Raw genomic sequence first — 144,179 nt, forward strand, 5'->3', positions numbered from 1 at the left:
CCTGCACCAATGTACTATTTGCCGGGGCGTATCACCTATTTTACCCTTTTATGGATAGCCTTATTGTAACCCTAGTAGGGGTAATCCTTGTCTTTTGTTATCATTAAGGGGAAGTATTTAAACCCTCATTTTGTAAGAATGAAAGAAAGAAACTTTTAATCAATCAACTCTTTCTCTTTGAGAATTCAAGGTTTAATACCTTTTATCTTGGGATTCACTCCTTCTAGTTTAGCTAGAGAATAACATCTTTGTGGGTTTACGATTAAAACCTCCATTTATCGCTTTCAATCTGTATCAGTTGGTATCAGAGCCGATCGTTTCCTGACCTGAAACTTCTTTTGGCAATGGTTCAACCCCGACAACCGCAAGATTCCATGGAAACCAGTGACCGGAGGTATGAGGAGCTGAGGGAGCACCTCGCGGAGCAGATCCAAGCCAGCCATGGACGGCAGAGGCAAACCGATCAACGGTTCCTGGAGCTAACCACCTCCTTAGAAAACTTCAAGCTGGAGGTTCTGGCGTTAATCCGACCAACCACGGGAGGATCGACCCAGAGAAAGGAAGGAGCCCTTGAACAACCGCTTCCACAAATGGGTCCTAGGGATCCTGAGGTAAGAAGACCCAACTTTGTCATTGTGTATAACGCTGATAGTGATAGTGATGACTTTGAGGGTATCGGAAATGATGATACCGTTAGAACTATGAGGGATGTTGGGCCTGTTGACAACCGATGTGTGGAGGTTGCTAGGGGATACCCAGGTCTAGGGAACTTTGATAGAGATGATGCCTTTAAGCTAAAAATAGACTTACCGTCTTTTAGAGGCGAACTGGATATAGAGGGGTTCTTAGACTGGCTATCGGAAGTTGAACGTTTCTTTGAGTATGCTGGGATTCCTGATGAGAGGAAAGTAAGGCTGGTGGCGTATCGCCTGAAGGGTGGCGGATCAGTTTGGTGGGATCAGATGAGGGAAGAGAGAAGAAGAGGGGGCAGAGATCCGATTCGATCTTGGCTACGGATGAAGGCGATGTTGAGGGAGCGGTTCTTTCCGTCGGATTATGAGCAGTATATTTACAGCTCCTACAGGGGATGCTCTCAAGGGACCCGAAGTGTCCATGAGTATACCTCAGAGTTCTTGAGGCTATCAACAAGGGCCAACTTGTCTGAAACTGAAAGCTAAAAGACCTCTAGGTATCTAGAAGGGTTGAGATACAACATCCAGGATCGTATTGGCATACAGATGGTGGTTCGAGTACAAGATGCTAGGAATTTAGCCCTCAAGGCTGAATTCCAACTGACCGGGAGATCCAGGAGATCCGCCACTACTGAGTATACGCCTAGAGGAAGAGATAACGTGAGGTCTTATGACAAAGGCAAGCAGGTGGCGAGTGCCAGTGGGGCCAAGGTTAACAGTGTGGGAAGGGGATCTGTTGGAGATACTAGGCCATACAAGGAAGCACCTATACCACCTAAGAGCAACAATCCGTATGTGAGGCCAGCACCTTTCAAATGTTTTCGGTGCAATGAGCCAGGCTATAGATCCAACGAATGTCCTAGGAGAAAGAGCGCCAACATGGTGGAGAGATATGAGGATGACTATGACGAAGGGAATGAAGTATTTTGCGAACCCTTAGGAGAAGATGATGATGAGGCGGATGAAGAGAGATACGCCATTCATGTGGTACGGCGTTTGTTAGTCTCCAGCCGGGTAGAGGGGGATCAGAGGCACCGCTTATTCAGGACCCGCTGTCTTGTGAAAGGTGGGCGATGCAATGTGATAATAGATAGTGGGAGCCAAGAGAACATTGTGAGCAGCAGCGCCGTTCAGAAGTTCGGGTTGTTGGCGGAGGCACATCCCGACCCTTATAGAGTGGGATGGATCAAAAACGTGGGTGAGCTTAGGGTGACCCAGAGATGCAGGGTACCTATTGTGATTGGTGATTACAGTGATGCAGTTTGTTGTGATGTGGTCGATATGGATGCTTGCCACCTATTGTTGGGCCGACCCTGACAGTTTGATAACGATGCCATCCATGCAGGAAGAGAGAACACTTACAGATTTGTGAAGAATGGGGTGAAGTTCGTCCTTACGCCAATGATGAGAGAGCCAAAGGCCGACGAGAAATCTACTTTGGTAGTCTGTCCTACACACAGATCGTTTGTCAGCGAATGTGAAGAGATCCAAATGGTGTATGTGGTAATGGTTAAGGCGAATCACGAATCCGCCCAAAGGGACGAAAGGGAGATGCCGAATGAAGTGACCCGCCTACTTGGCGAATATCAGGATCTGTTCCCTAACGAAATGCCAAGTGGGTTACCACCTTTGAGGGACATCCAACATCATATCGATCTTGTGCCCGGGGCTAGTTTACCAAGCCTCCCACACTATCGAATGAGCCCAAAGGAGAATGACATCACGAGACAGAAAGTGGAGGAACTCATCAAGATGGGATACGTTAGGGAGAGTATGAGTCCTTGCGCCGTTCCAGCTTTACTTACACCGAAGAAGGATGGGTCTTGGCGGATGTGTGTTGACAGTAGGGCTATTAACAAGATCACCATCAAGTACAAGTTCCCGATTCCAAGGTTGGATGACATGCTGGACCAACTTGGCGGATCTCGAGTCTTCTCCAAGATTGATCTCAGGAGTGGTTATCATCAGATACGAATCCGATCTGGGGATGAGTGGAAGACCGCCTTCAAGACGAGAGATGGATTGTATGAATGGTTAGTTATGCCATTTGGGATGACCAACGCCCCCAGTACTTTTATGAGACTGATGAATCAGGTGCTTCGCCCAGTGATTGGGAAATTCGTAGTTGTGTATTTTGATGATATTCTGATTCATAGCCAGACCTTGGCGGAACATGAGGAGCACTTGCGGACCGTATTTGACCTGTTAAGGAAACACCAGTTATACGCCAATACCAAGAAGTGTGACTTTGTCATGGAGAGCCTGGTTTTCCTTGGGTTCGTGGTCAGTGGGAATGGAATCCAAGTTGATGGGGAGAAGGTAAGAGCCATCCGAGAATGGCCCACTCCAAGGAACGTGGGGGATATCAGGAGTTTTCATGGGCTAGCAACGTTTTATCACCGATTCATTAAGAACTTCAGTTCCATAGTGGCCCTGTTGACAGAATGTTTGAAGAAGGGAAGGGGGTTCGAGTGGGCGGACGCCCAAGAAGAGAGCTTCGCCTTGATCAAGGAAAAGCTGAGTACAGCGCCAGTGCTGGCGTATCCCGATTTTGATAAACTGTTTGAAGTTGAGTGTGATGCCAGTGGAATTGGAATTGGTGGTGTCTTGATGCAAGAAAAGAGGCCCATTGCATACTTCAGTAAGAAGCTCTGTGAGGCACGGCAAAAGTGGGCAACGTATGATCAAGAGTTTTATGCTGTAGTGAGGGCGTTGAAAGTATGGGAACATTACTTGGTGGGAAAAGAATTCATCCTCTACACTGACCATCAAGCTCTCAAATACCTGGGAAGTCAGAAGCAACTTCGAAGCTCCATGCATGCCCGGTGGTCCGCCTTCATAGATAAGTTCCCCTATAAGCTTATCCACAAGGCTGGAAAACAGAACAAGGTGGCGGACGCCTTAAGTCGAAGGGTGTCACTAATCAAGACAGTTAACCTGGAGACCGATTGTTTTGAACATATCCGAGGGGAATATGTGGCGGATCCTGATTTTGGTAGTATCTGGGAAAAGTGTAAGAACCAGCATGGAGATGGAGCGTATCACCTGATGGATGAGTATCTCATGAAGGGCAACCAACTTTGCCTACCTTGCACTTCCATTCGCAAGAAGGTTGTTCGGGATCTACATGGCGGATCCCTAGGAGGGCATTTTGGGCGAGATAAGACATATGAAGCAGTGAGTTCCCGCTATTTCTGGCCCAAGTTGAGGAGAGATGTTGCCTACTTAGTAGAACGATGCTATGTTTGCCAGACCGCTAAGGGGCGCACTACAAATGCGGGCTTGCAGTTACCTTTGCCTGTACCAAAGACCATATGGGAGGATCTGTCCATGGACTATGTCCTAGGATTACCCAGAACTCAAAGGGGCATGGATTCCATCTTTGTCGTGGTTGATCGGTTTTCAAAGATGGCTCACTTCATACCATGTCGCAAGACTAATGATGCCTCAGTGACTGCTAAGCTATTCTTCAAAGAGATTGTCAGGCTACATGGCGTACCTAAGAGCATTGTCTCGGATCGTGATACGAAGTTCCTCAGTCACTTTTGGCGGACATTGTGGGCTTTGTTCGATACGTCTCTGAAGTTTAGTACCACCGCCCACCCTCAAACAGACGGGCAGACAGAAGTGGTCAATAGAACCTTGGGAAACTTACTGCGCAGCAAGTGTAAGGATAAGCCCAGGATGTGGGATGTGGTTCTAGGCCAAGCTGAGGTCGCCTACAACGGCTCCGTACATTCGGGAACCGGGAGATCTCCATTTGAGGTGGTATATACAAAGACCCCGAATCACGTCCTTGATATAGCCCATCTTCCTCAAGGAAATGTGACTGCCAACCAGCTAGCCAAGGATTATGTACAGATGCACCAAGAGGTGAGAGAGACTCTTGAGGAGAGAAATCAGAAATTAAAGGCTAAGGCGGATGAGCACCGCAGGGACCTACAGTTTAAAGTTGGAGATGAGGTTATGGTATATTTGGGCAAAGAGAGACTCGCCAACGCCGCAAGTAGCAAGCTTCGGCCTAGGAAATACGGGCCATATAAGATCACCAAGAAGGTCAATGCCAATGCCTATCATATAGCATTACCGAACTGGCTTGGTAAAATCTCACCAGCATTCAACATCCGTGACCTTAGCCCATGGAAGCCGGATGGTCCTTTGGAGTTCAAACAGGGCGAATCGGTGCCGAGTTCTTTTAAAGAAGGAGAGAATGATGCGGACATCCTAACTGAGATCTCTGATCACAGGCGCTCTGGCGAATCCCCAGACATCAGACCCACGGAGGTTCTACCTAGGAGGGCGGATCCCCAAGACAAGCAAGTGGGGCGAATCTAGGAGTACGCAAGGAGGCGTATCAACATCTACCACGGGCGAATCTCTAGGTTTACTTCCTCCCGAAGTAATTCACCAACAACCCGGACAATCCGTACCTACACCAATGTACTATTTGTCGGGGCGTATCACCTATTTTACCCTTTTAGGGATAGCCTTATTGTAACCCTAGTAGGGGTAATCCTTGTCTTTTGTTATTATTAAGGGGAAGTATTTAAACCCTTATTTTGTAAGAATGAAAGAAAGAAACTTTTAATCAATCAACTCTTTCTCTTTGAGAATTCAAGGTTTAATACCTTTTATCTTGGGATTCACTCCTTCTAGTTTAGCTAGAGAAGAACATCTTTGTGGGTTTACGATTAAAACATCCATTTATCGCTTTCAATCTGTATCATAAAATAATTAAAATAAAAGTGTTTAATGATATAATAAAAAAAATCACATATTTAATTGTAAAATAAATATCAAACATGATGTTTGATGTAATTTCCTCTATTAAAATGGATTGATATAGGGATAAATGAAGTAAATGGGTTTTGACCCATTTACCGATCTATTTATGGTCCGTTCGTAACCTAGTCTGATTAGGATTAGGGTTATGGTCAGAGTTTAACCTATATAGATAGCTGGGGATACTAAAACCCTAACACAAGCTAACACAATATAATAGAAAATAGACTCTCTTTTTCTCTCTCTCCTATGCCCCCCCCCCCTCTCTCCTTTTCTTGGGGTTTTGTTTTTAGTTCGTGAATCAAGAGTGATTACTCTATTGGTGTGGTAACCTCCTAGATCGGTGATACAGAGCTAATGTGAGTTACTTTCGCTGCTATTTAACGGATCTGCACTACAAGAGATAAGTCTAAATCTGTTGATTTACTTATTGATTAGATCTGGGTTCATTACCCGTCCCTTAGAGGTTAGAGAAATCCATTAGACTTCTCCATTGAAGCCTTCAGTTAATTTTGTAGGTTAATTCCAAATATTTTTTTATCAAAATAAGGATGGTGTTTGTCGGCATTTTCAAAATCGATAACTTTTAAGTTGATATTGTCAATTTGGCGGTATACGACCTCAAAATGAAAATATTTAAGAATTGGAATTGTTTAGGATAAATAATTATAAGGTCCCTGTGTTTTATGTAATATACTAGTTAGTCCATGTGTTTTTAGAAATGATTATATAGTCCTTCAGTTTTTATTTGCGTCAGTCCTTTCGTCCTTATATTTGAACGAAAAATCAAATTAGACTAAATAAAATTTAAAATACTAAAATTACCCTTTACTACATGTTTTAATAATAAAATATCAATTTTTCCTATTTTATGCTTTTTCTCCTTCATAATAATAATCTCTCCAATATTAGTTAATTGGTTTATTAATTTTCATATAATTATATAAATTGGGATAAGGTGCAAAAATGCCTCTAACGTTTACAGCCAGAAACAATTTTACTCCTAACGTCTAAAATGGTATAATTTTACTTAATATTGGTAGTCAAGAGCAATTTTACCCCATAACGTTGATAAGTTGGGTCAATTTCAAAAATTATTATAAAATGCAGAATTGTTCCTTGTTCTGCACCAATTGCACGTGTGTTAATTCTAAAAAAAAAGATTTCATATTTTTTTATGATTTAATAATAGAATTGAAAATTAAAAATTTTTAATTCGGCGAAATATTTGATTTTTTTCCAACTCGTATAAAATACAGTATTTTTTTAATTTTTTTCTCGTCTAATCATATGTTTATGATAAGTTACTAATAAGTGATCAAATGACGCACATGTGAACTGTAGATAACAAGATTCACGACCGAGAAGACAATTTGATGAATTATTTCTCAAATTGATCCAACTTGTCAATGGTAGGGGTAAAATTGCGCTTGGCTGCCAACTTTCAGGGTAAAATTGCTCCTAACTATAAACGTTAGAGATATTTTTGTACCTTATCTCTTATAAATTTTAATTTAGTAATGTAGATTTTATTTTTTTTTTAATGAATTGATAAATATTGTAAAAATTAATTAAATTGGAGTAGAACGATATAAAATTATAAAAGTGATTTTTTTAAGAGAATAGGGAATATAATTTTCTTTTTATAATTACTATGCACAAGTATAAGGATTTCGGTGTATGTATACTCCACAAACTTCATTAAAACTATTTTGATTAAATTTGAAAACTAGAATATAAGTTATTTTATTTGTATAATTAGTGGGCATTTTTGTACTTTCAAATATAAAAATAAATAAAAGACTAAAGAGTTGATTAAGGTAAAACATAAGGATCTTATAATAACATGATGGACCTACTAATGAGTTAAGTAAAAACACATAGACCTTATAATTATTTACCCAATTGTTTATTTATCACATTTAGGCTCAAACCACTATTTTGACCATGACTTATCCAAAATTTTGTTATTTATCCCTTAACCTATTATTGGACCAGATTTGGCTCCTGACCTATCCTAATTGTTGAAATTTCATCCATGTTGAGTAGAGATATAACATAATTGTTATCCTATAAACACGTGATGATATTTTGACATTTTGACTTGATAAATTTTAGTTTAAAAATTTGTTTTTTATTTGTTTTTTCTCCTTTTAATCTAACTAATTATTTTCACATAGTATCAAATAAACTTTAAGACTTGTGATGTATCAAGTCTATATGTCAGAATATTACCACATATCAGGGGATAACGATTTTGTAAAGTTTTCATCCAAATTGAGTGAAATTTCACCAATTGGGATAGTTCAAGGACCAAATATAGCCAGATAATTAGTTAGGTGCCAAATGACAAAATTTTGAATAAGTCGTGGGCTAATTAACACTTTAAGTAATCATATTTAGTATAGAACCACATTTTTGTTTTCCAAAATCATCATTTTTAGAGTTTTCTCTCTCTAAATATTACATTTCTCTCTTCTTACCAAACAACAACTAAATGATTTCAAAAAAAAAAAAATTAAAGAATTAAAGTTGCTTAGAATATAATCAAATTCTTGGAATTTTCTATTTTGAAGTCACTAACAGTCAAATGGGTAGTGTCAACCCAATAATCCTTGATTTTGCAAATAACAAGCATATGACTCGTTTGTTTTACCTACTGTTTGATGTTGTTATGTGTTGTTTGCTGTTACGGTTTGCTGTTTGCTGTTGGAAAAAACAGTTTTTCCAAAAAGCAGAGATTCTCGCTTTTGTAAAAGGTTACCTTTCAGATATAAAAGGCAAACAAGATGTCACTAACCAAACACCTAAAACTCTCCCTTTTAAAATGAAAAGGCAAACAGGAATATGAAAAGGAGCAACCAAACACCCTCGTAATCCTCATTTTGACAAAAAAAAATCACATCATTTAACTGCAAATCAAGTAACCATCGGAGCCCCGGGAGATGCTGCTGACAGACTTGCTGACAGATTTGCTAATTATGGTCTTCATATAACAATGGCGACTCTTGCAACATTTTGATCAATGATGAAGTCTTCATATAAAAAAGGCGACTTTTGCAACATTTCGATCAATGATGATATTAATGGTGTTTCTACTTATAAGTTTGTGTAGTTAGACATTTTTTGTCCATCCGAGCTGAACTTATTGTATTTGCTATTCTTTATTTTCTTTGATAAATTCGGGGTCATCGGCTCTGGGATACCAATCTAGTTGGAATGTCTTCGGTTGGCCTTCTCCTAACTTTCATTAAAAAAATATTAATTATTTCTAAATATATTTCTAGTTTTCCTGAATATTATTTATTGTAATTAAATTTATTGTGACAGGTTAAAATAAGTTTGTAATTATAATTATATTTATACGTATATAAAATTTATAATTACAATTAAATAAATTTGCTAATGCACAACAATCAAAAAGTAAATTACCGACAGAATTTCCGCTGGAAATTTGTCAGTAAACCGACCAGCTCATGTGTCCACCTAGTCCATTAGCGACTACATGTAGTCGCAAAATTTGGTCGGTAAAAATTGTGACGACTCAGCGACTAAATCAGACAGACGCTAAAGTCTGCGACTATAGTAAGAAATAGTCGGCGTTTGTCCAGCGACTATGCACTTACCGACTGAATGCATTTGGTCGGTAAACTGATAAATTCAGTCGGTAAACCGCTTCAGCTACCGAATTAGCTACTAGAATTGTGGTAGTTAACTAGCTGTTTTCTTGTAGTGTTCTTTGACATTAACCTTTATATATATATATATGGGGTTGGTCTTAATGGTATCAGTAACCATCCAGACCCCTAAATGGATGCAAAATCTCTACCATTGATTTTGATCCAATGGTGTGATCATTTAATGTAATTTTTTTTTTGGTAGAAGATCATTTAATGTAATTAATATCATAATAAATGACTTATCTTGTAAATTGCATTTTTCTCTCTCTTTGTAATTACTCCTTCTTCATTAGTATTCATCTCCAAACAGATTAATCTGGAAAATTCATCAGAAAATTCATCACGGTGGTCGAAAAATTCATCGCGGTGGCCAGAAAATTCATCCTTCAGTTTCATGTTTGTATATGTCCATGAAGAAAACGTTTTCTTATTGTATTTATTAAATCTGGAAAATTCATCGTAAAATTCATCGCGGTGGCCGGAAAATTCATCCTTGTCCCTCAATCGTTAATGGATTTTTCTTGCTGATTTCGACTAACAATTTGGTTTCGATTTCATTAATATTACTCGGTTAATTTCTGAATTGATGTTTGTGTTCCTCTTTACTTCATAATGGATTTATTTCTTAAGTGTCATTAAACTGTAGTTCAGTTTCGTGTTTGTATATGTCCATGAAGAAAAGTTTTCTTACTGCATTTATTAAATTTTTATCCAATTTATATTAATTTTATTTTTTAAGATGGTTCATGGATATATACTGCCTCATTGTAATCCGATTATTATTGATTTAAAAAAATAATAATAATAAACCGAGAATTTCTTATGCAAATGTCATAAAAAAGGAGGAAAAAAAACAACCATTTTTCTGCTTTGGTTTAATAGTTGTTCAATTTTCTAGATGGTTTGGATATTAATATCATTTTGGATTCCAATGCAGGGATTAAATTGGAAAACAAAAAAAAATTGAATTTTAATTTCAAATATGAAGACGTTTATTGCTCAATATTGAATGAAAAATCGAAAAATAAAATTTTTTTATGGAGAAACTAGGGATCGAACCTAGTCTTGGTTACTCAGTTCACATTCTACCTAACCATTTAACTACAAGCATCTTGTGTTGCTCTTCTCAATCGAAAATGCTATTAACTACGTAATGAACTCCTCGCTTCCACACATAGGGTGCGGATTGCTCTACCCCAATCTGAATTTCATCTTTTTTTTTTTTATCAACAAATGCATTTATTGCATCTAATAAATGAGTTTCTTTATTTCATTTTCACAAAATTTGATGCATATTGAGATCTACAAGTGTCTTAATGATTTTAAAGGGAATTAAAATAAGTATTTCATCCAAATCACTTGTTTGAATAATTTCTTTTTTTTTAAAAAAAATTATTTTGTTGATAATTTTGTCCTTATATCACTACTAAATCACGTTTTAACAAAAGCATACTAATACTCTATTTTTAACTGAAAATAAATAATCAAACTATAAAAATATAAGGTTTTATTTCAAATAAATAATCAAACTCATGCCGATTGTTCGGATCCCACTGTTGTCGAGCTTAACGTCTCACAAGAATTCCGTTTCAATCACAATGACTTATTTCGCTCTAAAATGTCCAATGTATTTATTCGAGAATAAATTACAATACGATTTGAGAATCTAATAAAAAAGACTAACTTGGACAAGACCTTACTTATGTTTGAAGCAACTCAACATTGACACAGGACACATTCTATCTAAAATTGTTTGATTCGAGCTAAGAAACGTCACGGTAAGTTAACGAATTACGTTGCGTTACGTATTGTAAGCTCATGCCGATTGTTCGGATCCAACCGTTGTCGAGCTTAACGTCTCACAAGAATTCCGTTTCAATCACAATGACTTATTTCACTCAAAATGTCCAATGTATTTATTCGAGGATAAATTGAATACGATTTGGAAAAAAAATTGAATTTCAAATATGAAGACGTTTATTGCTCAATATTGAATGTTAAATCCAAAAATAAAACATTTTTATGGAGAAACCAAGGATCGAACCTGATCCTAATTACTCAATGCACATCATACCTAACCATTTAGCTACAGGCATCTTCTATTGCTCTTCTCAATCGAAAAAACTATTAACTACATAACGAAACCCTCCCTTCCACACATAGATTGCGGATTGCTCTACCCCAATCCAAATTTCATCTTCCTCACTCCCTTTTTTTTCAACACATGCATTTATTGTATCTAATAAATGAGTTCCTTTATTCCATTTTCACAAAATTTTATGCATATTGGGATCTACAAGTGTCCTAATGCTTTTAAAGGGAATGAAAATAAGTATTTCATCCAAATATGATTTCTTTTAAAAAAAAATATTTTGTTGATAATTTTGTCCTCATATTACTACTAAATCACGTTTTAACAAAAGCATACTAATACTCTATTTTTAACTGAAAATAAATAATCAAACTAAAAAAATATAATAAGTTTTTATTTCAATAATTATAAACGTATGTAGCATATAGTAGTTTTCATTTTATACGATGTATGTGATTCAATTGTTATTTAAAAAAATTCAGACCTAAAAAAATTACACATGCTAAAAATCCCTATTGATGCTTAAATCGAGATTCTAAATATTACGTTACGTCAAGGTAAGTTAACGAATTACGTTACATTACGTATTGTAAGGTCATGTCGATTGTTCGGATCCCACTGTTGTTGAGCTTAACATCTCACAAGAATTCCGTTTGAATCACAATGACTTATTTTGATAAAAGTTCAAAGTATTTATTCGAAAATAAATTACAATACGATTTAAAAATCTAATAAAAAAGACTGACTTGGACAATACCTTACTTGTGTTTGAAGCAACTCAACATTGATATAAGAAGCATTATGTCTAACATTATTTGATTCGAGCTAAGACGCGTATTGTAAGTTAATGAATTACGTTACGTTACGTATTGTAAGCTCATGCCGATTGTTCAGATCCAACCGTTGTCGAGCTTAACGTCTCACAAGAATTCCATTTCAATCACTATAACTTATTTCGCTCAAAATGTCCAATGTATTCATTCGAGGATAAATTACAATACGATTTGGAAAAAAATTGAATTTCAAATATGAAGACATTTATTTCTCAATATTGAATGCTAAATCGAAAAATAAAATGTTTTTATGGAGAAAAAAAGGATCGAACCTGGTCCTGGTTACTCAGTGCACATCATACCTAACCATTTAGCTACAAGCATCTTCTGTTGCTCTTCTCAATCGAAAAAACTAGTAACTACGTAACGAAACCCTCCCTTCCACACATAGGGTGCAGATTGCTCTACCCCAATCCGAATTTCGTCTTCCTCACTCCCTTTTTTTTCAACACATGCATTTATTGCATCTAATAAATGAGTTCCTTTATTCCCTTTTCACAAAATTTGATGCATATTGGGATCTACAAGTGTCCTAATGCTTTTAAAGGGAATGAAAATAAGTATTCCATCTAAATCACTTGTTTGAATGATTTCATTTTTTTTAAAATTATTTTATTGATAATTTTGTCCGTATATCACTACTAAATCACGTTTTAACAAAAGCATACTAGTACTCTATTTTTAACTGAAAATAAATAATCAAACTATAAAAATATAATAAGTTTTTATTTCAAATCATGATAAACGTATGTAGCATATAGTAGTTTCATTATTTTATACGATGTATTTGGTTCAATTGTTATTTAAAAAATTCAGACCTAAAAAAATTACACATGCTAAAAATCCCTATTGATGCTTAAATCGAGATTCTAAATATTATGTTACGTTACGGTAAGTTAACGAATTATGTTACATTACGTATTGTAAGGTCATGTCGATTGTTCGGATCCCACTGTTGTCGAGATTAACATCTCACAAGAATTCTGTTTGAATCACAATGACTTATTTTGATAAAAGTTCAAAGTATTCATTCAAAAATAAATTACAATACGATTTGAAAATCTAATAAAAAAGACTGACTTGGACAATACCTTACTTGTGTTTGAAACAACTCAATATTGATATAAGAAGCATTCTGTCTATCATTATTTGATTCGAGCTAAGACACGTATGGTAAGTTAACGAATTACATTATGTTACGTATTGTAAGCTCATGCCGATTGTTCAGATCCAACCGTTGTCGAGCTTAACGTCTCACAAGAATTCCGTTTCAATCACAATGACTTATTTCGCTCAAAATTTCCAATGTACTTATTTGAGAATAAATTACAATACGATTTGGGAAAAAAATTGAATTTCAAATATGAAGACGTCTATTGCTCAATAGTGAATGCTAAATCGAAAAATAAAACATTTTTATGGAGAAACCAAGGTTCGAACCTGGTCCTGGTTACTTAGTATATATCATACCTAACCATTTAGCTACAAGCATCTTCTATTACTCCTCTCAATCGAAATTACTATTATCTACGTAACGAACCCCTCTCTTTCACACATAGAGTGCGGATTGCTCTATCCCAATCCAAATTTCATCTTCCTCACTCCCTTTTTTTGTCAACACATGCATTTATTGCAGCTAATAAATGAGTTCCTTTATTCCCTTTTCACAAAATTTAATGTATATTGGGATCTACAAGTGTCCTAATGCTTTTAAAAGAAATGAAAATAAGTATTTCATCCAAATATGATTTCTTTTTTAAAAAAAAAAAATATTTTGTTGATAATTTTGTCCTTATATCACTACTAAATCACGTTTTAACAAAAGCATACTAATACTCTATTTTTAACTGAAAATAAATAATCAAAATATAAAAATATAAGGTTTTATTTCAAATAAATAATCAAACTCATGCCGATTGTTCGGATCCCACTGTTGTCGAGCTTAACGTCTCACAAGAATTCCGTTTCAATCACAATGACTTATTTCGCTCTAAAATGTCCAATGTATTTATTCGAGAATAAATTACAATACGATTTGAGAATCTAATAAAAAAGACTAACTTGGACAAGACCTTACTTATGTTTGAAGCAACTCAACATTGACACAGGACACATTCTATCTAAAATTGTTTGATTCGAGCTAAGAAACGTCACGGTAAGTTAACGAATTACGTTGCGTTACGTATTGTAAGCTCATGCCGATTGTTCGGATCCAACCGTTGTCGAGCTCATGCCGATTGTTCGGATCTAAAATTGTTTGATTCGAGCTAAGAAACGGTAAGTTAGCGAATTACGTTACATTACGTATTGTAAGCTCATGTCGATTGTTCGGATCCCACTGTTGTCGAGCTTAACATCTCACAAGAATTCCGTTTGAATCACAATGACTTATTTTGATAAAAGTTCAAAGTATTTATTCAAAATTAAATTACAATACGATTTGAAAATCTAATAAAAAAGACTGACTTGGACAATTTCTTACTTGTGTTTGAAGCAACTCAACATTGATACAAGAAGCATTCTATCTAACATTATTTGATTCGAGCTAAGACATGTATTCTAAGTTAACGAATTACGTTACGTTACTTATTTTAAGCTCATGTCAATTGTTCGGATCCCACTGTTGTCGAGTTTAACATCTCACAAGAATTCCATTTGAATCACAATGACTTATTTTGATAAAAGTCCAATACGATTTGAAAATCTAATAAAAAAGACTGACTTGGACAAGACCGTATTTGTGTTTGAAGCAATTGAACATGTTGTATCATTCCATAAAATTTCACACTAACCGAAGAAGTACAATTATACAAGAAGCATTCTATCTAATATTGTTTTTTATTCGAGCTAAGAAACGTACTATAAGTTAACGAATTACGTTACGTTACGTATTGTAAGCTCATGTCGATTGTTCGGATCCCAGTGTTGTCGAGCTTAACATCTCAGATAATAAATTACTTTCTTTATTTCCTTTTCACAAAATTTGATGCATATTGGGATCTACAAGTGTCCTGATGATTTTAAAGAGAATGAAAAAACATTTCATCCAAATTATTTGTGTGAATGATTTTTTTTTTTAAATTTATTTTGTTGATAATTTTGTCCTTACATCACTACTAAATTATGTTTTAACAAAATCATACTAGTACTATATTTTTAACTAGAAATAAATAATCAAACTATAAAATTACAATGTTTTTGTCGTGTGACCAAGAGGTCACGGGTTCGAGTCTTAGGAGCGGCCTGCTTGCCAGTACACCGTTGTGGTGGGACCCCTCCCCGGACCCTCGCTCAGCGAGGACGCGTAGTGCGACCGGGCCGCCCTTTTTTTAATGATAGTAATTTTTATTTTAAAGGATGTATGTGGTTCAATTGTTAAACAATCGAGATTCTAAATATTACATCACGGTAAGTTAACGAATTATGTTACGTTACGTATGGTAAGCTCATGTCGATTGTTCGGTTCCCACTGTCGTCGAGCTCAAAATTTACAGTATTCTGTTTCAATTACAATAAACATTTTGCTAAAAGTGTATTGTAATTATTCAAAAATAAATTACGATACGATTTGAAAACATAATGAAATCGTTCTATTGTAATCCCAAAAAAATCATTTTCCAAAGGCATAAACTTGATCACAACAAATGAAGATGTTTATCCTTAGCATTAATTTTGAAAATCCAAAGGCGGCACAATTAATGCCATGAATTTAAAAAAGGGAGAAGGTACCAAAATAGGTCTAAGGTTTTTGGGTAAGTACCAATTTAGGCTCAACGTTCAAAATAGCACCAATATAGCCTTAACGTTTACAACCTAATATCAATTTAGGCTTAACGTTTACAATATAGCATCAATTTAGGCCTCACGTACAAAATAACACCAATATAGGCTTAACGTTTACAAAATAATACGAATTTAAGCTTAACATTTACAAAATATATCCAATTTAAGCTAAACGTCACAATTAAATTAACCATATTATATTCTTTTCCTATTAACTTTATATGTTATCTTTTTATTTAGTTCTATATTCTTATTTATTACAATACAATTAATTAGTATTCTTGCTCATTAAAAGCTTATATTTGTTTTTCATCAATGATTCCATGACTCCTAAATTTCATTGCTCATGTAATATATGCAAACTAAAATATTGTGGATAGTCAATGACATATATCAATATTATTTTAACTAGTGTTCGAAATATTGAACTACTTTTAGTTTGCATATATTACATGAGCCATGGAATTTAGGAGTCATGGAATGATTGATGAAAAACAAATATAAGGTTTTAATGAACAAGAATACTAATTAATTGTCTTATAATAAATAAAAAAATAGAACTAAATAAAAAGATAACATATAAAGTTAATAGGAAAAGAATATAATATGGTTAATTTAATTGTGACGTTTAGCTTAAATTGGATATATTTTGTAAACGTTAAGCTTAAATTCGTATTATTTTGTAAACGTTAAGCCTATATTGGTGCTATTTTGTATGTGAGGCCTAAATTGATGCTATATTGTAAACGTTAAGCCTAAATTGATATTAAGTTGTAAACGTTAAGCCTATATTGGTGCTATTTTGAACGTTGAGCCTAAATTGGTACTTATCCAAAAACCTTAGGCCTATTTTGATACCTTATCGCTTTAAAAAAATCACATAAACGGCTAACAATTTTCTAAGTTGTATTTGTAGAAGTGACTCTTCAGTTTCTTGTTTTTATATGTCCATGAATAACACATTTTCTTATTGCATTTATTAAATTTTTATTAATTTTTTCGCGGTGGCCGGAAACTGGAACCTTGTGGCCGGGAACTGGAACCTTGCGCTGGAAACATCAACCTTATGGCTGTTCAGTTTCTTGTTTTTATATGTCCATGAAGAAAACGTTTTCTTATTGCATTTATTTAATTTTTATTCATTTTTTCGCGGTGGCCGGAAACTGGAACCTTGCGCCGGAAACATCAACCTTGTGGCTCTTCAGTTTCTCGTGTTTTATATGTCCATGAAGAAAATGTTTTCTTATTGCATTTATTTAATTTTTATTCATTTTTTCATGGTGGCCAGAAAATTTATCGCGGTGGCCGGAATCTGGAACCTTGTGGCTGGAATCTGAAAATGGTGCGCCGAAATCTTCAACCTTGTGGCTGTGATTTTCTGTAAAAATGGTGTATTGTAAAGATAAATGGAGAGAGAAAGTCTAAGAATTAATTGAGGAGAGGGAAATATGATATGCATTTATTGAGGGGTTATTTTATTTTGGTTCCATGGGATGGGTTGAAACCATTGAAGACTTTCCCATATATATATATATATATATATATATATATATATATATATATATATATATATATATATATATATATATATATACATGTTATTTTGTGAAAAGTTAACAACTTTAACCATACATAATGTTTTTTTTATATAAAATGTCATATATCATTTCATTAGGCGAAACAACACATAGATTAAGAAAAGTAGGAAAAAAAACCCACACACAAATAGAAAAAAAAATTTACGAAGAGCACTAAAAACCATAAAAGGTACAAATAAAATAACAAAGATATAAATCATATCCTTCTCATAGGTTGAATTATGTAGAAAAACCGTTGCAATTCATTCTTCATCATTTAGATTCTTCCGGACATTGGAATCTGAATCATTTTTTTTGTTCGCAACCATATAAATTTATAATAAAATTTGAAGGAATGACTGAGTTTATAAATTGTAAAAAATACAAACCTTTATTTAGAAGTTTTTAAACCACGTAGATTGTTTTCACAAATCGATAAACTATGAGATTTATTAATTTTTACTTTTTCGTAAATTATTTACCCTAAATTTTTCTCATCTAACCCAATAGAAGGGAGAGGTAATTAGATTAGACCACGTTGAAATTGTGATGAACAAAAAGTGGATTGGGACATAGATGAATGGTGTTGTTGGGTAGTGAGCTAACAACTATCCACTAATAATAGACACATCAAAATTCACATTAATAGAAATAAAGACAATCACATTAATGGAAATAGTGATCAATCTATTCTTTAAAAGAGACCCTTTGCTATTGAAAGTAGGTTACACAATATATATATATATATATATATATATATAACCATAACGTTTTAGAAAGGCAAAAAGCATTCTGGGGCCTCTTATCTTCTCGATCTTTCATTTAGACACATTGAGCTCATTATCTTTTTTTTTGTTTAGTGCATTAAACCTTCGATCTTTCATTTAGACACATTGAACCCTTGATCTTTCATATATTGGTGTATTAGGTCATTCCGTAAATCAATTCATATATAGGTATATTAAGGGCCTGTTTGATTCAACTGTTAGCTAATAAATGTTGTTGTTGATGTTAGTTGCTTGCGGTTGTAGTAAGCTATTTGTTGTTGTTGTTGGCTGTTTGTTATTAGTTGTTTAATTATTAATGTTTGGTAAAATTATACTGAACTGTTGATATTAGTATTTAAAATGTCTAATATGGACATGTTTTTTAATTAATCAACAAATAAATTATAAAATAAAAAATGTATTATAAAAATAATTTAAATAAAAAATAAAAAATTTATTAAACGCAACAAAACCTTGTTTTTCGATAATTATGTTCTGAAAATAAAAATAATGTTAAAAAGGAAACACATTTTGTGGAAATAAGAATGATAATTTTGTCAATAACAAGTAACTACAAACAGTTGTTCATGAAAATCTCTAAAAAAGAGCTTTTCGTGAAAAGCTCTAAAATGTTGCAGTGTCCAGAAAAAATGCTAAATGTTGCGGTTCAAACAAGCCCTTAATACACCCATATATGAATTGATTTACGGAAGACCCTAATACACCCATATATGAAAGATCAAGGGCTCAATGTGTCGAAATGAATGATCGAGGGTTTAATGCACCAAACAATGAAAGATCAGGGCCTCAATGTGTCTAAATGAAAGACCGAGAGCTTAATGCACCAAACAATGAAAGATCAGAGGCCTCATGATGCTTTTTGCCTTTTAGAAATGAAGATTTATCTTTAACGTACGAAATAATGCAATTTTTATCATTAATGTTACCAAAGTAAGATTACTTTTACTCATATCCAGTGTTCTAGAAATCGACCTGGCGGTTGTCTAGGCGGGAATTTTTAGAACACCATCCCGATTTTCTCAAGTCGGTCGGTATAAACCGGTTTACCGATTTATGACCGTCCAAACGGTCCTAGGTGGCTTTAGGCGGACCTATACGGCTTTGAGACAACTCTAGACAGTCCTTTTTTAAAAATTGACCATTTGATTTTATGTGAATTTTTTCAATTTTAAATAAATTATTAAAATAATAAAAAATTAATAGAAAATATCTAAAACTATCAGATCTTATTTCTAAGGATATTATACATTTTGTTATTAATGATATTTTGTTGGTACATTTTTATTTTTTTTAAGGACATTAATATAATAAATATTAAAATATATATGTTTTTCTATTTTAAATCTTTAATATTATTAATTCTATATAGTATAATTCATATTTTAATTGTAATTATAAAATAATTTATTTATTAAAATTATAAAAATATGAAAATACAAATCTGTTTAATCCCCAAAATTACTACTTGAGGGTCATGTCCGTCCGACTAGCGCCTAGCATTTTTTATAACATTGCTCATACCTAAGAGAAAATTTGAACCGAATGATTTGACAGTTATTAAACTACCATATTAGATCTTCCAAACAGATCTATCGATAAACTGAAGAACTTTTGTGTATTTGGGCAAGTTGCTTAAAATTGTTTTAACAACATAGTTAATATTTCAGGTAGTTTTTCTGTGATCGACTTGTATCTCTCAGACTTAAATATTAGCATTTTGACAAGTTGTTTACACCTATGTTAGAAACAGACTAAATATTTTAGAAATAATTGAAGTTTGAAATGTTCAATGTGACAGTTAAATAACAAGTCAAGTAACAATAAACCAATCTGTTTAATTTTTTTAAGGATAATGTGCAAAAATACCACAACGTTTACAGGCAGGCAGGAGCAAAAATATCCTAACGTAATAGCATAAAGACAATCCAATGAATTACACATATCAACAAGCAATAGCAACAAAGAAAGGGGCATGAGATATGAATAATGCACGAATGCTTTTATTAATATAAGACACTTATACCCTCAATGCCCCATCAGTAGTAACAGGGGGCCACTATTAAAGATGGAAAGAACCTAGACCAATCCTAATGACAAGTCCGAGTGAGACTAGTCTCTCCCCCTATAGTGTTTCTTACGCCAAGTCGATGTCCAGGGACAGTAGACATTACAATGCTTCATTCACAACTGCCACCGGTTGCCTAGACACTGCTCCATTTTACATCCACACTCTCCCCTATTACACATTCACTCCCTCCATTACAAAGCTTGATACTACAACGATTTTCCCCCATTACACTCTGTCCCACTCAGAGGTTCGACATCCCCGTCAAATGACATTGATAAAGTCTTCAATCTGTTGTTTGAAGGGTTGGAGATCTGATTCATTCTCTCGACTGATTTCATCATTTCTTTGCGCTCTCCACTTGATGAGGTACTCTTTGTAAGAACGTCGACTTGTTGAGGTTGTCCTTTCTACTAAAATCTCCTCCACTTAATAAGGAGTAAATATAAAAAAATATGTTTGTAGACTAATATATATATTAGTCACTTCTCAAATCACTAAAACTCAAATTTTTATATTATTTTTAGAAAGTGGACACAAGTGTAGATATATTTTTGATATATCTAGAGTAATGGTATCCTCTTTTAAAACAAAGTTGTATAAATTACATTTAACACTAGATTTTTCATCATTAACAAAAACAAGCTAATTTTCATACTTTTCATATCCTTTAAATTAATTAGAGATAATATGAAGAGCAAAACAGAGTTTGAGAAATCTTCGCACGTGCTTAAAAAAAACCCAAGTGCCTATCATATCTACTAAACTTGTGGATTCAAAAAAGTTTCAATTTTTCTTTTCTTAACACGGGGCCAATCCGAAGGCCTAGCCAATGTCGGTGCTAAGGTTTCCCGGAGGCTCGGCCAGCCAACACCATCCGAAGGGGTCTATCCCCTTTTAACCGAAGGCATTCCGTCAATTCGTATATCCGTAATCCGTCCCAGAGAGGTTTATCGTGGTTAAACCTCGACATATATATAACCCGCATTATGGGCCCACCCAAAGTGTCTGCCGGGATTCCACCCGAACGGAGACATCTGCCTCCCTTCCCGAAGGCCGGATGCCCGACTCTCCTAGGCCCTAGTGGACTAGGGTGGATCACTTAAACTAGTCCCGACAACTGGCCCAGGGGTTGGCGGAGACCCAAATGTCGGGAGTCGGAGTTAAAGAGTCAAGAAAAGTGGTGAAGTGAAATCCTTCGGTGGAAAAGGCCCCATTTTCCGGGTGATTGCGAGAGTGGTAAAGAGAATTGAAGAACAACAAGAAGTTGGTGATCAATCGGTTAGTGTGACGATTCAACTGGGCAAAGATCGAAATTCGGTAAATTGCAGTATTTCAATATTCAAATGACAGTGTAAGTTTTCAGTTAATTCGCATATAATGTGGCGTCATGATATTTTCTTGATGAATTATTTTCTTTATTATGGAAGTTTTGTGAATGTTGGTGTTCGTACTTCAATCATGTAGTTCATACTTTAATCATGTATTGAAATACCAACATTCACAAAACTTTTTTAAATAATGTGGTGTGTTCCAGTGTTTGTTTTGCAAGATGTTGTTAGCAAAGCAATCGTGAAAGTTGTGTTCGTCGACAATAGTCGCGAATGTGGTCAAGTAGAAATTCAGAGCATGGCTCGAGTCAGTTGGCTATCGTGAATTGGTTCTCTGATTGGGAAATATTATGTCAGTTGGAACTTTGATTCCGTGATGGAGCGTTTACTTCAGACGTTACTTTTAGTCGGTGAATTGATCGATGTATCAAGAGAATTTCGTTTGGGAGCAAGTTGGTATTCGGGTTTGTCATCGGTGTTCCATACCCCAAATGGGGAAGGGGGGAATGGACCCGTAAGGGCCATTAATATAAGTATAATCCTTATATGGACCATGAATATAAGCATATAATCTTATAAGATATGGAATACTCTGATAAAGGATATTAGGAACAGTAGAAGAGTCAAAGATTGGCAAGTCGTGGAATGGTGGTTGGAATTGAATCAAGTTTTCAAGGGTATAGGACGGAGAATTCGGAGCAAGCGGAGTCCAGTTTGGGAATGTAGCAACGATTGATTTAGGGCAGAACCTCGGTGGTCATTCGAAAGCAAATCTAGTTCTCTTCTCATCTCGATCAACGAGGACGTTGATCATCTAAGTGGGGGAGAGTGTCACAAGTGGAAATTTGAATTATAATATAATAATTATTGAGATTTCAATTGTTAAAAAATTATTTTAGTAAATAATTAGCATATTATAGTAATTATATATAGAAAAACAAGAATACACTCTACTAAATAGAATAAAAAATCGATAACAATAACGCAAATTATCTCCTTTTTTGTTAGTCATTATGTCTTAAAAACAATAGCACAACACAGAGTTTCAAAATTTATTTCACAACTCTTCCCTTAACAATAATAGAGAGCGGTTACAAATTTAGCTATATGGTTATTGGGGGAAAGCAAATTTAGCATCTACGTAATACAATTTTAACCTTAAGATTCGCCACGATAGTATTTCAACTTCATTAACGGATGATGAGTTTTTTTCGGTAACAGAAAAATTTTATTGGGTGGTTAGAATACTAGAGGTTTAAGAATAGTCAGAACATAAAATTGCACATGAAATAAAAACTCATCTTTCATTAATGAGATTTGAAATTGGATATTTTTTTAGGTAACGGTTAAATCAATTTTCACCCAATAACTATAGGGATAAATTTGTACATAATCTAATAAGAATATAATAAATTAATTGTTGAAAACTAATTTCAATTATAAAATTCAAAACTAATTCAATTATAATACAATAACGATTGAGATTTTAATTGCTCAAAAATTATCATCGTAAATAATTATTAGGGTAAATTCCAAAAAAACCCCTGTGGTTTCACCGATTTCGCAAAAAACTCCTGTGGTTTGTTTTTACCAAAAAAAAGGAGCGTGGTTTACGCCGTTACCCGAAAAACGGAAAATGACTTAACAGTGTTAAAATAGAGGGTTAAAATTGGAAATTCCAAATTTTTTTAATTTTTTTAATTTTTTTTTCTCTTTTTTCTTTCGTCTTCTTCCTCTCTCGCTTCTTCTTCTTCCTCTCTTTCTTCGCCGACTGCTCCGACTTCGAACTTCTACTGCTCCGACTTCGCACGGAAATGAAGGACGATGATGCTCCTACACTTATTTCAATTCCATCGCCGACCTCCCCAACATCCACCCCGTATCTACATCAGCGAAGAAGGACATCTTAGACGCCGACGGTCTTTTTGGTAAAGTCCGGTACAAATCCCAACCAATCTCACTCAAATTTCCTAGCCTGAGAGTGTTCGCCGGCGGTGTGAACAATTTTACAGGCTCTATTCCTGTTTCACTGGCCAATGCTTCAGCACTTAAGGTAATTGATTTTGCTCAAAATTCTCTTACTGGTACAATTCCTACGAATTTACAGACATTGGAAAGTTTGTACAGACTCAATTTTGATGAAAACAATTTAGGAAATTCGGAAATTGGTGGATTGAATTTGGGATTTTGGTCCATGTTCACTGGCTCTGTAACTCTCAAATGGTCCACCGGTAATCTCTCTCATCTCTCCGACGATCTCGACTTCCAAATCCACGACGATGTTCTCGACATCCTTGTAATTTAATTTCTCGATCTTTGTGTGATTTGAAAAATTTCTTGAGTTCTGATTGATTTTGATCTGATTTAGGATTTGATTATGGAATTAATAGGAAGTTGAGGAGACTTCCAAAGTGGTGAGGCATATTTTCAGATTTCCAAAATCGGAAATCTGGGAATTTCCAGATTTCTGGAATCCAGAAATCTGGAATTTTCAGATTTCCGATTTTGGAAATCTGAAATCGAAACAAAAAGAAACAAAAAAAAGAAGAAGGGGAGAGAGAGAGGAATAAAAAGAGAAGAGAGAGAGAGGGGAAGAAGAAGAAGAGGAGTAGAAGGAGGAGTAGGAGGGGGAAGAAGAAGAAGAAGAAGAAGAAATAAAAAAGAAAAATAAAAAAATAAAAGAAAAATTGTTTTTTCAAATTTACCCTTCGCCACGTCAGTATTTTTAACGCCGTTAACCCATTTTCCGTTTTTCGGGTAACGGCATAAACACGCTCCTTTTTTTGGTAAAAACAAACCACAGGAGTTTATTTGGAAATCGGTGAAATCACAAGGTTTTTTTTTTAGAATTTACCCTAATTATTATATCATATCTGAATTTAATAGTAATCATATATAGAAAAACAAGTTGATATACTTATAAACACAATACCAGACATATCTTTTTTCTAACTCGTTAAGCTAATTACTTTGACTATCCAACAAATTTTCATCTTCAAGGAGTGCACAAAATTTTACGATATTTAAAGAAGGCACCAGGAAAATAATTATTATATCCAGCTTCTTCTAACTTAAATCTACGAGCATTCTATGATCAAGTTAGGATAATTGTGAGGACACAAGAAGAACAGTGACAGCTTACATAGTTTTTTTTGGAAACTTTCTCATTTCGTGGAAAAGCAAAAAGCAGCCAACAGTAGCAACAAGTTCAAGCGAAAGAAGAATATAGAACATTGAGATAGGGGTGGAAACGGGGCGGGGCGAGGGCGGTTTCGGGGAATCCAAAAAAAAAATGTTCGAAGATTTTTTGGCACTCACACTAGCCGGCATGGTTCTCCACGGGTTTCGGTGAATCCCCGATCCCTAAATAAAATTTAAAAAAAATCTCCAAATTAAAAAATTATCTAATCCCCAAATTTAAATTTCACCACGTGTTACTGGTATAAAATATCAATTTAGAGCAGCAATAAAACGAAATTATAAGATATAACTTTAGAGCAGCAATAAAATAAATTAAAGTACAGATATAATAAAAAACTCAGCATTCAGTATCAGTACTGATATAATAAAAAAACTTAGCATTTAGTACTAATATATCTAAATACATGTGATATACCAAGAGAAGCAATAAAACAAAATTAAAGTACTGATATAATAAAAAACTCAGCATTCAGTACTGATATATCTAAATACATGTGATATACCAAGCGCAGCAATAAAACTAAATTAAATTATTATAGATGTAGTTAATAGTACTAGTTAACTTATCACAATACTGATTATTTTTTTAATTACATTTGAATACTAATTATCTTATATATATATATATATATATATATATATATTATTTTATTTTATTATTCGGGGATTTTACAGTCAGTTTTTCGGGGGCGGCTTGCGGATTTCCGCGGTTCGGGGATACTAATACCCACCCTTGCCCAATTTTAATGTTCGGGGCTAAAGTCTTCCCCGTCCCCAACCCCACACCCAAAATTTTTCGTTTTTCCCTGATCCTATCGGTTCGGATCCCCACAGTTTTCGGTTTTTCCCCACCCCATTGCCATCCCTACATTGAGATTAACAACTTTTGAAATCCAGCGGCTACCGTACATGTTGGATTTCATTAGTATTCAACGTACACAAGTAGTCACATTATTCTGTGATAATAATCATCCTGTCTACATTGCCAACAATCGTATTTTCCATGAAATGACAAAACATATCAATTTGGATTGTCATTTTTTAAGACCAATCTTTGAAGACATGGTTTGTAAACTTAAGGGAAATTAAATATACAGTGTAGTTAATGGAACCGTTATTGATTTGTTCTTCTCTTTATTTATATTTGTCTAATCAGATAGTTTTTAGCTGAAATGAGCCGATATTATCACTAAAATAGCAACGTGTCTCTAATGTAAAGGTCAATCTGAAAGATCAGGAGTCTCATAATGTTTTTTACCAAAATTTTATTATCATTCTTCTAATTTGTGTGAAGTTACCAGTAAGTAGTGATTTGGATTTTAGCAAAACCTTATGGGATAAGGTGAAAAAATACTCACAACGTTGCCAATTAGGAGCAATTTTACCCATAACGTCTAAAATGGTGCAATTTTACTCATAATATTGGTAGCCAATTCCTTAACGTCATCAAATTGTCTTCTCAGTCACAAATTTTATCATCTACGTTTTACATGTACGTCATTTTATTACTCAAACATATGAAAAAAAATAATAAAAATAATAATTATACTGTGTTTTGTACAAGTTGGATAGAAAAATTTAAATATTACGCCGAATTTAAAAAATTAATCTCCATTACTAAATCACAAAAAATGTGAACTTTTTTTAGAAGGTGCAGAATAAGTAGTAAAACTTCTGTATTTTATAATGATATCTGAAATTGACACAACTTATCAATATTGGGGATAAATTTGATCTTGACTGCCAACATTATGGGAAAAATTATACCATTTTACACGTTAGAGTAAAATTGCTTCTAACTGTCAATCTTATGGAGATTTTTGCACCTTGTTAAGTAAGTTAAAATATAGGTGCTGTTTGTGTATTTTACCATACAGCTAATTGACAGCTAATTATTTTCTTATTGTTGTATTCTATAAATAGGAAAGATAGCTGTAGGTTTTAGGCACTTTTCATTTTCTTCTCCTGTAAATTGATTTCTTATTTCCTTCTCTTCTTCATTAATAAAGACTTCTTCTTCTCTACTTCTTTATTATCGAGATGGTATCAGAGCTCTGATATTCTTTCTTCCGCACATCTTCTTTCAATTTCTCTTTACTTCTTCAATTTCTATTTTTAATCACAATCATGGCAAATCGTCGAGCTGACGAATAGAGTCCCTATTATCTTCATCCTAGCGAAAATCCTTCTGTTGTTCTTGTATCACCAGTTCTGGCTAATTCAGGAAAGAATTATCATTCTTGGAGCAGAAACGTGAAGATGGCTTTGCTTTCAAAGAATAAACTGGATTTCATAGATGGAACCATCGAGAAACTCGTTCCAACAATATGGTACTTTCTTGGTTATTTCGTTCTTTAGATTCTTCTGTTGCTCAATCGGTTGGATGGATTGATGATGCTAAAGATCTGTGGGATAATCTGAAAGAAAATTTTTGTCAATCGGATGTTTATCGTATTGCTGATTTACAATCTGAGATTTATTTTGTTAATGCTGCTGTTGCTCAAAATTCTCATACTCAACCTGCTCATCATGTTGGAGTTACAGGTTTTTCTTCTACACAATCTTCTATTAATAATTCTTGGATTTTAGATACTGGTGCCAGTAATCATGTACTTAGTTCACTATCTTATTTTACAAATTCTAGACCAGTTGATAATTGGTTTGTCATCTTACCTAACAATATGAAATTACAGGCTACTCATATTGGTAATGTTCATCTTTCTGAAGATTTGATCTTATATGATGCTATCTTTGTGCCTTCTTTTAATTATAATTTGATTTCAATTGCTAAGTTGACTTCTACTTTGAATTGTTATGTGAATTTTTCTATGGATCAGTGTGTAATCCAGGATGCACAAACCAAGAAGAGGATTGGTTTAGCTAAAGTGCAAGAAGGGTTATATCACTTGGCTTATCCTGTTTTTGGTTCTGCTTTTGCTTGTAATTCTGTTGATATTCCTGTTCATTCTCTTACCTGTAATCAAGAAGATCTTTGGCATTATAGGCTTGGACACCCGTCTTTTTCTAGGTTAGCAGAAATTACCAAACAATTTCCTGATATTGTAAGTAGTACTAACTTGGTATGTGATGTTTGTTATAAGGCAAAACAACGAAAATTGCCTTTTCCTAAATCTGTTTCTTCTACTAGTTCTGTTTTTCAATTAGTTCACATGGATATATGGGGACCAACCTATGTTTCAATGAATGGATATAGATATTTTCTGACCATTGTTGATGATTTTACCAGGTATACTTGGGTTTATATGCTTAAAACAAAATCTGAGGTACCTGATTTAGTTAAAGTTTTTGTTAAAATGGTAGAAGTACAGTATGCAGGAACAGTAAGGTGTATAAGGACTGACAATGGTCCAGAGTTTGCTTTAAAAGAATTTTATATGCAAACTGGAATTCAACATCAGTTGAGTTGTGTTGAAACACCACAGCAAAATGGGCTTGTTGAGCGCAAGCATCAGCATATAATAAATGTTGCACGCTCGTTGAAATTTCAAAGTAATCTTCCTAATCAGTTTTGGCCTTATTTTGTTCTTCATGCTGTCTCTATAATTAATAGTATGCCCACTCCTTTACTTGACAATAAAACACCTCATGAAGTTTTGCATAAGAAAGTGCCTGATTATTCGATGTTTAAATCTTTTGGTAGTTTGTGTTATGTTAGTACTCTTGCTCGCAATAGAACAAAATTGGATCCACGTTCTAGGAGGTGTATTTTTCTTGGGTATAGTTCATGTATGAAGGGTTATAAGGTCTATGATATGGATAATCATAAAGTATTAGTCTCTCGCAATATTATTTTTCATGAGCGTGTTTTTCCTTATGATAGTCACAATGTTGAGTCTGTGGATGCTAGTGATTTTATACAGCCTGTACTAGTAGAGGAAAAAGGTTTACTGGAAACACATAATGTTCCTAGGAAATCAGGTAGAGTTCATAAGCAACCTTAGTACCTTAGAGATTATCATTGTGCTATGATGCAGAATAATGTTTTACCTGTTCCAGAAAAGGGAGTGAATCATCCTTTATCTAATGTACTTGATTATGCTAATGTGTCTGTTTCGCAACAAAAATTTTCATTTTCTTTGTATGCAGAGGAAGACCCTAAAACATACAAACAGGCTTCTCAATCTCCAGAATGGAAACAAGCAATGCAAGATGAGTTAGCAGCTCTTGCTGTTAACCAGACATGGGAGATTTGTTCTTTGCCTATTGGGAAGAAAGCTATTGGTTATAAATGGGTTTTTAGAATCAAGAGGAAGAGTGATGGTAGCATTGAGTGGTACAAGGCTAGGCTTATGGCTAAGGGATATACACAACAATAAGGTTTAGATTATAATGAAACCTTCTCTCCTGTGGCAAAGGTATCTACAATTAGAGTACTATTGGCTTTGGCAGCTATCAAAGGATGGGATTTGCAGTAGTTGGATATCAACAATGCATTTCTCCATGGGGAATTAGAAGAGGAGATATACATGGAGTTACCTACCGGGGTGAAGACCGATGTACCTAATGTTGTCTGTAGGTTAACCAAATCTTTGTATGGCTTGAAGCAAGCCAGTCGACAATGGAACTCAAAGCTAAGAGCAGCGTTGTTGTTGTTAGGTTTTAAACAGTCTCAAGCAGATCCATCTTTATTTATAAGGGGAACTGGACAAGATTTTATGGCATTGGTTGTCTATGTTGATGATATCATCATAGCTAGTTCTAACACTGAGGCTATACAAGACATTAAGGATCATTTGCATAAGTGTTTTACAATTAAAGACTTGGGAAAGCTGAAGTTCATTTTAGGACTTGAAATTCTGAGAAATAAGTCAGGAATCCATATTAACCAGAGGAAGTATACTCTTGATTTATTGGCTGACACAGGTTTTTTAGAAGCAAAACCATGTTCTACTCCTATTACACCAGAAAGCTTGGACGGTATACAGTCTTTACCTCTGCCAGACTACACGGAATATAGGAAAATCGTAGGCAAGTTACTTTATTTAACCAACACACGGCCTGATATATCGTTTGCTGTTCAACAGTTATCTCAATACTTAGATAAACCAACAGAAAAGCATATGACCTTAGTGCACAGAGTTTTGAGGTATTTAAAGGGTCAACCTGCTCAAGGTTTGTTTTATCCTGTTGCATCTTCATTACAACTACAAGCATTTACGGATTCAGATTGGGCTAACTGTAAAGAAACAAGAAGGTCAATTACAGGCTTTTGTGTTTTTTTAGGCAGTTCGTTAATTAGTTGGAAATCTAAGAAGCAACAAACCGTTAGTAGATCTAGTTCTGAAGCAGAATATCGCGCCATGTCTTCCACAGCATGTGAGCTTATCTCTTGCAAGACTTTCAAATTATTCATCCTCAACCAGCCTTATTGTTTTGTGATAATATATCTGCTGTTCATATTGCTAAGAATCCGGTTTTTCATGAAAGAACAAAACATCTCGAGATTGATTGTCATTTCGTGAGAGAAAAGGTTCAAGCTGGTGTGATACATTTGCTGCCAGTTTCAACTACAGATCAGTTAGCAGATTGTTTAACCAAACCATTACATTCACCATTGCTGACTTCTTTCCTTTCACGACTTGGAGTTCTGAATGTTCAGCAGATAGCAAAGTAATCACTGTCAGCTTGCGGGGGGTGTTAAGTAAGTTAAAATATAGGTGCTGTTTGTGTATTTTACCATATAGCTAATTGACAGCTAATTATTTTCTTATTGTTGTATTCTATAAATAGGAAAGATAGCTGTAGGTTTTAGGCACTTTTCATTTTCTTCTCGTGTAAATTGATTTCTTATTTCCTTCTCTTCTTCATTAATAAAGACTTCTTCTTCTCTACTTCTTTATTATCGAGACACCTTATCCCAAACCTTTTACTACAACAAAAATACTTGAAATACAATTTATAAGATAGAAACCTTCTTAACGCATAATATAACAATCACGTGAATGCCATGTGACGGGCAAAAAAAAAGTAAAAGAAAATACAATTTTTGGTTGTCGCATAACAGTTTCAAGCAATTGCCTTACTCATAAGCAGTTTCAAGCATTGAATTAAGCAGATAAAAAAATATAATTTTAATTTTTTTCATGTATTTATCATGTCATATGTAAGAGTTCATCATTTCCAATGTAGTTATCACGTTTTCAGTGACTTTTTTCTGTCTGAAATAGTTGGAATGACTTTATTACAGTTACATCACACTACAACATATTCTAAAAGTCCAGGAATATGTGTATTCAAGAAGTAATCATCCCAATCAATACATTTCACATCAAAGTAAAATGTATCTATTTCTACCCTATTTTCTTTTGTCACCTGAAGTAATTTTTCTATGTTCGAATCTTCAAACCTGAAAAATTCAATATTTTTTTAATAAAAAAGCAAGCGTCAAATCATAGATAAAAAAAAAAAGTGTAAGTACAACATAAGAAACAAGGAATAAAACCCTACACAATTTTTTTTTCTCTGGTTTTCAGGAAACCGTCCAACTCCTTCCTCCATTTTCCTAGTTTCTTTTCATCTCTTTTCCCTCTTTTCTCAAAGCCCCATCATCTATCAAATACACAACTTTTCCTATTTTGTGAATCTACTTTCAAGAGGAAGAGAGAAGTTTATCTTCATTCTTCCTCCTTCCACCGGTTAGATTTACTGTATTTTTTTATTGTTTTTTTCTGTCTGTGTTTATATACTTCATCTGATCTTCTTATTCGTTTGAATTGTATCGGCTCTCCATTATTCTTTCGTTTATACCTTTTTCGAATTTAGCACGAGCGGAAGCGGTTTATCTTGTTCGTAGATCAATAGATCTACGTGGTTGCAACAAAAGAAAGGATTCACATCCGAATGTTCAGATCGGCTTAAATGATGATGACTGGTTTGCAGATGCTTTTCTATGGAATTGGAATTACTAGAAGTATATATTTTCTTGTTCTTTTATGTTTTTAATACCTTTTATGGTTATTTTTGCTCTTTGTAGTCGTTTTAGTGCCTTTATGGTTCTTGTAAGGTTTCATTCCTTGTGTTTTTCTTGTTGTACTTGCTTGTTCATCTATTAAAGATATAAGTGTTTCTATCAAAAAAAAAACCCTACACAATTACGGGATAAGGAATAAATTTGTCTTTAAAATTATTGGAAAAGATCAATTTATCGTAAAAAAAAAAACTCATTTTATTATATTAGGAGAAACTTTAGTTCAATTTTAAACTAATGATAGAAAATTTAATTCACCCCTTTCCAAGAAAAGTAACTAGCGAAGAAATTTTTCAAAAAGAGTAAAATTATGCTAGAATTTCTATCATGGAGACAAGATTGAGATGTGTTGTACGACAACCGAAAAATTGAGTCGTTTTGTACGACAAGGGCAAAAATTGAGCTTTCCCAATACTTTTATAGGCAAAATTAATGGGCCAGATTCCCGATCTCGTCAGTGACTCATCCCGATGGGAACGGGGAATCCTCGACAATAATCCCCATGGGACAGGGATGAGGTCCGGATGGGGAAGGTATCTTGCTCATGTTAACCCCTGATGAGGATTTCTAAATATCCTAAGTGATTTTTTGGATGATTTAAGTACATTTTAATTAGGTGACCAGTTGTTTCTAATTTTTAGTTTTTCGTCGTTTGAAATTTAATAATGATTGTTGATGATTAGTATTATTAGCTACTATTTCTTAAATTTTTTAACTTTACTGATTCTTTTTTTAAACATAACCGGTGATTCCCAACAGATAACAAGGAATGGAGAATGGATAATGAAGACAAGGTTTTTGTAACATCTGTAAACGGAAAATCGGGATCCCCGCGGGAAAGGGATAGAGACAAATCTATCCCGTCTAACTCGCGGAGACGGGCACCGAAAATCCCTAACTAGCCGAGGAACGGAGATAGAAAATGCATTTTCCACCCTACCCGTTTACATTTCTACTCTTATCCCGAACTAAAATATATATATAGAGATTAAAATATATAATTTTAAACAATTAAAGTAATTAATACCTTCCATGGACAAATAGGTACGGACTGTAAAGGTCCATTAATCGTATCACAAATTTGATCCTTTTATCCAAAGTGTTGTACATGCTTCCAAAATAACCGTAGAATATTGTGTTCGCCAATTTTAGACCCTGTATTGAAACAAGTATACTTTTTTATAGGCTTCGGTAAATAATTTATTAATCCGTATATTTTTATCTAACACACTCTTTAGTTTTTATATTTTAATAAATATATTATAAGGTTTTTAATTTTTAGTTTATTAAAGAATTTAGTCTTATAAATATTTGAATTATTCAACGGTTTAGTTCATTTATAAGGATTAAACTGTTGAATAGAACAAAAGTTAAGGGTCTTACAACATACTATTAAAACACATGGACTAAATAATGTGTAAGACGCCTAAAAAATGAGTTCTTATATTAAGCACCCGATCTTCCATATCATCATTTGGAGGACCCACAATTCACATTTAGACACTGTATTGTAACCCACTAAATAAATAAAATGAATAAGGTACCAAAATAAGCTTAAGGTTTTTGAAAAAGTACCAATATAGGCTCCATGTATAAAACAACACCAATGTAGGCTTAATGTTTAAAAGAGTACCAATTTAGGACTCGGTAACGAAATGTGACACATCATTCATATTACTCCGTCAAGTTCTGATTTCTCTCTCCATGTACAATTGACAGACTTAACAAAGTAATACAAATGATGTGTCACGTTTCATTATCAAGGCCTAAACTAGTACTCTTTTCTAAACGTTAAACCTATATTGGTGTTATTTTGTACATGAAGTCTAAATTGATACTTCCCCAAAAACCACAGGCCTATTTTGGTATCTTATTTGTAAATAAAATAGTGGGATCTCCTATGATATGTATGGGTTCATATTATTACATATTGCAAAATTATATAGAAGGTCCTCCATTTGACATGGGGAACCGGGTGCTTCTAATAACTTCTCCTAAAAACGACAATATTGCTTCACACTTATAAACAACTTATTAACGTTAAAGCTAGCTAATGCGGGATTTAATACGCCTTTCATGCCAGAAATGATTATCTAAAATGTCAAATTTGCAGGATTGAAGATTTGTAGATGACCCAATAACAGGCATCTAAACATTGATAGGTTAATTACAACTATAGTACCTAAACTTTTTTCCTTTTACACTTTGGTATCTAGATTTCATTTTTACACAAAACAATACACGAACTATGTGTGTCGCAGCTAGACTAATCGGTCGACACATCAGAAAAGTTTTTTCTTTGGGTTTCATTGACTATTTAGTAAATTGAAAAGTAATGTTTTAAAACACTCATTTGGAAAAATATTTGATAGTATATCGCCTAAGAAAGCTGGTACTTAAGTGAGACCGTTTGTGCCTCCACCAATGGCATGTGAATTTTTCTAGTGAAGTTACTTAAGATAAATTATTATTGGTGATTTTTCAATTTGAACTAAGATGATGATTGATGAAACATCATCGGGTTCCACATCGACAAAGACGTCTATTTTGTCAAGAATAGGCGTGTCCAATAGCAGAATTGTAGTGGAGAACTTTGATGGTATGGGTCACTTTGGCATTTGGCAAGGCAAATTTTTGGATGCGTTGTTTCAACAAGGTCTAGATGTTGCCATTGAAGAAGAGAAACCAGAAGACGTTGATGAGAAGGATTGGAAAATAATAAACTGTTTGGCATGTGGTATAATTTCGATCATGCCTTTCTAGAGAGCAGAAGTATGCATCTAGAAAGGAAACTTCTACAAGGGTTTTGTGGAAGGCATTAGAGGAAAAGTTCACGAGGAAGAGCAGTCAGAATAAGCTTCATATGCAGAAAAAATAGTTTAGATTCTCATATGTTCTGGGTACCACGATGAATGATCACATCATGAGTTTCAATAATCTTGTTGCTTATTTGATGAACTTGGACGTGACTTTTGGAGATGAAGATTTAGCATTAATGTTGTTAGGATCGCTTCTTGAGGAGTTTGAATTTCTTGAAACTGCTTTACTTTATACAAAGGCTCAAGTGTATCTTAGTGAAGTTTGTGCTACATTGTATAGCTACGAATTGAGAAAGAAAGATAAGAAAGAAAGTAATAGTGGTGCAACAAAAGTATTAGTCACGAGATGTCATTCCCATAAGAAGAGTAGAGGCAAGAATTAGAGATCGAAATCCAGAGTTAGCAAAGATGAATGTGCCTTTTTCCGAGAGAAAGGGCACTGGTAGAAAGATTGCCCGAATCTGATGAATAAATCTGGTAAAGAGAAGGCTATTGCAGATTCGAATGTTGCTGAGTATGATGATAACTTAGACTTTTCATTAGCAACCATAGAATAATCAAGTGGGTCGTAAGCATGGATTCTAGACATAGCTTGTAACCACCATATGTGTCCTAATCGGGACTGGTTTTTTAACTTCAAAGAAATAGATGGTGGAGTTCTTCCTACATCAAATGACTGTCCATATAAGACAGTTGGAATTGGTTCAATTCAGCCAAGGAATCATAATGGAGCAACTAGAACTTTGATAGATGTTAGATATGTGCTGAGCTTGACAAAAAATCTTATTTCTATGGGAGTCTTAAGCAAAAAGTGCTTCACTATTGTTATCAAAGAAGATTCTATGAAGGTCATCTCTGGTGTACTTGTGGCAATGAAGGAAGTTCAAAAGAGCAACGACTTGTACTATTATAATGGTAGTATAATTACTGGAGCAACACCAGTGGTTTTTAGCGATGCTAAAGAGCTAGAAGCAACCATATTGTGGCATATGCGGCTGGGGCATGCAGGTGAATATTCCTTGAAAGCTTTGGCGAGTCAAGGTTTGTTAAATGGAGTTCGAACCTGCAAGTTAGATCTTTGTCAGCATTGTATCAAGGGGAAACAGACGAGGGTGAAGTTTGGCACTACAATCCATAATACCAATGGTATTTTGGATTATGTTCACTTAGATGTATGGGGAACTTCCAAGACAATTTAGTTGGGAGGTGAATTCTATTATGTTACCTTTATTGATGACTTCTATAGAAAAGTGTGGGTGTACACTATGAAGTCGAAGGATGAAGCGTTTGGAGTTTTTCTCATGTGGAAAAATATGATGGAAACTCAAACATGAAGAAAGATCAAATGTCTTCGATCAGATAATGGTGGAGAGTACAAAAGTGAACCTTTTATTAAAGTCTGTAAAGATGAAGAAATTGTCTAACACTTCATAGTTAGAAATACACCACAGTAGAATGGGGTGGCAGAATGGATGAATCAAACTCTACTGGAGAAAGTTTGATGTATGTTGTCCAATGCTGGTTTGGGCAAACAGTTCTGGACTGAGGATGTAATATACGCTAGCCATCTCATTAATCAATTACAATCACCTGTTATCAACTGCAAGACACCTTTAGAGTTGTGGTATGGAAGACCAACTAAAGATTATAATTCCTTACGTGTGTTTGGTTCCAGTACATACTACCATGTTAAAGAATCGAAGTTGGATCCGAGAGCAAAAAAGGCGATATTTATGGGCATTTCCTCTAGAGTCAAATGATATTGTTTATGGTGCTTTGAGTCCAAGAAGATAATCTTTAGCATGGATGTTACCTTTGATGAATCCACCATATTGAAGAAGATAGCTGATAAGTAGACAAATGGTACTCCAAATCAGGTGGATGATACTTCCAAATAGGTGGAGTTTGAGGGAAGTAGAAAAATTAGTCCAGCAATGAAATTTGATACTCCTATAGTAGAAGGATTAGATGAAGAAGATAAGGTTCCAGCACAAGAATCTACATAGAAACAGATGCCAATTGCATTGAGAAAGCCATATAGAAACATAAAAAAAAGCATACTCGATATGAAGATATGATGGTTTGTGTATCTTCAGTTGAAGAAGTTCCTACCTCTTATTTTGGAGCTGTATAGAGTTCAGAAAATGAAAGATAGAGGAATGCTATGGATGAGGAGATGCAGTCCCTTGAAAAGAATCAGCCATGGAAGCTAGCAAGTCTGCTGAATGGAAAGAAGGAAATTGGATGTGAATGGGTATATGTAATGAAAGAATAATATCCTGACAAGTCTAGTGTTTGCTACAAGATAAGGTTGGTGGCTAAAGGCTACGCATAGAATGAGGGAATTGATTATAATAAAGTTTTTTCTCTAGTTATAAAACACACCTCCATTAGAATATTATTGGCATTGCTAGCGCAATTTGATTTGGAACTAGTTCATTGGATGTAAAGACTGCATTTTTACATATGGATTTGGAGGAGGAAATCTATATGACTCAGCCAGAGGGATACAAGGTTGTTGTTAAGGAAAATTTAGTGTCCAAGTTGAACAAATCGTTGTATGGATTGAATCAATCTCCAAGGCAGTGGTACAAGCGACTTGGTAAGTTCGTGATGGGGCAGAAGTACACTAGAAGCAAATACGATCACTATGTATATTTGTGCAAGGTACAAGATGGGTCATTTGTGTATCTTCTCTTTATGTTGATGATATGTTGATTGTGTCAAAGAATAAAGGAGATATTGAGAAATTAAAGGCTCAACTAAATCAGGAGTTTGAAATGAAAGATTTGGGTGAGGCTAAGAAGATTCTCGGTATGGAGATAAGCAGAGATAGTTTGGTTAGGGTTTCTTGGAAGATCGCCAAGGTGGGGATTGTAGAAAATTAGCTCTCTTTTAGGGATCCCACATTGGAAGTCAAGAGGGAAGAAGAGGAAAAGCAGATGTATATTTTGTTTGTTATCCCACATTGGAAAAACATAACTTAGTAAAGCTTTTCTAATATTATATATTGGGCTCTAGGCTTTAGTTCAAAACATCCCACAACTAGACTCCTTTAGTTCAAAAGCTTAATTGTTTTCTCTTCCTTTCTCTATTGTAATATTTGCTCGTTTGAAATATTATTCAGTAGTGTCCGGGGACGTAGGTAATATTGGATGAACCTTGTTAAGTTCTGGTGTTTTCTCTATTTGTTTTATACTTTAACTTTCAATTTGTTAGTCGTTTCTACAACAAGTTATAATTTAGGGTAAATTTCAAAAAAACCCTGTGGTTTCACCGATTTCCGAAAAAACCCTGTGATTTACTATTACAAAAAAAAGGACTGTGTTATACGCCATTACCCGAAAAACGGAAAATGGCTTAACATCGTTAAAAAGTTGACGTGGCACAAGGGTAAAATTTGAAAAATGATTTATATTTTTTTTATTTTTTTCTCTTTCTCCTCCTCCTCCTCCTCCTCCTCTCTTCTCTCCTTCTTCTTTTTTTTTCTTCTATTTTTTTTTTTAATTTCCAATACTCCGAAAATCTGGAAATTTTCAGATTTCTGGAATCGAAACTTAAAAAAAAAGAAAGAAAAAAAAGATGGAAGAAGAAGAAGAAGAAGGAAGAAGAAGAAGAAGAAGAAGAAGAAGAAGAAGAAGAAGAAGAAGAAGAAGAAGAAGAAGAAATAAAAAATAAAAAAAATCGTTTTTCCAATTTTACCCCTGTGCCACGTCAGCTCTTTAACGGTGTTAAGCCATTTTCCGTTTTTCGGATAACGGCGTATACCACAGCCCTTTTTTTGTAATAACAAACCACATGGGTTTTTTCGAAAATCGGCGAAACCATATGAGTTTTTTTGGAATTTACCCTATAATTTATCCATATTTTTAATGGTTAACCGATTGTAGTAGGTCAATAGATACTAATGTCCTATCATCTTAAGTTTAGGTATTTTTATGTGACAAAATGAAATCTAGGTACCAAAGTATAAAATTGGTAAAATTCAGATACTATGATTGTAATTTATCCGAACATTGAACTAGAGACTCTGATACCAACATCTAAAACAATTATGTTAAAAAAGTAATTTTAAAGATGAGTTGAAAAAATTACCGTGAAGAATGGCATGTAGTGGAATGACAAATATCTATTGAAGCTAGCCATGCTATTCAGTAGAGTAGGTTTGGAAAACTTGATTAGCTTTCCATCTTTCCCCATATATGGTTTGTTAGTGAAGTAATAATAAATATAGTCTCTAAGCTTAGAATTTGTAAGAGGATTTCTCGATGATGATCCCACATGATAAACTCCATTGATACAAGGTTTATTTGCATGAGCTACCATTGCTACTATTATCGTATTCACCACTATATCAGTTGGTATCTACAAAATAGTACAATTTTAAGCATTTAGTTATATATCTCTTTATTGATCGGGTTAGCCTAAACTTTATGGTCGTACTTCACAGGTGTACATCTATAACATTCAACCTAAATTCTAAATTATATAATAAAAAGGGAGAAAGATCTATAAAAAAAAACTTGGTTAGAAATGGAAAAGAAATGAGATTGCTGAATTACCACATCAATAATTGCTTCCAGATCAATAGCGAAGAATCTTAGTTTTCCCATACCAATGCCCACAGTGAATGCATCAATAGTTCTGCAATAATAATAATTATAATAATAATAATATATACCATGTATAATACTGGAAACAGATAAAAATTGATGAGAAGAGTTTTGAAGGCTTTTTTACTGAATTGGCACATTAAGAAAATTCGGTTATATAAAAAATAATTAATTATATGAATTCATTAATTTTAGTTAATTTCTATCATTTCTACGTTTATATATCAATTATTAATTTACAACTTAAATAGAAACAGTTTTATGAGATGATCAAAAGTTAATATCTTTCCATTGATTTTCCATCTATCCTTTCACCTTCTATGTGGCTTTAATTATCTCTCTCAACTCTCAAGATAAGAGTTTTATTCTGGCATGTTTTAAATGATTTCTCTTCTTGGCTTACATGTGAGTAAAATCTTTCCATATTCTGATTTTCTATTTAAGCATCTAACTAATTTTCTCCTCTTCTTTTTTTGTTACAACATATTTATTTATTTTACCTTAACTTGCATGATCATAATCGTTGATGTGAAAGGACTGCAAACTCAGTAAGGTTTTCATTTTGTTGTTCTTAGATTTTAAAATAAGAATTGATTTTTTAGTTATTAGTTCAATTTAATATTCTTGGTCACCAAATTTGTTTGGGTTTACATATACATAACAACTTCCTTAATTTTATTGATATTAGCTTTCGGTGAAACTTCATCACTCTATCATCAAGTGAGTGTTTCTTTTGTTTCATTATATAATAAATTTCTATGGTTTTGAATTTTTACATGCATGAGATTGAATGTTCTTACATTTCCTAGAACTTATAGTTTTTTTATCTTAATAATTTTGCATCTCCGTAATTATCTAAACTATTCAACCTTTTGGGTTGTCTTCGACTCATGGGTATAGAGTGGAGCCTAATAAAATATAATGAGATTTGTTTCAAGATAATTTGAGTATTTGGAAGTTTTTCAAATATTATGACACTTAATAGATCTTGCACTACTTCTGGTTTGTTTTTATTATGACTTTTATGTTTCTCTATAGAGTGAATAAAAGCTTTTACATTATTATGATTGATGATATATAGTAACTAATAATTTTGGTATATCATCCATTAGATTTTGACAACCTGTATTATAATTTGCATGAATATTGAGCACAACTCTATAAATTTAAAAGTTGACATATAGGTTGAAGGGATTGGCAAGTTCTCCCTCGGTCGGCTGATAAGTTCTCTCATAATAATTGTTATTTGCACGAGGAGGATTGACATGTTGCTGGAGAAATTTTTGACATTTGCAGAATGAGAGGTGAAATGATTTACATTCTATCTCAATAATCCATTACTAATACTTTCAAATGCACTAGAATGTAAATCAAGTTAAATTGAACACCAGATATTTGCAGCACGAATATGATCTACTATTAATACAAATCTATGATAATTGAGAAAATAATCAGATAAAAAAGTAAGAGAACAAAATGTAGTCTTTAAAATGATAAGATGGACACATTCAAATAATTAAATGAAACGGACTTTAAATTACTCATCCATCTTAAAATGAACTACTATATATATATTTTTTTTTTTTTGTAAACTGACAGTTTAATGTTTGTATCTCCTTTTTGTTAAAAATAATTCTCCTATAACTAATCAACTTACTGCATAAGTTAACTTTACTGTAATAACTACGATTTTGATTTTAAATGCTCTATAACTACGTCAACATTCTCAAGGTTTTTATTTTGATAATGATATAGTTTGTGTCAATCTCTACAATATAAAATTTATTTACAATTTTCATTATCATCTTGATAAATATTAAAAGAATAAAAGTTTAGGATTAGTTACTTTCTTACAAGAATAATATAAAACATAATATTATCACTAAAAAAACCTTGTTTAAAATAATTGATATAAAAAAAGATAAAAATATTAAGTTAACCATCGTAATGCACGAGTATGCAACTAATAATAATAATAATAATAATAATAATAATAATAATAATTTTAATCAATAAATTAAAAGAATTCGATGCTAAATTTAATAGTCTATGTCTATATTTTTATTCATTTTACATAATATTTTATATTATTTATGTGCTTTTGATATATCGTTTTTAAAGTGGTGAAAGTCTTAACCTAGTTGTTCAAACTCTACCTATAACTAGTAAAGTCATGATTCGAATCACATGAAATGAAGAGTAATTTTATTATTTAATGCAAGCGCAATTTCCTAAATAAAAAACATATCGTTTTTAAAAATTGCATTTATTTATACTAAAACAAAATTCTAATATTAACGAGAAATATTGTATATTTTTTCTTTTGAGAAATGCTTGTAATTTCATTAAATAAAATATGAAGAAGTTTTTTTTTTTTTTTGAAAGATTGGGACGCGATTAAGAGGTTAGACATCCCAACTAGGTTGGCACCCCTAACGCACTTAACCAACCCTGAATATTATTAATAAAAAAATGAAAATTACAAAAGGGGGAGAAAATTAAAGGAAACGAATATGAGCAACATTACAAAGGTCATCGAAAACATGAAATTGGCAAAAATAAGGCGCAGAGTGCCACCAGTGGAGCGCTGATGCAGATTTGCCAAAACAGGCAAGACGATCCGCAGCTTGATTACTTTCCCTGAAGATATGAGTGATTTTGCAGTTCATAGACGAACAACGTGATAAGCAGCTTAACCATTCTTGCTTAACCCTCCATGGAACCGCAGTAGATTTTTCACTGAGCAACTTAACCGCATATGCCGAGTCAGATTCAATCCACAAATTGTGCCAGCCTCTTTCCCAAGCAGCTTCAATAGCAAAGACGATCGCCATCAGCTCAGCCGTATGAGCATAAGAATCGGCAATGGGAAAGGCGAAACAGCCCATTACAAAACCTCTTCCGTTTCTGAAAATCCCCCCAGCGCCAGCGATGCCAGGAGCACCCTCAGCAGCCCCGTCGGTGTTAACCTTAATCCAGCCTGTCGGGGGCGGACACCAGCGCATCGTAATGAAGTCCGGTTCCGGAGGTGGCCTGACCCGAGACGTTGAAGAGGAGGTCCATTTAGGCTCATGGAAGAGGAAGAACAGACGGTTCAGAAGAACTTGGATTGAAGGGAGTTCGTTTTCAAACACAGCCAGGTTCCTGATATGCCAAATATACCAAACCGTAGTAACCGTCGCCAAGTTCCACAAGCGGCGTTTCTTCGATCGGAAGCCAACCGCTCTTATAACGCTAAATAAAGCCTCAAAAGTAGTCACAAAGCAGAGAGTAACCGCAAAGTTATTAAAGACCATCGCCCAAAGACGTCTCACAATCCAACACGTAACAAAAAGATGATCCAAAGTCTCGATATTGCAATTACACAAGGCACATCTCGAAGCAAGAGAGAAGCCGCGTACCTGAAGATTAACCTGAACTGAAATTTTCCCATGAATTACCAGCCAGCAGGCAAACGAACGTCGGGGAGGGACAAATGCATTCCAGATAAAGCGATTCCAGGGAACCGCCGGCGAAACAGAGCAGAGCGAGCTGTACAGGGATTTTGTCGTAAGTTCTCCTGACATGGAATGTTTCCAAATGCAGGTGTCGGTTCCATCCCGATTACCTTGAACCCGAAGAATACGAGTCTGGACTTGTTCGGGAAGCTGATCCAAGTTATTCCACGAGTTATCCAACCTGTAATTTCGCACTGGCTCAAAAAGTGTGCGCTGATTTTTAGGTGGAATGCCAATCTGATCAGCGACAGACGGGGATATCCACGAGTCGGTCCAGAAATTTAGCCGGAAGTTGTCTCCGAACCACCACACAATGTCCTCTCTAACTTGTTCATATACCCTCCTCATGGAACACCAGACCGACGAGTTTGAGATGTATGGATTTGGTAAGCCCGAATGCGTGTGAAAGTGAGTAATCAGAAGCTTAGGGATGAAGCCGTCGCCCTTTAAAATATGAAGAAGTACAACAAGCAAAATGTAAGGAATAAAACCTCACATGATTACAAACTAAAACAAATACAATATCCACGAAGGGATAGAAATGACTACAAAGAGTAAAAAGAGCCTATAAAAGGCACAAAAAACACAAAATAGCAATATATTTCTCCGTAATCCAAATCTGTAGAAAGACATCTGCAATCCAAACTTCATCCTTTAGATAATTCCGAACATTCGGATCTGAGTCCTTTTTTTGTATAGTTTAAATATTGTATAATTAAACTATAATAATTTAGAAGAAGAGTATTTAATATGAAAAATAGAGTTATATGAGAAAAAAACAATCAGTTGTCACAATTTTTTTTCCTATTACTTATTTCTCACTCAATTTATGACATGTTATATAGTTAGTACCTGTTTGGTTCCATTTTACGAAACTACTTTTTATCTTTTATTTTAAAGAAGTAATAAAAAGTGTTTGATAAAAATTTCGAAACAACTATTTTTAGCAGAAAAATCAACTGACATCTACTACTTATCAGCAACAGCAAATACAAACATGTGAACTATACGGGCACTTACTCTACTTTAACCCCCATTAACTTTGGCAATTAACTCTAACTCTCAACCCTATTAACGTGTATTAAAGTAGAATAATTATAACATATGTCATCAATTGAACGGAAAACAAATAAAGATATTGAGAATTAGTGACATGTGATTTTCTTTTAATAAATTGGTTAAAAAAAGAGTTACTTACCGTAGACTTTCAGTCCAGCCTGGAAACGGTTCTTTGTAAGTACTAGAAACAATGGTTGGACGAATGATAATGACGAGCAGATTGTCTTTCAATTGTTGAATAATCATTTCTCCCATAGCTTTAGTAAATACATAAGTGTTTGGCCATCCATATTTCTTGGCCCTATTAATAATTAAAAATTTATACATAAATTTTTTACTCTTATCATTATTTACTTCGTAACCCAAAAAATAATATGAATACTTATAACTATTATTATATCATTTTATTTTTTTACACGTTATAATGTTCATATGGACTTTAATGACCAAATAAATTTTGTGATTCACCATTAGATTTAGGCTTATTAGAATCTTAGGATGCAGATTCTAGATCTAACGGTGAATAATCAAATACTACATGGTTATTAAGGTCCATGTGATCAAAATTGTATGCAAAACAAACATATTCATAGGTTTGGGTGCTTCTTCGACTCATCCAAACCACATCCAATGGTCTGAATAAATAGAGGAAGATAATATTAAATCTTAACTTAGACAATGTATTTAGATTGCCCTGAGATTTTTTTTTATTGCGATGGGCTAGCCTGACCCGAGAGTTTTTTTTTTATTGTGACGGGCTAGCCTAACCTATATATATATATATATATATAATTTTAAAATTAAAATTTTTAGGTAAAAAATATTTATAGTCATCTTCAATATAATTTTTGCAATTATTACAAATATATATATTAGAGCTTGGATTATTTAGGTTGAGTTTGGAATTGGATTTTTAAGTATGAGTTGACCCAAGCCCGAGCTTATCCAAATTAATACCGGGTTGGACCGTCTTGGAATCTCCCATATATTTATATGCCATTTTTAATACAGGTATGTTGTGCAGAATTAATGAAAGATAAAATAATAAACAATCGAAAAACACAGATTTACGTGGTTCACCAACGTTGTGTTGGCTAGTCCACGGGCAGAAGGAGAATAGTATTATTAGGAGGCGAAAATCAGATTACAATATGATTAGGTTTACATAATGGGTATTTATAATACCCAATCTAACCTAATCCCACTAGGAACCCATGATCCTAATTCCACTAGGAACCCACGATCTCAATCCAACTAGGAACCCATGATCCCAATTCCACTAGGAATCCATGATCCTAATCCAACTAGGAATCCGAAACCCAATACTACTCCGAATAGGAACTAATTCAAGGCATTACGACAAATCTCCACCTTGACTTGAATCCTCCTGAAAACATATGCACCCATGATAGTGCCAAATGAACAGACTTCTCCCTCTACCTCAGAGTTGCCCATAGGCAACTAGTAATCTCTGATGTTTAGCAAGTCCAAACAGTGTTGAAACTTGCTCTGTGGAACGGGCTTGGTAAACATGTCGGCTGAATTGTCAGTAGTGCCTACCTTCTTCACCTTGACCCTCTTCTCACTTCTCAGAAAATGATACCTCACATCTATATGCTTGGTCCTCTCACGATGAACCTGATCCTTGGCTAAACAGATTGCACTCAAGCTGTCACAATACACTGTAGCCTGATCATGATGTAGACCAAGATCACTAACCAGTCCTTTAAGCCAAATCCCCTCCTTAGCAGCTTCAGTCAGTGCTATATACTCTGCTTCTGTAGTAGACAAAGTCACTATAGGCTGCAAAGTAGCTTTCCAACTGACAACTGAACCGCCAAGAGTGAAAACATAACCAGTCATAGATCTTCTACTGTCAACATCTCCAGCATAATCAGAGTCTGAAAAACCTGTCACCAAACACTCTGTATCACCTCCATAAATGAGACCAACGTCAGATGTACCTTTTAGGTACCAAATGATCCTCTTCACAGCTTGCCAATGCTCCTTACCAGGTTCATCCATAAACCTGCTAACAACACTAACAGACTGTGTAAGATCAGGTCTAGTGCAGACCATTGCATACATCAAGCTTCCTACTGCACTAGTATAGGGAACTCGAGACATGTACTCCTTCTCTTTAGCAGACTTAGGTGCAAAAGCAATAGACAGATGTGCACTTGCAGCACTAGGAGTATCTATGGGCTTTGTTGTAGACATGCCAAATCTTGACAAGATCTTCTGAATATAGCCCTTCTGTGATAGAAAAAGTTTCCTTTTGCTTCTGTCCCTGTAAATCTCTATTCCCAGAATTTTCCGAGCTGCACCCAAATCCTTCATCTCGAACTCTGCGCTGAGAAGACCCTTCAACTTCTGAATGTCGTGCTTCTTCCTTGTAGCTATCAACATGTCATCTACATATAACACCAGATAGATAAAGGACCCATCTTCTAGTTTATTGTAATAGACACAACAATCATATGGGCTCCTGGTGTAGCCCAGCTGCATCATGTAGCTGTCAAACCTCTTATACCACTGCCTGGGAGACTGCTTAAGTCCATACAAGGACTTCTTCAACTTGAAAACATAATTCTCCTTTCCAGGAATTTGGAAACCATCTGGTAGGGTCATGTAGATCTCTTCCTCCAAATCTCCATGCAGAAAGGTTGTCTTTACATCAAGTTGCTCAAGCTCCAAATCCTGATGTAGAACTATAGCTAGCAACACTCTAATAGAGGTGTGTCTGACTACTGGTGAGAATATCTCATTATAATCCACTCCCTCTCTTTGATTGAAACCTCTAGCAACAACTCTAGCCTTATACTTGACTCCCTTTGCAGGTGATATCCCTTCCTTCATCTTGAGAACCCACTTGCAAGTAATAATTTTTCTCCCTGGAGGTGGTATGACTAAATCCCATGTTTGATTCTTATGAAGGGACTCCATCTCATCTCCCATAGCAGCAAGCCATTTCTCAGAATCGGCGCCTGAAACAGCTTCCTGGTAAGTTGATGGTTCATGAGTGTCCACCTCTTCAGCAACCTGTAATGCATAGCCCACCATGTCCGCATACCTCTTAGGTGGCCTAACTCCAACCCTCCTTGATCGATCTTGAGCTAAGCTACGATGTGTAGCTTCAGATGGTTGAGAAACTGATGGTGTAGATTCTGGTAGCTCTATTTATGCTTCTAACTCTTGTTCCTTCAAGCCACTCTCACTCTGTATGACCTGAAACTCGGCCTGTTTATCAATGCTATCAGTTTCTGTTGCAGTTGTAGTCTTCACAATGGGTCTAAGCACAGATTTTTCGTCAAAGACTGCATTTCTGCTCAAAATGACCCTTTTCTCTGATGGAGGCCAGATCCTGAAGCCTTTAACTCCATCTCCATAGACTACGAACACTCCCTTCTTGGCTCTAGCTTACCCTCATTAACATGATAGTAAACTGTGCACCTAAAAGCTTTCAAATTTGAGTAATCAGCAACCTTTCTTGACCACATTTCTATAGGCGTCTTGAGTTGTATGCCGGTGTGTGGTCCGCGGTTAATCAGATAACATGTTGTGTTCACCGCTTCAGCCTAGAATCTTCTATCTAATCCAGCTTTAGAGAGCATGCACCTCACCCTCTCCAGTAATGTCTGGTTCATTCATTCAGCTACACCATTCTGTTGCGGTGTATTCCTGACAGTGTGATGCCAAGCAATCCCTTCATCCTTACAGAACTGATCAAACTCAGACGAGCAGAATTCCAGACCATTATCAGTTCGCAGCCTCTTTATCTTCTTTTCTATTTGGTTTTCCACCAATGCTTTCCACTGCTTGAAATTCTTGAAAGCTTCACTTTTATTCTTCATCATGATGACCCAAGTCATCCTTGAATAATCATCAATCAGAGACACAAAATATATGTGACCTCCCAAAGACTCAACTCGAGATGGACCCCAACAATCAGAGTGGATGTAATCAAGTGTGTCTTTTGTTATGTGAATAGCTTTGGGAAACTTGCTGCGATGTAGTTTCCCAAAGACACAGTGTTAACAAAGCTCCAGACTCTTGACCTTATAACCATCAAGAAGATCATCCTTTGATAGAATCTGCATCCCTCTTTCGCCCATATGACCAAGTCTCATATGCCATATCTTTTTCATATCCGCCTAGTCAATCTCTGACGATGCAGCATTAGCTGAACCTGTAACAGTGGAACCTTGCAGGAAATACAAAGTACCATGCTTCACACCTTTCAGAATCATATAAGAACCTTTACAGACATGTAGAACTCCATCTTTTCCTAACCAGCTGAGACCCATGATGTCTAACAGACTCAGAGATATCAGATTCTTCGTCATCAATGGAACATGCCTGACTTCGTTCAACGTGCAGAACTTACCATCATGTGTCCTCAACTTGATCGAGCCTATTCCAACTGCTTTGCAGACATGACTATTAGCCATTGAAATGCTACCTCCATCTACCTGCTTATAAGTTGAAAACCACTCTCTCCTTAGACAAATATGATAAGATGCTCCTGAATCAAGAACCCACACATCAGAGTGATGAGTGTGTCCATCAGCAACTAGAGCAATATTGTTTTCAGAGCTGCTGTCGCCATCTGCTACAGCAGCAGAACCAGGTTGATTTTCTGATTTCTTCTTCTTCTTTGGACAATCAGTTTTCCAATGTCCTTTCTCCTTACAGTAATTACAGGTGTCGTCTGGCTTGGGACCCTTTGAGAACGGCTTCTTAGACTTCTTCTTTCCACCGTTTCCCTTTCCCTTACTGTCGCTGGCAAACAGTCCAGAGGCCTGATTATCTGCACCTGCATTGCTCGCCTTATGGCGCAACTCTCTACTATGAAGAGATGACCTAACTTCTTCTAGGGTCACAGAGTCTTTACCAACAATAAATGATTGAACAAAATTCTCATATAAAAGCGGTAAAGACACCAACAGAATCAAAGCAGCATCTTCATCTTCAATTTTCACATCAATATTACGTAATTCTAGTAATAAAGTGTTCAATTGATCTAAATGATCCATGAGTTGCGTACCTTCTAGCATTCGCATGCCAAATAGACGTTGTTTCAGAAGAAGTTTGTTCGTTAGAGATTTCGTCATGTATAAGCTCTCTAACTTCATCCACAGACCGGCAGCAGTCTCTTCGTCTGAGACCTCAGTGATGACGTCATTTGGAGGCACAACATAATTGTCGAATGTGCCTTTTCTTCTAGAATCGCCATCTTAGCAGTGACTTCTCCCATTGCCTTCTTCAACGGCGTCCACAGACCTTGTTGTTTTAACAAAGCCCGCATCTTGATCTGCCATAGACTGAAACTATTTCTCCCAGTAAATTTTTCGATTTTTACGTTCATCGCAGACATCTTTCTCTCCAGAAAACAAAACCCCGATCGGAAACCGAAAGCTCTGATACCAGTTTGTTGTGCAGAATTAATGAAAGATAAAATAATAAACAATCGAAAAATAAAAATTTACGTGGTTCACCAACGTTGTGTTGGCTAGTCCACGGGCAGAAGGAGAATAGTATTATTAGGAGGCGAAAATCAGATTACAATGATTAGGTTTACATAATGGGTATTTATAAAACCCAATCTAACCTAATCCCACTAGGAACCCATGATCCCAATCCAACTAGGAACCCATGATCCCAATTCCACTAGGAACCCATCATCCTAATCCAACTAGGAATCTGAAACCCAATACTACTCTGAATAGGAACTAATTCAAGGCATTATGACAAGGTAGTAAGATTACACATGACCTGTGAATACAACATGAACCCAACACAAAATAAATAGACTTATGGTTGGTTTTAGGTCAGTTAGGGTTATTTTGATAATTCGAAATTAAAATGAATATTTTAAAGTATTACTAAATGCTCTCGTACTTTTAGATATCATCTTTATAATAAAAGTTGTGATATTATGTAACCTACGAATACGATACAAACTTGATTGGATTGAATTGATTACATCGTAATTTTTTGGGTCGAGTTAGATTTACCTATTAAACACTAATCCCGAGAGTTGGTACGGCCCAAATACGACCCATTTACACAAATTTACATCCCTAAAATTAAAGGAAATCAAATCATTTTGGCATATTTTTTTCCTAATACCTTTACCTTTGTATTCCCAAGTCCTTCATAGCATCTTTAATCTTTACTTCACTAACTCTTTGAGTCCTTAGTTCGTCAATTTTTTTTATCAATTAGGTCCTTTTCTTCGTTAATATCTTGTCCAAAAATGCCATTACATGTCTCATTCAAGTGGAAAGGAATTTCTTGAATCAACCCTAGACGTATGCTGAAACACATGGATATCAATTATTAAAAGGATAATGTAGGGTTATTGGGAAGCGCAGATTTATCTTCTACACATAAAATAGTACAATTTTAAATTTAACGTTTATAAAATAGTACAATTTTAAGTTTCATTAAAGGAAAATGAGATGTTAATTCTACACTAGTTTCAAATCAGATAGAACAGTTGAGATGTTATCACATCAATATAAATGTTGATGTGGTAGCATCTGAACAGTGCCGGACCAGTCTCATCCGAGACCATAGTAGAAAATTTATTGATAAGGGAATTAATAAATATTATGTTCCCTGCAGGAGATGTCTTCTGATCAACACGAAGAATATTTAAAAAACAATCTTCATAGAATGGAGATATAGAATTTTTTTATTACCAAATTAGATCGAGAATAGGAATGGAGAATGTCCTCTCTATCTCACAAAGATCTTAATCTCCATAGTTATAAACATCTTCAAATTTATTAATGAAGTTATAGCCTAGTGGTTAAGAATATCTATGATTGTGGAGGTCATGGATACGAATTATATGAGATGAGGTGAAGATTTTTCTTTGTTATTTAATGTAAGCACACTTGTGCATATATATATATATATATAATTAAAAGATTGAATATATAGTGTATATAATAGCGGAAGCATAAAGAATTTCGAAGAAGTGTTTTAGAGCTTTTTTGGATGGGTTGACACCCTAAGAGCAAAGAGAATAAATGAATTAATGAGTTTTAATTATCTCTATATCATAAGTATTATATTAACACATTATTTATTGTCAATTACTAGGTCATTAATTAAAGTAATGAAAGAAAGTAAGAGTTACACGAAGATGAAAAAACATAAAGCAAAGGAAATCCAAAAGTCACAAATAAACCTATATATAAAGCGTGATATAGATAGTATTCCATCATATATTCATTGGCCACCGAAAATCAAAGTCCTAATCAACCTTTAATTTTGATTATTTATTAGTTTTGTTCTTTATACTCTTATAATATAATCGTATTACTTCATATAATATATGCTTATATTTTTGTTCTTACTTTATAAAGAGATTCAGATTTATTTATGGATAAACTATATTAATTTCATTTTCTTCAAGAATCGGGAGAATTTAGACTTTGATATCTTCAATTGAAGAAATCTAATGGAAATAAAGATGCATGGACAATTGAAATCGGGAAAAACAAAGGTGTAAAAAATTAGAGGAAATCATTATGTTTCTAAAGGTAATTTTTCTATTTTTTTCATATGGGGTAGTTATTTTGTTCTCAATTGTATTGTTTCACACATCTCGCTACCTTATCTATGTTTTCTTTTTTATTTGTCTCTTTTTTCAAAATGATTAAAATAAAGATTTTCTATATTTGCATTCTTTTTTAGTATAGGTTGCTAGATGTAATCGTTTCGATTAATAACTCTAACTAAAATTTGGATTTTCGGTTTTATATGAACTCGATTGTTAGATTTAATTAGAGTTAGATTAATTTTCCAAATTTAGAAGTACACTAATTTGTTTTAATTTGGATTTATCTAACTCATATGGATTGATTTTTTTTATTTTTATACATTTTGGTACGAATAGATATAAAGTTTCACACAATAGTTGTTCATTGAAGTTGGAGACATATTAAAAAAAATAATTAAAGAGGTATTGAAACATTCTATTTACAATGAAGATGATTTCAATTATAAATTATGTTTTGACATGATTACCATTCTAAGTTTCATTCTCATTTTTTAAGTAATGGATTTTACATTATTTTATTATCAAGAAGTTAAGTTTTTTTGTCCAATCATTTAGACAGAGAGATTGTAAGCGTCCAATACACTTGATAAGATGTTTATTCTTGAAGCAATTTAGATTATGTTAGATATGAACTCAAAATGAAGGTAAATAAAAATAAATTTTGATACTCAAAATCTTAAAATGTGCATTAATTATGGGATATTGAGATATTTGTTTTTGCAACACTGGAGTTGTTTTTGCAATACTGGCTTTTATAGTTATTAACCATTCTAGTATGGTTTGTCAAAATTATTAGTATTTCAAAAGTTTTTATTAGTCATCTTTATGTAAGAAATTTTTTTATGATTACCAATATATCAAGTTGATATTTTTTGAAAAAGAACAAAAATACATTTCTAAGTTAGTAAATTAGTGGTTTAATAATTAATGTTTTACAATAGTTTTATGTGTATCATAAATGATAATAAGTTAAATTGTAACATCTTCATATATTCACTTCTATCTTCAATTCTTAAAATTTATTAATTGTAGTTTTCATTTATTTCACTAAAAAAAATTTAATTGGATCGTCATATCCCTTTCGCTTATTGTCTCTTGATATAATTTTTTAAGTAGGTTAATATTATTATGTGTGTGATATAGAGATATGTCCTATACAGTCTTATACTACTTTTAGAATTAAATTGTAATCATTCGTTTTTTTATTCATGTATTTTATAATTCTCCTAATAAAAATTATAATTGTTGTTAATTTGATCTTTGGTCTTGCCTGACTGTGGCTGCATTCTTGTTCAGTTGACATACAGCTAATTCAAGCATATTTATATTATGAAAAATATATTCATAATAGTATTCATTTAAATAAATAAACGTGATGCGTGTTATAAATATTTTAAATTAAAAATATGAGTATTTTATTGTTATAAATATATTTATATTATTACCTATTTATTTATTGTTTGATGTGTACTTTTTATTTTTTATATATTATATATATTGAAAATAGTATCAAAAAATAATAACATTTTTCTATAATAATCCAGAATTTGTTATTTAGAAACTAATAATAAAAATTATAATATATTATATTTCATCTGTTTCATATTACATACTTTTCTAGAATTTTTTTATGTTTCATAATATATGTCATTTTGATATGATCAATACACGTTAAGTCACATTCTTTCTTTTTTATAAAAAAAAAGGCAAAAAACATAATTAAGCCCCTGAACTTTGACTGTTTCAAGGATTAAGCTCGTGATCATTTATTTTTCCATATTGAGCCCTTGATCATTGATTCTATTATGCATTAGGCCCTTATTTAGCTTTTTCGTCGAGTTTGGACTGCATACATCGCTTGTTGACATGGACAAATAAAAATAAGAATTCCTTAACTAGGAGAAATAAAAATTAAAAACTAAAATGAAATTATAGAAATTAATTTCCAGTATATTCTTCCAAACTCGATTTTCTCCTCTCACATTTTGTGATTTTCAACATTAGAACCGCCAAATCGATCTTCTCATCTCCTAAACTCGACGGAAAAGTTAAATAAGGGACAAATCCATAATAAAATCAATGATCAAGGGCTCAATGTGGAAAAATAATTGATCAGGGGCTTGATCCTTAAAACATGTAAAGTTTAAGGGCTTAATTATGCTTTTTTGCCTTAAAAAAGTCACATTCTTTCGGCTATAAAATGTGGGTTTATGGATATTAATTAGAATAATGGACATATTATAAAATAAATAAATAGTGGAATCAATAAATAAGAGGAGTGAAAAGCTGGATAGGGGTTTCGCTTCAGTTGAGTGGTTGAACCGTTTTGTTAATTATCACTTTCATTCCTGCATGTCTGGATACTCAGATCATCTTCCCATTGCACTTTACTTTGAGAGGGTGAAGGTAAGAAGCAGAGTTAAAAGATTTTTATTTGAACAAAACTGGCTAAAGGAGCAGGATTTTAAGAACCTAGTGATCAGAAAATGGAAGGGGCAAGGGTCCAGACCTGTTTCTGAAAAATTGAAGGATTGTGCACAGAGTATGGATGAGTGGGGGAAGGGTTTCAATGTGCGTTTCAAGAGCCAGATCAGAAAATGGAGAAACCAAATGGAGAGAATGCATGGTAAAAGAGACAGGAATTCAATTGCGCATTTTTTCTTTGCCAAGAGAAAACTTAATGATACCCTGGAGGCAGAAGAGACTTATTGGAAGCAGAGGGCTAAGGCTTTCTGGTTGAAAGAGGGTGACAGAAATACTCAGTTTTTCCATGCTAGTGTTAAAGCAAGGAGGCAACAGAATTCTATTGTATCACTTGTTGAGGAGGGAGGGGGTGAGATTGATAATCAAGGAGAAATGGTGGGGTTAGTGTAGCAATATTTCCAGTCTGTCTTTTCAGCATCAGGTACAATTGAGTCTGAAACGGTTCAGATTATTGACGCTCTAATTGATCCTGCAACAAATGAGTTTCTCACGGCTCCTTTTGAAGTGGAGGAGTTTAAACAAGCCCTGTTTTCTATGAGCCCGAATAAATCTCCTGGTCCTGATGGGCTTAATCCGGGATTTTTTCAAGCTTTTTGGGATACAATTGGCTCAGAGGTGGGTGCGGCTTGTGCAAAATGGCTCAAAGAAGGGGAATTTCCAACAGGGATCAATGATACTACAATTGTTCTCATCCCAAAGATTGACAATCCCAGAATGTTGAAGGATTTTCGCCCAATTTGTCTTTGCAATGTGCTATGCAAAATAATTGCCAAAGCCCTTGCCAATCGGTTGAAGGAAGTCCTCCCTCATATAATTGGTGAAACTCAATCTGCGTTTGCCCCTGGAAGATCTATAATTGACAATGTGCAAGTCGCCTTTGAAAGCATACACTTTATGAAAAGGTTAAATAGAGGAAAGAATGGTCAGGTGGCTCTCAAGATTGACATTAGTAAAGCTTATGACAGGGTGGATTGGGCTTTTTTGAAATAAGTAATGATTCGCATGGGATTTCATGCGACCTGGATTAACTGGATGATGATGTGCATCACAACAGTGAAGTATAGGGTGGCAGTAAATGGGGAATGCACTGACCAGATTGTTCCTGGTAGAGGGCTTAGACAAGGAGACCCATTATCTCCATACTTGTTTATCCTTTGTGCTGAAGTGTTATCCAAAATTTTAAGGAAGGCCGAAGGAGAGGGTCTGATTTCAGGTTGTCGTATTTGTCGCAGGGCACCGGCAGTTACACACTTATTCTTTGCTGATGATAGCTTTTTGTTTTTCGGAGCAACGGTAACTGAAGCCAGAAAGGTGATGAGTATTCTAGCGGCATATGAGGTTGCTTAGGGACAGGCTGTGAATATGAACAAATCTGGCATATTTTATAGTGCAAACGTGACAGTTGAAGTGAAAATTGAGCTTCAAGGAATTTTGGGAGTCAGACTACCTTTAGACATAGGGCGCTATTTAGGGTTACCTTCACTAATTGGGCGGTCTAAGCGTCGAATTTTCACGTTCCTGGTTGATAGGCTGAGGAAGAGATTTGGGGCGTGGGGTCTCAAGTTCTTATCCCAGGCTGCGAAGGAGGTACTTCTTAAATCAGTGGCTCAGGCTCTACCTACATTCTGTATGAGTACGTTTCTTTTACCCTTATCTATTTGTGATGACCTGCAGAAATTAATGAATTCATTTTGGTGGGGTATGAAACCCAAGGGAAAAAGAAAAATACATTGGTTTGACTGGGGAAAGTTATGCATGTCAAAAGAGGCAGGGGGGATGGGGTTTAAAGATTTACACATGTTTAATTTGGCAATGCTGGGTAAGCAGGGATGGAAGCTAGTGAATTTCCCAAATACTATAGTAAGCAGAATGTTTAAAGCAAAATATTTTCCGAGAGAGGACTTACTTTTCTCTAAATTAGGCAATAATCCTAGTATGGTTTGGAGAAGTATTTGGGAAGGTCTTAGCATATTGAGAAAAGGGATTAGATGGAGAGTGGGAAATGGTAGATCTATTAGAGTATGGGAAGATCCGTGGGTTCCTAATCTGGTTGATTTTGGTATAAATTCCTTTATGGTCCCTGGAATGGAGAATTTGAAAGTTGCTGATTTGTTGCTTGAGAATGGTAAAGGATGGGATATGGACAGGTTACATGGGTGCTTTAGCGAAGAAGAGGTGTGTGCCATTAGTGATATTATATTACCTTTTAATGTAGGGGAGGATAGGAGAATCTGGCACTGGTCAAAAAATGGTTATTATAATGTCCGATCGGGTTACATTGCGGGTGTGGGAGCTGAAGAGGAGAGTATGAGTCAGGAAGGATGGAGAAGACTTTGGAAGTTGGCAATCCCCCCAAAATTAATACACTTTATATGGCGTATCTGCTCGGGATGCCTTCCAACTCGAGCTCGGCTGGCCCAGAGAAGAGTTCCCATCTCTATTGAATGCCCAGTGTGTGTCGAACAGGATGAAACAGATAACCATTTATTTGTTGATTGTTGCTTTGCAGGTGATATTTGGCAAGTTGCTGGATTACCAGTGCCACAAGTTGTTGGTTCAAACTTTCCGGATTGGCTATTACATGCGCTGTGTGGTCCTAACCAGGAGATCATAACCCGGATTTGCTGTGCACTAAAGACTATTTGGGATCACAGGAATAGGGTACTGTGGCACATGACTTGGTGGCCAGTTGATACTAGCTGGCGGTTATCGGTGGACGAGGTACAAGAGTGGAGGGCCTATCAACAAGGGCCACTACCAAGAGCAGACCAGCATACGGACCAACAAACCAGTAATGTTTCTAACACACAACAACTGAAGCAACTTCATCTACATAATGCAGATCAGGGCACAACATCAATGCAATTCTCAATCAGTAACACCGCCCGTGGTGGTCAGATTTGGAGGCCGCCGGAACCGGGTTCAGTTAAATGCAACATCGATGCTGCCTTATTCAAGGAGATCAAAAGTAGCGGGATGGGAGCAGTCATTAGGGGAGATGCGGGGGAGTTCCTTTTCTGCAGCAGCAGTTTCATTCCAGTTATGAAGGAGCCACGAGTTATTGAGGTGCTTGCATTACGTACGAGCCTCATTTGGCTTGCCTCCTTGAGGTACATGAATGTGGAATTTGAATCTGATGCTAAACTAGTTGTTGAGGCAATTCATTCATGTAAACAGGATATCTCAGAGTTTGGATCGCTCGTCCAAGATTGTCAAACTATTTTGCGATCCAACCCTTCTTTTAAATTATCTTTTATTCCTCGTTTAGCGAATAGGGCTGCTCATCTGGTAGCTAGGCAGGCCTTTCCAATGCTAGCGATTTTTTATCAACTGTGGTGCCTGATTGGTTGTCAAACGTTATTGTTGAGGAGGCCAATCTTTTTAATATATGAGATCCATTTTCAGGTTCAAAAAAAAAAGTCTTTTTTTTAATATTATGTAAATCTCAAAAATACATGTAATATGAAACGGAAAGAGTAATAAATAATTAATTATCAAAATAATTAAATATGTTATATGATCCGTGCAACACGCGGATCTTCTACTAGTTATAATAATTTCACTAACCCGTGGATACGTGGACAAGCAACTTTAATTTTAGACAAGTTTTGGCAAACAACAAAACGTTCTTAGCTCCCATGGTATTGGTACCAAATGAAACATCATACCTGCATATAAAATATACTAATTATTTGTTCTTAGCTCTAAGTGAAAAATAACATCAATTTAGGTCTAATGTTTATAAATAGTATTAATTTAGGTTTTGATAACGGAACGTGACATGTTATTCTTAAGTTCTGTCAACTGTACTTGTAGAGAGAAATCAAAGATTAATGGAGTAATATGAATGATGTTTTACATTTCGTTATCGAGATTTAAATTTGTACTATTTTTCTAAACGTTAAGCCTACATTGATATTATTTTTTACGTGGAATCTAAATTTATACTTTTAAAAAAATTAGGTCTATTTTCATACTTTATCTCTTAATAAAATAGAAGTTCAATTTTCAGCGATATTGACTTCTTATGATATGGTTTGTTAATTTTAATGATGCGTCTATTAAAACATCATTTAGCTCAAAAATTTAAGTTGATCGATAAAGTTTAATAAAAAAAATTGGGATAAGGCAACAAAATATGTCTGGTTTTCAGGGATGTATTGATTTAGACTCTACGCACAAAAGAACACTAATATAATTAAGTTTAACGTTTAAAAAAAGGTACAAATTTAGGCCTCGATAGCGAAACGTGACACGTCATTGATATTACTCCGTTAAGTTCTGATTTCTCTCTCCACGTATAATTGACAGAACTTAACAGAGTAATATAAATGATGTATAGTGTTCTGTTATAGATGCCTAAATTGTTATCATTTTTTACACATTAAGCATATATTTATGCTATTTTATTCGTGAAGTCTAAATTAATACTTCCAAAAAACCATAGACATATTTTGGTACCTTTTTCTATAATTGTATTAGACAATTTTAAGCTTGCCGTTTATTTGACTGCGCGATTTTGAGTCTTATTAAAAGAAAATAAGTTTTTTTCGGTACCAGAAAATACGCAATTTCAACCTTTATTAATTTACCAAAATGTAATTAATTTATGTGGATCATTATCAGGGGCGGAACTAGGGGGGTTGGAGTGGGCTCGAGCCCCGACAGGCCGCCGGAGAATTGAGAAAAAAAAATTTAATAATGGGTGTCTAGTAATATTTTGGAAAGAATTATATTGACTCTATCTAGCATTATTTTAATGTTTAAAGGTAGATAAGATAGTCAATGATGTTTATTTTTATTTGAGAGGTCATATGTTCTTTTTTTTGGTAGGAAAGGAAAGAAAAAAAACAAACAAACAAAACAAGTCAACCCGGGATCAGCCTAGGAAAACTGACCCCCACCACATCCTCTAAGATCAAAGAAGAAATGAAGCCCGGTGGAGAAGAAAAGGTAGAAAGACCCAACAAACCAGAGTGTCCTTCCATTGCAAGACGGTCCGCGACGCGGTTCTGCTCCCTATAAAGTTAAATGGACTCTTTATTTTTATTTTGATAACACTTTTAAATTCATTTTTAATATGTCTTTACCATTAAAAAAAAAAAAGTAAATTTAACATATTTAATATTTATTTTTATTATGTCTTTACCATTAAAAAAAATTAAACATGTTTAATTTTCTATTCGTTCAATGCTAGTTTCTAAAAAAATAATAACATTTTTACAGTTCTAACGCGTTGGAGACTAAAATTCTTTTGTCCAGCCCTAACGGGCTAGACTTTGAAAATTTACTGCCAACTGCACGGTTAATTTTGAATTTTTTTTGACGTTTTGAATTTTTTTTTACTGATATGTTTGAACCCCGGATCACCTGGGATCCTGGTTCCACCACTGATCATTATTCTAATTACCTTTCATCAAATTTGGTGGTGGCAGAAAAATTAAGGACAAAGTCCAATTCATTTTCATCTCTTCCTTCAAGGATGAGTCTTTTATTCCCAAATCTTCATAACCAACATCACCACAAATAATTTTAATATTTTTGGTGAGGAGGGAGTTTAAATTTTCTAAATAAATACAGACAAAAATTAGTAATAGAATTCCTTAAAAAAATTATAAAATTAATTTAAAATTACTACAGTAAAGGCAAATTAATTTAGTATTTCAACCATGAGGATGAAATAAACTTTTTTTAATAATGGCTTAATACATTATTTGCCTCCTGAATTTTTTAGATTGACCCTCTGAACGTTTAAAGTGTTCTGATAGCTCCCTGAACTTGCATAAAATGTCTAGTTAGCCCTCTGAATTTGCATAAAATATAATCAATTGATCACTCGGTCGTAAAAAAAAGTAAGTTAAATGAGGAAGATGTATTGTACGAGTCTTAAAAAAACGTAAAACGACCAAAATCGGGGTATGCAGTTCTAATAAAAGACAAGTTGTATAATTGAGCAAGTAATAACTTCATTTTTAATTTATGTTTAATTATGTAATAACATTCTAAGATGCGTGGAATACATATTCCGCAGTTCTAAGTGAATATTTTATGCAAGTTCAGGGGGCAAATAATGTATTAAACCTTTAATAATTGTAGGACTTTAATGATCCTACAGTATTTGGTCATTCACCGTTAGATCTAGACTTATTAGAATCCTAAGGTTGAGATTCAAAGCATATTAAGGCTTATATTTAATAAGTTTAGATCTAACGGTAAATGATCCAATTCATTTGATCATTAAGATCAATGTAAACGATGATATGAAAAAGAAATCCAAAAATATAAAAATTGTTACCTCATTGTGGAAACGTTGAGTTGCAGAAATGTCATCTGAAGCTCTTAAAAGAAGATAAAGCTTCTTAACATTTGGTTGAACTCTCAATATCTTCTCTATAAATACTGCACCAATAATTAATTACAAAAAATTAATTAATAATTTCATATGTTTGAACAAAAATTAATTAAATCGATATGATAATTAATATAATTATTTGAGCAAAATAGGCGTAATACATCATCAGTTCTCTGAACTTGTTTATAAAAGTAGATTGGTTCTCTAAACTCTGTAAGTATCTCACCAGCTCCTTGAACTTGATTATTTCGTATCGCCAATTCTCTGAACTTGTTATAAACGAGGAAGTCTATGTTAATCAGCCTCCAGGGTTTGAGGATCCTAAATTCCCAAACCACGTTTATAAACTTAAAAAGGCTCTGTACGGCCTCAAGCAATCACCACGTGCTTGGTATGAGAGGCTGACCAGTTTCCTGCTGACTAGAAATTATGTCAGAGGCAAAGCTGATACAACCTTATTCATTAAGAGAAAGGGTAAAGACACCCTGCTGGCTCAAATATATGTTGATGATATTATTTTCGGTGCTACTAATGAGTCAATGTGCAAGGAATTTAGCAAGCAAATGCAAACTGAGTTTGAAATGTCAATGATGGGAGAACTCAACTTCTTCCTTGGACTTCAAATCAAACAAGGGAAAAATGGCATCTTCATCAGTCAAGCTAAATATGCCAAGGAGATATTGAAGAAATATGATCTTGAAAATTGCAAGCCAATATCTACTCCTATGGGCACTGACACTGTCCTTTGTGCTGACGAGAATGGTAAGTCGGTAGACAGCAAATTGTATCGAGATATGATAGGCTCTCTACTTTACTTAACAGCAAGTAGACCGGGCATTCAGTTCTCAGTATGCTACTGTGCTAGATATCAATCTAACCCTAAGGAATTTCATTACATAGCTGTAAAAAGAATCCTTAGATATTTGCAAAGCTCAGTGAACGCAGGTTTATGGTATCCCAACACTCATGATTTTACACTCATTGGATACACTGACGCTGACTATGGACGAGACAAGCTTGAACGAAAAAGCACCTCTGGAGGATGCCACTTCCTAGGGAGCTGTCTTGTATCCTGGTTCAGCAAGAAGCAGGCGTCAGTAGCCTTATCTACCACTGAAGCTGAGTACATTGTTGCTGGACACTGTGTTGCTCAAGTCCTATGGATTAAGCAACAGCTTGAAGACTATGGTGTTCAAACAAAGACAATTGAGGTCAAATGTGACAACAAAAGTGCAATTGATCTATCAAAGAACCCAATTCAGCACAGCAGGATGAAGCATGTCAGCATCAGACATCACTTCATTAGAGACCATGTACACAAAGGTGAGATCAAGCTGACCTATGTCCCAACGGATGAGCAGCTTGCAGATATCTTCACAAAGCCACTGGCTCGTGAGCAGTTCAACATACTGAGAGAAGCCATTGGTATGTTTAATCCTCTTCAGTAAATTCCAGTTCTAAATATAGATTCATGCTGAATGATCTATGCTATTATCTGCTGAGTGTTTAATGCTCATTGAATATCACATACTGAGCAAATATGCGCACTGAGTAGTTATCTCAAACTGAGAAACCAATTACTTAAACCATCCATTTATGTAAAACTGACCACTCAGAATATAGAACGATTAGAATTCTAACACTGAGTAAAAGACCCGTTGCACTTAATGCTAAAGCACGCGAATAGCCACCTAGGATGACGTATGCGTCGAATGTGTCATAAATGCCAGGACCCTTGTCGGTTGACAATCCCAAGGACAAACTGACACATGGATTCGATAAGATCCACCTCTCACCTCTATAAATAATGGGCAAATCCCCATTTTTATCTTTTTACGCTTACAGAATTCTCTGGCATAAATATTTTCTCTCTCAAAAACTTCAAATCATTCATATCTTCTCTGCGAAAATGACGAACGATTCTGTCAACATCTCCGATGCCGGTCACCAATCTGTTGGAAACCCTAAGTCTCCTACCCAGCATGATCAAACCAAAGCTACCACACCGAGCAAGAAAACCCAAACTGAGCAAGGTACCTCCTCTAAGGGAAAGAAACCTAAGCAACGAACCTACACCAAGGTCTATAAGAACTTCAGGGAATACAAAATTGACTACTCAAGGTGGTTCTCAAAAGATTTTGTTGAAAAAGAGCAACCATTCTGTGAGTGGATTTCAAAGAATGGCTGGACCGAGCTGTTCTCAATAAGCTACAATACCTACCCTGACTTGGTAAGGGAATTCTACCACTACCTGTGTGTCGCTGATGACAACCAGGACCACTTAGCCACCAAGGTGAAGGGCAAAACCATCTTCATCAATCCCACCTACCTAGCCAGCTTGCTAAAACTCAAGAATGAAGGAGCCATTCTTAGGAAGTCTGGAGATCAGGATGTTACTGGATACTCCACTACGTTCTGCAAACCGACTGGACATGCTGGTGAAATCTCCAGCACTTCAATAGGACAACACCAAAAGATGGCACACTACCTGCTGACCAATTACATTTACCCGAAGATAAATTGCACCAGCTCAGCAACAAACTTCGAGCAATGCTTCATATGGCATATGCTGACCTACAAACCCATCAACATGCCAGTATTCTTGATTGTTGGTTTTCAAAGAAGCACTGGCACTCTAAGGCTGGGTTCACTCATTACCAAGATCCTCCTTGACCACCGAGTAGACCTCACGGGGGAAACTAAAGGCAAAGGATCAGAGATAACTGCTGCTGCTTTGTTCGCCTTGAAATTTGATCAGTCAATTAAGAAAGGAAAAGGTGCCGCTGATCAGACCACTGAGGGAATAGTGGTTCAAAAGAACAGAAGAACCAAAGCTTCTGCTGACAGGAAGAGGAAAGCTGTGCTAAGCACCTCTAAGGGCGTTGTTCCTGCTCCTAAGAAGATAAAGATTGTGTCCAAAGGAACGACTGCACACGCTGAGCCCAAGTCAGCTGAGAAAAGACCTAGGCAAGATGAGCCTGAGGCAGATGAAAGGGAAAACCTTGATGAAGAACCTCTGAGTAAGAAGCAGAAGAATTCTTCAGAGTTAAATCCAATCGATGCCATTCCTGCTGGCTTCTTTGTTCCCGACGACTCTCACTATACTCAGAGTCAAGGTGTTGCCGCTGAGCAACAGAACGATGAAGTTGAACTGGATGATCAGTTCATTGAACAGTTGGAAGAAGAGTTAGATCAGGAAGATCAGGATAATGAGCAAGAAGAAGAAGGAGAAGAGAGTGGTCAGGACGACACTGAGGAGACAGCTAGTGAAGAAGATGCTGAGCCAACTCACACTGAGTTGACTGCAGAAGAAGAAGTTGAGCAAACTGAACAGCAGGATGCTGATCAAGGAGTCAATTCTCCATCTCATTCAATTCAATCAATTCACGCTGATCCCACTCCTCCAAGGACCCAGGGAAAAATAAGAAGACTTGTCAAGGCACACCCAACAACTGTGCTTGATGTCATGGATGACTTAACGCAGAAAAGATCAACCACCGATCCATCGACTATAAAGCTAAAATTCTTCAATAAATCTTCTACTACTCTGCCAGAGCACACTGAAAAGCAAGCCTCTGTTTCTCTTCCACAGGAACAAGCCGACTTAGATGCTTCTGAGAACCCAACTAACAACGAGCCAATTCTCAATGCAGATGCTGAACCTAGCCCTCTGCCGTCTAAGGAAATTCCTGCTCCAGTCAGCACTGAACCTATCCAACCTTCAACAGAAAGTCAGCTTCAGCCTGACTCTGAACCTGCATCCAATGCTGCTGTTCAATCACCTCTCCATTCTACAGAACAAGTGTAGGTTGAAACACTAAGACCAGTCACTGACCCCACTGGCACTACAAATGATGCACTGAATCTCACTCCTCCACCAGCTGGTCAAACTAATGAAGCCTCTTACAACTACCTCACTGCCACTGAGTCTGGTAGAAGGATAGTTAACTCGGCTCAGGCCTTGATCCAAGACCTTCATCAAACTTCAGACACTGCTGCTGGGTCTTCCGATAATGAGTCCACTCAGCTTTCACAAGTCACTCAACTTCTCAACGAGGTTCGAGGTCTAAAAGACTTGCTGAGTGTAATGATCAATATCCAAGCCCAACAACCAAAGAAGGAGTCCATAACAAAGCTGGATGAACTCCAGCTGACCATGGTTCAACATATCAACTCCCTTTAGGGACAATTTCAAGCCTTGTCAGCTGCGAACTCAGGGTATGCAACTTCTGCCGAAGTTCATCAGTTATTCACCCAGCTTCAAACTGAGCAAGAGAAGACAAACCATCAGCTTTCCTCTTACTCCCAATGCCCAGTAGAACAGATCGGCGAAGCTGTTCGTCTTCTGAATCTAAACAAGGCAGAGATGGACACTGACCAGATGAAGCAGAATGAGATTCTCCAGTATACACATCAAATCTTTACCCATGTCCGTCATTCCAACATTCAGCGTCAGTTCTATGACTCATCTCTGCTCAAGATGTTTCATCAGGCTTATGCTGCGCTGACTGATACACTTACTTGGATGGGTAAATCTCAAGCCTACGCACTGAGCATCCTCAGCGCTGCTGAAATTGGTGTGCCTCAAGAAGTATTCGACGATGGTGTTGCTATCTTTGATGGCATAAATGAAAGCACCAGCCAGCTGAAGGACTTCTCAGCTCGCATATCTGAAGCTGCTCAAAACAGCACCTTCAGGCCTCCTCCTCCTCCCGATGCTGCCAAAATGGGGGAGAAAGAACAAACAGGAAGAACTCAGCATGAGGCTGCTGGAAGTTGTCAGCCTAAGGAAAAGGGAAAACTGATATATAAGAAGAAATAGCTTAGTTAGGATAGCTAGTTTCTAAGTCTTAAGTATCCCTGTTATGTATAATGCTGACTACTTATTAATACTATGCATGCATCAAAACTTTCAACTTGATTAAAATCTTATGTGATGCTAGGCTATTATGTGTTGCATACATCAACTGTGTTTATCATTCCTAATGTCTTCTGATTGTATGCTGTTAACACTGTCTTGTATGATTAAAACATTATCTTATAAGACTCATTGAACAACGAAATACTCAGCGCTCTCTGATAGTTAAATCTTCCGCTTAAAACTGAGTTAATAGAATGTGTTTCATGAGCTGACCTTTATTTGAAAACTGACCTTGGACTTACTCGATTAAACCTTAAAATATTTAGAGTAAAACTGTGTCAGTAGCTCAACCCTTACGGGGGAGTTTATTAAGTTATAAAAGGTCAACTATCATGGGGGAGCTCAAAACTGAGTTCTTCACTAAATAGTTTTGCCAACATCAAAATGGGGGAGTTTGTTGAAACACCTTTCCACATGATTTTGATTTGACAAAATTATTTAAAGAATATTCTAAAACACACTAAGTTTAAATGCTTTGATTTATTACACTAATGTGTTTGTTCAATGTTGAGCTAAATTGTTTATAAGACACTAAAAGGCTAAAGGCCCAAAGGAAAGTCAAAGGCCCAAGACAACTCGGCCCGTGTAAACAAAACGCTGTCGTTATGAACAAAACGCAGCTCAGCATGAAGAAGGATCTGGAAGACTTTCTTTATCTACTTCGGAACGAAGCTGCTGAGTTGGACGACAAAGAGTACAAGACAGCAACTGAGCAAGGAAAAACTTCAAGACAAAGTATTTCTACTTTGGGTAAAGTTCAGAAGACACAGAAAGCTGTCTGGAAGACTTTGCCATAAAAGGCGAAACATTCTGCCTGTCTGTCTAAAAGCTGCTCAGCACTGACCGAAGACAGAAGATACAACAATCTGATTGGCTAACGGCACTGAGCGTGTACTGAGTGACAACGACATCAAGCCGTTTCCCTCCAACGGTTATTTCGAAATTTGAAATAACCGATACCTCAAGTGTCACTATAAATAGGCCTTTCAGTTGCTTCATTCGATGCAGATCTTCAACAAGCCATTACGCTGACCAAATTTCTACTCGAAGAATCTGTGTGAAAAAGCAAAGCAAATACTTACACCAATTTCCATATTACTGTGTAAAAGTCTAGAGTGATTATCCAATCATCTAAAGTGTCTTAGCAACGGTTGTTTAGGACAAACTTATTATCATTTCTAGAATTAGAAAGGAGAGGCTGAGTACTCGGTTATAGTACTCAGCAATAGAATAGGAGTGAGTAGAGGTATAGAGGAAGGTACTCTTGTTATACTCAGCTTCTTGTTGTAAAAGGTTTGATGCTCTACCGTTAAAGAGCTCAGTAGAGAATTCGAAAGCTCGGAACGTGTTCCGGGGACAGGACGTAGGCGTAGAGGTCGAACCTGGATAAATCTGCTGAGTAACATCGTTCTAACCTTAAACTCCTTTAATATATATATATATTGCTTGCTTAAACAAAACTGACCAAGTAAAGAGGTCACGCTGAGTTGTGTGCATTGAGTATCTGAGTTCAGGAATAGACTTAAATGCTATCTCCTGACTCAAAGAAAGAAGCTGACTTAGTCACCAGTTGACTAAGCTAGTGTCTTACTTCACTCAGCGCGCTGTGTAATTCTTTTTCAAAGTAAAAGAAGTCAGCCTTAACGTACTAAAATTTTAAATAGTTCCTATCCCCCCCCTTGGAACTAACCTGTTACGTTATAAGGGACCAACAGTTGAAACACCTTTCCACATGATTTTGATTTGACAAAATTATTTATATTAATATTCTAACACATTAAATTTAAATGCTTTGTTTTATTCACACTAATGTGTTTGTTCAATGTTGAGTTATTTGATTTATAAGATATTAAGTTAAATGGCCCCAAGGCCCATGAAAAAGAGTCAAGCCCAAGTCAATGGATCATTGCCTCGCGGCCTAAGAAGACCAAAACACAGTCGTACCGAGTAAAACGCAAGCCCAGCTTGGAGAAGGATCGAGAAGTCTTCGTCTAAATAGCTTCAAGATGAAGCTGCTAAGTTGAGCGACAAGATAGTCCAGTCAGCAGTTGACCTGAACAAACTTAGAGACAAAGTATTTCTACTTTGCGTAAAGCTTAGAGGACGCAGAAAGCTGTCTGGAAGACTTTACTATAAATGTGGAAACATTCTGGTTTGTCTGACGAAAAGCTTCTGAGCACTGCCAAAGACAGAAGATACAAGAATATTATTGGCCGAGGATGCTGAGCACGTACTGAGTGAAAGCGACAGGAAGCCGTTTCCCTCCAACGGTTATTTCGAAATTCGAAATCACCGGTGCTTCAAGTGTCACTATAAATAGGCCTCTCAAATGCTTCATTCGATGCAGATCTTCAATTAAGTCGAAACGCTGACCAAATTGTTACTTGAAGTTCTGTGAGAAAAGCAAAGCAAATCTTACACCAATTCCAATTCTGTGTAAAAGTCTAGAGTGATCTAAATCATCTAAAGTGTCTTAGCAATTGTTGTTTAGGACAAAAACACTTATCATTTCTAGAAGAATAGAAAGGAGAAGCTGAGTACTCGGTTATAGTACTCAGCGGTAGAAATAGAAGTGAGTAGAGGTATAGAGGAAGGTACTCTTGTATACTCAGCTTTCTATTGTAAAAGGTTTGTGCTCTACCTTTAAAGAGCTCAGTAGAGGATTCAAAAAGCTCGGAAGGATTTCCGGGGACTGGATGTAGGCAAAGAGCCCGAACCAGGATACGTCTGCTGAGTAATATCCTTCTAACCTTTATCTCCCTTAATTATTGCTTGCTATAACACTACCTAGTTAAACGCTAAAACGAACACAAGCTGAGTTGAGTGAACTGAGAAGCTGAGTTCAGGAATAGACTCAAAGTGCTATCTCCTAACTCAAGGATAGATTAAGTCTTAGTTACCTGTTGACTAAGTCTGTATCTAAAACTTACTCAGTCTCACAGTGCAAAAAGACTTCGAGAAAGTCTAAGTTCGAAATTAACAGTCAGCCATACGAGAAATTTTTTAAATAGTTCCTAACCCCCCCTTGGAACTATTATTGTCACGTTATACGGGACCAACAAGTGGTATCAGAGCTTAACAGCTCACTGAACAAGATATAACTATCTTGAGCTGATCCCCACAATGGCTGAGAACAGCACTCGTTTCCTCCCAGGAAATCAGACAACTCAGATTCTTCCAGAGGATGACCTCAAGAAACTGCAAAATCATGCCGCTGCTATAAACATGCTTCACTGTGCATTAGATGCTGCAGAGTACAACAAAATTTCAGGTTGTGAGTCAGCACAGGAAATCTGGAAGAAACTGGAGGTCACCTATGAAGGAACCAGCAAAGTTAAGGAGTCCAAGGTGAACCAGCACATGAGGTTATACGAGCTATTTGAAATGAATGATGGTGAAGGAATCTCTGAAATGAACTCAAGATTCACCAACATAATCAACAAGCTCAAAAGACTTGGCAAGATCTTTACTGAGGAAGAGCAAGTCAAGAAGATACTGAGGAGTGTTCCCAAAAGCTGGCAAGCCAAGAAAAATGCTGTTGAGGAAGCTTAAGACTTGACCACCTATAAGTATGATGAACTCATTGGATCTCTACTGACCCATGAGATCTCAATGAAGAACTTTGAGGTGAAGGAGAAGTCTGAGGACAAGAAGCAAAAGTCTCTTATCATGAAAGCTGACTCCACTAATGGGAGTTCAACAGACGATGAAGAGATGGCCACGTTCACTAGAAAAATGAAAAGGGTGTTCAGAAAGAATGATAAATATTCCAAGAAGCCTTACAAGAAGTTTGATAAGTACAAAGCTGAGTCCAGCGACAGCAAGTACAAAAAGGACAGTTCAAAGCCCATCACATGCTTTGAATGCCATCAAACTGGCCATATCAAATCAAGCTATCCTACCTTGAAGAAGGAAAAGAAGAACAACAAGAAGGCAATGGTGGCCACCTGGAGTGACAGTGATGAGTCATCATCATCAGAAGCTGATGCCACCGAGTCAGCAAAGATTTGTTTCATGGATGATGAGCTTGCTGAGCCTTGTGTTTCTGAGCATGCTGACCCCTTCATTGCATCTGACAATGAGGAACACTGAACTGAGGTAATGTCACTACCCCTGCCCAGAAATGAACTGATAAATTCCTTGAGTGACCTCTATACACTTATCAAAAAGTGTAACAAGAAGGTTAGAGCACTCAGCAGGCGATGTGATGAGATTGAAGAGGTCAAACCCAGTGACCTTCGATATCTTCTCCAAGACAACTCAACTTTGCATGACAACATACAAATTATGCACAAGTTTGTCTCTGAGGTCAAATCAGATTCTAAGAAACTGAGAAAGGACATCACATCTATTCAGAACCAATTCATGGTTCCGAATAAAAGAAATATCCCTCTGAACACTCAGTACCGAAATACTAGTCAGCAGAGATGGAGTCCTCAGCGGAATGTCCAGTGTGACTTTTGTGGGAAGAAAGGACACACCACAAAGGTGTGCTGGCATGCTCAGCATTGGGGTGCTGACCAGCCAGTGAGATATCCCCAACGGAAGGTTAGCTGTGACTTCTGTGGGAAAAATGGACACACTGTCAAAGTGTGTCGTCATAAGATTAAATATGATGTTTCACCTGCTGAGCCTAACAAACAAGGACCGAAAAAGATTTGGGTACCTAAAGATAACTAGTTGTATTACAGGTAGGCTTGAGGTGTGCTGAGAAGTCAAAGATGTGGTACATTGACAGCGCATGCTCGAGGCATATGACTGGTGATGAAACTCAATTCATCACACTTGTGCGTAAACGAGGTGGAAGCGTAAGTTTCGGAGACAACAAAAAGGGTAAGATAGTAGGGTCAGGAACCGTTGGTGGTAATCCTACTATTGAGTCAGTCTCCCTAGTCAGTGGACTTAAATATAACCTACTGAGCGTAGCTCAGCCGTGTGACAACGGCAGAAAAGTTATATTTGATGAAACTGGATGTAAAATACTCGAGGGAAAAACAAATGAATTAATTTTAACTGCCCCTCGTATTGATAATGTCTTTATGCTGAATTTGGAAAAGAAATTTTCAAAAAATATATGCTTAGTGTCAAAGGAAGAAAATTCCTGGCTATGGCACAGGAGACTTGGTCATTTAAGCATGGACCTCTTGGCCAAATTAGCAAGAAAGCAATTAGTTGAGGGACTGCCAGAACTTAAGTTCGAAAAGGATCAATTATGCAATGCTTGTCAGTATGGAAAACAAACTAAAAAATCTTTTCACAGTAAAAACATTGTCTCAACCAAGCGTCCACTAGAGTTGCTACACTTGGATCTCTTCGGACTAGTCCAGCCGCTGAGCTTGGGTGGTAGGAGATTTTCCTTGGTCATTGTAGATGACTTTTCTCGGTACACTTGGATCATCTTGCTGAGTAGCAAGGATGAAACCTTTGAGACGTTTTCAACATTAGTAAAAAAACTTGAAAATGATAAAGACCTAAAGTTAGCTCACATCCGAAGTGATAATGGTGGAGAATTCAAAAACCAACAGTTTGTTGAATTCTATGAAGCTAGCGGCATTGACCATAACTTTTCTGCTCATAGAATGCCTCAACAGAATGGGGTAGTTGAGAGGAAAAACAGAACCTTGGTTGAAATAGCCAGGACAATGTTGAGTGAGAATAGGCTTCCAAAGTACTTTTGGGGAGAAGATGTCAACACAGCTTGCTACATACTTAATAGGGCTCTAGTCAGACCTATATTAAAGAAGACCCCCTACGAACTTTGGAAAGGACGAAAACCCAACATTGGATATTTTCGTGCCTTCGGTTGTAAATGTTTTATTCTAAATACTAAAGACAGCCTTGCCAAGTTTGATTCAAAAGCTGATGAAGCTATCTTTTTAGGCTACTCAACAAACAACAAAGCATATAGAGTTTTCAATAAACGAACTCAGGTCTTAGAAGAGTCCGTACACATTGAGTTCGATGAAACTAACCCTGCAGGAAAAGACAATCAGCTGATTGAAGATGATCCATACTCAGCACCTGCTGACTAAAGGTAAAAGCGAAACTCAAATTGTTTTCACTGACCAATCTACACCTGCAGAGATTGTTGAAACACAACCAGCTCAAGACATCACTCTACCTAAAGAGATCAGAATACCAAGAGGACACTCAGAGAGTGCTATTCTTGATGCTGCTGGAAACACCCTGATGACAAGAAATCAACTCAGGAGATACCTCAGCAACGTAGCATTCGTCTCAGTTCTGGAACCAAAGAACTTCTCTGAAGCTGAGCACGATGAGTTCTGGATGAGTGCAATGCAAGAAGAACTTGATCAGTTCAGAAGAAATGAAGTTTGGGACTTAGTGCCAAACCCAAGAAGCCAGAAGACCATAGGAGCAAGATGGGTATTCCGCAACAAGCTAGATGAACAGGGGAACGTAGTCAGGAACAAAGCAAGACTCGTAGCTCAAGGCTATAGTCAGCAAGAAGGTATTGACTACGGTGAGACCTTCGCCGCAGTGGCAAGGCTAGAGGCTATAAGAATTTTATGTGCATATGCTAGTTACATGAACTTTAAGTTATTTCAAATGGATGTTAAGAGTGCATTCCTTAATGGAGTTATAAACGAGGAAGTCTATGTTAATCAGCCTCCAGGGTTTAAGGATCCCAAGTTCCCAAACCACGTTTATAAGCTCAAAAAGGCTCTGTATGGTCTCAAGCAAGCACCACGTGCTTGGTATGAGAGGCTGACCAGTTTCCTGCTGACTAGAAATTATGTCAGAGGTAAAGCTGATACAACCTTATTCATTAAGAGGAAAGGGTAAAGATACCCTACTGGCTCAGATATATGTTGATGATATTATTTTTGGTGCCACTAATGAATCCTTGTGCAAGGAATTTAGTAAGCAGATGCAGACTGAGTTTGAAATGTCAATGATGGGAGAACTCAACTTCTTCCTTGGACTTCAAATCAAACAAGGGAAAAATGGCATCTTCATCAGTCAAACTAAGTATGCTAGAAGTATGAGCTTGAAAACTGCAAGTCAATATCTACCCCAATGGGCACTGACACTGTCCTCTGCACTGACGAAAATGGCAAGTCAGTAGACAGCAAATTGTACCGAGGTATGATTGGCTCTCTACTCTACTTAACTTCTAGTAGACCAGACATTCAGTTCTCAGTATGTTATTGTGCTAGATATCAATCTAACCCTAAGGAATCTCATTACATAGCTGTAAAAAGAATCCTTAGATATTTGCAAGGCTCAGTGAATGCAGGTTTATGGTATCCCAATACTTATGATTTCACACTCATTGGATACACTGACGCTGACTACGGACGAGACAAACTTGAACGAAAAAGCACCTCAGGAGGATGTCATTTCCTTGGAAGCTGTCTGGTGTCTTGGTTCAGTAAGAAGCAGTCGTCAGTAGCCCTGTCAACCACTGAAGCTGAGTACATTGCTGCTGGAAGCTGTGTTGCTCAAGTCCTCTAGATTAAGCAACAGCTAGAAGATTATGGTGTTCAGACTAAAACAATTGAAGTCAAATGTGACAACAAGAGTGCCATTGATCTATCAAAGAACCCAATCCAGCACAACAGGATGAAGCACGTCAGCATAAGACATCACTTCATCAGAGACCATGTACTCAAGGGAGAGATCAAGCTGACCTACGTCCCAACGGATGAGCAGCTTGCAGATATCTTCACCAAGCCGCTGGCTCGTGAGCAATTTAACATTCTTAGAGAAGCTAGCGGTATGTTTAATCCTCTTCAATAAGATCTAAGTATAACTCATGCTGAGTGATTTATTACATGCTGAGTTGCTATACATGCTGAGTTGCTATACATGCTGAGTATCCCTTACTATACAATGAATTAAAACTGCTTTATACACTCAGAACTTGAACTGCTGAGTAACTACGTAGCTGAGTAAAGCAACTTGAACAATTAGGGTTTGCACGCGTAGGTACGTAGCCTCTAGGATGACGTAAGCTTCATCATTAGTAAAAGCACGCACTGTTTCTCGCAATTAATGTTAGTAATAACTGACTATCGATGGTTCAAATTCCCACCGTTCCTTCCGACCTATCAAGTCACCACCTATCGTCTATAAATAGTGAACGACTTCTCACTATTTACTCTCTACACTTGAAATTCGCATTCGAACCTTCTTTCTCTCTAAACCTCTGATCTTCAAGTTTCTGCATAAACATTCTCAAGAACACCATGTCTGATTCCCAGAATTTCTCTGGTGACCAATATGAAGATAATCACTCAGACATCAATCCTGGCTCTCCACCCGAGCAAGAGTATGTTGATACTTGATAGGGGTATTTTACCCCTATCTTTTAGCGTGATTTACGGGATGATTTCGGGTAAAATAAATAAGTTTAATTACAAAAATAAAGTGTTTTTGATAAATAAAGAAATAAAAATAAATCTCGTACTTTTAGTTTATTTTCCTCGTTTTTGATTAGTTTAGGAAATAAAAACGTCAAGCTAACTCGGCTCTCAAGATTTGTATTTCAGGTACGAGAAAGGAGCAAAAATCCACTCAATACGCGGGGCGTATTATCCTGTACACGGGGCATAAAACATAGTGCTAGAAATAATTGCCTTATCCGCAGGCACCATGTGGAACTGACTCAGCATACGCGGGGCGTATGACACACTACGCGGGGCGTATGACATATGTCGGCAATAATTGGCCTAATCCTGAAAGTCAGACTGCATTGTCTCCCAGAGTCAACTATACTTACGCGGGGCGTACCACTATATACGCGGGGTGTAAAAGGCAGTTCTTCAACATAAAAAGATCAGAGACTCTTTTACGCGGGGCGTACTTCAGCTACGCACGGTGTAAAAGCACCAATTCAGGCAATAAAACTCCAGAGACTCAAACACGCGGGGCGTACAATCCTTTACGCAGGGCGTACTTGAGTCAACAAGACAACGAATTGGTCCACATGCAGAACATTTCTGACGGAATGGGCATTTACACGGGGCGTATCATGGGATTTCTGCACCAAATAATGTTGCTCCATACTTGTGCTTTGTGAAATTACAAACCTTCCCTTGCTTGATGTCTATAAATAAGAAGCTCTTGAACTTCATTTGACACCAATTACATACTAGAGAGCTACACTATACTCTTTTCTTTCCTTGTAATTTAGACTCAATTTTGTAAGTTAAACTCTCCCCCTCGAGAGCTTGTTCGTTGTTCCGGTGTTCCATTGACGCTCCGTTCCACCATTCGTCACCAAGCTCGAGAGTTCCACCTCCATGACCTAGGAGACGGCTTTGAGTCCGGTTAGCTAGTTCCAAGGGCGGATTCTCCCTTTTTACTTGCTAATTAGCTTGTACTCTTCCTATGTACTAGGCTTGGTTGTATTTCATCTAATCACTTTCCATATTTATAATTTATGATTTATAATCTCTATTTCCCTTTATGTGTTAATGTTTATTGCTTGTTTTGATATTGATAATTGATTCTTGTGTAGGAGAACGCGATTACCGCCGCCATTCGGGCTATCTTTAGGGAGTTATATAGGTGTTGCCTTACCGGAAGTGACAAACCGGAAACCGTAGGAATTGACAAGCCACGGAACTTACGGGCCCTAGTTTCTAATTCCCCCGCATTAGACATGCCTTGACTAGGAATCACGTAGTCTAAGTGATTCACGGGTCGGTTCTACTATACTTGGTGGTCTTTGCAAGAGTAAACTATTATCCGTATACATTTAGAGTCATTATTTATCATTGTTATAACTTATCATATTCACCCCACTTCATAGAGTTTTAGCTACATAAATCTGTGTCGCCAATAGTGAGGAATAGTGTGTAGTTGTGTCTTACTTAATCCCAAAGTAATTACCGCTTAAATAACATACGAAACCGAGTCGTCTAATACTTGTAGTTATAAATCCCGTGGATTCGATACCCGGTCTTAACCGGATTATTACTTGATAACGACGGGGTACACTTGCCCCTACGTAGTTGTAACGTCTAGTAGAGTTAAGAGCAATTTATAAAGACCACATCATAGACATAGCACATTCACCGCAATACACATTAAATCGTCATTAGAAAGCTCTACCTAGATCCTACGCCCATCAAGTTTTTGGCGCCGTTGCCGGGGATTTATAATTTCCTACAATATTAGATAAAAACGTTTCATTGTTAGTTTAAGCATTCTTTCTGTATAAATTGTTTATATATACGTTTGCTAACATTATTCTTTCTCGTTGATAATTCTTTTATATACTTGTTTACTTTATGCACACCTGATCGAAAAGTGATTCTCTTATTCCTATTGATCTTGAAATTGAACGTACTCTTTGTAGGATTCGAAAAGAGAGAATGGCAAACCCCAACGCCGAGGTCAACCAACCCGACGGAAACCAAAGGCCACACATGAACAATGTCCGCGGGGGCAATGATACGCGTTCGATGATGGAGATCCTTGCACCACATCGTCCCCAAAATCGTAACGGCATTATCGCTCCCACGATCCCGCTCAACACATACGAGATCAAGACTGGGATGATCCAATTGATACAACAATGCGGTCAATTCGGAGGGGAACTCCATAAGAACCCCAACGAACATTTGGATAAATTTCTTATGTGTGCCGATACCTCTCGGCAAAATGGTGTTCCCGTTTTTTTCATTGACAGGACAGGCGTTGGAGTAGCTACACTCATTGGAGGCGGGATCCATCACGTCATGGGAAGAGCTTGAAAAGGAGTTCCTTTCCTACTATTTTCCATCGTCCAAAACAGTCAAGTTACGGACCGATATCACATCCTTCAGGCAGTTGGAATGCGAGGCCCTTCACGCAGCTTGGGCTAGGTTCCGGAAGTTGCTCCGAAACTGCCCCCACCATGACATCCCAAAGCACGACTTGGTAAGCACTTTTTACCACGGGTTAACTCCCACTAACCGTGCGACTGTTGATTCCGCTACAGGTGGGGATCTATTTCGGAAGTACTAGTGAGGCCTACGAGCTCATTCATGAGCTCGCAAGGAAAAGTGTGCAATGGCAAGAGGATCGGCTTGCCGGCCCGTTGCGACACCAGACATTCGTTGTGGAGAAAGAGGCTCCGAAAAGCTCCATAGCTGAAATGAACAAGGAGCTTGACTCGTTGATCGCCCAATTAAGCCTCAATAAAAGTGTACATGTCATGATGTGCACTCACTGTGGTGGAGACCATGATGCGTTTAATTGCCAAATCGGTAGCCCCTTCGCCGGCGATGCCGAAAACGTAAGTTATATAGGAGGTAACCAAAGGTATAATTCCCATCCGAACTCCTATTCTCACCACAATAATAATAATAATAACAGCGGATGGAGGCCTCTGTACCAACACCCGAACTTATCATATGGCAACAATAATAACGTGTTGAGGCCCCCATCCGGCTTTGAGCAAGAATTTCGGGAAAACGGGCTCGGGCAATCACAAGCCTCGCCCGGCAATCGAAACGCTCCACCTTCCAACAATGTACACGACCAATCGGTCACGTCCTTGTTGAAGGACATATTAACCCGTCTTTCCGATAGCGAAGTGTTTTGTAGGGATCTTAGTCGCCAGGTGGCCCACCTGAACCGTCAACAACAAGAAAGGCCACTAGGAACCCTCCCGGCAAACACTGAACAAAATCCGCGGGGTAAGAATAGGGAATCCGGGCAAGCGATAACGCTCCTCAACAATAGGAGTTCGGACCCGTCAAGCTCCAACGCGGACGTCTTGCAATAAGCCTCCATATAAGAAAGTCGAGCTACTTCGACTCAAAACGTAGCATCGGTTTGAATCCCTCGAACCATTTGTCTATATGTATTATAAACGTTATTTCTTTCTCTTTATTTTGCATTATGGTGATTTTATTTTCATCTTCATCTTTTGCTTTATTTTATTTTCTCACATTTTCTTTTATTTTCATAAAATCAAAAGAAAAACAAATCCCATATTAATCCAAAATCTTAAAATACGCAGGGCGTACAACCCATTGCGCCCTATGTAGTTGTGTGTCTGCCCTTTTTACTTAATAAAGGACACACTACGCGCGGCGTACCTAAATTTACGCCCCGCGTACGCTTTCCCTAAAAAACAAACTCTTTTTAATAAATGCCACGTGGAGGACAAGCGGGGCGTACCACAGGGTACGCCGCGCGTATCCTCGGGGAGTTGTGAATCACAACTCCCCATGGCAACTCCCCATCCCTCAAACTTCCAATCACTCCTCTTCCCTATACACCTTTTCCACTTCCACACTCCACCTCCTCTTCCACCCAATCAAACTCCATCATTTCAAATTTAAATCTTTAACTTCCCTCCATAATAAATTTTCATTAACTACCCTCTTAATTACAAATTAATAAAAATAATTAAAAATCATAAAAATAATTAAAAATCATTAAACACTCATAAATCCAAAAAAACCAGAAAATGACCAAAAAACCACAAAAAAACCCTTCATCTTTCGTCCGTTTACGCGGGGCGTAACCTCATTTACGCCCCGCGTCCCTGCACTTTTTGTCATAAAAAGGGACAGGAGGTCCGATACGCGTGGCGTAACCCTGTTTATGCCGCGCGTATCTCACCGATTTTGCATGAAATAACAACAGGGGGAGGGATACGCGTGGCGTGGCCCCTTTACGCCCCGCGTACCCCTCTGGGAATCCGAGCTTTGCTTGGATTCCCCACCCTTCTCCTATATATATCTCTTCTTTCTCCCTCTTCTTCCTTCACTATTATCTCAACTTTATCCCAACCTCCCCCCACCTTCTCTCAACCCTTCTCCATTCCTCACCATAATCATGACCCGAAGCAAACGAGCCGCCACTAACACCCCCCTCGACCAACAAATGCAAGCTCGCCGAGCTCGCACCTCACGCTCCTCCCGCTCCGCCCAAAATCAACCACCACCACCACCCGACCGGGAGGAAACACCCCCACTTACACGATAATACCGAGCCCCTTTTCACCTTCTCACCGAGGAGGAGGCCACATGGTACGAGGAACTTTGTGCGGCCACAGTCCAAGAGCTTCCGTACATCCCCCATAGCGTGCTTGATCAACACGATCTTGGCACACCCTTCGAAGCTCGTCTCCGTGCCCTCGGATGGTACGACATCTACCATAAACAATATCATGTGTACCCCTCCTTGGTCATCGAGTTCTTCACCTCCCTCACCTCCAACAATGTGCCCGGGGCCGCGCCTCTTCAACTTTTGCCTCCACAACCGCCCCTTCACCATTGACACTCAATGGCTTCGCACCCACTTCACTCATCAAGTGGAGCCTAGCGTTGCCCATTGGCCCGACGGTGTCTCCGCCCCCGAATTTTGGACCTCCATTACTGGGTCCACTGACTATCACGTATCCAACCTCCACCCGGCAAGTATTCGTGACCCTATTCTCCAGTTGCTTCACCGCTTCATCTCCTTCTACTTCACGGGGAAATTCGAGTCTACTAAGGTCAACAAACATGAACTGTTGGCCCTCTACTGTTGTGCCAACGGGCTCACATACGACATCGCCTATCACGTGGCCATCCACCTTCGTGCCACACCCATCCGGAAACGGGCCAAGCTCGGGTTCGGCCACCTCATCACCATCTTCGCTCTCTCCAAACTCGGCTCCGACACCATTGAGCGCCTTCCACGCCTTATGCCTCGACCTTTGGACAAAAATGCATTTAAAACCTTGAAGCGTCCAACTTCCGGCCCGGGCGAGACTTCGGGGGCAGCCCATTCCGATGAGGAAGGGGGTTCGGATTCGGATTTGGGCCTCAATTTCAGTCCTCCACCCAACCATGACTTTAATGCCATTTATGCTCGGTTGGATATCTTGGAGGATAACCAACGCCGGGACCGGGTTCATTATGACTCTCAATTCGCCACCCTCAACACCTGCTTCGACTCCATCGAAGCCCAACAACGAGGGGATCGGGTTCACCTCGATGCTCGCTTTGATGCCCTCACCAACTCCTTCGCCTCATACTTCAACCTCCATAGCACTCCACCTCCATCTCAACCATAGTTCCATTTCTTTGTGTTTTCATTTTCTTTTGTTTTGATATTTTGATGTTTGATGTACTATCTTTTTATTTTCTAATATACTAGTACTTTCCGTTTATGTTTCATGCTGTTTTTGAGTTTATTTTTGCTGTTTGTAATAAATCCACGCAGGGCGTACCCTATGGCACGCCCCGCGTCCCCTCGTAATTATGATTAAAAAAGGTTCAGCAACTCAAACACGTGGGGCGCCCAGTTCCTGCGCCCCGCGTACTTGAGTCTCTGACTCCAAAAAGAATGAAAACACCGACTTACGCGGGGCGCCCCCCTATTGCGCCCCGCGTACTTGAGTCTCTGCCCAGTAACATCACAAAACGTACTGGTTACGCGGGGCGCCCCTCCGGGCACGCCTCGCGTAACCCCTGACCACTAAGGGTCCTCTTTTCCTTCCTTAGCTTTATTTTTGTTTTTGTTTTAGTTTCTTTTTGCGACGCCCTTGGAATAGGCATCATTTTAAATAACGCGGAGGGACGTGTAACCCCACACTTTTAGTTTGGTTTGCACTAACAAAAACAAAAATAAAAATAAAATAAACAACAAAATAATTAAACTAATTTATTGACTCTTCTAATTTTTCCCAACATGCTATCCCTCCTTCGGAAATTAATTAAAGTTCCGTTATTTATCATCGAAAATAAAAGTGTCGGAACATAAAGGAATGATTCGATGAAGAAATTTTAGTCTTGATCTTAAAGTTAGGGAATTTGTGCAAAACCTAGGATTAGTACTAAACTAAAGCATTGAGTCTTAACTCAAATGTTACCTCCATAATAAACTTTAAAAACGGGATAGTTGAGAATTTAGCGAAAACTTGATAGTACACAATTTGAACCCGAATCTTTGTGAGGTATATTTGAGCCTAAAAGAGTTCGTACGAGAACTCTAATTCTTTCACAATTTTTTGAGAGCTTTGACTTCACTCGACTCATAGAATTTGCATCCAATACCGGGTTAAGTACACTTATTTTTGGTAAAAAGGCAATAGATGATAAACCGAACCCACTTAGGCTAATTTTTCTTAATTTATTTTTCTCGTTTTCATTAAACATTAGGAAACCCCTTCGAGCCAACTAACCCACTTTTTTTGTTAATACCCTTTTAACATTTAACCCTTTTTCCTCTTGTTCAATACCGACACAACCAAGTTGCACCCGAATTACACAAAATAAGTCACGGCCTTAGCAAATGAACACCATAAACTCTCAAAATATTGTTTTTGTGCCTCTATGAAAACAAAGGATACAATAAAAATAAAAAGGCATTCTCAAGCTCCACCCGAGCAATTTTGAAGTATATTTTGTAAAATTCGCCAAGGCTGAAATGAACAATGATACGGTGCAATCACAAACGGTATTTTTGAACTCGAGTTCCTTTACACTAACCACTAAAGAAGCCACCCACATTACAACCCCCCTCCGGGTTCATTTTTAATATTGCCTAACCATATTTTAGGAGGAAAAACCCGGATGAAAATACAAATTCAACATGATTTCGAGTAAGTGCAAAGAAGAGCGCTAAAACACCGACCCACCTAAAATTGAGCGTAAGAGCGAAATCCCTTGGTGAGGTACTATCGGGTTCTCAAAAGATAATCAACCCCCGTTAATATTGCATATTAAATCTTGATCATGGAGGTTTCAAACAAGTTTCGTACTCAATTTTTTGCATAGGTACTTACCGAAACCTTTGCACAAAACCATAACTTTGAAATCACGCACTTGGCAAAACCAACCTTTGGTTTGTTTCTTAATTTTCTCAATCCCTTATCTTTCGATTTCTTTTACTTGAGGACAAGTAAAACTTTAAAGTCCGAGGAGGTTTGATAGGGGTATTTTACCCCTATCTTTTAGCGTGATTTACGGGATGATTTCGGGTAAAATAAATAAGTGTAATTACAAAAATAAAGTGTTTTTGATAAATAAAGAAATAAAAATAAATCTCGTACTTTTAGTTTATTTTCCTCGTTTTTGATTAGTTTAGGAAATAAAAACGTCAAGCTAACTCGGCTCTCAAGATTTGTATTTCAGGTACGAGAAAGGAGCAAAAATCCACTCAATACACGGGGCGTATTATCCTGTATGCGGGGCGTAAAACATAGTGCCAGAAATAATTGCCTTATCCGCAGGCACCATGTGGAACTGACTCAGCATACGCGGGGCGTATGACACATGTCGGCAATAATTGGCCTAATCCTGAAAGTCAGACTGCATTGTCTCCCAGAGTCAACTATACTTACGCGGGGCGTAAAAGGCAGTTCTTCAACATAAAAAGATCAGAGACTCTTTTACGCGGGGCGTACTTCAGCTACGCACGGCGTAAAAGCACCAATTCAGGCAACAAAACTCCAGAGACTCAAACACGTGGGGCGTACAATCCTTTACGCAGGGCGTACTTGAGTCAACAAGACAACGAATTGGTCCACATGCAAAAGATTTCTGATGGAATGGGCATTTACGCGGGGCGTAGACCAATTTACGCGGGGCGTATCATGGGATTTCTGCACCAAATAATGTTGCTCCATACTTGTGCTTTGTGAAATTACAAACCTGCCCTTGCTTGATGTCTATAAATAAGAAGCTCTTGAACTTCATTTGACACCCATTATATACTAGAGAGCTACACTATACTCTTTTCTTTCCTTGTAATTTAGACTCAATTTTGTAAGTTAAACTCTCCCCCTCGAGAGCTTGTTCGTTGTTCCGGTGTTCCATTGACGCTCCATTCCACCATTCGTCACCAAGCTCGAGAGTTCCACCTCCACGACCTAGGAGACGTCTTTGAGTCCGGTTAGCTAGTTCCAAGGGCGTATTCTCCCTTTTTACTTGCTAATTAGCTTGTACTCTTCCTATGTACTAGGCTTGGTTGTATTTCATCTAATCACTTTCCATATTTATAATTTATGATTTATAATCTCTATTTCCCTTTATGTGTTAATGTTCATTGCTTGTTTTGATATTGATAATTGATTCTTGTGTAGGAGAACGCGATTACCGCCACCATTCGGGCTATCTTTAGGGAGTTATATAGGTGTTGCCTTACCGGAAGTGACAAATCGGAAACCGTAGGAATTGACAAGCCACGGAACTTACGGGCCCTAGTTTCTAATTCCCCCGCATTAGACACGCCTTGACTAGGAATCACGTAGTCTAAGTGCTTCACGGGTCGGTTCTACTACACTTGGTCGTCTTTGTAAGAGTAAACTATTATCCGTATACATTTAGAGTCATTATTTATCATTGTTATAACTTATCATATTCACCCCACTTCATAGAGTTTTAGCTACATAAATCTGTGTCGCCAATAGTGAGGAATAGTGTGTAGTTGTGTCTTACTTAATCCCAAAGTAATTACCACTTAAATAACATACGAAACCGAGTCGTCTAATACTTGTAGTTATAAATCCCATGGATTCAATACCCGGTCTTAACCGGATTATTACTTGATAACGACGGGGTACACTTGCCCCTACGTAGTCGTAACGTCTAGTAGAGTTAAGAGCAATTTATAAAGACCATATCCATAGACATAGCACATTCACCGCAATACACATTAAATCGTCATTAGAAATCTCTACCTAGATCATACGCCCATCAATACTCCATAAGATGAGGCTCACACTGGTCATGGTTAGCATGACAAACCCATGGATGAAGTCAGCATCCTCAGTATTGATCCTCATACTGAACACTCAACTCCTTCAAAGAAAAAGAAGGACAAGGCTAAGAAATCAAAGGAGCCTGAGGAGAGAACCTTTCGATCCGTATACTCCGACGTTGAAGGACTAGATGTCGTGGCTTCACGATGGTTCTCAAAGAGCTTTGTCGAAACTGAGAAACCCTACTGTGACTGGATATCCAAGAACGGATGGACCAAACTATTTTCATTAAATGGGCTGACCTACCCAAGGCTTATGACCGAGTTCTACTTGAATCTACTGGTCGCTACGAATGATGTTGATTTTATGGTCACATACATCAACAAGAAACAAATCATCATCAACCGTTCATATCTAGCCATCCTTCTAGATTTGAAGGACGAAGGAGCTGAGCTGAGGAAACCAATGATTACAAGAAGGTCAAGTACACCTCCACATTCTGTAAACCTGAAGGGCATGTTGGAGAAGTCTCATGCACTTCACTTACTCAGCATCAGAGACACGCCCACTACCTTCTGACCAACTACATATATCCAAAGGTCAACGCCACATCCTCTGCTTCCAACTTCGAGCAATGTTTCTTGTGGCACATGCTCAACTACAAACCTTTAAATATGCATGTGTTTCTGATTGGGGCCATGCAACGAAGTACTGGAGCACTTCGAATGGGATCTCTCATCACCGAGATTCTCAAGGACCACAAAGTCAGCTTTAAGAATGAGGAAAGCGTACTGGGAATAGAAATCAGAATTGAGAATCTTGCTGGCCTAGCACACAGCCTTCCTTTCAAATCAAAGAAAGGAAAGGACCCTGTAGTTGAAGAAGAAGAGGAGATTGAGCTTCCAAGCAAAGGGAAAAAGAGAAAGGTAGTCATGTCTGCTGAAGCAAAAACTATGACGGCACTCCAAACTGCAAAGAGACTTAAAGTGGTAATGGACAAACCCACTCAAGCTGAGCCAACTAAAAAGAAAGCTGACCATTCCAAGCCTTCCTAGAAACGACCAGCTGCTGTCTAAGAGACTGAGGACGTGTATGAGGAAACTGAGCCACCCCTAAAGAGGAAGAAGGTTCCTGGTGATGCACCACTAAACGTAATCCCTCTTGGTTTTGATGTTCCAGAGGATTCCTTCTTCCTGCGAGCTCAGGAAACGGATAAAGAAAAGTCTGTCTCTGCTGAGAAGACAAAGAAACATACCTCAAGCAACTCAGCTGCTGAAGAACTAGCTGAGGATGTCCCTAACATCATCCAAGCTGACCAAACTCCGTCTCCAAAACAATCTAAAGATGGGAGCGAGAGGAGATTTAAAAAGAAGTCACACAAACCCCCCGTGTTTGATATACTAGATGACTCCCCTCTCCATGAACCTATCATCAATTTGACTGACTTGGACTTCAACTTTTTCTCCAAGCCTATTGCCAAGCCCTCGCCAGTCAAGGAAAAATAAGCCTCTGTTTCTAAAAGTCAGGGCCGAAACTGACGCTCCTCAAGGTCAGAAGTCTGCCCACACCGCTGCTCAAGCCTCAACTGAGCAAGTGATCGAAGAACCTCTTGTTCAAGAAAACGAACAAGTACCTGAGAAAACTCCTGCTCAGGACAATCTCGAGCTGACTCCTCCACAATTCAATACTCAACTCCAGACTGACACTGAGCAGGCAGATATTGCTGCTGTCCAAACCAATCCTCTAACTGAACAATCAGCAAACCAGTCAGCTCCTGCTGCTAGGCCCAACATTGAGTCTGCCACCCCAATTGCTCAACCTTCAACCACTCAAGAGGGCACTTCCATTTCTGGTGAGCAACCACATATGCAATCACCTGCTGCTAACCAGAACTCAGTTCCTGAGACTCCATCAGCTAATCCGCTGAACTTTCTTACTTTTTTCGCGTCGGGAAAGCGGATTCTCCAAGCTGCTCAAGAACTGATCGCAGACATACAACAAACTCATGCCTCTGATGCTGAGTGTCATCCTGATGAGCCTGCTCAACTGACCACCATAACGCAACTTCTGACTGAACTGAAAAGTCTTAAGGAGCTGTTGTGTGTGCTAACTGATATGGTTGCTCAGCAGCCAAAGCAGGATTTCGCTACAAAGATGGCTAACCTTCATTTGCATATGGTGCACCACATGGACACTATTGAAGGTAAGCTGAATGACTTGTCTGCCGCAAACTCTGGTGTTGCTCAGTCTGCTCAAGTGGCTCAAGCATTCACTCAACTTAGTACTGATCTCACTACAACTAGAGACTTGGTTGCTTCTTCCTCCCAATGCACAATAGAGCAAATTGCTGAAGCCATCCGCCTGCTCAACTTATCGAAAGAGGAGATGCAAACTGACCAGGCAAAGTCATCTGAGATTTTTCAACTTGCCAAGGCCACTTATGACCATGTCACACATCAATCTAACCAGCGACACCATTACGACGCTGGTTTGCTCAAAATGTACCATCAGTCTTATGCCATGATGACCGACACCATGAGTTGGATGGGCAAGTCCCTTTAATTTATACTCAGCGTCATCAGTTCTCATATGGACATTCCGGCGTCCAACATGGCTGGTGGAATCAAAGTCTTTGACGGGCTTAAACACAGTACGGCTCAACTCCAATAGTATTCCGCCCTCCTGACTCGTGTTGTTGATCAAGGGAAGTTTTATGCTGCTGTCCCTCAACCCGTTGATGCTGGCAAAAAGGGGGAGAAAGATAAACACCCAGTTGGAACTCAACAAAAGAAACAACATCTTGGTTCCACTTCTTCAGTTGTCCCTCCTAGCACTCAACTCCAGCAACAACCCAAGACCAAGTCTAACCAAGTGTCTGTCAACATTAGGCGATAGATATTTGTAACCTTGTGTACTTGCTTATGTTATGTTCTGTGCTAAATATAATCGTATCTTGGTTCCACTTCTTCAGCTGTCCCTCCTAGCACTCAACTCCAGCAACAACCCAAGACCAAGTCTAACCAAGTGTCTGTCAACATTAGGCGATAGTAACCTTGTGTACTTGCTTATGTTATGTTCTGTGCTAAATATAATCGTATCTTCATTAAATCATCTGTGTTATCTGATTATCACTTTATGCCTATCTGCTGTGTTGATCTAAATTCATGACTTGTCTCATATGTCTTTTTATTCGAATTGAACAAAGTAACTAAAGCTTGACAACATTGAATTAATCATGTACTTGGCCACTGAGTAAAACTACTCAGCCTCAATTAACTCACTCAGCTAACTCTGATATTTGAACTTAATCTTCCGCTTAACTTAATATCGAAACTGAGTGAAATGAGCCTGGTCTAAGAACTGACCTAACTCTGAACTCTGACTTTAGACTTACTTGATTAAACCTTAAAATGTTTAAAGTAAAACTAAGTCAGCGGCTCAACCCTTACGGGGGAGAATCTTAAGAAGTTAAGAATAGGTCAATCATCATGGGGGAGCTCAACACTGAGTTCCTTATTGAATATTTTTGCCAACATCAAAATGGGGGAGTTTGTTGAAACACCTTTCCACATGATTTTGATTTGACAAAATTATTTATATTAATATTCTAACACATTAAATTTAAATGCTTTTTTTTATTCACACTAATGTGTTTGTTCAATGTTGAGTTATTTGATTTATAAGACATTAAGTTAAATGGCCCCAAGGGCCATGAAAAAGAGTCAAGCCCAAGTCAATGGATCATTGCCTCGCGGCCTAAGAAGACCAAAACGCAGTCGTACCGAGTAAAATGCAAGCCCAGCTTGGAGAAGGATCGAGAAGTCTTCATATAAATAGCTTCAAGATGAAGCTGCTGAGTTGAGCGACAAGATAGTCCAGTCAGCAGTTGACCTGAACAAACTTAGAGACAAAGTATTTCTACTTTGGGTAAAGCTCAGAGGACGCAGAAAGCTGTCTGGAAGACTTTACTATAAATATGGAAACATTCTGGTTTGTCTGACGAAAAGCTGCTGAGCACTGCCGAAGACAGAAGATACAAGAATATTATTGGCCGAGGACGCTGAGCACGTACTGAGTGAAAGCGACAGGAAGCCGTTTCCCTCCAACGGTTATTTTGAAATTTGAAATCACCGGTGCTTCAAGTGTCACTATAAATAGGCCTCTCAAATGCTTTGTTCGATGCAGATCTTCAATTAAGTCGAAATGCTGACCAAATTGTTATTTGAAGTTCTGTGAGAAAAGCAAAGCAAATCTTACACCAATTCCAATTCTGTGTAAAAGTCTAGAGTGATCTAAATCATTTAAAGTGTCTTAGCAATTATTGTTTAGGACAAAAACACTTATCATTTCTAGAAGAATAGAAAGGAGAAGCTGAGTACTCGGTTATAGTACTCAGCGGTAGAAATAGAAGTGAGTAGAGGTATAGAGGAAGGTACTCTTGTATACTCAGCTTTCTATTGTAAAAGGTTTGTGCTCTACCTTTAAAGAGCTCAGTAGAGGATTCAAAAAGTTCGGAAGGATTTCCGGGGACTGGATGTAGGCGAAGAGGCCGAACCAGGATACGTTTGCTGAGTAATATCCTTCTAACCTTTATCTCCCTTAATTATTGCTTGCTATAACACTGCCTAGTTAAACGCTAAAACGAACACAAGCTGAGTTGAGTGAACTGAGAAGCTGAGTTCAGGAATAGACTCAAAGTGCTATCTCCTGACTCAAGGATAGATTAAGTCTTAGTTACCTGTTGACTAAGTCTGTATCTAAAACTTACTCAGTCTCACAGTGCAAAAAGACTTCGAGAAAGTCTAAGTTCGAAATTAACAGTCAGCCATACGAGAAATTTTTTAAATAGTTCCTAACCCCCCCTTGGAACTATTATTGTCACGTTATATGGGACCAACAAAGGAGTCCTTAGGCACAGCAAAGTTTAGCGGAGCTGCATCCAAGGGTTTTACTCCAGAGGCCTTCTTCCTCTTTAGGGGTTGCTCAGTTTCCTCAGGTTCATCCTCAACCTCTTTGACAGGAGCAGGTCTTTTCTGTTCAGCCTTAGCAGGTTCAGCTTTCTTCTTAGCTGACTCAGCAGGAGAAGGTTTGGTTAGCACTGTTGGTCCCTTGTTTAGTTGCAAGTATAGTTCCAAGGGGGGGGGGGTTAGGAACTATTTAAACTTTTTGCAATTTAGGCAGACTCCTTTTTCTAAAGAAAAAGATTTGAACATCGGCGCTGAGTAAACAATAAGATACTGGCTTAGTCAACAGGTGACTAGGTCAGTTTCTTAGCTTGAGTCAGGAAATAGCACTTAGAGTATATTCCTGAGCTCAGACGTTCAACGCGCACAACTCAACTTGACCTCTTTACTTGGTCAGTTTTGATTATTTAAAGCAAGCAATATAAATAAGGAGTTAAGGTAAGAAATACCTCACTCAGCAGATTTATCCAGGTTCGGCTTCTTCTAAGCCTACGTCCTGTCCCCGGAACACGTTCCGAGATTTCAAATACTCTACTGAGCTCTTTAAAGGTAGAGCCTCAAACCTTTTACAATATCAGCAATTGAGTATGACAAGAGTACCTTCCTCTATACTTCTACTCAATCCTAATCTCTCCGCTGAGTACTTAAAACCGAGTACTCAGCCTCTTCTTTCTATTTCTAGAAATGATAAGTGTTTTTTCCTAATACAAAGATGTGCTAAGACACTTTAGACGATTTACAATCACTCTAGACTTTTACACAGATATGAGAAATATAGTGTAAGAATTTTTGCTTTGCTTCTTGCTTGCAGAACTTGTAGAGATTTGGTCAGCGTAATGGCTTGATCAAGTTCTGTATGTAATGAAGCTTGTGATGGCACTATTTATAGAGACGTCTGGGCATCGGTCATTTCGAATTTCGAAATAACCATTGGAGGGAAACGGCTATATGTCGTTGTCATCCTGACTTGCTCAGAGCTCTCGGCCAATCACAATCGTGTATCTTCTGTCCTCGGTCAGCTCAGCAGATGGTCTCTCCTTTTATGGTAAGGTCAACTGGACAGCATACTGTGTCGTCTGAACTTTGCCAAAAGAGGAAACACTTTCTCTGGAAGTTTTCCTTCGCCAGCTGCTGTCTTGTACGTTTGTCGAGACTACTCAGCAGCTTCATCTTGAAGTTGTTCTCGAAGTTCTTCTAGATCCTTCCGTTTGCTGAGTTGCGTTTTGTTCAAAACGACAATGTCTTAACATACGCGGGCCGAGTGTACTGAGTTGTTTGACTTGGGCCTTGGCTTCCGTATTGGGCTTGGGCCTTTTTATCCTTATGTCTTATAACAGTTTTAACTCAACATTGAACAAACACATTAGTAGAATAAATCAAAGCATTTAAACTTAGTGTGTTTAGAATATGTATTTTTAAGTTATACTTAACCAATTTTGTCAAATCAAAATTATGTGGAAAGGTGTTTCAACAAGTACCACTTTGATTCTCTTGGCAGTCTGAACAACCGGTTTAGCTTTCTATTCAGCGAACGAGTCAGCTTTCCTCTTTTTCCCTTTACTGGGTCGCTCAGCTTGTTCGTCTTCTTCTTCTACCATAGTTTCCTTTCCTTCCTGAACTTTATAAGTGTTTCACCAACTCCCTAAACTTTCTTATTCTGTACTACGCCAAAACCCCCTTCAGACGACGGTTAAAAACCGTCGTCCCGCGAGATATAAATCTGTCACAGGACTCGCTGCCGTCTATTGCACCTTCAGACGACGGTTAGGTTCTGTCATTTGAAGATACTATACATGACATCAGCCTAGTTTCGTACTGTCATATGAACATTGTTAGAATGCATCTTTTTATTTACTAACGTCACTTTTAATGTCATCACGTGACATACTAATAATTAAAAATGCCAAGTCGCTATATGGAAAATTGACATATTGGTATTCGCGGTGACAGTTTTTATAATAATTTCTGTCGTAGTAACTTGTATCAGATGGCATAGGTCTTAATCAATCATGTCAAGAGATTTGTTTTAGATGACAGATTCTTTTAATTTAATGTCTTTTTATTGTTGTTTAGACGATATTTTTTAAAACATAAATGTCACTCCTTGCCTTCTTCTTCGAATGATTCTGGAAATGAACAATAATTATCAAATGAACAAGAATTTCTGTATATCAATGATTTTAATTTTACTGGAGACTAATGCTCATAATCTGTTTACATTTGAACTACACAAATAACTGAATGAATGTAGGGTTAAAAAAAATAAGCAATTAATGTACATCTCCAAATCTGTATATATAGTCAAAGGCATGGTGGTGTTGATTGGAAAGCCAAATCCAACTTGAACTGAAGCATATCTAAGGCATCATCTCCTAGAATCTCCAAAGTCTTGATATCTGCAAAACCAATTGATGATGCTCATTAATTACATACCGTATACAGATAGACCTAATTAATCTCCTTTTACCCTTTCTCCATTCTGAGACCCTTCACTTACCCACCCACATTATAAATAGGAAGCGTTTACCAATTCTCAATAGTCACCCAGGGCAACCTAACACTATACTTACAGTTTGTTATTTCGAGCATGGACAGAAGGAACCTCTATCGTAATGTTAAGTTTCAGATTGACCAACTCCGATATGAGGCACCTAGGTGGCTTATCAATATACATGGTCCTGACCGGCAGCAATGGACTGCCGTGATGAATGGCCCTCCAAACACCCCTTATGAAGGAGGTGTATTCATAGTCCAAATGGACTTCCCTGTCGATTTTCCCTCCACACCTCCAGTTGTAAGAACATGCATAAACTTGTTAACACACATAAATCAGTTCATATCTTTGTAAATACACTCATGATATTACTATTGTTCGCAGGTCATATTCAGGACCAAAATTTACCATCCTAATATCGGTCCCTTGGGGCATGTTTCTATGCCCCAGCTACTTGATCGCCCTGCCCATAGTATTGCCACGGTAAGATGTAAATCTATGTATTTTTTACCCGTAAATTTATCTATTCATGTTTGGGGTCTAGTTTATCTACTCATGTTTGGGGTCTAATTTAATTTATCTATGCATTTTATAGCTGCTGTGGAATATTTATGGACTGCTGGTACAGCCCTTCATTGAGGGGCCATTTCCTGGCCGAGAGCGAATTGCTGAACAATACATCAGCAACAAGGTAGGTTACGTAGCAACTGCCAAGAGATGGACTGAAGAGCATGCAGTGGATATATGATGTGCAAATAGCAAGCAAGGGGGGCATTATGATGTGACGTGCGAATAGCGTATAAGGGGGCGTGATGTGCGAATAGCAAGGAAATTTGGATGCTGGGCAACCATTGAGTTAGATAGTGTGGACTATTGGATGGGCATAGAGCCAATCTTGAAGAACAGAATGATTACTGATTACAAATGTACTTGGTAATCAATCTGATCTTCAATGTTGGCTCCCTGCCCCTCCAGTATTCGACGCCATTTAACTCTAATAGTTCCCCATCATCCCGATATCCTTGTTTACCATCTGCACATTCTTGAAGAAATGAGATTTGGATGCCAAAAAAACACTGAGCTGGATGGTGTGGACTACTGGATGGGCATAGAGCCATTCTTGAAGAACATAATGATTACTGATTACAAATGTACTTGGTAATCAATCTGATCTTCAATGTTGGCTCTGTGCCCCTCTAGTACTCCACTCCATCCATCCAGCTCCAGTGTTTCTTTAGCATCAAAATCTCCTTTCTAATCGCGCATCACGCCCCCATTGTACGCTATTCGCACGTCACATCATAATGCCCCCCTTGCACGCTATCCTTTTTTTATAGGCAATACAAAGTAGACAACTTATTCAAGTACACATATATATGTATATTCAAGTGGATCATAACATGCTATAACAAAGTAGTCAACTTATTCGTTTATGTCTATTAAATTGAATCAGTTATACTTCCTAACGCATAACATCCTAAATTGATATGAAACATATGTCTATTCCTAAATCAGTTACTTCATAAACAGAACATAAAACAAGCCAACATGCTTCATGCATAGACACATAACACATAACATGCTAAATTTACATGAAACATATGTCTCATCAGCATAACTCATGTTAAAATAGTATCAAGTTCATAACATATGCTGATATCATCGAAAATCCATCAATATCCTGAATGGTTTCAATCAGATAACAAGCCAAGTGGAAGGTATATTTTAAACTTATCTCATCACCATCCTGAATGGTTTCATAACATTTTCAGCTTTAAGAGTATGCCTAACATGTTATAATAAATAGACAACTTATTCGTGCATGTCTAAAACTTGTTCTCATAGCATCATAAAGCCACCACTATGTACCTGCCACTTGGATTGTACAGTTGATGATGAAGTTAGCATGGTGATGAAGTGTATGATACTATCACCACAAGCTTAGTCATAAACTTGTGTTGTTAGAATCATACAACTTCATCACCATATTAAACACATTTCCATAAGCATAACAAGCCAAGTGACATGATACATAGTAATGGAGATTTAGGAGTATGCCTAACATGCTATAACAAGTAGACAACTTATTCAAGCAGACATGTATATTCAAGTGAACATGTTATAACAAGCATACAACTTATTCCTTACTTATCATCATAGGTCATGTTCAAATAAAAAAGAGAATGGTGATATCTTATCATTTGCAAGCCATATCAGTGCATGCAATTAGCCTAAATTTACCCTTTAATACATGCTTCATAAACGAATTGCATTCAGAATCCTTACTTATCATTTCAAATAAAAATGAGCCAGTTGAGTTCATAACATTTTCAGCTTTAAGAGTATGCCTAACATGCTATAACAAGTAGACAATTTATTCAAGTAGACATGTATATTCAAGTGAACATGCTATAACAAGTAGACAATTTATTCAAGTAGACATGTATATTCAAGAACATCATGCCCAAATGAACAATCGTACACATACTCATACAGAACCTCAAACATAAACATCAATAGAACATCATACATAAACATGTTTCATACACATACACATACTCAATCACTTCTAGCAGTATAACTCATAGGTGTAAGAGTAGTGCCAATCTCAATGAACATTCAAAGCTTTAGAGTATGCCTAATCAGCCACATGCTTAATGATCATTCATACATAAACTCTATGAGTCTTAGGTTCCTAAACAGTTATATCTAACCAATCAGTTCATACCAATCATTTCATCATCACCCAAAACATCATACATATATGTAATCGTTCAGTTCAAACCCACATAACAATATATATACTAAATCAGGCTAGTTTCCTAAATCAATGAGTTCTAGGTTCCAAAACAGTACATCAAACATACACAAGCTCTTCTAAAAGCATGACCAATCAGTTCAAACCAACTTAACATTAATATATATTCAGTAAGTTAAAGAAATCTTCCCATATGCTAAAGGCATGAACCGATTGACAATCTCTTCAGTCAGCCTTCGCATGTAGCATTCTTACTATCGCTGCAAATATTATGTTCAAATAAAAAGAAATCAGAACATCTTCAGCAACCGGCAATGTATTGCCCTAGGTTAAAAAAGATAATGACCCAAGAATTTCAGCGGTGAATCTAACAATGAATACAATAAAATCAGTATCTAAGCGAGAGATCTAACCCTTTAAATCATAGCTCTGAAAATCAATAGATCATTATTCCAGCTGCTGAAATCGATATACATAAAAGTAAATCGGATGAGGAAAAGAGAGAGTAAGGAACAATGAAAATCAATAGATACTTACCAGTACCGTGTTTATAGCTCACCCAGTGATTGCATGTTCAAATCAGCCATGACGATAGAGAGGGGTGAGAGGGATGAGAGGGATGAAGCTCTTGCGTAACCTAAACTGGGGTTTGGGATTAGAGAGAGGGTTTATATATCAGCTGATATTTCAGTCAAACAAGAGCGCCTAAAATTTGGGGATTGACCGCGTAAGTGAAATTTCATTTGCCGCTTTTTTGTTTTCGGCAAACAATGACATTCATTTATTAGAACTGTCATCTGTTGAGTAAGTGAAATTTGCGTTTTCTTTGGATGACAGGATTATGTAATCGTAATGTCATCTGAGAATTGAGCGTATTTTTTATTTCGCTTTCAGATGACATACAGTTAAAATACTGTCACGAAAAATATTCAGATGACACGAAAACAAATGTATGTCATGTATCTTGTGTCATGTGAAAGGGAAAATGGCATAGTGCCGTGATAACTACATTAAAAAACCTATTAGACCTAAATTCTAAAAATACATCTTCATCTATTCGAGAGGTAATTTTTTTCTTTTCTCCTACCTTTCAACCTATTATAAGAGTTAGTGTTGCAGGTTTGAGAGATCGAATGGATGAGGAACGAGCGTTAATATTATGGTTTTTGTATTTAGTTATTACAGAATAAGCAAATATAGGGAGTTGATGAGACATTTATAAGTTCAGGGAGCTAATATACCTTTATTAACAAGTTCAGGGGGTTGGTGATACGAAATACTCAAATTTAAGGAGTTGGTAAAACACTTGCAAAATTTAGAGAACTAATATACTTTTATGGACAAGTTCAGGGAGTTGGTGATATATTAGGCATTTCTAATATAATACAACATGTTTTGCTAGCTATCACTAGGGGATAGAGAGACAGAGCGTCATGAAGGTTCCATCGATCTCCGTTTTCAGGGTGAAATAATTTCTCGTCAATTAAACTTAAAATTGCACTAATTTGTAAACATTAAGCTTAAGATTGCACTGTTCTTTACATGGAGGCTACATTCGCTGTCCCCAATAACCATAAGGCTAAATTTGTATATTGTCCCTATATTTTCATTCATTAATCTCAATAGAGATGTAAATGATCTGAGGGCTTGATAAAAATCTCGGCCAAGTTCGGCTCAATTTATGAACTAGATGAACTTGAGAACGATTTTTAGGCTCGATTGTAACTTAGCCGAGCTTGAGCAAGGTGAAACTCGAGTCAAAAGTCCACGAGTTATAGGTTCGTGAACAAGCTTGATTATAATATTCACGAACAGGTACGTGAGTAAGTTCGGTTCAACTTTTTTTTAATAATATTTCTATAAAACGAGAAATATAAAACTACATAGGTTTGTGTGAAATTTTAGTTCTATAGGTTTCAAAGCTACGTAGTTTATAAAGTTAACTAATGAGTTGTTCGCGAGCAACATTCATTAGCAGAACTAACAAGATGCACGCGAACAAATAAACAACCATCTCACAAGAAAGTCATGATCATGTACTTTTTTTTTTAAATACCGAGCTCGAATGAATAGGATGTTGAGCTCAAACCGAGCTCAACCTTTCAATCCACTCATGCCAAAGCTCGACCCAGCTCGACTAGATTACTAACCCCGATTATTTGTTTTTGACTCTACCACTCACTATCACCAACGTAAATTTCCGATGATCATGTGTTCATGTAATCACCGATGAATTCTGTCGGACCAGTGATACGTGGTTGAGTATTTTACCGATGGACCGAGTAAAGAAGATCATACCTTTGGCCAGAAAACCAGTTACTCCGGTTACTAAAATTGCCTTATTCTCCAGAAACTGAACAATGTTTTCAAACTCCATTTCTGCAAAAACAAATCAGAAGTTGAAGATGCTAAATATGTGAAAATCAACTGGATTTGTAACATTTGTGTCAATAAATGAATGAAAATTGAAAAGACATTATTATAATTTATTGTGCATGTATAATACGTAAATGGCTCATCATACTATAGTTTAATGACTTTATCTTTTTGGCAAAAAGATTTTTTTTTTTTTCATTTGGATACATTAATAAGTATTTGATCTTTTATTTTTGGTTTCATTAAGTTCTTGATGACCAAATTAGTAAGTTGTAAATATCTAATTCTGTTAAAAAAACGTTATTCACTTCATATGTATTTGAAATTATTAAAAAATATATTTTTTACAGTTTGAATTAAAGTTTTTATAGTTTTCTTATAGCCACATTACATATCCAAAACTGCTTTTGCACAGTGAAAAAATACAAATTTCGAGTGCAGATGCAATGAATAACATTCTGTTAATCGAATTTTATAGTCAAAATTACTTTTTTTGGTCATCAATGGTTTAATGAGACCAAAGATAAATAATCAGGAGCTCAATGTATTCAATAAAAATGAACCAAAAACTGAAAAATCAGGAGCCTAATAATGTTTTTTGTCTATCTATTTCTATATATTTCGGTTTTAAGGGTCTGTTGGCTACTTGATATTTGTTGTTCCTGTTTGTTGGTTTTTGTTCATGTTTGCTGTTTGCTTTTGGAAAATGCTACTTTTCCAAAAAGCACAGATTCTCTGCTTTTTAAAAAGCTATTTCTCATGGTGAAGCTCTTAGTCTAGTGGTTGAGAGGATACCTATGACTAGGAAGGTCATGGGTTCGAATCACATCCGGATAGGGTGGGTATTTTTCTTTCTTCTTTAATAATGTAAGCGCATTTGCGCAAAAAAAAAAACAAAAAAACAAAAAAAACTATTTCTCAACTGTAAAAGGCAAATTGAAAAAGGCTAACCAAATACCTAAAACTTTAATTTAACATTAAATTAGATAGAAATTAATATCATAATACAATTAGAATTTCTAATTATACAATAAATAACTCAACCACCTAATTTGAATTAGTTCGGACGATATTTCCTAACATTGATACCGACATCTACCATTAAACGAAGCTTTGGGTTTTTTTAGTTGATGAAGTTAATACCAATCAGTATATTTCACATCAATGTAATAATCATCAAACAAAATTATATTAAGGATGAAATACATAAATATTATAATTAAATATAAAATTATAACTAAGTTATATCACCAAAGTTAATTTTTAATATCTCATTACTTTTTATGTAATATGATTTTATGTAATATGATTTTACATCATAATTTAAAAATTCTAGACTCCAATTTATAAATCATAAACTTTAGAATATATATTCTAAACTTCTAATTTATAAATTCTAATCCTTAAAATATATTAAAAGTACTGATTTTACTAGTTTGACATAATCTAAAATTATGACACATAGTTGTCAATAATTTTTAAAAGATGAATTTCTGTGTAATTTTCCCTTATATTAACTTGTGCATGTAAGGCCATTTTATGTTCATGGGCCAAGTTGGTTTGGGCTTGGTCTGGACCTAACGGGTTTTTATCTAAAAATTTTCATCCCAATTCCAATCCAGTTCGCTATTAATTTAGGCGGACTGGGCTTGGGCTCAAAAATCAAATGTCAAACTCATCCCATATAATCTCACTTAAATATATATGTATGATTTTTAATAGTAATAAATAAAATTTATACTTAAAAATAAATGTATAAAATTAATATTAATAGACATACCAAACTGGATCAGTCCATACTACTTTTATAAAAGGTAAATTACACAATGATCATAATTAACAAATTATTTATAACTGTGTCAGACTGTTAAACAAATTTATTTAAATGTCAAACAAATTTATTTAAATGTCATATTTGGTGGTTTTTTTAAAACTGTTTTTATTTCCTGCAACTGAATAACTGAAAATTTGACAAAAATAGAAATAAAATTAATCATATAATGATAAAATACATAAAAGAGATTTTCATAATTGTAAATAGTTTTTAAAATATGAATTTCTGTGTAATTTTCCCTTTTATAAATCCCAAATCCGTCTAAAAAATATGAGCTTTAACAGACATAAATCGGGCTGGGTCTAAAGATAATTTTTCATACCCAATCCCGGCCCAAGAGACACACGCCACACAATCTTTATTTAGGGATATTTTTAATAAATAAAAAATTCGAATAGTGTTATTTTATGAAAAATAACAACTTTAACCATAATTTCTTTTTAAATTGTCAAAAAAATGTTTCTACCTTCCAAAAAAGAAATTATTTTCTAAATTTTTTATTTAAAATTTGAATAATGAAAAGATAAAGTTCAAATTTGTCCTTATTATTTTTAAGTACAAATTTACTTTTAATGTGCAAAATTATCAAATTTTACTTTTATCATTTACAAGTAATGTCAATTTTATCCCTATAAAAATGAGAATTTATCTTCTAAAAATTAATTATGTTAAAATATTTATTGTGTTATTAACACAATTATAACTAATCTATCAAAATATATAAAACTATTTCAATTTAACAAACAAAATTATTTAAAAAAATCCAATTTTGATATAAAAATCAGATAATATTCAAACTAATCCGTTTTTACACTTGCTAAAGAAACAAAAATAGGTACAAATTTCCTTGATACATTTAAGGGAAAAGTAAAAAAAAAAAACTAGTTCTGGTTTGCCTAATTTGTAAACAGATGCATATAGCTTAAAAATTTACAAATAGATATATATGGTTTTTTTTTTATTTATAAAATAAAGTATTACAATTATACAGTTAAGTTCTTATTAATTACAACCAAATACATTTTTATCTTAAAAAAATTATTCTTACATATAGATAAAGCACAATCCTCCAAAAGAACAACTTCCTAAATCGAAACAATAAATTATAGGGTAATTAATTTATTAGTCCTTATATTTTGACAAAACACACTGTTTAGTCCCTGTATTTTCAAAAACACATGGTAAGGTCCCTAACTTTTTTCTCAGTGAACTATTTAGTCCTTCTGTCTGTTTGTTAGATTTTTTACCGTTTATGACTTCAGAAATGACTAAAGTACCCTTTACTATTTACCTTCAAACTTCAGAAGAGGAAATCCAATTTAGAAAAAGAAACTATTTGTATGGAGAACAAGAAAAAGAACAGACCCAATGCTTACGAATTTGAACGATTAAGAAAAAAAATCAAGAAGAAGAACATTCAAAGTTGATTTCAGATGCATCAGAGTTTAAAGGAAAGGAAAATAAAGGAAAAGAAAAATGCAAATCCAAATTGACTAACCGAATCTTTATGAGAGTCTAACGGCAGGGACTAAACAGTTCACCGAGAAAAACGTTAGGAACTAAACAGTTCACCGAGAAAAACGTTAAGGACTTTACCGTGTGTTTTTGAAAATACAGGGACTAAACAGTGTGTTTTGTCAAAATATAGGGACTAATAAATTAATTACCCTAAATTATATAGTGGACATTTTACGTTTTTTACTAATTTGACCATTTATAAACTAAAATGATATTTAAGGTGCCTTCTATGGTTACTTTGTTTTTGACAAAGTAACATTACTTGGTGTGTTTTCACCATTGGATGATGGATTAGAAAATTAATCCAATGATGAAAACACACAAAGTATTTGTAATGCTTACTTTGTTAAAAACAAAGTACGCATAGCCTTTACCGATATTTAAATTCATTTTATACAGTTTCAATTTGATTTTGGAGTCTGTGTTATGTCAATATATAAATGTAAATAAAAAGAAAATTACATTTGATTATCATCAGAACTTAACATTGTAATTTCAAATACATTTTATTTTGTAGAAAATATACTACATATCTCTATTTCTAAAATTTTAAATCACAGACCTTTATTTACAATGGGGCGAATCACGAGCATTGTTTTGTACTTTGCCCTTTAAAAATGAATGGTGTTGTTGGCACATTAAATCAACCATAATTTCTATATCCACTAATAGACACACTAAATCAAAATTCAGAAATGTCATACAATCACATTAATAGAAATAAGGGCAATCACATTAATGGAAATAGAGACTAATCTAGTGTTGGAGACTTTATTACAATCTACTCCTTTCTGTTTATAATATTTGTTTTTTTAAGATTAAATGTAATTAATTTTAACTAAAAGATTTTGTTACCCTTGTATTAATTTCACCCACTAATTAATTTTTATCTATTTTTAAAATAAAAAAACAACTTAAATAGGCGTATATTTAGTAAAAATCAATTAATGTGTATGGATTGAATCAAAACGTCATATATTAGGGAACAAAAAAAATTCTCTAGAAAGATAAATATTGTGGAACGGAATGAGTATTTCTGTTTTAATTTGATTAGAGACCTTTTACATGCTTCCTTTTCTATTTAAAGTGCACATGATTTGCTCTCTGAATTTGTCGAAAAAAAATTAATTGGTCTTCTAAACTTTCAAAATATCCTGAAAGCCTTCTCAACCTGCTTAAAATATCTTGATAACCTCATCTACTTGCATAATTGTAGTCAATTAATCACTCGATTACAAAAAAAAAGTTACACGAGGAGTGTGTGTTGCGCGCACCTTGAAAAAGTAAAACGACAAATGTCGAAATATGGAGTTCTAATATCAAAGAGGATAAGTTTTTACAGTTGACCAAGTAAAAACTTCTTTTTATTATATTTTAATCTATTATGTGAATTATGTAATATTCCAATGCACGTGCGACACTTCTTCTGTATGCAGTTTACTTTTTTTTCAACCAGGTAATTAATTGATTACATTTTAAGCAAGTTGAGGGGGGCTATCGGGACGTTTTAAGCAAGTTGAAAAAGCTATTAAGACACTTTAAAAGTTCAGGTGATCAATCAATATTTTTGGATGCTAGATTCCCAAACCAAAATCAATTTTAATCATACCTAAAAAAAAAAAATTGAACTGAATGATGTGACCGTCGTTAGATTACCACATCAGATATTTCAAACAAGTTTGTCGATAAACTGAAGCAATTTTGTGTATTTGGGCAAGTTATTTATAATTGTTTTAATAACATAATAAATATTTTAGGTAGTTTTTTTGTGATCAATGTGTATCTGTCAAACTTAAATATTAGTATTTGTATAAATTGTTTATAACTGTATTAGTAACAGAATGAATATTTTTGAAATAATTTACCTTTGAAAAATGTGATAGTTAATAACAATAAACCAATCAATTTAAATGTTCTATTAGGTATAGGTAAAATTGATCTTAGTTTGAAACATTATAGCTAAAATTGTATCATTTATTACGTTAGAGGTAAATATGCACTTACACAAAAACAATAGGGGAACATTTGGACCTTATTCCCAAAAATTCTGAAAGGAAACAATTAACACACTTAGAGCAATAACACTGAAGACATTTAGTCACCTCAATAATCCCCTTTTTATAGGTAAAGTCGATGAGCAGAATCGCAACACAACTAAAAGCATCTCCAATAGACTCTTAGTTCGCTCTCTAAAAATAATATATATATTTATAAATATGATCCTATGTTTTTTTATATTTACACATTTACCTCAACTTTCCGTTTACTATATTTTTTAGAAATTACTTTTCGTGGTGTCCATTTCCGTTTCCATGCAACATAGTATAAATATGGAAAATATAGATAATATAGCACAAATAACCCCAATTGTCACCCAACTTGCTGGCAATCCACAAATGATTCAAAAGAGACAAAAAAAAATTCAAAAGAGACAAAAAAAAAAGACACCTCAGGCATACCCACCAGCATGCACATAAATTCAATCCACTCCATCACATCATCATAATTCCCAACAGGTTCAACCATCCCTGCCCCCCTCCATACTGAGACTGCAAATGGGCAAGCAAAAAATATGTGCCAACTATATTCCACCTTAATTTCACACACTACGCAGTTATTAGGCATGTAAATGTGTCGTGACCTTAAGAGTGATCATAGTGGTAAACATTTAGAGCATAACTTCCACATAAACAATTCGACCCTCGTTGGAATCCGTAAATCCCACATTCTACTCCAATCCACTTTTGGTATATCTCCCCACTTTTGTTCCTTTAGGACCCTGTACCTAGTTTTGACCGAATATGACCCATGTTTTGTATGCTTCCATATCAATCTATCAGGAATATTTCGAAACAATACAATAATTTTGCTAATCTCCTCGACCAACTGTCGTGAGAAAAGGTCCTCTAATTTACCCATATCCCACACCATTGACCCTTCCATAAACAATTCATTTACCCTCATCCCTTCCCTCCCTTGCACTCCTCTTCCTTCTCCTAGTCTCTGATTCAAACCTTCTACTCATTGATCCCTCCAGACTCTAATTCGCTCCCCATTACCCACCTTTTATTTTACCCCTCTTCTCATTACTTCGATCGATTTCCACACCCCTCTCAGATGATATATAGACTCTTAGTGATTTGAAATTTCCCTTTCACATGACACAAGATACATGAAAGACATTTGTTTTCATGTCGTCTGATTGTTTTTCATGATAGTATATTAAAATTCTATCATCTGAAAGCGTAAATGTAAATCAGCTCAATTCAAATGTGGCCTTCCGATGACACAACTCTATCATCTAAAGAAAGCACGTGTTTAAGTCAAAATTTTACTTAATCATCAGATGACATTTGTTATAAATGTCTATCATTGTATGCGGAAAATAAAAAAAAACGGCAATGAAATTTTCACTTACGCGGCCAACAAAAATTGATGTGAAATTTATCGCGCTTAATAGGTTTGACTGAAATTTCAGCTCATATATAAACCCCTCTCATTCCAAATCCCTAACTAGGTTTCGTGCATCTTGTCTTCATCTCTCCCACCCCTCTCTTTGGCTATCTCCAGCCGGTTGCTTTCTCACTGGGTCGAAACAAGGTAATGGTAAGCTATATTTACTTCGTTCCTAGATGAATTAGAGTTTCATTGTTCCTTACTATTCCTTTTCATCACCTGATTTACTCTTGTGTATGTTGATTTCAGCAGCTGAAAACGATATCTATTAGTTTCCAGACATATCGTTGAAAAGGTTAGATCTTTAGTCTTTATCTTTTTTAACTTTGGGCAATATATATGTTAGGCATGAAATTGACTAAGTTTTAACATGATATTTATAAATGAATAGGGGTGTTTTTCTGTTATATTGCGAGAATGAAGGGCTGATTAATGTTTTTTTTCAGATAAGTAAAGATGAAGCCAAACAATCTGGAAACAGCTTGTTTCGCTACTGCCAAAGAGGAGTTGGAGCCTTTCTCTGATCCAGCGGTCAAACGCCGGATAATCTGATGACGGACAGCGACAGGACAGAAGTGGGCGTGGCAGAGGCATCAGGTGGAAAGGTCTATCAGAGCATTACCTAAGTAGCAAGATGACAAGAATTTTCGACCCTTGAGTGTTCAAGGGTCAAAAGGATCCATTATCATTTCTAGTTTGTTTAGATTTTTGGACAATTGACTTATTTCTGTAATATTTTGTAAAGGTACTTTTGGGTACCGATTTTAGCCCCGGTATTTCCTTTAAATAGATGTAGCAAAGGGAAGAACCGGAGATAGCATATTTTTAAGAAAATAAAGTCACTGTTTAGGAAAGAAGAGAGCTCCTCCAATGGAGTTTCTGAATGTTGGAAGAATTTCTGATTGCTCACTGCTTAATATGAGTGAGTAATCCATTTTGAATGGGCACGACCAGTCTGGGCCGGTAATGTAAGTCTCATAACTTTGCGATGAATATATAGTGTTTTACCAATGATGTGTTGATGAAGGTTTATATTTTTATGCTTAGGCATTTATGCATGTGATAGATGAATGATAGGACACTGCTTGCATCTTCACTGATATCTCTATCAATCTTGCAACCTCGAAGCAGACATGTTAGATGGTTGTGTCAAAGGTTTTCTTAACAGAAATGTGGCTTTGATCTTAATGCAAGAAAGAATGTTCCTTTAGGACGCTATTGGTACTAGTAAATCTTAGAAACTTAAGAACACACGAGAGTTGACTTAAGTGAGCATTAAAGCTGACACTTTGACTTCATTGGTATTGTCACTGATTCGTTGGATTGTTTTAGGAGCTTACACTACCTGTTCGGCTGTGCTTAGCCTGTTCTATCTTTTAACTGTCATCTATTTGTTATATCCTTAATAGAAGTAGCACTCTTTTGTCTTAACTGACCAACCTCAACAATCAACTTTACTAAGAAGATACATTTACACACACACTGTTCAGCAACGATTTTCTTATATTATTTTGGATCTCAATCCCTGTGGAGACGATACTTGACTTATCACTTTATTACTTATATCTAGTACACTTGCTAGAGTCTCATTATAGGACAACAAGTTTTTGGCACCATTGCCGGGGATTGAAAGCAACAAAATTTATCTGAAATTTCTGTGAAACAAGGTGTTTTTAATCTGTTTGCTAAGGTGTGCAGGAAAAAGAAGTTCTCAACTTGTTTATGCATAGAGCTGGACCTCCTATTTTTCCTATCGATCTCGAATTAGAGAGAACGTGTAGACAAAACCGAGCGGGAGCTCGACGTGCTAGACAAAGAGAGAGACAAAGAGATAGAAGAATGGCTGGAAGAGGACCAGAACACGTTGTTCAGCCTGGTCCTGAAGGAGAAGGAGAAAACAATAATCCTCCAATCATGAGGATTAGAGATTACTCCCGACCCACAACAGAGGGACATTCTTCATGCATTGTGCTACCTAACGAGGGGAACAACATGTTTGAGGTGAAGGGGTCCATGATACAGATGATCCAGGCCTCAGTACAATTCAATGGGTATCAATCTGAAGATCCAAATGGGCATATTCAAGAATTCATCACGCTGTGCAACACGTTCAGATCAAACAGAGGCGTTTCTGACGATGTAATCAGACTGAAGCTGTTTCCTTTTTCCCTAAGGGATAAAGCAAAGAACTGGCTAAGAAATTTATAGCCAGGGACAATCACAACTTGGGAAGAAATGGCACGAGCTTTTCTGATGAAATATTTCCCACCTCGACAAGCCATAAAACTGAGAAATAAAGTGTCTCGGTTTGTACAAGAAGAGGATGAGTCGCTAGCAGAAGCCTGGGAAAGATACAAAGAGTTGTTGAGAAGGGTACCAAATCATGGTATCCCTATGTGGATGCAAGTACAGAATTTTTATAATGGTGTAACAAACATCTACAAAATCCAGATTGAATCCATTACCAACGGTAACCCAGAAGATCTTGAGCCACAGGCTTTGTATGACCTTATTGAGAGGGTAGTAAGCACAAGTTACAACTGGCACTCCGCCAGAAGTGAAGGAAAAAGAGCGGGAAATGAAGATGTTGTGTCAAAATTGACAAGTCAGGTGGAACAGCTTGCTAGACAGCTCGGCAAGATAAATGTGTCTTCAATTCACAACGAACCACCATTCAATGACATATGTAATTTTTATGGAGGGCTTCATTTTAGCATCAACTGTCCCGGAGTTAAGCAGGGAAAGGGTGCACAGGCAGAATGTGACTATGCATGTACAACCAAAGGAACCCGCCTAACCCGTACTCTAACACATATAACCCTTCCACAAGAAACCATCCAAATTTTGGATGGACAGGCCAGCCGAACCAACAGGAACAACCGAAATATCAACAACAGCAAGGAGGACACTACCAAAGGCAACCTCAACAACATTATAAACAACCTGTTCCACCAAAGGAAGATGTAGAGCCAGATATGAAGACAATGATGATGCAGTTCATGAAACAAACACAAGCATCAATTAAAAATCTGGAAACACAAGTTCACCAGTTAGCTGCATCTACGTCAAAAGGGAAGGGAATAATGCCGAGCAACACAGAGCCAAATCCAAAGGGCGATTTCATGGCCATTACGCTGAGATCTGGTAAGCAAACTCAACCCATTATACCGACTGATGAAAATGCTGAATGCACAGGAACGTCCAAAGAAGCTGAAGGGGAGCAGGAACAGGCTGTTCCCAGTGAAGAAGAAACCAGGAAGACAACCTATACCAGTAAGCAGGATCAAGGGAAAAGCGAACGAATGTATAAGCCACCGCCACCGTATGTTCCACCTGTGCCATATCCAACGCGATTGATCAACAAAAAGTTGGAAGAACAGAATTCTAAGGTGTTGGACACCTTAAGGAAGTTGCACATCAACATTCCTTTCGTAGAAGCGCTGGCACAGATGCCGACATACGCAAAGTTCCTCAAAGATATCCTGTCTAACAAAAATAAGCTGGAAAACATTTCCATGATCCAACTCAACAGAGATTGTTCGTCAATACTCCAAAACAAGCAGTAGCTACCTAAAAAGCTAAAAGATCCAAGAAGTTTTTCTATCCCTTGCTCAATTGGAAAGCTAAATATTGAAAATGCACTATGTGACCTAGGAGCTAGCATAAACCTGATGCCTTATTCTGTATATGCTAAACTTGGATTAGGAGAACCCCAACCTACTCGTATGTCCATTTAGTTGGTCGATCGTTCAGTATGTTATCCTAGGGGAGTTGTGGAAGATGTGCTAGTCAAAGTAGGAAACTTCATATTGCCCGTTGATTTCATTATAATGGACATTGATGAAGACTTGCATGTTCCTATTATCCTAGGTAGACCATTTTTAGCCACGGGTAGAGCATTGATAGACGTAGGAGAGGGACAATTATTCTTGAGGATTAATGGGGAAGAAGTCATTTTCAAAATGAACGAGGCAATGAAACGTGCAAACAATAATGATGACACATGTTGTTTCTTGGATGATTTTCAAAGTTTTTCTACTTTGCAGGAACAGGACACTCTGGAGACTCTATTGGGAGAAGAGGTGAACTTATGTGAAGGAACAGGCTGTTCCATTTAATCCAACTTACCGACACCTCCTTTCGATCCTACTGTTCCTACTCATCAAGAACCACCGGAGATACCAACTGTGCCAGTGTCTAAACCAGAATTGAAACCGTTACCTGCACACCTCGAGTATGCCTTCCTGGAACCACCCAGCGGAAGTCCAGTTATTATATCCTCAAAGTTAACTCCTGATCAGAAGGCGCAACTCATGGTGGTTTTGCGAAGAAACAAGGATGCAATCGCATGGAAAATTGATGATATCAAAGGTATCAGTCCGGCAGTCTGTGTCCACAGAATCTTGATGGAAAAGGAACACAAGCCATCTGTCCAGCCGCAACGCAGACTAAACCCCCACATGAAGGAGGTTGTGTGAAAAAAGGTGATCAAGCTTCTTGATGCCGGCATTATTTACCCAATCTGTGATAGTGTGTGGACCAGCCCTGTTCACGTTGTACCGAAGAAGGGAGGAACAACCGTAGTCCTCAACGAGAAAGACGAGTTAGTGCCCATAAGAACAATAATAGGATGGCGAGTTTGTGTTGATTACAGAAAGCTCAACGAAGCCACAAGGAAGGATCACTTCCCCTTGCCCTTCATTGATCAGATGTTGGAGCGATTAGCGGGATATGCCTTCTATTGTTTTCTTGATGGTTATTCAGGATACAACCAGATCGCAATTCACAGTGAGGATCAAGAGAAGACAACGTTCACATGTCCTTATGGAACCTATGCCTACAGACGAATGCCGTTCGGACTGTGCAACGCTCCAGCCACTTTCCAAAGATGTATGATGTCCATTTTTCATGACATGGTGGAGCGGACCGTAGAAATATTCATGGACGACTTCTCTGTTTATGGAAACTCTTTTGATAGCTGTCTAAACAACCTCGAAGCCGTGCTTGTGCGATGCAAGGAGACCCACTTGGTCTTGAATTGGGAGAAATGCCACTTTATGGTCACTGGCGGAATAGTTCTCGGGCATAAAATTTCAGAAAAAGGGATGGAAGTGGACAAAGCGAAGGTGGAAGTGATAGAAAAACTGGCCGTTCCTGCCAATGTGAAAGATGTGCGAAGTTTTCTGGGGCACGCAGGGTTTTACCGCAGGTTTATCAAAGATTTTTCAAAGATTGCGCTACCCTTGTCAGCCTTACTTCATAAGGAAGCGGAATTTTCTTTTGATACAAGTTGTTTAAAGGCGTTTGAACTCTTAAAAAGCAAGCTGATCAACTCGCCTATACTGGCAGGCCCCGACTGGGAGCAACCTTTTGAGATGATGTGCAACCTGAGTGATACTTGTGTGGGAGCTGTTCTTGGACAAAGGATAGAGAAGAAGTTTAGGCCAATTTATTATGCAAGGAAAACTTTAAACGAGGCCCAGCAGAACTACACCACTACAGAGAAGGAGCTTCTTACAGTTGTGTATGCCTTCGACAAATTTCGACCCTACTTGGTGTTGTCCAAAGTAGTTGTGCACACAGACCACGCTGCGTTGCGCTACTTGTTCGCGAAAAAGGATGCTAAGCCTAGGTTAATCCGCTGGTTATTATTGCTTCAAGAGTTTGATCTCGAAATTAAGGATAAAAAGGGAACGGAAAATGTCGCGGCTGATCATTTGTCAAGGATTTCTCACCAAGGCAGCCAGGAACAACCAGAGATTTTGGAAAGATTTCCAGACGAGCATCTATACGCTGCACAACCTGCGCCATGGTTTACCGATATTGCTAATTACCTAGCAAGTTCGCTTAAGCCTCATAACTTGTCCACTAATCAGAGGAGGAAGTTTTTTGCTGAAATTAAATATTATTTTTGGGAAGACCCCTATCTTTTCAGGTTGTGCGCTGACCAAATTATTCAAAGATGTATATCTCAGGAGGAGCAACAGGATGTTCTAAGCCATTGTCATGACCGAGAAGCTAGAGGGCACCATAGCGCTAGAAGAACTGCAGCTAAGGTTCTTCAATCAGGTTTTTTCTGGCCAACACTTTTTAAAGATGCCCATCTGTTCGTTAGCACTTGCAATGAGTGCCAACGAACAGGCAATATCTCAGCTAGAAATGCCATGCCCCTCAACAACATAGTTGTTTGTGAAATTTTTGATATATGGGGCATAGATTTTATGGGTCCATTCCCTACATCCTTTGGGCATAAATATATCTTAGTAGCTGTAGATTATGTGAGCAAGTGGGTTAAAGCAATGGCTAGTCCCACCAATGACGCTCGTGTGGTTGTAAAATTCCTGAAAAGGCTGTTTGCCCGATTCGGTGTCCCACGAGCGATCATTAGTGATCAAAGAACCCACTTTTGCAATTCCAAATTTGAGAAGCTGATGGGCAAGCTTGAAGTCTCTCACAGAATTGCCACACCTTACCATCCACAAACAAGTGGACAGGTGGAGATTTCCAATCGTGAAATCAAAAGAATTTTAGAAAAAACTGTTGGCAGTTCTAGGAGAGACTGGGCAAACAAGCTTGACGATGCTCTTTGGGCATATAGGACGGCCTATAAAACACCAATTGGAATGTCTCCGTTTAGATTGTTATACGGAAAGTCTTGTCACCTACCGGTTGAAATGGAACACAGGGATTTTTGGGCATTAACATTTTAAAATTTTGAGCAACAGGCTGTTGGAGATCAGCAAAAACTTCAACTCTGTGACATGGAAGAGTTCAGGCTGTTCTCGTACGAGAATGCAGTAAACTACAAAGAGAAGACCAAACAGTGGCACGATAAAAAGATCCAGGAAAAAGTCTTTCATGAAGGTCAAAACGTCCTTTTGTACAATTCAAGGCTGAGGCTGTTTCCAGGAAAGCTAAAATCACGATGGTCAGGACCATTCACGATAAATAGGGTGTTCGAGCATGGAGCTGTGGAGATTTTCAAAAACGGTGATGCTCCTTTCAAAGTGAACGGGCAGCATCTCAAACCGTATCTTGAGAATGACCACAAAAGGAAGATTGACACTGTTCACTTCCAGGACCCTCCGCACCAATGACCAGATGCACAAGGTGTTCGCTGCAAACACCCATTGCAGCAGGAAAGTACCCCTCCAACAATTTCTTTTTATTTTATTATCCCTCATCATGTGTTAAGCCATTTACCTGATAATAATTACATTGTCTCATTTTTGCTTTAACCATGCATTCAAGTCACATCGATATACTCACAGGGAAAAATATAAAACTTCTACCCTTGTCAATAAGAGTGAAGTTTTAAGTTTTGCATGTGTGACCTATGGAGGGAAGGGGAGCGAGGTAGTAAGAGTTTTTGGGGGGGAAAATAAATTCAAAATAAAAATAAACACACAAATCGGAAAGATAAGGGACACGTCAAATCCACTGTCATAAGCTGTAATTTATGCCTATACGCCCCCTCGGTAAAAACAAAGGGAGATGGTGTGCAGTAAATGAAGGATTTATGGTACCCTAGCGTCCTTTCACCTGGTATGGTCATCTCTCCATATAATTCCTTCCAGGTGGTAGACGATCTTTAGGGCGGTAGTTCAAGAGGTATGTCTCCTCTTTTCTACTTAAAGGAAGCAGACTGCTGGGTACCCTAATTGTTCTTTACTCACTATTCTCTCACACCTTTACCAAGAATTCTTTTTCTCATACACGGTTATGGAGGCACCTATTTAGTTTGATTTTCAGATGAGAACTCGTGGATCTGGCAAGCACGTCAAAATCGAGGGCTCTACAAAGAAAGAGAAAGCCAAAGGAAAGATGACTGAACCAAGCACGGTCGCCTTCGTTCCGGATGAAAAGCTAGTGAAAAAACTCTCTCAGTTCAAAGATGCTGCAGTGCAAAAGTACTACGAAGATCTGGCTCAACTTAAATTCGGGCCCATAAGAACAGTTTGTTGGGACACCCTGAAGAGGCTCAAGCTTGCTGAACGAGTGCGCAAGCTCATGGAAGCAGGCCATTTCAGCTGTTTCTTTGAGATGACGGAGCCGACATACAAAGAACTAATGTTAGAGTTCCTGGCTACTTTCAAGCACGATGCTGAGATCATTGACCCTGATGAAGAAGGGAAGTTCAGTTTCAGGCTCATGGGTCACACTCAGAGACCTTCGCTCAACATGTTTAACTGTTTGTTAGGCACTACGGACGATGACGACCTGGAGTCCGAGAGCTACAAGGAAGCATTTACCAAGACCCCTGATGTCTTTGACCCTACTGACTTCTGGAGTTCTATTTCGGGACAGCCAAATTATGACGGGAGCATTTCCAAGGCGTCAAATATTGATGATTATGCTGTTCGTTACTTGCATAAACTGGTCTCCGGCATAATTTTTGCTCGCGAAAATCAAGCCACTATGTCGCATGCAGACCTTACAGCTTTGTGGAGTATGGCAATCGGGCCAAGGATGAATTTAGGTTACTGGTTTGGGGAGTACATCAGTGCTTTTGGTAAAAAGAACTCTTCGGTCATCTTCTGCGGGAGCATTGTGACTAGAATTGCTGAATCCATAGGAGTTTTTAAGCCTGAGGACCGCACTCGGCTTACTATTGTGAACCACCCGGACCAGATTGATCTCCGGAGTCTGCAGAGCATGTTGTTTGGCAAACTGGTGAATGGAAAGTGGGTTTGGACGGCAGACTTTGTTGCGGCCAGGAGAGTCGAAAGCCGGAAGAGGAAAAGTGAACCAACTGTGTCGGTCTCATCGGATTCCGAACAAGTCGAGCGACCAAAGGATCTGGATTTCTATAAGAAATGTGCAAATCTTTCTAGTGAGGACATCCTTGACAAGTTCAACTCCCTGTTTGCTCAAAACCAAGCCAACCGAGAAATGATATTTGCCCTTGAGCAAAAATACGAGTCACAATAGGGATCGATAGACATGCTCAAAACCATCTGTATTGAGGAGCATGGCAAGGATAGTCCATCCGGTTTTTCAGTCAAGAGTCCGGTAAGAAAAACACCTGAAACACCTGCTAATGCTGATGCTTCCTCGAAAGGGGAGGGCATTCCTGCCACTGCGGATAGAGAGGTTAACTCCTCTCTCTCCCAGCCCATCTGATTCGTCACTTTTGTCGCTGTCCTAGTATTTGGTAACATCTAACACCCTTACTCTATCAATTTGTGCACTCTGCCTATGTTATCATGCTGTTATTGTCTATACTTTGATGCCATCCTACTAACATTGAGGACAATGTTCCGTTTTAATTTGGGGGTGGGGAATTACACATCACAAGATATGCATGCATAACATGATAAATGCTTATTCAGGTTGTTAATTTAATTAATTTGGTGAATAGCAAGTATCCCCTTGTAAATCTTTGATGTAAATGTCCTTTGTAATTTTTCTTCGTTTTATCATCTCCTTGTTTATTCAATCTCGTCGATTGTTATGTATTCACGGGAATCACTGTACAGACTGTGCGTATTATGATAGAATTGTCTGGTTTTAGTTGTTTGTTTGAATTATGTCTCCCCGAGTCTGGAAGTTCCGAAAATTTTGAAATTTTTAAATCTTCTTTCACAATTAGAAACCATTGCCTTATTGCACTTCCCCAAAAAAAAAGTGAGAACTTGAGCCTGCAAGTGCATCTAAAATATGCATTGATGTTTTTTTTCTGAGTGGGCTAGCACTCCCTATCTTTAGGGAGAATTTGCCTTGGTTTGCCCTGTTGAAATAGAGATTCTTTTTAACAAACATAGGAGGAAAAAGGCAATTAGATTCCCTTTCTGCTACACAAAAAGCCACATGTGATTTGCACTCAAAATTTTAGGATAACCAACTTGAGCCGTAACCTGTTCTTTCTAAAAACACGCAAAGAAACCCACTCCTTTCACTCATATTCCTAATTACCCTTAATTCTGTCTTGTGCTTCAAAACCAGCTGCTTAATTTGAAATTATGTGCTTTTAAAGATACACAAATCATGAAAACAAAGGCGATTGAGCAGATGATGCTAAAGTAAAGATAGAAAGGGACCTGGGAATCATGTGTTTGGATGGAGAAATCTTTAATGATTGTTCACTATGAATAGAAAGAGTAGTTTGAAGCAGGCTGTGTGGGTCGGGTAAGGAAAGGAATGCTAAGATGTTGAAAGCTGAGTAGGTTAAATAATTTGCATAAAGACAGAATTTATACACTTAAATAGCTTCTCACTGTCAAAACCAGAACCTGAGCCTAACATTACAACCTTTGTCAAGCCCTTTGGACTATGTTTTGGAAAAATTTTGACCTATTGATTCAGGACCAAAAGGCAAACTCACACCCTAGGGGTGTGGTGACTGAGCTAAGGAGTGAAGTTGCATTTTTTTCCTATGGTAAATAAATGCCATGCGAGAGTGAGTGACTTATTCCAGTCCTTAGTGAGGCATGTCAGGGGAGTGGTTGCTCCTTGTGAAAGTAGAAGTCTAATTTTAAGCTTTAAGGAACTTCTCGATTAGGGTACACTGTTTAAAACAAGCTTTAACTTTTCAATGAGAGCATAGCTCGCATCTATCAACTACCCCGCTGAACAAAACAATTTCTATTCTCCATATCATTCTCTGTAATATTTCATTTCTAACTCTTCTTCTGTTGAATTATCTTCCTTCTTACCTTTGGTTGCTTGAGGACAAGCAAAGATTCAATTTGGCGGTATTTGTTAGGCATGAAATTGACTAAGTTTTAACATGATATTTATAAATGAATAGGGGTGTTTTCTGTTATATTGCGAGAATGAAGGGCTGATTAATGTTTTTTTTCAGATAAGTAAAGATGAAGCCAAACAATCTGGAAACAGCTTGTTTCGCTACTGCCAAAGAGGAGTTGGAGCCTTTCTCTGATCCAGCGGTCAAACGCCGGATAATCTGATGACGGACAGCAACAGGACAGAAGTGGGCGTGGCAGAGGCAGCAGGTGGAAAGGTGTATCAGAGCGTTACTTAAGTAGCAAGATGACAAGAAGTTTCAACCCTTGAGTGTTCAAGGGTCAAAAGGATCCATTATCATTTCTAGTTTGTTTAGATTTTTGGACAATTGACTTATTTCTGTAATATTTTGTAAAGGTACTTTCGGGTACCGATTTTGGCCCCGGTCTTTCCTTTAAATAGATGTAGCAAAGAGAAGAACCGGAGATAGCATATTTTTAAGAAAACAAAGTCACTGTTTAGGAAAGAAGAGAGCTCCTCTAATGGAGTTTCTGAATGTTGGAAGAATTTCTGATTGCTCACTGCTTAATATGAGTGAGTAATCCATTTTGAATGGGCACGGCCAGTCTGGGCCGGTAATGTAAGTCTCATAACTTTGCGATGAATATATAGTGTTTTACCAATGATGTGTTGATGAGGGTTTATATTTTTATGCTTAGGCATTTATGCATGTGATAGATGAATGATAGGACACTGCTTGCATCTTCACTGATATCTCTATCAATCTCGCAACCTCGAAGCAGACATGTTAGATGGTTGTGTCAAAGGTTTTCTTAACAGAAATGCGGCTTTGATCTTAATGCAAGAAAGAATGTTCCTTTAGGACGCTATTGGTACTAGTAAATCTTAGAAACTTAAGAACACACGAGAGTTGACTTAAGTGAGCATTAAAGCTGACACTTTGACTTCATTGGTATTGTCACTGATTCGTTGGATTGTTTTAGGAGCTTACACTACCTGTTCGGCTGTGCTTAGCATGTTCTATCTTTTAACTGTCATCTATTTGTTATATCCTTAATAGAAGTAGCACTCTTTTGTCTTAACTGACCAACCTCAACAATCAACTTTACTAAGAAGATACCTTTACACACACACTGTTCAGCAACGATTTTCTTATATTATTTTGGATCTCAATCCCTGTGGAGACGATACTTGACTTATCACTTTATTACTTGTGTCTAGTACACTTGTTAGGGTCTCATTATAGGACAACAATATACTTCGTGATGCTATTGTGGGTGATGCTGACATAGCTAGATATTGATCTTTTTATTTGCAGGGATAGTAAGAGTGCTGAAGTATATGGGACGACTGATGGAAGAGATGGTTTCATGCCTACAACATATGGAAAGATTCTTTAACTTGTTGAGTACATGTATTGTTATGTTGGTTGTATGTATGATGTTGTTGTATGCCTTAGTCAGACATAAGTATGTGATAAAGGGTTGTGTATAGGAATTTCCATGAACTGAATGTGTTTGTATACAATAGTCAAACATGAGTATGTGATAAACAATGGTTGTATGTGTATTGCTATGAAGCTTATGGTTGATGTTTTGTTTAGGGAGCCAGAACTGACTATGAGTATGTGTATGAACATGCTTATTGATACTTGTATATAACTTAATTAGTGAAGTATGGTGATATAGTCAATTGTTGCTATCTGTGTCACTTGAATATATATATAGCATGTTTTGTGTCACTTGAGTATTGTGCTTGGCATAGTCATATGGTCAACTAAATCTCCATCACTATGTATCGTGTCACTTGGCTTGGTATGCTTAGAAAAGCTCTCAACATGGTGATGAAGTCATAAGATTATAACACCACAAGATTATGACTAAGCTTGTGGTGTTAGAATCATACACTTTATCACCGTGCTCACTTTTCATGAACTGTACAATCCAAATGGCAGGTACATAGTAAAGGAGATTCGAGTTTATGGTTGATGTTCTGTTTACTGGAACTGTTTGAAGCATGTTTTGTTTAGGATATACATATGTCTAGTTGAACATGTTTGAAGCATGTTGCTCTTTGGTTAAGTATTGTGATTGGCCATACTCTTATGCTATGAATGTTAATTGAGTGAAATAATGTTCATGCCTATAACATATGGGTTGTGTATATGAATTGTCATGTACTGAATTCGTTTGTATACAATAGTCAGACATGAGTATGTGATAAACAAGGGTTGTGTATGTGTATTGCTATGAAGCTTGCAAGTATGAAGTATATGTTGGTCCCTTGTGATTAGTTCCAAGGGGAGGGGGGGTTAGGAACTAATGTAACTTTTTCAATTTAATTGCTGTAGACACCGAGTCGGAGGACCTGTGACGAAAACCTGTAAACAAGACGGTCGAAGCGGTCGATTCCGGAAGTTTTAAAACAAAAATATATAATAAGAAAAGAAAAGTTAATGTGAGTCGCGGTCGTCAAGTGGACGGCTCGCGAGTGCTCAACGACGTGGTGCGAGCGCCTAGCGGCAGCCGACGCGTGTCCGACGACAGTTGGACGCACGCCCGGCAGCGCGGGGCGCACGCTCGACGTCCGTTGGGCGCGCAGGCCCGGCAGCGCGGAGCGCGCGCTCGACGACCGTGGGGCGCGCGCGCCCGACAGCGCGAGGCGCACGCCCGATGGCCACTGGGCGAGCGTGCCCGGCAGCCGCTGGGCGAGCGCCCAGCGACGTTGGGCGGACGCCCAACGGTCGTTGGGCGCGCGCCCAACTGAAGTTGGGCGTAACCCCAACGATAGTTGGGCATTCGCCCAACCATGTTGGGCGTCCGCCCAACATAAGTTGGGCGTTCGCCCAACCGGCTTTGGGCGACGCCCAATTTTATTTGGGCGTCGCCCAAAGCTTCCGGGATCCGGTGCCTATTTAAGGCACGGATCCCAATGCATTTAGGGGGGGATTTGGGAGAGCTTCTCACACTAGAACATTTTCTAGAGAGAGAAAGTTGATTTTTTTTGGGAGAAAACATTTTTTTTCCTAAAAATTGAAAATCTCCAAAAAGTTAAATATTTTATCAAAAACATAAAAAACACCGGAAAATCACAACTCGTGGAATCGACCGACTTCGACTGTTAGATACCGAACTTGAGGTATTATCCGAGGACTAGACTCGTTTTATTTTATTTTATTTATTTCTTTTATTTAGTTATTTTTATGTTATAATTTTATTTATTTAGTTATTTATTTATTTATCACGTTTTATTGAATTTTTCGTATTTATTTAATTTTCGTCTCGTATTAGATAAACGTTCGGTTTTGTTTTTAAAATAAAACCTCGTTTTAATATCCCAATACGAACCGTGATCCGATTCAAAGGTAGTTCGGGTATTAAAAACGTTGTAATTATAAGTTTTAGAAATTTTTTCTAAATAACGTTTTAAATAAAAACCATCATTTAAGAACCTCCGTTATAGACTATGATCCATTTTTGGTAGTTCGGAGTTCCAAAACGATAGAATAGATCTAATTTAAGGTGTTTGAATAAATCTGGAAATAGTTGGAGCAGTTCTGTAATTTTCCGTTTTCTGTCACTAAAGGTTGTTTACCGACTGAAATGTAAAAAATGCTGTTTTGGTCCCTCTTTCTCAACTTTTAGACCTTCGGTCCTTTATATATATATATGTATATTTATGTAACACATACTTTCAAGCTATTTTTAAATACTTTGTACATATAGTTATTTAATGTGTTTATATATTATTAATTTGATTTAATAAAAGTATATGTATATATATAGATTTTCCTTTTTATTCATTTAAACTAGACATATTTGGGCATTTTGGGGTCAAAAGCTAATTTCTCATTATTTGGGGATATTATTATCATTTTTATCTATTAATCAAAGTCTTTATTGTTTATCTTTTAAATATATATGTATAGTATCATTTCTATCAAAAATATGTATACATATACTTTTCTTCTTTTCCTTTCAAATTTCTTATATATATATTATTTGGGAAAATGTTTTGATGGGTTGGATTTGAGATTCAATTTATCATTGGTTGTTATTATATTCAAGTAAGGTAATTGAGTGAAAAAAGAGAAAATAAATCACAAAAAAGAGAGTTTAATTGGTTGGTTTAAATTAAAGCTTTTTAGATGTTCTTAAGGTGTAAATAAAAGGTTTTCTTATCACTTTAAACCGTTTCTAAAACATCACGTTTTAAAACCTTAATTCGTTCCAACGACGGATTAAGCGAACCTTGTAATTAAAATTGCTTTTAATTGTAAATAATAGAGTTTTTGAATTGTTTTCCTAATTAAATGGTTTTTGAACAAAATAAATTGACTTGTATGCTTAATCACGTTTTCTTGTTAAAACTTTTATCTCAACATTTTCAAACGCTCGAGTCGTTCCAACGGCGATTCGAGTGAACGTCATTAACGGGGTTTTGAAACGTACCTAAATCGTTCCAACGGCGATTAGGGTACGAACCATGTAAATAAACTCATTTTTGGGAAGTGAGTTTAGTTTAGAGTTAGTGTGTAATACGAAGCATAAATCACATTGTAAACAAATCAATTCTTTCTTCTCCCCCCTCTCTCTCTTATGTATCTTGAACTGATGTAAATGGGTGATTCTTTACCAAAATGGCTTTCAATAATATATGCTCAAAACGGTTTTCAAAATGAGAAAGAAAAGGTTTCAAATGAATTTTAAACTTAAAGAAATATGCGATTAGTCCGTTATCGCCTAACACGCTGAGTAGGAGGCCGGTGGTTCATAACCGGGCGATGTCGGGGTGCCTAGTAGCCTTTTTCCGGAAAGGAGCTAGCCTTCTCGGCTCGTACCTAAGTTTCCCGAACCCTCACCGGTCTCCCGCAAGGGATCGGTGTTCATTTTCCCATTCGTGGGTGGCCACTCTTCCATACTCCGAGCTCCGGTCCTACCGAGCAGCTTGATTCCATGATTGGTTGCTTTCGGCGCCAATCACCGCTTACGTCGCCATGAGGTGTCCACCCCCCGGTCCGCCCGGGAGATTAGGCCGCGGCACCTCGTCTAACAAGTGGCGACTCTGCTGGGGAAGCGAGAAATTTGATTCCGAAAGGCGTGTATTAAGCCCTTAACGGGGACGGATCGTATTATTTCTTTTCGTATGCATTCATAAGCATTATTGCAAACCTTTTGGGTAATTTTCGTGAAACCTCTAGCGAGAGTCCATTCGTCGCTCGAAAGAGGCTAGTGTAAGTTCCCCCTTACAGTAAGGCGCCAAAGGGTCCCCATCCATTCGTTAGGGGCGAATTTGTGCGGTCCTGTGAGGTCCCGCGATCAGCCGTGTCAGCATATAGTAGCCTTAGAAGTTGCCATAGGATTACCCGTTACTATTTTTGATGTGATAAATGAATCAGTTCGTGTTTTCAAATTGCCATGATACGTGTCTAATCCTAAAATATGTAAAGAAAATGAAACGATACGTTAATATATACTCTTAAACCGATATACAAACTACCCCAAAACGTCGAAACGATTCGAACTAAAGACGACTTAGTCATCTTGTATAAATGAACTTGTGCGACCCGCCTGGTCCCTTTCCGTGTCCCGAAGAAGGCACATGTTCAGGAAATGCACTATGACGTAAGCACGTATTAGTATGAATTGGTTTGGTGTTAAGGATAGTTATATCTCGATTCAAAAGACTATATTAACAGTAGCCGTTATTCACATTCTTTAAATACGTTGGGATGAAACGAGATTATGACGAAACGAAAACAAAGAACATTTCTGTTTCGAATGACCCCGTTGTAACGTAAAGAGTTTCACAAACGTGGCCCGTCCCTTCCGAATAAAAGACGAACTCTTACGTTATGCCTTGTGTCGTTCTTGAGAGAAATGGACGTGTCCGCAAAGGTGACTAAGAAAATAAAAGAAAAGCAAAGATAAACAAAACGACCAAAGTCATTCTGTATCTACGATGTATATCCATCCCGAGGGTAGTTAAAGAAAATAAACCAATGCCGTTAAATACGTGCCTCGAGCCGGTATGTACGCCGTTTAAAATCATAAAGCCGAATTAAGCTAAACCGCATGATTGCACCATATGGATGAGACTGTGGGTTTGACTAATGGCTCGATCATTTCGACCGTTACCAAAACTACAAGAAATATGGCCCAATCTGCGTGTTTGCTTGACTCGTGCCTAACTGAAAAAGAACGGTAATATCCCTGCTTCGAATAAGCATGCGATTACATGAAACATTGATTTTCTATAACCACGCTAGGATGATATATCCCGTAAATTGGAAGAAATAAAGAGTTGTTATTAGCCGTAAGATTATCGTGCGCTCAAATAAGACTCGCCGTCTTTTCACGTGGCAAAAACGAGCAAACGGATTCTTGACGCTAAAAACAAACACGTTACACGATGAGTCCGTTCCTTAAAATAAAAAGTGATTTCATCACTAAACAAACACGTGGTTGCGTCTCTCGATAGATCCAAAAGATCCCGTCGTAATCCAAAAATCGAGACACGAACCCACGCGAATAAAAGGGAACGAGTCATTGTCAATAACGAACGATTGGACTGAAAGAATAACTCGTACCACGTCTAAAAAATTGAGATGCACTCAAAGGGAGTCAAAACCCGAACTAATGCATCTCGCAAAATGACAAAAGATGAGTTATCCCGAAAGGACGTTGATACGTCAAAATGAACTGTATTGTCTGATGAGTGATTTAATTTTCCCCAATAAATCGTCGGCATCACGCGTCCCCTGGACCGCAATGTGAGCCCCAAACCAAAATCCTAGGAAAGAGACTTGGACCATCGAGTGCGTGGAGGAATAAGGGCGGAAGAGAGATGTTGTGATACGTGTAATTAGACTAACATTTGTTCTTCTTATCTTATATATCCGTAAATAAATAAACGCACACACCACGAATCATGCATATAAAATCATGCATACATACTAATGGATGACCGAACTTGAGACTTCATCATTAAGCGGTTGTGGTTTCACGAGAGTAACCGGTTAGTCAGGCAGTTTGATCAGCTACAGATTGACAGTTCTGAATCGGCAGTTGTGGCTTCGGAATCATCTTCGTCCGAGTATACTCAGTCTTCAGCCAGTATGTCCGCGACCGACGAAAAGGTGGCCGAATTGGAAAACTCTGTGAACAATATCAATGATCAGCTGGCCGCAATTTTGGCCCAGCTAGCTGAGCTGGCATTGAAGGACAACAAGAGTGGCAGTAAGCGCGCTGAGAACGAGGTGAACGATGGTCCCCGCTTTAGGAATGAGGACGACTATCAGGATTATATCCGGAAGCAGCTTGAGAAAGAGAAAGCTAAGGAAGAGGAGTGGAAGCAACACATCACTCAGGAGGTGCAGGATCTACGTGGGGGAAGTTCCGGGAGCCAAGACTTTTATAACTTGAAGAATTGTTTATCGGCAACGGCTTTGCCTTTGAAATTCCGGCTCCCTGACATGAAAAAGTTTGATGGAACTGGAGATCCCACTGCCCACATGAATCAGTATGTTGCTGTGATGAAGCACATGATCCTGACTGAGGATCAAGTCCTGGGGCTGTTTAACACTTATCTAGAGGGGGCTGCCCTCACATGGTTTCATGCGTTGCCAATGGTGACGAAGAGAGATTGGAAGGAGTTAGCAAAGTCATTCATCGCTCAGTATATCTTCAACACCATGCTTGAGGTTACTTTGAAAGAGTTAGAGAGCACTAAGCAACAGACTGGGGAATCTTTTTCCGATTTTGTAAAAAGATGGAGAGCCAAGGTCGCGGTTATGAAGCACAAGCCGCTTGAGGAGGATCAGATCCGAATGGTAGTCGGTAACACATTGCCGTATATTAAGAATGAGCTGCGGTACATGCCTTTTACCGATTTCAACCAAATGTATAGCTGCGCCTTGACAGTTGAGGGGGATGGAGAACCAAAAAAGGCATATACCAAGTGGACGAAGTCTGGATATAGTGCCGGAGGGCCAAGTGCGAGTGCAGAATCTGCAGCAGTGAAAGTGATTGATCTTAATGCTATCGAAAAGAGGCAGTTCGCCAAATTTGATCAGACCTATGCAAAAGTTTTCGAACGATTGCAGAAAAAGAGGTTGCTGAAAGCTCTTACTCCTTATAACAAAGCTCCACCTTCTCCGCAGATACAAGCTAGGGGATACTGCGAATTCCACAGCAGTTATGGGCACACTATTGAGAACTGTGAGAGGTTGAAGCACGAGATCCAAGATTTGATTGAGGAGAAAAAGATAGTTGATCCTTCATCAGCAAACCCTTCCACTAGGCGTAATCCATTGCCTAATCATAGGGTGAGCATGATCGGATTCGGTCTGAAAGAAAGTGTAGTGATGAAATCCTTCGAGGAAAATGAAGAGGAGTTGCTGGACTCTGATGAAAAAGGCAATATAGGAAATGGTCTATATGTGTCCTTCCTTGGCGAGGAACAGGAGGGTGAACCGATGGATGAAGGGTTGGACGGTGGAGCACCGTATGATGAAGATAGTGCTAAAGAGACCAGGGAAGGGTCATCTCAGACTATTGTGCCAGAATTGGGTCTGTTTAGTGGTGGAGAGAATCCCGATGTGCACTTGCGTGAATATATGCGCGATATGTCTGTTGAATCCTTCGGGGTGGATGAGATTGCTCAGTGGTTCCACCATTCGCTGATAGGCGAGCCTTTGAGGTGGTTCCACTCATTACCCGACTCTTGCAAGCATGATTGGGATCGATTGTCAGATTTATTTCTAGAAAAGTACCAAAGAGCTGAGGACAGGACTGCAGAGCGCTTCGCGATGCAGATCGGACCTATCAAGCGTCCGCTACCGAGGGTCAGTAAGTATAATGGCAACAAAGATCCCATGGAACACCTTCACTTTTACTTGTCGGCCATGGGGCCTTTGGGTTTTAAGGAAGAAGAGATCACCAGTTTGTTCTGTAATTCATTGATGGGTGAGCCGTTGATGTGGTATATGTCACTTCCGATGCATGTCAAGACCGATTGGGCGGCAATGACAAAGAGGTTTATCAAAGAGTATACGGTATGGATGCCGGCAGAGCAAACCCCGGACTCACCCTCTTATGAAACACCCGAGGCAGTGTTGGCAATGCCTAGGTATGGTGGATACCAAGATCCTGTTGAGCATGCGAGGTTATTCCGCAACCATATGTATGACGCCGGGTTCCCGCAAGGTGAATTACATGAACATTTCCCGGAAACCCTAATGGGAGAAGCCTTGTTGTGGCACCAAGGCCTATCAGAAGAGGAAATGGGTCATTGGATACCGCTTAGGAGTGCTTTTGTGGCGAGATATGAGATGTATGTTCCATGGACGGGATCCCTGGAAGATCTGGATAGGATCAGGCAGTTCCCCGAGGAACCATTTGTGGATTATGCTAGGAGGTGGAGGCACCGCTATGAGCACTGTCATGAAACAATGAGTGATAAGGTGCAGCTTATGTGCATACATGTTAAGCCCAAAATATACCCAAAATATCATTAACATTTACATCATTTTTATTACAAATTCGTGTTATTTATATCTGTTTAGATTACTTTTACTCTCGAATATCTTTCTTTCTTGCAAGGTACCTAAATATTTGGTAAAATCCAAATAGGAACGAAAAAGGATCTAAAACAGAAGAAAAACCCTACAAAAGGAGTCAAAGACGACGTAAATCGAAAGCACCAAGTCGAGGACACGAACGAAAGCAAAGAAACGGAAAACTCACCAAGCCGCGACCGCGACACGCGTGGTTTAGCCATTTCTCCCCTTCGTCCAACGTTCAACTTAATGCTACGTCATTCACGGCCGAGGATTCCTATCCTCGGTAAGTGCAGAAAATTTACCAAATGCATTTTACACATGTTGAAATCCAAGAAACGCGTTCGTTCAAGTGGATAAAGACGTCCTTTCACAACGGACACGACTCTTAACCAACGGATACATCACTTCAAACACAACCCTTCAACATCTATAAATAAAGAGTTGATGTTGAGAAAAAAGCAATGAAATGTTATAATATAGATATAGAATCAGAGCGTAGCACTTATGTCTAAGTTCTAAGTAAAAACATTTCGAGAGTTAGAAATTAGATTCTGTACAAAACAAGATGAGGTACACATATTGTTTATAGTTTAATTACAACTCAGTAGCGTTTAGACATTGTTCCAGTTTTAGTTTGCATCATGGTAGTGGCCGACCGAATCCCTATTACGAAGTTACAGCGAGAAGATTGAGTAGAGTGTTCGCCCCTGAGCCTGACAACCTCTTAGGAAACCCAAGGAAAGGAACCGATCAAGCCGTTCACTTGCACGCCCTCGAAGAACTCGATGCTCCTTGTTCTCTGTAAACTTGTATCAATTTATATTTCATCTAATAAAGTCCGTTCTATTCGACAAATCGTTATGCAGCACTTATGGTAACCAATCCAATATAAGTGAGGCTGGTGTTTTCATTAATACGCAGTTGAATTCAAAATCATTACAAGGAAACTTTGTTGAACACTTAGGCAAATTATCATCTCGAAAGAGTTTTAATTTGAGTAAGGGCAACTATCCCGAAAGGGGTTTGTCGCGTTCAAAGCCAATTAATTAGAGGTTCCGTCATTTATTTCATCATCATAATTGATACAAAGTTTAAGTTGTTTTCTTTGCTTAATGCAAATGAATAAATTCATTCGTTTTTCTAAAAAGTTCTAAATGTTCCTGTTTTGTAAAATTCACCCTTAAAATCAGAAGATCTTTCTAACAATCGATATATTCTAAATATAAAATCTTATTCCAGCATTTTCAAGTATTCAAAGTCCACAAACTCAATTAAACAATTTCCTAAATTCAATTAGACAAATTTCACTTTTCATTTACATTCAATAGTAAATCTAACAAGTTCGAAATTAACAGATTCAAAAATAAGTTTTTCGTTAAAAAACGTATCCCTGTGGGATCGATATTTTTATTACTACAAGCGAAACCGTGCACTTGCGAAAATCGCTCAACAAGTTTTTGGCGCCGTTGCCGGGGATACGCCAAAATTTTTGACAAAATTTTTATTTTTCGTATTTTATTTTCGAATCTAGGTTTACACATTATTTTTATACAATTTTTATATTTTATTTATTTTCAGTTATATAACATATTTGTTTTCAATTTTGTTTTGAAGGTAGTTTGGCTCGTGTAACAATTTCAAGTTCATGCGCAGTTCGCGAAGTTCGGGCACACCACCAGACCCTCTTGATCCAGAAATTGAAAGAACACTTAAGAAAAACAAGAAAAACAACAAAAACAAAGACAAAACACCCTTAAAAACCAAAGTAGTCCAGCCAGAAAATATGGCCGATCCACCGACACTTATGGATTATGCTAGGCCAGGAATGGCCGGTGTAACTAATAGTGTAGTTAGACCCCGTATAAACGCAAATCAATTTGAAATTAAGCCTGCTTTGCTTAATATGTTGCAAAACAATGTAACGTTTTATGGACTACCTAACGAAAACCCTAATGCACATTTGACAAATTTCTTAGAAATTTGTGATACTTTTAAAATTGCTGATGTAACAGCCGAAGCAATCAAACTTCGCCTCTTTCCTTTCACTTTAAAGGATAAGGCAAAAATTTGGTTAACTTCTATGCCTGCTGCAACATTTGAAACTTGAGACCAATTAGCCCAAACGTTTTTATCAAAATATTTTCCTTTAGCAAAAACCGCAAGAGTCATCAAAGAGTTGACATCTTTTACCCAAAATAATAATGAAACTCTTTATGAAGCTTGGGAACGTTTTAAAGAACTTCAACGTTTATGCCCACACCACCAACTGCCAGATGCACTTTTAATGCAGACATTCTATAATGGATTAAATCCTACGACTAGAGGTTCATTAGATGCTATGTCTGGAGGGTTATTTATGAAGAAGACGTCCGCCCAAGCAAGAGAACTTTTGGAGGAAATGGCAATCAACAGCAGTATGTGGCCCGCAGAGCGTGGACATATACCAACGGCGAAACCATCATCCTCAGGTACATCATCGGTTAACGGTATAATGAATCTTGATCCAGTAGCAATGTTACAAGCCCAATTTTCTGCCTTATCGCACAAAATTGATAAATTTATGGCACCATGCGATCCTAATGATCCAATCCAGAGAGACATTGATTACGAAGGTATGAATGAGTTAGAACAGGTAAACTTTGTCCAAGGACAAAACCAAACTACTAATCCTTATTCTAATACTTATAATTCTGGATGGAGAAATCATCCTAACTTTAATTGGAAAGATGGTAATAATAATAATGCAAATGCTAATCAATATCGTATAAATAATTATCAAAATCAAACAAGAGATACGATTAGCACTTTATCTTCAAAAATCGATAAATTTATAGATGCTATGAATGGAAAGGTAAGTAATCAAGACGATGGTTTTAAACGGATCGAAAGTAAATTCGATCAGCTTATCAAAAACCAATCATCTAGCATCCATAATTTGGAGGTTCAAATTGGATAGCTTGCTAAATCAATTCCATCCCGCAAAGAGGGAAGTCTTCCCAGCCAAACGGAAGAAAATCCGAAAGAGCATGTTAAGGCTATCACTCTTCGTTCAGGGAAAAACTACTTAGGTCCGGAAATGCCCGGAAATTCAACTTTACCTGGAAATGATTTACCAAAATCCAAAGAAGATACTTTAAAACAAAAAGATACAAAAATTGACTCTAATCCGAAACCTTTTGTACCAAAACCACCTTTTCCACATAGGGTCCGAAATAAGGACCATGATAAACAACTTTTATCATTTTTAGACAAACTTAAAAATTTGCATATAAATTTAACATTCATGGATGCAATTACGCAAATTCCTAACTATGGAAAATTCTTGAAAGATTTAATTTCAAAAAAGATTAGTTGGGAAGGAATTTCATCCATTTCTCTTTCTGAAGATTGTAGTTCGATAGTATCAAGCAAATTACCTACTAAACTCAAAGATCCCGGATGCTTTACCATTCCGTGTACATTGGGAAATATGGAATTCCCAAGTTGTCTTTGCGATTTAGGAGCTAGTATAAACTTGATGCCATTGTCTATTTTTGAAAAATTAGGTTTAGAAGAAGACATCAAACGTACCAATATGGTTTTGCAATTAGCGGATCAATCCACTAAAAGACCATATGGTATAATTGAAGACGTTTTGGTGAAAGTTGACAAATTTATTTTTCCTACTGATTTTGTTATCTTAGATTTTGCTTATGATGCTAATTTCTCCGCTAATCTTTGGTAGACCGTTCATGAACACGGGACGTGCTCTAGTTGATGTGTCGGAAGGAAAAGTAGTTTTAAGAATAGGTGACGATAAGATCGAGTTCGATATGAATCAAGCAATGAAATATCCTATGGAGGATTTCGCCTGTATGAAACTTGATTTAATTGAAGAATGTGTTAATGACATTGTTCAAAGAGCAGAAATAATAGAACCTATAATGGGTGAAGAATTAGAAGATAAGGACCCAGAGCCTTTGATTCGAGAAGATGGACCAGTTCCGCCTTCAGTAATAGTTCCACCTAAATTAGAACTTAAAGAATTACCAAACCATCTGAGATACACTTTCCTAGGCGGAAGTGATACTCTACCTATAATCATCTCTAACAAATTAACAGAAAATCAAGAAGAAAAATTGAAAGAAGTTGTTAGAAATAGAATAGGAAGTATGGGATGACAAATTTCAGATTTAAAAGGAATTAATCCTAGTATTGTAATGCATAGGATTCACTTAGAAGAAGATAAGCCACCTAAAGCGGATAGACAAAGACGTTTAAATCCGAATATGAAAGAAGTAGTCAAAAATGAGATTACTAAACTTTTAGACAATGGAATCATTTATCCTATTTCGGATAGTGAATGGGTTAGTCCAATCCATTGTGTACCCAAAAAGGGAGGCATAACTGTAGTAAGGAATGATGAAGGTGAATTAATACCTACGCGAACCACCACCGGTTGGAGGGTTTGTATAGATTATAGGAACCTAAATAAGGCAACTAGGAAAGATCATTTTCCTTTACCTTTCATCGATCAAATGATCGAAAGGATAGCCGGTCATGCATTTTATTGTTTTCTTAATGGCTATTCCGGATTCTTTCAAATATATATTTATCCGGATGACCAAGATAAAACAACCTTCACATGTCCTTATGGAACATTTGCATATAGAAGAATGCCTTTTGGTCTATGTAATGCACCAGCAACTTTTCAACGTTGTATGACTGCAATTTTTAATGATTTCATCGAAGATATCATGGAAGTATTTATGGATGATTTTTCAGTTTATGGAGATTCTTTTGATGCATGTTTAAAAAACTTAGATAAAGTTCTTTCTAGATGCGAAGAAACGAATTTAGTATTAAATTGGGAAAAATGTCATTTCATGGTTGACGAAGGAATTGTTTTAGGTCATAAAATATCTGAAAAAGGATTAGAAGTGGATAGAGCAAAAACTTCAGTAATAGAAAAATTACCCCCACCAACAACTGTCAAGGGAGTAAGATCATTTCTAGGACATGCAGGTTTTTACAGACGATTTATAAAAAACTTTTCTGTGATTTCCAAACCACTTACTAATTTGCTTATGAAGGATTCAACCTTCGATTTTAATGAAGATTGTATTAAAGCTTTCGAAACATTGAAAACAGCTTTAGTCAGTGCACCCATAATTGCTAAACCCGATTGGGATTTGCCTTTTGAAATCATGTGTGATGCAAGTGACCTAGCTGTAGGATGTGTTTTAGGTCAAAGAAAGGATAAAAGATTACATGTTATTTATTACGCAAGTCACACATTGTCAGGTGCACAGTTAAATTACACAACAACAGAAAAAGAGATGTTAGCCGTAGTATTTGCATCTGATAAGTTTAGGTCATACTTGTTAAGATCTAAAGTTATTATCTATACAGATCACGCAGCTTTACGTTATCTGTTTGCTAAGAAAGATGCAAAACCGCGTCTGATTAGATGGGTTTTGTTGTTACAAGAATTTGATATAGAAATTAAAGACAAAAAGGGAGTAGAAAACCTTATCGCCGATCATCTATCAAGACTAGAAGATGAAAATGGTCCTATAGGTGAAACTATCGGTATACGAGATGATTTCCCCGATGAACATCTCTATCAAGTAGAAAGTATCATGTCACCATGGTATGCAGATTTTGCTAATTATCTTGCAACCGATATTGTTCCAGAAGGATTATCTTCCCAATAAAGGAAGAAATTTTTCTTCGATATTAAACAATATTTTTGGGAAGATCCCTTTCTATTCAAATCATGTGGTGAAGGGATAATTAGGAGATGCGTCGGAGAAAATGAAAATGAATCTATAATAACGGAATGTCATTCCAGCTCATATGGAGGACATAATGGAGTTAATAAAACGGTAGCTAAAATATTGGAATGTGGTTTCTTTTGGCCTACGATGTTTAAGGACGTTGGTTCATTTATTACTCGTTGTGATAAATGCCAAAGAACGGGAAATTTAGGAAGGAAAGATGAGATGCCCCTCAAAAACGTGTTGGAAGTTGAAATCTTCGACATGTGGGGAATTGATTTCATAGGACCTTTTCCGCCTTCCAACGGTAAAACTTACATATTAGTAGCCGTTGATTATGTTTCGAAGTGGGTTGAAGCAATTGCAACCCCTACGAATGATTCTAAAGTAGTTGTTAATTTTCTTGACGATATATTTTGTAGATTTGGTTGTCCTAGATTCGTTGTCAGTGATGGCGGTACCCATTTCATAAATCGGAATTTTGATATGCTTATGAAAAAATATGGAGTACGCCACCGCGTGTCAACGCCATACCATCCTCAGTCGAATGGTCAGGCGGAGATCTCAAATAGAGAACTCAAATGGATTCTAGAGAAAACTGTTTTGTCATCAAGAAAAGATTGGTCACAAAAACTCAATAATGCGCTATGGGCATACCGTACTGCATTTAAATCACCAATAGGAATGACTCCATATCGTTTAGTGTATGGAAAAGCATGTCATTTACCAGTAGAATTAGAACATAAAGCCTATTGGGCTATTAGAAAACTTAATTTTGATTTACAACAAGCAGGAAAGAAACGTTTGCTCAATTTAAATGAGTTAGATGAGTTACGACATCTATCGTATGAGAATGCGAGGATTTATAAAGAAAGAGTGAAAAAATGGCACGATGCCAAGATCAAAGTCAAGGACTTTAATGTTGGAGATAAGGTGCTGTTATTTAATTCACGGCTTCGTATATTTCCAGGAAAACTTAAGTCCAGATGGACCGGACCGTATTTAGTCGTCAAAACATTCGACTATGGTTCTTTGGAACTTGAGGAAACCAACGGTAATCGTTTTAAAGTTAACGGTAATCGATGTAAAATTTATTACGAAAATATTTCCGAAATAGGAACTAATTTCGTAACAAGATTTCCTGACATATAAATCATTTCATTTTTCTAATAGTTAGTTTTTATTATTTTTATTTTTATTTTTATTTTGTTTTGTTTTAAATTATATCATTTTATATTAGAATTTTAGATATATAAAAATATATTCAAGTCATGATTTTAATTAATTTTTAGGAATTTAATGAGAATTAGAAGAAATTTAGTGATTCTCAGTTGAGAATTTGAAATTCTCAGTTGAGAATTTGAAATTCTCAGTTGAGAATTCAAATATATAGAATTCTTGAGAAGGTAGGAAATTTTCTGGACTTATAGAGAATTTAAAATTCTCAGTTGAGGATTTGGGGTATGACTAGTGGCTAGAAAAATTTCTGGACTTATAGAGGATTTGGGATTCTCAGTTGAGAATTCTGACTTCAATAGGTTTCAAATTGACAGGAAAATTTCTGAACTTACCGAGGATGAGGATTCTCGGTAGAGGATCAGAAATAAGGGGTTTTGACAACTGATTTCCGCAAGGAAATCAGCGTGTCGCGACCGCGGGTCAGCATCCTCGGTCGCGACTCGGGGAATTTGTGCAGTAATTGACCCTTGTTCTTTAACTTTTCAGCAGACACAACTTTTCGGAAACGAATAGTTGCGTTTCTTCATTTTAAAAAAAGGTCTGTTTCATGCCTTTTCACCTCAAAATAACCCCTCTTTTCATCCTAGGATTTTATAAATAGGTTCTAGAGGTTCAGTTTTCTGTCACTTTCTTTTCATCTCAATCAGAACAATTCTCTGATTTTCTTACCATTCACCAACCCAGAAATTAAGTTCAGAACCTTTCTTCCTTACTCATTCCAAACACCATGACTTCCACAAACACTCATCCTAAGAAAGTTGTTGCTTCACGCACTAAAAATACAGATATATCAGAGCGTTATGGATGTAACTTTCCTATCTTCAATCATGATGAGGGAAGGCGCTTCTTGAGGCTTCGATACACATTCTTTGTCGGAATTTCCCGACACTAGACTATGAATTCTTAGAATATGAAGGTCTAGTGAAACGAGTTTTTCGATCAGGCCCAAATTTTCTTTCTGCACCAGAACGTCAAGCCTTCGTGCAGATGAAAATAGACCGCTATAGGGCTAAGAAAATCCCGATTGAAAGGGACGAATTTTTAGCATAGCTTTTGTTTATTTTGTTTGTAAATATGTTGTACATATTTCTATTTCAATAAAACTTTCTCTTTTGCATTATATCTTATTTTTTATTATATGGTTACACTAACATTAAAACTCATTATTCTACATTTATGCATCTATTAAATGCAAACTTTAATCCATTCATTACTAATTAAATGTTAATAACTAAGTTTCAATTCCTTAAATAAAGATTCATTTAACTTACATTAATAAATGAACATAAATGCTTCAATTAATTTGAATTCCAAACTTTTCCTATTATTAATTTAACATTCGTTAATTAAAGCATTTTCATTTATTTTTCCCATTAATAATAAACCTTTGGTTTTCCTTATCATTTAATGTTTTCCATTTATGTTTTTAAGTACAGATAACATTTTCAAGGAGTTCAGGATAGGATTTATCAAGAAATTACACAAATAGGAGTTACTATGCAGAATTTGGGTGACCATAGGGTGATCCGCGGCCGAGAATTATTCAATTCTCGGTAACTTCAGCAATTTCCTTCAAAATACAAAGGAAAATTGGCTGAAACACGCGATTCGCGGCCGCAGATGCGCATCCTCGGTCGCGACACGCGTGATTCTGCAACACCTAGTCCGGATTTTTGGCCTATTTTTCCACCTTTTCCTATTCAACCTCTACCTATTCCTCATCCTATTCCTACTCTACCTATTAATCTTCCTATTCAACCCTATATATACCTATTACTTACACAAACCTTACATCACCTCAAATTTTAACCAATCCCCTACTCTTACCTCTTCCCAATACCTTACTTTTACTCTTCCCAATTTCATCATTACCCTTTTCAATCACCTAACCCTTTCAACTTCAAGTCTCCATACAACACTTCTACTTCTTCTTCAACCTCAAGCTTTTATCTCTTTTCATCTTTTTCTCTAAACCCTAAACACCATAACCATGCCTAGAGCAAAGCGTGTTGGACACAAGCCGGCTGTCACTGAGGCTAATCGCCTAAGGATTAGTTGCGGGGCTTATTTCGACATTCATTCTGAGGAAGAAGTTGGACGTTTCAAGCACTTTTCAAACGCTAATCGTAAGTTCGTGGACATGCAGTTTCTTGACTTTGATTCGGTAAGGAAGTTGAACTTCACTACACAAATTACTGCTTTTATTGAGACTTTGGGATGGGAAACTTTTGCTTCTATGCGTTTTCCCCAAATTCAAGAGTATGTGGTTGAGTTTTTTGTTACTTTGAAGATGAACAAAAAGAGGACAGAAATTTCTTTTCGGAATAATGGTACTACCTATACCATAGATTATGAGGCTATGGGAAATATGTTTGGTTTCCCTACTAGTGATTTTTATGATAAGCCTCGGGATTTTGACAATAACTCTTTTTGGCAAACTCTTTCCGACCAAACTTCTTTTAACTCTAAAAACACTTCGAGCAAGTTGATTAGGGACAATTGTGTGTTCTTCTTTCACAAGTATTTGAGTTTTTCACTTTTTGGTCGTGTTGAGAGTTCAAAAATTCAAGTCCGGGATTTGTTTGTTTGGGATTGTTTGTTCAAGGGTTTAAGGGTTGATAGCATTGGAATGATATTTGACAATTTGTATCGTGCTTCGAGGGCTCACACCACTCAGGTCCCTCTCGGTAATTTAATCACCGCTATTGTTTTGGGAGCACGGGATGAATTAGCAACTTATGATATGTCCACCTACCATGGATATGTTCCGGTTTTGGACATTACGGCTCTTGAGCGGGCTCATTTATTGGTTTCTGCGGCTCCTCCCGTTTTTATTTCTTATGCTACCCGTATTGCTCATCTTCGTGGCACTATGGGTGGAGGTGCTTCTAGTTCCCAAAATGTAGGTACCGAAGAAGGAGGTGTGGAGGAAGGAGCGGAAGGTGCAACACAAGATAATGATCCGGTGGATTTAAGGAGAATTTACAACCTCAATACTTTGAGGCGTGCGCAAAGATCGACTCGGCATCGGATGCTTTCGTTTTTCCGCCGCCGAAATGTGGAAACTTCACCAACACCTCCGGATTCCCCGCCGAATGCTTATGTTTTATCTTTTATTTTTATCTTATCTTGTTTTAATTTCAGTTTCGTACATTTTTATTTTCTTATGTTTCGTACAATTTCAATTTTAATTTAATTTTATGATGCATGTTTTCTTTGCTATATCTTTCATTTCTTTCCGTTTGTTTTATCTTTAATGTTTTATCTCCATTTTTCACCAATGAGGACATGGTCCAATTTAAGTGTGGGAGGAGATATATACATATATCATTTTTATGCAAACGAATGAATGACCGAATATATGCAAATGAATGAATGAATGTATGCAACACTTGTTTGTTTTCAAAAATACAAAATGCAACGTATATTGCAACACTTTTAAGTATATTGCAACAAATGAAAAACTTAACATTTTTTATGAAATATCATTTTTACATTTATAAATTAATCATAAGTTAAAATTTTTATGATTATTTTTAGGTTATCATTATCGATAGAAATAAATATTTCTATACGGGTAATATTTTTCAAAATATTTTTCACAAATCTTCGACACTATTTTAAGTAAAAAATTGTCTCGAGTGAATGTATTTAAGTAATAAATTTTTTATTTTCAATCTCTATTTTATAATCATGAAATTCATGATACAATAAATCTTATTTTAAATTTTCAATTAGGTTTATAGGCATTAAATTGAACTAACAATTTTTAGCTCGGTTTTGATTTTGTCTTACATTAACACCAATTGAAGTTTTTAAGGAAACTATAGCCATAATACATATTGAATTTTAAGTCAATATAGGATGAATGTGCTAATTTTCTTTTTCCCAATTTACAATTTATAATCAATAAATCGTATTCTTAACTTTTGGCCACGATTGAGACCAACCTTATCACAGTCGAGGTATAAAAGGGAAGAAATAAAAAAGTAAAGCGTACTTTTGGCCACGATTGCGACCACCCTTATCACAATCGAGGTATGAAAGGAACGTTTAAATAAGAAAAAAATTAAGCGTGTTTAAAGTTTAAAGTAACGATTGCGTCCACCCATGGCATGGTCGGTACCTCTTAAGCGAACACAAATAAAATGCATATAAAGTTACGATCGAGACCACCCTTATCACGGGCGTAACTAAGCAAATAAATTAAACTTAATAAATCATATATAATAATTCAAGTTTGGGAAAGGAAATTTGGTGCTTTGAAATGCCTTGAGATGAAAAACTCAATAACATGCGTGCTTACATCGTCCCGAATACTTCAATTTAAACATTGAAATACAAGACGAATGATATATCGTATTTATACTACGTAAGTTTGATATTTTGCGTATAAATTTGCCATGCGAAGTTAGTCTTTTCGGCTTAACTAATTTAAAAGGTAAACACAAAGATATATGTTTTATTTTCATAAAGAGATTAGTTAAGGAATAAATTCAGTGAAATTTTGCTCGGGACTAGCAAAAGATTAAGTGTGGAGATTTGTTAAGCCCAAAATATACCTAAAATATCATTAACATTTACATCATTTTTATTACAAATTCGTGTTATTTATATCTGTTTAGATTACTTTTACTCTCGAATATCTTTCTTTCTTGCAAGGTACCTAAATATTTGGTAAAATACAAATAGGAACGAAAAAGGATCTAAAACAGAAGAAAAACCCTACAAAAGGAGTCAAAGACGACGTAAATCGAAAGCACCAAGTCGAGGACACGAACGAAAGCAAAGAAACGGAAAACTCACCAAGCCGCGACCGCGAATCCACCACCCGCGACCGCGACACGCGTGGTTTAGCCATTTCTCCCCTTCTTCCAACGTTCAACTTAATGCTACGTCATTCACGGCCGAGGATTCCTATCCTCGGTAAGTGCAGAAAATTTACCAAATGCATTTTACACATGTTGAAATCCAAGAAACGCGTTCGTTCAAGTGGATAAAGACGTCCTTTCACAACGGACACGACTCTTAACCAACGGATACATCACTTCAAACACAACCCTTCAACATCTATAAATAAAGAGTTGATGTTGAGAAAAAAGCAATGAAATGTTATAATATAGATATAGAATCAGAGCGTAGAACTTATGTCTAAGTTCTAAGTAAAAACATTTCGAGAGTTAGAAATTAGATTCTGTACAAAATAAGATGAGGTACACATATTGTTTATAGTTTAATTACAACTCAGTAGCGTTTAGACATTGTTCCAGTTTTAGTTTGCATCATGGTAGTGGCCGACCGAATCCCTATTACGAAGTTACAGCGAGAAGATTGAGTAGAGTGTTCGCCCCTGAGCCTGACAACCTCTTAGGAAACCCAAGGAAAGGAACCGATCAAGCCGTTCACTTGCATGCCCTCGAAGAACTCGATGCTCCTTGTTCTCTGTAAACTTGTATCAATTTATATTTCATCTAATAAAGTCTGTTCTATTCGACAAATCGTTATGCAGCACTTATGGTAACCAATCCAATATAAGTGAGGCTGGTGTTTTCATTAATACGCAGTTGAATTCAAAATCATTACAAGGAAACTTTGTTGAACACTTATGCAAATTATCATCTCGAAAGAGTTTTAATTTGAGTAAGGGCAACTATCCCGAAAGGGTTTTGTCGCGTTCAAAGCCAATTAATTAGAGGTTCCGTCATTTATTTCATCATCATAATTGATACAAAGTTTAAGTTGTTTTCTTTGCTTAATGCAAATGAATAAATTCATTCGTTTTTCTAAAAAGTTCTACATGTTCCTGTTTTGTAAAATTCACCCTTAAAATCAGAAGATCTTTCTAACAATCGATATATTCTAAATATAAAATCTTATTCCAGCATTTTCAAGTATTCAAAGTCCACAAACTCAATTAAACAATTTCCTAAATTCAATTAGACAAATTTCACTTTTCATTTACATTCAATAGTAAATCTAACAAGTTCGAAATTAACAGATTCAAAAATAAGTTTTTCATTAAAAAACGTATCCCTGTGGGATCGATATTTTTATTACTACAAGCGAAACCGTGCACTTGCGAAAATCGCTCAACAATACAGAGAGGCGCAATTCCGTTGGCGGCGAGGAGGATGAGTAGGGTAACCCTCAGGGATTATGATGATTTGGTAGGCTGGGCTTTGTATGGATTAGCGGATCCCTTCTATTTGAATTCAAACGTTCCTCATGTAATGGATCTGATGATTGTGGATATTTGGGAAAGTTCCTCGGATGAGGAGGATACTGATCGGAGGATTCCTATCAATATTTGGGATGAATCTGATGATGAGCCGGAAATCGCCGTCATGACAAGATCAGGTCGAGTGGCCGAGGGAAAGGCACCTATGGTGGAGACTAAGATAGGGGAAGGATCGGCTCCCAAGCCAGATGACCAAGTCCTCGAGCAGTTGAAGAAAACACAAGCTAAGTCTACGGTGTGGGAAGTCCTATGCCATTCCAAGTACCACCGTGAAAATCTGATGAAAGAGCTGCAGAATTTGGTTATTTCTACCGATACTGAGCCGGCAGCGTTAGTAGAAGCAATTATGGCCCGGAAGAAGACCGAAATCACGTTTACTGACGAGGATCTCCCAGAAGAGGGGAAGGAAGGGACCTGACGGCCTCGGAAACTGTGATCAGGGCTTATGATGATAGCCGTAGGCACATCGAAGGAGTTTTTAAGGCCAAGCTGAAAGTGGGGCCGCACGAGGAGGAAACAGAATTCACGGTGCTGGATATCCCGGTAACCTTTTCCGTATTGTTGGGACGCCCATGGTTCCACAAGTTGGGAGGTGTGCCCTCCACGCTCCATCAAATGATCAAATTCCCCTTCGGGGAGGAGATAGTGACGATCAGAGCGGAAAAATTGAGCTCGGTGGCGGCATTGGGAATTGAGCCTCAGCTTTTCTCCGGATTCCAAGTTTCTGGGATCTACGAGTCTAGCATGACCACCAATGTGGTGAAGATGATGAAGGGGGGTTTCATCCCCGGTATGGGCTTGGGAGCATACCATCAAGGGTTGCCAGAATTTCCGGATTTCAAGAGTCAGAAAACCCGGAGGGGTTTAGGATATAAGCTGGGAGGTCCGTCCAACACAAGTGGTGAAGGAAAGGTGGGCCTAAGGAAGTATTTTGTGAACGAGGGGCACGGAAAGGTTTATTCGGGGACTCCCGAGTCATGGACTAGCACCGAAGGAAAGATTCTGCCAGGTTTTGAGATCATCAATGATGTTGCCGACTGGGGCAAAGGAAAGGCGAGCTGCTTCGTCGAGGAGATCATGATGTTAGATTTGAATGTCGAGGAGCAGGTCATCACTATGGAGGCCACTGTGGGAGCGGTGGACGAGCCTAGTACCTCCAAGGCTTATGAGAAACCCGAGAACCCCGATGATGAAAATTGTATTACTGCTTTGTTTGAATCTGATGATGTACTCACCAACACTATCAATGAAATGAATTCTGATTTTGCTTACTTGCTTGATGTTGATCGTGATCATTCCATGCATTCTCATTCATATAACATGCCTACATTTGAAATCAATACAATAGAAATGTCAACTTTCAATCTTGGTACGGATGAAAATCCTAAACTTATACAAATTGCTCAAGAATTAACTATTGAAGAGAGGAAAGAATTTGAGAGAATAATTAAAAAATACGAAGACATGCCAGGAATTGATCAATCAATCGTGACTCACCGTATTCCAACATACCCCGATGCTAAGCCCGTGAAACAGAAACTCCGACGCATGAGACCGGAATGGGCAGATAAGATCAGAGAAGAAGTGAAGAAGCAGTTAGAAGCAGGGTTCATCGAAGTAATCGACTATCCCCCTTGGATCGCAAATGTAGTGCCCATCGCAAAGAAGGACGGCAAAGTGAGAATGTGCGTCGATTATAGAGATCTTAACAAGGCATGCCCCAAAGATGAATTCGCGTTGCCTCGTATTGACGTGTTGATCGACAGTGCAGCATCAAGCGTCTTACACACGAATGTGGACGGTTTCATGGGCTATATGCAAGTTCAGATGGCTGAAAAACACAAAGCAAAAACCTCGTTCACAACTGAGTGGGGAACATACTGCTATAGGGTGATGCCGTTTGGTTTGAAAAATGCCGGGGCAACTTACCAGCGAATGGCTACGGCACTATTCCATGATATGATACACAAAGAGATAGAAGTTTATGTGGATGACATGATGGTCAAGTCAGAAACGAGAGAGGGGCATTTCGCTGCACTCGAGAAGTTTTTGGCCCGAATTGCAGAATTCAAACTAAGGTTAAACCCGAAAAAGTGCTTCTTCGGCGTTTCATCGGGGAAAATCTTAGGCTATGTAATCGGAAACAAGGGAATTGAGGTAGATCCCGACAAAGTGAAGGCCATACAAGAAATGCCGGCACCAAAGAATGAGAAAGAAGTGAGAGGGTTTCTGGGGCAGGTTCAGTATATCAGTCGGTTCATAGCAAGACTCACCGCAATCTGCGAGCCAATCTTTAAGTTGCTACGGAAAGATCAACCCACGATTTGGAATGATAAGTGTCAGCAAGCCTTGGAGAACGTCCGGAACTATTTGTCTAATCCACCTGTTCTGAGACCCCCTAAACTGGGAAAACCGCTTCTCCTCTATGTAGCGATCGAGGAGCGATCCATTGGGGCAATGCTGGCCCAGGAAGGGGACACTGGTGTGGAGCACGCGGTATATTATCTGAGTAAGAAGTTCCTGGAGTACGAGCTTAAGTATAACATGATCGAAAAGACGTGCGTGGCAGTAGTATGGCTAACCAAGAAACTACGGCACTATTTTCAATCTTACAAAGTGATCATTATTTCCCGGATAGATCCCGTGAAGTATCTGTACCGAACTCCGTCTCTAACAGGGAACCTAGCCCGATGGTTGTTGCTTTTGTCCAAATTTGATATCGAATATGTAACGAAGAAGGTTGTCAAGGGGAGAGCCGTAGCAGAATTTCTGGCCAACCAACCTCTGAACGTAGAAGAGGAAGAGATAAACTATGATTTCCCTGATGAGCACTTGAACGCAATAGAAGTTATACCATGGAAAATTTTCTTCGATGGAGCAGTTAATTCGAATGGAGCCGGAGTAGGGGTGCTACTTATCTCACCAGAAGGAGAAAGGATCCCAATGGCAAAGAAGCTATCCTTCCCTCTCACCAATAATATGGCCGAATATGAAGCGTGCATCTACGGGTTGGAGTCATTAGCAGCACTGGGAGCATCATACATTGAAATCTGGGGCGACTCAAAACTGATTATCGAATAAGCGCAGGGAAACTGGGAAGTGAGGGAAGAAAGGTTGCATCCATACCTAGACCAGTTGGAGGGATTGGCGCAGAAATTCAGCGAATGTCGTTTTTATCACATTCCTCGAGCATAGAACCAGGCAGCAGATGCTTTGGCCACCTTGGTATCAGTATGGGATAACCCTCGGAACCTCGCCTCAAAGCCGTTGGTGTTGAGGAGGTCTCACAAACCGTGCTATGAAGATGTGATGCTATTGGGAGCAGATGAAAAGCCTTGGTATTTCGATATCGTAAACTTCATGAAGAGTGGGGCATACCCGGCAGAATCAGAACTTAGGGATCAAGCTGTGATTAGAAGGTTAGCTCGGCAGTTCGTCATCCATAACGACTTGCTTTACAAAAGGCACACCGATGGTTTACAACTAAGGTGCTTGGATGCGGGAGAAGCCCGTGAGGCAATGGAGTCAGTACACTCAGGAATTTGTGGAGCCCATATGGGAGGGGCGGTATTGGCAAAGAAAATCATAAGGCAAGGCTTCTATTGGCTCACCATGGAAAGAGATTGTAACGAATATGCGAAGAAATGCCATGATTTTCAAATCCACGGAGATTATAATCATTTACCAGCTATGGAGTTGCACGTGTTAGCACCCATTTGGCCGTTTGCGGCTTGGGGCATTGATATTATCGGAGAAGTGAGGCCTAATGCTTCGAACGGTCACAAATTCATTGCAGTCGCTATTGATTATTTCACCAAGTGGGTGGAGGCAGAATTATTCAGCAAGTTAGGGTCTAAACAGATGAGAAAGTTCATTGAAAAGCACTTGATCACCAGGTTCGGAGTGCCTCATCATATGATCACGGATAATGGGGTCCAGTTTCAAGGAGAAGTGAAAATTCTATTCCAAGAGTACGGTATTGAACATCATAGGTCTTCTCCGTATCGTCCGCAGGCTAATGGCGCAGTAGAGGCAGCTAATAAGAACCTTAAAAGGATTCTCGTAAAGACAGTAGAATCGCATCGGAACTGGCATGAACAGCTTCCGCTCACTTTATGGGCTTATCGCACGACAATTAGAACGTCAACTGGGGCAACGCCGTTCTCCTTGGTATACGGTGCAGAGGCCGTTCTCCCGATTGAGGTTGAAAAGCGATCGTTGAGAATCGCAGTAGAAGCAGAGATTCCCGAGACGGAATGGGTGAAGAAGCGGTATGAACAGTTAGCATTGGTGGACGAGAAAAGGATGGAGGCCCTTTACCATGTGCAGTTATATCAGCGAAGGATGGCCCGAGCCTTCAACAAAAAGGTCAAGGCCAGCCCTATCAACGAAGGGGATATGGTGCTAAAACAGATCTGTGTGATGCACACCGACCCGAGGGGCAAGTTTAGGCCAAACTGGGAAGGGCCATTCTTCGTGAAGAAGATACTAAGCAAAGGAGCAGTGAAGTTAACTACTATGGACGGCATGGAGTTCTCCGAAATACTTTTCGTAAAAAAAAAAAAAAGAAAGAAAAATTCCCGATAGGTTGAAAACCTGCAAAGGGCGACCTATGCAACAATCAGGGACATCCCAATGGGTGAAAACCCGAAAGGGCACTCATTTGAAAATTCCGGGATAGAAAAAGGAGAGATGAAAAATCGCTGGGATCTGAAAACCGAAAAAAGGCAGGTCCTGGTAACGGTAGTTATATCTTGAGCAATTATAAAAATAATGTATAAGAGGCTAAGTATTTCTGTTGTTTGTAAATAAATAAAGGCATGAATATATTTGAACAGGATGATTGGAATTATTATGATCGACTGAATGCATGGTATTGTAAGTCAGGAGTTATACATTTCTTTTCCCCACCACCAAATAAAAAGCCTACCCAAATATCTTTTTCACATATACCCGCCATACATCACGGTAGTACTAATAAAGTTGTAAACCGAAATAATGACGGGACTATCAATGAGAAGGAATCCCAAAGTCCCAAAAGCCCTCAAACGAATCAAAGCCTCTGAAGTAAGGTTCCCACTCCTCGGCAACTCGGCGGCTCTCCACCGCAATCCGCAAACTCCCCTCAGCAGCTCGCTGGGCTTCTATATCCACACGGCTCCTCTCCTCGGTTGCTCGGCCTCGTTCCTCCCAGTTGGAGCGCTCATCCTCCCTATCCCGACTATGATGTCCGATCTGAGCGTCAGCATCCAGTAGCCACTCCCCTTGCCCAACCGCCACGTTCTCCTGTAATCTTCGGTCAATAGAATGGAGGTCTCCCTGTAAAGAAAATAGGAGGGAAGCAATGTATAAAAAAAAAAGAGAAAAATAGAGAAAAATATCCATTCATAATCATATGCATACATATCACTACACTAGGTCATACCATAAAAATATTCACCAGGTGATGGGCGTGACTCAAGTCAAGCCGCATGCAGACATACTCGGATAGCTCCAAGAAATCCGTTCGAGTTTAGGCAGGCTCCGATAGGTAAATTAAAATTCGATCAATGGGCACAAGCCCCGCTACGGGCTGCGGTCTATGGCATCATCAATGGGCACAGGCCTCGCTACGGACTGCGGTCTACGGCATCATCAATGGGCACAGGTCCCGCTACGGACTGCGGTCTACGGCATCATCAATGGGCACAGGCCCCGCTACGGACTGCGGTCTACGGCATCATCAATGGGCACAGGTCCCGCTACGGACTGCGGTCTACGGCATTATCAATGGGCACAGGCCCCGCTACGGACTGCGGTCTACGGCATCATCAATAGGCACAAGCCCTGCTACGGACTTCTATCTACGGCATCATCGACTCCAGTCAAACACAGACGATCCTGGTAAAAAGAAGCGACTGCGGTCAAAAACTCTCGGACGAGTGATAAAGCCCAAATATCAAAGCGACTACGGTCAAAAACTCTCGGACGAGTGATAAAGCCCAGCTATCATCAACAAAGGACGCCTGCAATCGATGTATAGATTAGGGTCGAACAGTTGATTTGGAGATATACAAACGAAAGGACGCCTGCGATCGATGTATAGATTAGGGACGAATGTTCGATTTGGAGATCTACAATACAAGAAAACGCCTGCGATCGATGTAGAGATTAGGGTAGAACGATGGATTTTGAGATATGCAAAACGAGAGGACGCCCGCGATCGATGTATAGATTAGGGTTGAACGGTTGATTTAGAGATATGCAAAACGAGAGGACGCCCGCAATCGATGTATAGATTAGGGTCGAACAGTTGATTTGGAGATATACAAACGAAAGGACGCCTGCGATCGATGTATAGATTAGGGTCGAATGTTCGATTTGGAGATCTACAATACAAGAAAACGCTTGCGATCGATGTAGAGATTAGGGTAGAACGATGGATTTTGAGATATGCAAAATGAAAGAGTACCTGCGGTCGAGATAAAGACTAGGGTCGCTTGAAAAAGCAACTTTACATGCGGTCCAGATAAAGACTAGGGTCGCTAGAAAAAGCAACTTTACCTGCGGTCCAGATAAAGACTAGGGTCGCTAGAAAAAGCAACTTTACTTGCGGTCGAGATAAAGACTAGGGTCGCTAGAAAAAGCAACTTTACCTGCGGTCGAGATAAAGACTAGGGTAGCTGGAAAGAGCAATTTTACCTACGGTTGATTTAGAGACTAGGGTAGCTGGAAAGAGCAATTTTACCTGCGGTTGATTTAGAAACTAGGGTAGCTAGAAAGAGCAATTTTACCTGCGGTTGATTTAGAGACTAGGGTAGCTAGAAAGAGCAATTTTACATGCGGTTGATTTAGAAACTAGGGTAGCTGGAAAGAGCAATTTTACCTGCGGTCGATTTAGAGACCAGGGTCGCCGGAAGGAGCGTTCATCTGCAGTCGATTCAGAGGCAAGGGTGAGACAACCGAGGCGAAGATCAAAGACGATGCCGGAGCACGTAGCGCAGAGGTAAGGTATTCTTCCTCCTACTCTTTACGTGTCTCTTACTTTTATATGTTTTACATTGCATGTGTTGCGTTAGCAAAAAACGTTTTCAAAACACACACATCACTATCAAAATAGGAAAGTAGGGGCAACTGTAGACACCGAGTCGAAGGACCTGTGATGAAAACCTGTAAACAAGACGGTCGAAGCGGTTGATTCCGGATGTTTTAAAACAAAAATATATAATAAGAAAAGAAAAGTTAATATGAGTCGCGGTCGTCAAGTGGACGGCTCGCGAGTGCTCAGCGACGTGGTGCGAGCGCCTAGCGACAGCCGACGCGTGTCCGATGACAGTTGGACGCACGCCCGGCAGCGCGGGGCGCACGCTCGATGTCCGTTGGGCGCGCAGGCCCGGCAGCACGGAGCGCGCGCTCGACGATCGTGGGGCGCGCGGGCCCGACAGCGCGAGGCGCACGCCCGATGGCCGCTGGACGAGCGCGTCCGGCAGCCGCTGGGCGAGCGCCCAGCGACATTGGGCGGACGCCCAACGTCCGTTGGGCGAACGCCCAACGTCAGTTGGGCGCGCGCGCCCAACGCTGGTTGGGCGTCCGCCCAACGAAAGTTGGGCGTTCGCCCAACATAAGTTGGGCGTTCGCCCAACTAGGTTGGGCGTTCGCCCACCCGGCTTTGGGCGATGCCCAATTTTATTTGGGCGTCGCCCAAAGCTTCCGGGATCCAGTGCCTATTTAAGGCACGGATCCCAATGCATTTAGGGGGGATTTGGGAGAGCTTCTCACACGAGAACATTTTCTAGAGAGAGAAAGTTGATTTTTTTGGGAGAAAATATTTTTTTTTCCTAAAAATTGAAAATCTCCAAAAAGTTAAATATTTTATCAAAAACATAAAAAACACCGGAAAATCACAACTCGTGGAATCGACCGACTTCGACTGTCAGATACCGAACTTGAGGTATTATCCGAGGACTAGACTCGTTTTATTTTATTTTATTTATTTATTTTATTTAGTTATTTTTATGTTATAATTTTATTTATTAAGTTATTTATTTATTTATCACGTTTTATTTAATTTTTCGTATTTATTTAATTTTCGTCTCGTATTAGATAAACGTTCGGTTTTGTTTTTAAAATAAAAACCTCGTTTTAATATCCCAATACGAACCGTGATCCGATTCAAAGGTAGTTCGGGTATTAAAAACGTTGTAATTATAAGTTTTAGAAAATTTTTCTAAATAACGTTTTAAATAAAAACCATCGTTTAAGAACCTCCGTTATAGACTATGATCCATTTTTGGTAGTTTGGAGTTCCAAAACGATAGAATAGATCTAATTTAAGGTGTTTGAATAAATCTGGAAATAGTTGGAGGAGTTCTGTAATTTTCCATTTTCTGTCACTAAAGGCTGTTTACCGACGGATTTTCCGTCGGTAAAGCTGCTGAAATGTAAAAAATGCTGTTTTGGTCCCTCTTTCTCAACTTTTAGACCTTCGGTCCTTTATATATAT

The 144,179-nt window shown here is 37.4% G+C and overlaps 1 non-coding gene and 1 pseudogene across 1 annotated transcript; both read right to left on the reverse strand.

The window, feature by feature from the left end:
* Nucleotides 1-31,037: 31,037 nt before the first annotated feature.
* On the reverse strand, nucleotides 31,038-95,490 carry LOC136222527 (fatty acyl-CoA reductase 3-like; annotated as a pseudogene).
* A 29,132-nt stretch (nucleotides 95,491-124,622) lies between these two features.
* Nucleotides 124,623-124,729, reverse strand: LOC136225127 (small nucleolar RNA R71). The gene has a single exon (XR_010686861.1). It is a non-coding gene; the product is annotated as a small nucleolar RNA R71 (small nucleolar RNA).
* Between the last annotated feature and the right edge of the window lie 19,450 nt (nucleotides 124,730-144,179).

This window comes from Euphorbia lathyris, chromosome 3, assembly GCF_963576675.1.
Source record: "Euphorbia lathyris chromosome 3, ddEupLath1.1, whole genome shotgun sequence".
NCBI lineage: Eukaryota > Viridiplantae > Streptophyta > Magnoliopsida > Malpighiales > Euphorbiaceae > Euphorbia > Euphorbia lathyris.